This window comes from Tachyglossus aculeatus, chromosome 17, assembly GCF_015852505.1.
Source record: "Tachyglossus aculeatus isolate mTacAcu1 chromosome 17, mTacAcu1.pri, whole genome shotgun sequence".
In the NCBI taxonomy this organism is placed as follows: Eukaryota; Metazoa; Chordata; class Mammalia; order Monotremata; family Tachyglossidae; genus Tachyglossus; species Tachyglossus aculeatus.
The window spans coordinates 7,172,836-7,291,354 of NC_052082.1; the positions used below are offsets into that span (position 1 = coordinate 7,172,836).

Below are 118,519 nucleotides of genomic sequence, written 5' to 3' on the forward strand. Positions count from 1 at the left end.
CATAATCCCCGTTTTACAGATGAGGTAACCGAGGCCAGAGAAGTGACTTGCCCAAGGTCACACAGCAGACTGGGGATTAGAACCCAGGTCCTTCTGACCCTCAGGCCCGTGTTCTATCCACTTGGTGTGAGGCACTGAATTGGGCACTTGGGGAGTTCAGAAGAAGGATGGATGGAGAAACCAGTGTGTCACCTCACTTACTCTCCATAAACTTTATCCCCTCTCAAGGCACTTCACTTCCTACTAAAATCATACCTCCTCCAAAAAGCCTTTCCAAACTCATTTCCTCACCTTATTCACTCTTCTTCATACTCACCCTATCCCCAGCGCCACAACACTTCTGTATGTATCCTTACTTTCCCCTATTCAAATTTTAATTTAATATCTACCTCCCCTACTAGACTGTATAGATTAAATTTTGAACAGGGGATCTATAGCTACCTCCCCTACTAGACTGTAAGATCCTCAAGAGGAGGGGGCTCATCAACAATTCACTGTATTGTACTCTCCCTAGGACTTAGTGCAGTGTTGTGCGCACAGTGAGCCCTCTATAAATCCCATTTATTATTTCTTACTTACGAGTACTCTAACATACTCTAACATGGTGCTAAGTCTGAGTTATCTATCAGTCTATCAGTCAATCAATCGATAGTATTTCCTGGGCACATACTCTGTGCAGAGCACTGTACTAAGCTCTTGAGAGAGTACAGCACCTTCCCACTCCTCAGAAGCTCATTGGTTTCCCATCCGCTTCTGCATCAAAACGGAAACTTCTTACCATCAGCTCTAAGACACTCAATCAGCTCTCCCCATCCTGGCCCTTAGGTCGGAAGCAGCAGAGAGTAGTGTGACCTAATGGATAGAGCACGGGTGTGAGAGGAGCTGGGTTCTAATCCTGGCACTGCCACTTGTCTGCTGTGTGACTTTAGGCAAGTCACTTAACTTCTCTGCACCTCAGTTATCTCATCTGGAAAATGGGGATTAAGACCGTGACCCCCATGACCCCTGGCCCCTAGTAAGCACTTGGCAAATACCATTTAAACTGGCAAAGACTTTCAGTAAGTAGTAGAGAACAGAAGCACGACCACCAAGAAGATGAAGGAAATGGAGAAATTTTCACCTGTGGATAGTCTAAGAAGATGATGGCTCTCTTTTTTTTTAATGGTACTTGTTAAGTACTTACTACGTGCCAGACACTGTGTTAAGGGCTGGGGTAGATACAAGATAATCAGGTTGGACCTAGTCCCTGTCCCACATGGGGTTCAGTTTCTAAGTAGGTAATCTGAGCTCTTCTTCTGACAGGAAAGGAAACAGCTAAAAGGGGACACCGTCGAAGACAGAATCGTGAAGAGTGATGCCCAGGGCAAACACAAAATGATTTCTGATCAAATCCCACAAAACCAAGCTGAGGGAGCAATCTCTAGAGCTCCAAAGTGGTAGATTCAAATGAAACCAAAGAAAACACTCCCCGACGTAGGCGGAAAGCGTCCGTGATTTGTTGCTTCTGGAAGTTGGGCAGCCTGATAATAACTGTAGGTTGGAGAGAGGTTTGGATCAGCTCACTGTCAAGAAAAAGGTCACTCTCTGTTTCCCCTATCACTCGCTCTATTCAAGCATTGGCTAGCAGAAAGTCAGCCAATCTCTGGGCTTGCCTGTTTTCCATCACGTTCAATTTAGGATCCTGGTTTCGCTTTCTGTGACCGGGCAGGGAAGGCAAGGCTGCCCTGGGTCTTGGGGGAGGCTCTGGAGAGGAAGGCCTCAGATCCACAGGGTAGGAAATGATCAGGATGCAGTGACAGTTCTCTGGAGGGTGGATGCTCGGCCTCTTGGAATGGGAAGATAGCGGGTGGCTGGGATGTGGGGTTTCGGCAATACTCCGAGCAGCGTTCCGGGGACAAAGTACACAGAAGCAGGAAGTGACACAGCAGGGATTTTGGCTGCTCCAAGTGGAGAGCTCAGATGAGGAGCCCAACGGAGAAGCCAGGGCGGCACCAGCAAATTGAGAGTGGCTTTCGACATTGGAGGACTCATGCCTTGGTGGAATAAAGCCCCGGGGGATCAGAGGAGCAGGCCCTGCCTCCCGTAGGGGACTTCAGACACCAGTCTGCTCCCTAATCCAGTCGCGGTAGGCCGTCACGCGGGTGTAGACTCCGGGCTTGTCCGGCACCCCGCATTCGTAACCCCAGCTCACTAGTCCAATGAGCGTCCAGATCTGCCTTGAGTCTCCCGTAACTAACGGACCACCAGAGTCACCCTTGGAGGGAAAAGAAAATATCGATCAGGAATTGGAACCAACTCCCGGTAGACTGAGTCATCCATCCATCCATCCATCCATCCATCCATCCATCGATCAATTGTATTTATTGAGTGCATACTACGTGCAGGGCATTGTACTGTACACTTGGAAGAGCACAATACAATAGTGCCAACTGTCAGCTGACTGAGCCCCTTCCTTCCTCTCCCCCTCGTCCCCCTCTCCATCCCCCCCATCTTACCTCCTTCCCTTCCCCACAGCACCTGTATATATGTATATATGTTTGTACATATTTATTACTCTATTTATTTATTTATTTATTTTACTTGTACATATCTATTCTATTTATTTTATTTTGTTAGTATGTTTGGTTTTGTTCTCTGTCTCCCCCCTTTTAGACGGTAAGCCCACTGTTGGGTAGGGACTGTCTCTATATGTTCCCAATTTGTACTTCCCAAGCGCTTAGTACAGTGCTCTGCACATAGTAAGCGCTCAATAAATACGCTTGATGATGATGATGATGATGACCTTGGGCAAGTCACTTCGCTTCTCGGTGCTTCAGTTACCTCATCTGCAAAGTGGGGATTGAGACTGTGAGCCCCATGTGGGCCGGGGACTGTATCCAACTCAGTCTGCTTATCTCCCCCTCAGCACTTAGTACAGTGCCTAGCACATAGTAAGACCTTAACAAACATCACCATTATTATAATTTTTATCTTACATCCCCCAGGAAAATTATTCATTCATTCCTTCACTAGTATTTATTGAGCACTTACTGTGTGCAGAGCACTGTACTAAGCACTTGGAAGGTATAATCCAGCAACAAATAGAGACAATCCCTACCCAACAACGGGCTCGCACTTTTCTGTCTCGTGAGTACTTCTGGGACTTGAAGTCCCAGCAATTCTCAGGAAGTTGGCAGTGGCCGTGACAGGATTAGGTCAATCTTGGGGTAGGGGAGCTTGCAGAGGACTTCAGAGTGAGTGAGTTTGGTGACGGGAACTCACTCCCCTCAGGGATCTGGTCAGACGGTGGATATTGGGGGAAAGGGAGAGAGGAAAGGGAGCCAACGGTGGTATTGTTGGCAGAGAAGTCAGTCTGGAACAATTCACAATTCTCTTCCTGTGGTGAAGACACCAGGCAGGCAGTCACTAGGGCCCACGGATGAGGAATCTCAACTCCAGAACCAGGGATAAGGGGATGTGTTGAAAAATTCATTCATTCATTCAAGCATATTTAATAATAATAATAATGATGGCATTTGTTAAGCACTTACTATGTGCAAAGCATTCATTCATTCATTCAACTGCATTTATTGAGCACTTACTGTGTGCAGAGCACTGTACTAGGCGCTTGGGAAGTACAAGTTGGCAACATATAGAGATGGTCCCTACTCAAGTACCAGGGTAGATACAAGATATTCAGGTTGGATCCAGTCTCTGTCCAACATGGGGCTCACCGACTAAGTTGAGGGAAGCAAGCAGCGTGGCTTAGTGGAAAGAGCACCAGCGTGGGAGTCAGAGGTTGTGGGTTCTAATCCTGCTGGCCACTTGTCAGCTGTGTGACCTTGGGCAAGTCACTTAACTTCTGTGCCTGTTACCTCATCTGCAAAATGGGGATGAAGACTGTGAACCCCACGTGGGACAACCTGATTACCTTGTATCTACCCCAGTGCTTAGAACAGTGCTTGGCACAAAGCACTGGGGAGGACACAAGGTGATCAGATTGTCCCACGTGGGGCTCACAGTCTTGTTCCCCATTTTACAGATGAGGTAATTGAGGCCCAGAGAAGTTAAGTGACTTGCCCAAAGTCACACAAGCTAACAATTGGCAGTGCTTACTGTGTGCAGAGCGCTGTACCAAGCACTTGGAAAGTACAATCTGGAAACAGACAGAGACAATCCCTACCCAACAATGAGCTCACACTCTAGAATGATAGTTGTGGTATTTTCTAAGGGCTTACTATGGGCTTAGCACTATACTTAGTACTGGGGTAGACTGATATAAGATAGATCAGGAAATCTCTGTCCCACATGGAGCCCACAGTCTAAGGCAGAACAGGTATTGGATCCCCATGTTACATATGAGGAAACCGAGGCACAGAAGAGTGAAGTCACTTGCCCAAGGTAGCAGAGCTAGCAAATGGAGGAGCTGGGTTTGGAATCTGTGCTATTTCCACTAGGCTTTGTTTTCACTGCAGCATTCCCGGCTAGCAAGCTGAGATCCTAGAGAAGCAGACTGGCCCAATGGAAGCAGCACGGGCCTGGCAATCGAGGACCTGGGTTCAAATCCTGTCTCTGCCACCTGACCTCGGGGAAGTCACTTAACTTCTCTCTGCCTCAGTTTCCTTATCTGTAAAACGGGGATTCGGTACCTCTTCTGTCTCTCCCTTAGCTTGAGAGTCCCATGAGGGACAGGGGATGCGCCTGACCTGGTTATCTTGTATCGATCCCGGGGCTTCGTACAGTGCTTGGCACAAAGGAAGTGCTTAGCAGAAACAACGATAATTCCAAATCACTCCAAATAATGATATTATTATCATTATTAGTATTACTTGGAATGAAATGGCCTCAGCAGCAGCTCTTTGAAGCAGAAGATTCTTTTATTCTGTTTTTGAAGGACATCCAGGTGAAGAAAGGGTTTCAGACTGTACGCTCCTTCTGTAGACTATAACTGCTCCTTCTGGGCACTTATTGCGCTTACCGGCTCTCTTGTACTGTGCTCTCCCAAGTCCCAAGCACAGTGTAAGTGCTCAGGCAAAACCATTGATCTATTTGGGGTCCAGTGATGGGGGTAGGGGGACGCTCTGACCACCCCCACCCTCACAGAGCTCCCCCTGAGGTCCGGGAGAACCTGGCTTGCATCTACCTGGCAGGCGTCCACCCCACCTCGGGGGTATCCAGCACACAGCATGCCTTCAGTGATGGCCCCGTCGTAAGCAGACGTGCTGTTGCAGACATCGTTGCTGATGACTTCCACCTCGGCTTGTCGGAGCCTGGGTTGCGTCGGCCCTGGGCGGGGGGAGGAAAAGCGTCATGGCTTTGACAGAGATGGAGACCCTGGGGAAAACGCGGGGTGGGTCTCAGAGCCTTCTGGTAACTGTACCCTCCCCTTCCTCCTCTCCAACCTGCCCCACCTTACCAAACAACCCCTTCCAAACTGACCCGTGAGCAAAGCATTTAGAGGGTCCCTTGGACAGCCATCAGAGTGGTAGGGGGATGAAGCAAGGCCGTTCATCTGATTATCTCTCACGGACGTCTCCCCCTGTAGACTAGAAGCTCCTTATGGGTAGGGATCACAGCTCTTAGTGCCTGGCACATAATAAGGGCTTAACAAATGCCGTGATTATTAGTATGAATTGTTACGGTGCTCCGAATATGATTAAGTGCTGAGTGAATACCAGCAATTGACTGATTCTCAGGACCAAGCATGAGTCGATGCTTTACAGGTGATGGAACTATTCAATCCTGACTAGCCATCGCCCATGGTCCTTCTCCAACCTTCTAGACTGTGAGCCCACTGTTGGGTAGGGACCATCTCTATATGTTGCCAACTTGTACTTCCCAAGCGCTTAGTACAGTGCTCTGCACACAGTAAGTGCTCAATAAATACGATTGAATGAATGAATGAATGAATGAATGAACTGATAGGCCTCTTCTCCCCTTCCCCAAATTTCTCAGCCATCTGGCACACCAGGGATGCTCTATCAGGGTACTAGCTACTAGACAGCTAGCCTTGATGAGATAACCTTTACTGGGAAATCAGTGTACGGTGTCAAAGGCAGCGTGATCTAGTGGAAAGATCAGGCACCTGGGAGCCAGAAGACCAGGGTTCTAATCCTGGCTCCCTCACGTATCTGCGGTGTGGCCTTCGGCAAGTCGCTTAACCTCTCTGTGCCTCAGTTCCTCCTCTGTAAAATGAGGATAATCCTGCTTCCTCCTACTTCATCATTGCTAGTATTTACTGAGTGCTTACTATGTGCAGATCACTGAACTAAGTGCTTCAGAGAGTCCAATACAGCCGAGTCGTCTGACTTGAACTTGAGTCCCATGTGGGACAGACACCATGTCTGACCTGATCGTCATAAATCTACCCCAGTGTTTAGTATAGTGTTTGGCACTTAGCATTTTACAAACAGCACCAGATTTATTATTCGTTTATTATTGCTGAGGGAAAGGGGGGATGCATTGAGTAACGGAGATGAAAACATCGGCCAACCTGCCTGGCTAGCTGAGTCAAAACCCTAAAGTGGTTTGTGGTGGGACTCTGGTGCACTTAGTACAGTGCTCTGCACACAATAAGCGCTCAATAAATACCATTTCTTGATTGATTACAACCTCCAAGAGTGATGACAGCCCAAAGATGGGTTTTATACCCTTTCCAGTTTCCATGGGGAACAGACTCTGGCCCCTAGGTCCCTCTCAGAAAAACCACCTCTCCCTTATTGTCCTTCCGCTCACCGCCGGGCATGGTGGATCCCCACCCCGTCACGTATGCCATCGTCCGCGGTGGGTACTGCGGGCTGGATCCCGGGAGACATACTCGGTGGATATTTCTGGTAAACGTGACTCCAGAGGACAGTTGGACCGCTGCAATGTCGAAATCGTGACGTGGGTATCGATAGTTCCTGTGGATCAAAATCCGCTGGACTCCTATTCTCCTGCCAGGTGGACGTATGGAATTGCCAAAAGTAACTGACCACTGGCGTGGATCACTGTTTCTGAAAGGGATGGAGAATGGAGTAGTCTCAGGTTTCGGCCACAGTGCAGAGGGGTGGAGAGGTACCCAGCTCTAGAGTTTGGGGGGATTTTCCATGTTTGAGCCTGAATAAAAACTCAGGCCGGTCCCTCCCTCCCTCCTCCCCTCCACCAGTGCCGGGCAGGTCCGAGCACAGGCCCAAACTGTTGGTTGCCCCGATCTTGTCTATCTCCCTGCCGACCCCTTCCTTTCCCACTTCCTTCGTCTAGCCTGTAACTCCCTCCGCCTCCATACACACCAGACCACCACTCTCTCCACCTTCAAAGCTTTACTAAGGTCACATCTCCTCCAAAAGGCCTTCCCGGATTAAAACCTCTTTTTCCCAGGCTCATTCTCCCTTTTGCGTCATCAATGCGCTTTACACTTGGACACTTGATATTCACCCCACCCCTAACCCCACAGCACTCACGTTCATATCTTTAAATGATATATTATAAATTATTTATTCATATTAATGTCCGTCTCCCCCTCTCAACTGTAAGCTTGTAACTGGAGGGGAACTAATTCTGTTGTACTGTACCCTCCCAAGCACTTAGGACAGTGCTATGCACATAGCAAGCGCTCAATGAATACCATTGATTGATTGCACCATGGCAAGGCTCCCACCCATGGTCCAATATTTCTCAGAGAAAAGAATTAAGGTGAGAGAACCGAGTCCCTGCCCTGAGGCCAGGGATTTCTTGGAACACTGTAACCCACTCGGTTCTGCCGACATACTGGTAGCACTCAGCTAGAACACGAGCAGGAAATTAGGAGATGCTGTTCTAACCGGGCCGGCCTGTTTGGGCCCTGTTTTGGGAAGGCCACCGAGGACCAAGAGAACCATCTACTTGGGACGAAGCCACCCCTGGGTGCTTTGTGGTTCAGCATTGGGGGTGCCTTGGAAGGGAAGCGGCGTGGTCCGGTGGCTACATCAATCATCATCAATTGTATTTATGATGATGGGCCTGGTACAGAATGGGCCTGGGATCCAGAAGGACCTGGGTTCTCATCCCTGCCCTTCCATTTGTCTGCTGTGTGACCTTGGGAAAGTCACTTTATTTCTCCGTGCTTCAGTTCCCTCATCTGTAAAATGGGGATTAAGACTGTGAGCTTCACGTGGGACACGGACTGCATCCAACTTGTATCTCCCCCAGAGTTTAGAAAAGTGCCTGGCACATAGTAAGCACTTAACAAATACCATAAAAAAAAAAAGGGGGAGCAGCTGTCCGGAGCCGGGGGAAGACTTACTCTCGGAAGCAGTGAGCTGCTGTCAACAGCCACGTGTTGCTGATCAGGACAGCTCCACAGTGATGGACGTTCCGGAGCTGGAGGCTGGCTTGCCACGGCCAAGATCCTTCCTGGGCCAGCGAGCCGCCCATCACTCTGTCACCTGAGGAGGTCATCGGGTTGGACCGCATCCCACAGGCTGGAGGAGAGATGTCTGTGAGTTTCCGGCTGCTGCCCCGAGGAATCCAACCCCTTCCCCCTTCATACCCAACAGGCCATTACTCTCCCCTCCTTCAAAGGCTTATTGAAGGCCCATCTCCTCAAAGAGGCCTTCCCTGACTAAACCCTCCTTTCCTCTTATGATGGCATTTATGATGACATTTTATTAAGCGCTTACTATGTGCAAAGCACTGTTCTAAGTGCTAGGGAGGTTACAAGGTGATCAGGTTGTCCCACGGAGGGCTCACAGTCTTAATCCCCATTTTCCAGATGATGTAACTGAGGCCCAGAGAAGTTAAGTGACTTGCCCAAAGTCACACAGCTGACAATTGGCAGAGCCGGGATTTGAACCCATGACCCCTGATTCCAAAGCCCGTGCTCTTATCTTTGCTCTTTTTATTCACTCCCTCCCCTCAACCCCACAGAACTTATGTCCATAGCTGTAATTTATTTATTTATATTAGTGTCTTTCTCCCCCTGTAATAATAATAATAATAATAATAATAATAATAATGACTTTTATTAAGCACTTACTATGTGCAAAGCACTGTTCTAAGCACTGGGGAGGTTACAAGGAGATCAGGTTGTCCCACGGTGGGCTCACAGTCTTAATCCCCACTTTCCAGATGACGGAACTGAGGCCCAGAGAAGTTAAGTGACTTGCACAAAGTCACACAGCTGACAATTATCAGAGCTGGGAATCGAACCCATGATCCCTGACTCCAAAGCCCGGGCTCTTTCCACTGAGCCATGCTGCTTCACGCTGCTGCTGCGCTGTAGACTATTAGCTCAATGTGGGCAGGGAATGTGTCTACCAACCCGGTTATATTGCTATATTGCACTCTCCAGAACACTTAGTCCAGTGCTCTGTACACAGTAAGCACTCAATAAATAAATACACTTGATCAATTGATTGACTGATGACAAATCTCCTCTGCCCAGAGAGTGTCCAAAACTGGGTAGGCCTTTACAACGATGCTCAGCTGAAATAAAACCAAGTGAGGAAGAGCAATTCTACCTCCATTGACCCATTAGCTTGGATGGTCCTACGGGCCACTGGGGAGGTCAGGGCTAGTGGGTCTGGAAAAGATCCCGATCCGATCCACAGCCCAACCCGCCCAAGGTTTATCATTCCCGAGGAGCCAATAGGTTTGCGGAACTCACCACGGATGAAAATGTTTTCTATTTCTTCGTTAGTCAGTGCTGGAAGGAGGAAAAATTAAAATGGAGTGAGCTCAGCATACATTGTGTTTCCCTCATAATCATAATGATGATTGTGGTATTTGTTAGGCACTTAATATGTGCCAAACACTGTTCTAAGCGCCGGGGTAGATAATAATAATAATAATGATAATAAATAATAATGATGATGGCATTTGTTAAGTGCTTACTATGTGCAAAGCACTGTTCTAAGCACTGGGGGGGATACAAAGTCATTAGGTTGTCCCCTGTGAGACTCACAGTCTTAATCCCCATTTTACAGATGAGGGAACCGAGGGTCGGAGAAGTGAAGTGAGTTGCCCAAAGTCACACAGCTGACAATTGGTGGAGCCAGGATTTGAACCCGTGACCTCTGACTCCAAAGCCCGGGCTCTGGTAATTAGGTTGGATAAGGTCCCTATCCCACAGGGGGCTCACAGTCTTGATCCCCATTTCACGGATGAGATAACTGAGGCACAGAGAAGTGACTTCTCCAAGGCCACATTGCAGCCTTGTGGCAGAGCCGGAATTAGAACCCATATCCTCTGACTCTCGGGCCTGTGCTCTTTCCGCTAAGCCATGCTGCTTCTTGGGATGCTGGCTGGTGAGCGGGTGCGGTGGAGAGACCAGGCTTGGAAGCTTGGTGAGGGGTGACAGGTGAGGGGTGTTTCTGGGGTGGCCATTTGCCCAGTTTCATAATGGTCAGTGTGGTTTACAGTGTTTCCGTCCCCTCCCTCGTAGGGTCCCAGACACCCTTATGTCTGGCATTTTTTCTTAACCTGCAACCCCTGCCTCAGTTTCTGCCACTGAGTCCTGTGTCTTGAAAGGGGTGCCCATATTCAGAGGGATCCAGAGGAGAAAAGGGAAAGTCGGGGATGGGGGGAGCCCCTGGAGGAGCAATGCTTTGGGTTCAGGTGGACTGGGGTAATAATAATAATAATAATAATAATGGCATTTGTTAAGCGCTTACTATATGCAAAGCACTGTTCTAAGCGCTGAGGAGGAGACAAGGTGATCAGGTTGTTCCATGTGGGGCTCACAATCTTAATCCCCATTTTACAGATGAGGAAACTGGGGCCCAGAGAAGTGAAGTGACTTGCCCAAAGTCACACGGCTGACAAGTGGCAGAGCCGGGATTTGAACCCATGACCTCTGACTTCAAAGCCCGGGCTCTTTCCACTGAGCCACGCTGGGTAGACTTTTATTTTATTTTATTTTATTTTATTTTGTTAGTATGTTTGGTTTTGTTCTCTGCCTCCCCCTTTTAGACTGTGAGCCCACTGTTGGGTAGGGACTGCCTCTATATGTTGCCAATTTGTACTTCCCAAGCGCTTAGTACAGTGCTCTGCACGTAGTAAGCGCTCAATAAATACGATTGATGATGATGATCTGGCATCGCCGGGTGCCAAGCTCAGTGGACGGGGGGTCACTGGTGCCTGGGTTTGAACGCCTAGGGAGGGATGCCGCCCTGGGGAGACGGGATGCGTGTAGCAGACCCGGGGCCAGAGAGAGGCCGGATGAGCTGGTCCTTCTGATGGTCCCATCCCGGTCAGGATTCCCTTCAAATCCAACCCTCTGGAAGTTTCACCAGGGAGAGATCACGTTGAGGGCCAGAGGAAGAGAAGCCCCTTATGGATCACGGGCCAGGTCAGGGCCGCTGGAGGAGGGTGGTTAGATCAAGACATTAGCCTGGAAAAACCCTTGGACTTGCGTGTTATCTCGGTTGAGAGGGGATTTATTTGCAGCGTCCCCGATGTCCCCAGCCTATCCACCAAAATCCTCTCGACCGTGCTCCTGATGGAGGCTCTGTTGTTATTGGATCTGAATCGAAATTTCATCATGACATCTGCGTCCACACCGCGGCTGCTCGGTCTGCGTACCCAAAAGAGAGATGGGAAGGGATATACATCCATCCATCAGTCGATCAATCCATCGTATTTATTGAGTGCTTTCTGTATGCAGAGCACTGTATTAAGCACTGTGCAGTATTAAGTACAATCTAATGTACCCTGCGCACACTGAGGCCATTTTCTTCAGCTCTGTTACTGCTCTTCCTTATCGAATCAGTTGGCCATTGAAAATTGACTCTGGAGGCGTAATTGTCACCCTCACCCTCACAGAGTAATGGTCGCCCTCATAGAGAAGAGGCACTTCTCTGTGCCTCAGTTACCTCATCTGTAAAATAGGAATTAAGACTGTGAGCCCCGTGTGGGACAACCTGATTACCCTGTACCTACCCCAGTGCTTAGAACAGTGCTCGGCACATAGTAAGCGCTTAACAACGTACCATCATCACCATCATCATCATCATCACCCCGGGAAAAGGGCACTCCTGGGTTTTCATGGACAAAGTTTGCAGGTGTGCAAGAGATTCTCTCTGGGGAACTCACACCAATGGATGCTGCCTCAGTGTCATTTAACCTTGCTGTCCCTCGGTTTCCTCATCTGTACAATGGGGACAATAGAACATCTCTCCTCGCTTCTAAGATTGTGTCACTGCTCTATGCCTCAGTTTCCTCGTCTGTAAAATGGGGATTCAATAACCTTTCTCCCTCCTACTAAGACTGTGAGCCTCATGAGGGATAGGGATTACGTCCGACCTGATAATCTTGTATCTACCCCAGTGTCCACTGTTGGGTAGGGACTGTCTCTATATGTTGCTAATTTGTACTTCCCAAGCGCTTAGTACAGTGCTCTGCACATAGTAAGCGCTCAATAAATACGATTGATGATGATGATGATGTTCAGAACAGTGCTGGATACATAGTAAGTGCTTAATAAACACCACCATTATTATTATTTTGTGAGGCCCATGTGGGAGAGGGACTGTCAGATCTGACTGTCTTTTATCTACCTCAACTTCAAAGATAACTTAAAACAAATAATATTAGCATGAATCAATCAATAGTATTGTCTTCTGTGTTCAGAGTACCATTCTAAGAGCTTGAGAGAACATAATGTAATTAGGAGATATCTTCTCCAGTACCAACAGTTGTATTTCATGAGTGCATACTATGTGTCAAGTAAACACATAGATGTAGTTGACACAGTCCCTGACCGACAAGCGGCTCATGGTAGGAGGAAGAACAGGTATTAATAATAATAATAATAACAATGATGGCATTTGTTAAGTGCTTACTATGTGCAAAGCACTGTTCTGAGCGCTTGGGGGATACAAAGTAATCAGGTTGTCCCACGTGGGGCTCACAGTCTTAACCCCCATTTTACAGATGAGGGAACTGAGTCCCAGAGAAGTTAAGTGACTTGCCCAGGGTCACACAGCTGACAAGTGGCAGAGCAGGGATTCAAACCCATGACCTCTGGCTCCCAAGCCCGTGCTCTTTCCACTGAGCCATGCTGCTTCTCTATTAATAATGATAGTAATCTCTATTAAGCTCTGTTATTAATAATGATAATAATAACAATAATAATACTAGTGGTATTTGTTACTATTTGCCAGGCACTGAAATAAATGCTAGGTTAATTACAAGCAAATCGAGTTGGACAAGTTCCCCGTCCCGTGTGGGCTCCCAGTCTCAATCCCCATTTTACAGATGAGGTAACTGACGCACAGAGAAGTGTTGTGACTTGCCCAAGGTCACACAGAAGACAAGTGGTGGAGCTGGGTTTAGAACCTATGGCCTTCTCACTCCCAGGCGTGTGCTCTTTCCACTAGGCCACTCTTGAATCTGCATTTTACAAATGAGGAAACTGAGGCTCAGAAAGGTCAAGTGACTTGCTCAAGGGCATCAGCTGACAAATGGTGGACCTGGGATTTGAACCCAGATCTTCTGACTCCTAGGACCATCCTCTTTCCACTAGGCCACACTGCTTCTTCCTACTCTCCAGGCGTTGACATTTTCACATGGGAGCTCCATAATTTCCCAAATCTCTGAATATCTCTACCCCTCACTAAACAAGTGACATTTTTTTTTCCTTATTGAAATAAAGGTGGGGACTGAAAACGATTTTGGAAAAATATGCCAGTTCTGAAACAGGAGTAAGAGAAACAGAAAATTCTCCACCATCGTCGAACTGAAAGTGAATAAAAATATGTCTCTGAGAGAGTTGGTATTTCTTTTCTTTAAATATATAGACTGTGAGCCCATTGTTGGGTAGGGACTGTCTATACGTTGCCGACTTGTACTTCCCAAGTGCTTAGCACCGTGCTCTGCACACAGTAAGCGCTCAATAAATATGATTGAATGAATGAATGAATAGACAATTGCCTGACTGAAGTGGGATTTTTTTAACTAATGGGATGGTAGCCCCCTTTGGGGAGGATGGAGTTGAAGAGAACAGTGGGTAAAAAAAGCTCATTATGCCTCCTGACCCGAAGACCTCATTCAGCTGAAAAAAGTGGGCATATAGCTAGGGAAAGACTTATTGAGTGAAATTTATCAGCGGAAACCTCTTGACCCCCCAGCAGGATTCATCCTGAGTCACCCTGAGGGCAGTGCGGGCCTTATCCTGAAAAACAAGTTTGATTCAATTCGGCCTCACTTGTTTTTTTCAAATGGTATTTGCTAAACACCCACTCTGCGCTGTACTAAAGGCTGGAGTGGAGAAAAGGTGGTTAAATCAGGATGAAGACTGTGAGCCCTTTCAGGACAGGGACAGTGTCCAACTTGATTTGCTCGTATCCACCCCAGTGCTTAGACCAGTGCCTGGACTAATTCTATTAATTCTATTTGTGCTGACGATTTTGACACCTGTCTACATGTTTTGTACTTCCCAAGCGCTTAGGACAGTGCTCTGCACACAGTAAGCGCTCAATAAATATGATTGAATGAATGAATGGACTAATTCTATTAATTCTATTTGTTCTGAAGATTTTGACACCTGTCTACATGTTTTGTTCTGTTGTCTGTCTCCCCCTTCTAGACTGTGAGCCCGTTGTTGGGTAGGGACTGTCTCTATATGTTGCCAACTTGTACTTCCCAAGCGCTTAGTACAGTTTTCTGTACACAGTAAGTGCTCAATAAATATGATTGAATGAATGAATGGACTAATTCTATTAATTCTATTTGTTCTGACGATTTTAACACCTGTCTACATGTTTTGTTCTGTTGTCTGTCTCCCCCTTCTAGACTGTGAGTCCATTGTTGGGTAGGGACCGTCTCTATATGTTGCAAACTTGTACTTCCCAAGTGCTTAGTACAGTGCTCTGCACACAGTAAGCACTCAATAAATATGATTGAATGAATGAATGGACTAATTCTATTAATTCTATTTGTTCTGACGATTTTGATGCCTGTCTACATGTTTTGTTCTATTGTCTGTCTCCCCCATCTAGACTGTGAGCCCGTTGTTGGGAAGGGACAGTCTCTGTATGTTACTTGTACTTCCCAAGCGCTTAGTACAGTACTGTGCACACAGGAAGCGCTCAATAAATATGATTGAATGAATGAATGAATGGCACACAGTAAGCATGGCTTAATGGAAAAAACATGGGTTTAGGAGACAGAGGACGTGGGTTCTAATCCCGGCTCCAGCACTAGTCTGCTTTGTGATCTTTGGCAAGCCACTTAACTTCTCTGTGCCTCAGTTACCTCCTCTGTAAAATGGGGATTAAGACTGTGAGCCCCACGTGGGACAACCTGATCACCTTGTAACTACTCCAGCGCTTAGAACAGTGCTTGGCACTTAGCGCTTAACAAATACCATAATTATTATTGTTATTATTATCAGGTTGGGCACCTGTCCCGCAAGGGGCTCAGGGGAAGGAGGATTCCCTCCATTCCTCCGATAATATGGAAAATAATACTCAGTTATCTACACTCTCTGGGCTGACTTTAGTCCACGTGCTGCAGAAAACTGGGTGTTGATTGTGCTGGTATTTGTTTTGAACCATATATGTGCAAAGGGTAGAATTGTGCCTGGGTTTAGACGTCCTGAACTAGGAAACAAACTGTGCTTCTTAGGTGCTACCCTTTGGAGGCAGAGACCCGGCCACGGAGACGGATGCACGGAGCCGGTGATAGCCAGACAGAGTCTCCAACGAAGAGGCAGAGGTACGCAGGAGGGAGAGTCAGTGACATGAAGGGAGAGGCAGAGGAGAGGGAGAGGTGGCTGTACTGGCCTCCTCTCCCCCTGTAGTTCCCGAAGGACATGGGGCTGGGGCAGCACGCTGGGATATGGCGACTGATGGTAACCTTGTTCCATTACCCTTCCCCACCCCCATTTTTCCCAAAACCCCACTTTTTTGGAGATGGGAACCACCTCTAAGCAAATCAAGGCCCTCATTAGTGTTGACCCAATCCCAATCCTGTTTTATTATCCCAATCTTATTTTATTATGCTCTCCAAGCACTTAGTACAGAAGAGAAGCAGCGTGGCTCAGCGGAAAGAGCCTGGGCTTTGGAGTCAGAGGTCATGGGTTCAAATCCCGGCTCTGCCAATTGACAGCTGTGTGACTTTGGGCCAATCACTTAACTTCTCTGTGCCTCAGTTCCCTCATCTGTCAAATGGGGATGAAGACTGTGACCCCACGTGAGACAACCTGATCACCTTGTATCCCCCAGTGCTTAGAACAGTGCTTTGCACATAGTAAGCATTTAACAAGTACCTTTATACTTATTATTATTATTAAGTACAGTGACCACCGTGAGCAGGGAATGTGTCTATTATATTGTTTTACTGTACTCTCCCAAGCACTTAGTACCATTCTCTGCACGCAATAAGCACTTGATAAATACCATTGACTGACTCCTCTAGACTCTAAACTCATTGTGGGCAGGGACTGTGTCTAATAATATTAATAATGATGATGGCATTTATTAAGTGCTTACTATGTGCAAAGCACCATTCTAAGCGCTGGGGAGGTTACAAGGTGATCACGTTGTCCCACGTGGGGCTCACAGTCTTCATCCCCATTTTCCAGATGAGGTACCTGAGGCCCAGAGAAGTGAAGTGACTTGCCCAAAATCACACACCTGACAATTGGCAGAGCTGGGATTTGAACCCATGAACTCTGACTCCAAAGCCCAGGCTCTTTCCACTGAGCCACGCTGCTTCTCTAAGTCTACCAACTGTGCTACTCTTATACTGTACTCTCCCAAGCGCTTAGTACGGTGCTCTGCACACAATGAGTGCTCACTCAATGATCAATTGACTGCTCTGCAAGCAGCAAATACCGTTGCTCGATCGATTGACTGATCGATGATCCAGCCAGCAACGGGTCTGATTTTGCAACTATTTGTCCATATATAAGTGTGGGGCTGGACTCACCTGAATCTGGCGACGTGAGACATGATGAACTGGTTTCTCAGTTCCGACCGATTAAAGATATCTTCTATCTGTTCGGGGAATAGAAAAGACTGTCAACAGGAAGAAAGCTTGATGAATCATAGAAAGGTTCTCTGCCACTCTTGGCTTTAGATGGAATCAAGAGAAGAGTCAGGACAGTTCAGAGCAGGACACTTTAGATCTCTGCTCCGCCTTGCCATTAGGGTGTATGAGGAAATAGTGGAATCCCACCCACCTGAGTCAAGAAAACACACATGCTGATGAATAGGTATTTAAAATAAACAGGGACAATATGCGAACAGAGGGAGAAACCCGTCCTGGTTTCCCTTTCTTGGTGTAAAATCCTTCCTGGCATAACAAAGTGGAAATTCAGAGGAGGTGGATGAAAATCAGACACCTCGTTCATTACAAACTTCCCACCGTTTGACAGAAAACCTTCAAATTTAGAACAATAATAAGAGATTTATTTGCAAGCCTCGGCATAATAAGGCAAAGCAGCACGGGCCTGCGAGTCAGAAGGAACTGGGTTCTAATCCCTGCTGCTCCGCTTGCCTGCTGTTTGACCTTGGACAAGTCACTTCTCTTCCTCTGTGCCTCGGTTACCTCATCTGTAAACTGGGGATTAAGACCGTGAGCCCCGAGTGGGACACAGACTGTGTCCAACCTGTAGAGCTTGGGGCTACCCCAGAGCTTAGTACAGTGCCCGGAACATAGTAATTGCTTAATGAATACCATAAAAATAATGACATTATCAGGACATGGGGAGTTTTTAGATTGAGGAATGAAGAGGGCAGAACCTAGAGGCAGGGGAATGTTCCTTAGACGGGTCATGACTAGTTTGAAGAAGAGTCTAAGGACAAACTTTATCACTCTCTATCCCTCCTGTTTAATAATGGTAATGATGGCATTTGTTAAGCGCTTACTATGTACGAAGCACTGTACTAAGCGCTGGGGGGGGATAAAAAGTGATCAGGTTGTCCCACGTGGGGCTCACAGTCTTAATCCCCAATTTACAGATGAAATAACTGAGGCACAGAGAAGTTAAGTGACTTGCCCAAAGTCACACAGCTGACAATTGGCGGAGCCGGGATTTGAACCCATAACTTCTGACTCCAAAGCCCGTGCTCTTTCTACTGAGCCACGCTGCTTCTTGCGGAAAGCAGCGTTTAGAGGAAAGTCTGTATTCCACGGCATTGACCTCTATTAAAATTATTCCCCTGCCTCATTGGAAAAACCAATCAATCAGTTAATGGTATTTATTAAGTGTTCACTGTGTGCAGATCGCTGTATTAAGTGATTGAAAGAGCACAACACAATAGTTAGTAGACACAGTCCTTGCCCTCAAGGAGCAGATGATATTGTGAAAATGGATAGTGCTCTAATTTTGTAGAAGTTTCTGACTCGTTATTATACAGGCCTGGGGGAGATAATCAGAGATAACTCCCGCCCCACAGCCATCTCTCCCTGCTCTCTTCATCCCTTCTCCTGGAAATTCTCCCCCAAGACCCCCACACCTAGTTAGGTCTTTTAATCAATCAGCGGTATTTATTGAGTGCTCACTGTGTGCAGAACACTGTACTAAACACTTTCAGAGTTCTTCCCCCTTCTCCGGCTCCTCCAAGCCCCAGCCAAAGAAAACAGTTTTAATGGCATTACCCTTGTGCTGATTCAGATCATTTATTATTATTATTAATATAATAATATATAATACACACATAATTATATATTATATATCATAATATATAATACATAATGTTATAGTATATAATTATATGTATTATATATTATTATATTAATAATAATATATTATCAGATATTATTATAATTTTGGTATTTGTTAAGCACTTACTATGTGCCAGGCACCACTCTAAGTTCTGGGATAGATACAAGATAACTGGATTGGACACGGTCCCTGTCCCACATGGGGCTCCCAGTCTTAATTCCCATTTTACAGATGAGGGAACTGAGGCACAGTGACTTACCCAAGGTCACAGAGCAGACAAGTAGTAAGCTTTGTGTGCTGGCCCCTTGTGCCTCCCCTCTACCTCCTTAAACCCCAAATGACCCCAAACTGCTAAGAAACCAGTTCCAACATGGTGGTGTTACCTCACCGTGCAGCAGTGCTTTCAAAGTAGCATGGCCTGATGGAAAGAGCGTGGAGCTGGGAGTTAGGAGACTCAGGCTCTAACCTCGGCTCCGCCGCTGGCCTGTGATGTGACCTTAGGTAGTCACCTGGCCTCTCTCTGCCTCAGTTTCCTTATCTGTAAATATGGAGCTGTTCTCCCCCTTCCCTGCCCTCTTAGACTGTGAGTCCCACGTGGAACAGATACTGTATCTTTTAGACTGTGAGCCCACTGTTGGGTAGGGACTGTCTCTATGTGTTGCCAATTTGTACTTCCCAAGCGCTTAGTACAGTGCTCTGCACATAGTAAGCGCTCAATAAATACGATTGATGATGATGATGTATCAGATCTGACTCCGATCTACTCCGGGGCATAGCACAGAACTTGGACACTAATCAGAGAAGCATTGTGGCCTACACAGGCCTAGGAGTCAGAGGACCTTGGCTCTAACCCTGCTGGGTGACCTTGGGCAAGTCACAACTTTTCTGTGCCTCGGTTTCCTCGACTGTAAAATGGGGATTCATTCATTTACTCATTCAATCGTATTTATTGAGTGCTTACTGTGTGCAGAGCACTGTACTAAGCACTTGGGAAGTACAAGTTTGCAATATATAGAGACGGTCCCTACCCAACAGCGGGCTCTACTCCCTCAGGGATTGTGTCCAACCTGATAAAATTTATATCTATCCCAATGCTTAGAACAGTGTTTGACACTGTGAGCCCGCTGTTGGGTAGGGACTGTCTCTATATGTTGCCAACGTGTACTTCCCAAGCGCTTAGTACAGTGCTCTGCACGTAGTAAGTGCTCAATAAATACGACTGAATGAATGAATGAATCAATCAGTTGTATTTATTGAGCGCTTACTGCGTGCAGAGCACTGTACTAAGTGCTTGGGAAGTACAAGTTGGCAACATATAGAGACGCTCCCTACTCAACAGTGGGCTCACAGTCTAGAAGGGGGAGACAGAGAACAAAACAAAACCCATTAACAAAATAAAATAAATAGAATATATATGTAGAAGTAAAATAAATAAATAAATAGAGTAATAAATACAAACAAACATATATACGTATATACAGGTGCTGTGCGGAAGGGAAGGAGGTAAGGCGGGGGACAAGGGGAAGAGAAAGGAGGGGGCTCAGTCTGGGAAGGCCTCCAAGCGGAGGTGAGCTCTCAGTAGGGCCTTGAATGAATGAATGAATGACACATAGTAAGCGTTTAACTAATACCCTAAAAAAATAGTAAGCGCTGCACAAATACCCCAGTGATTACATCATATGATCACGAAAAGCCAGGTCAGAGAGGACTGCTCAAATTCTCATCCTTTGACGTAAAACTGGATCCAGTTGCCCCCTCCTCAGGGGTGACGGGTGGTGGGGTGAGGCCTGCCATAGCTGTGGGAGCTGAACGGACTCACAACCTCACAAACCCCAGGCCTCTGACAAGACCTGAGCATGTCCCACCAGGACGGAGAAGAGCTGTTTCCAGAACGGCGCCAGAAAATGGTGACCTCCTGCCTATTAGCCTTTTCAAGTCTGACCCCTCCCAGTCCTCATCGGCTCCCAAATCCCCTGACCCTCCTCCCACCCCAACCCTCCCGAAGCAAAGCTGGCATGTCGGCCTGGAGATCGTGCTGACCTCAATATGCCTACGCCGTTCGGTATAAATCAAATGAATAAATCAAATGTGAAGGGAAAGCACAATAAAAGGACTAATAAAAATGATTTAAGACACTCGGCAAACAGGGAGCGATTACAGATGTCAAGCAATAAACATCAGGACGTGCCGGGCTGTGGCTGTGGGAGTGGACAGGTGGGGACAGGTCCGGGAAACATTTCTGGGATGGAATTGGCAGAACAGGGTAATGAAAAAGATACAAATCTTGAAAATGTCTGGCATGGGCTTGAATCCTCCCCTTTTGGCTGAAGTGACTGCTGAGAAGGGGCAGGAAGACCTGGATTCTAGTCCCGGCTTTGCCGCTTGCTTGACGCATGACCTTGGGGCAGTCACTTAACCTCTCTGGGCGTCGGTCTCCTTACCGGTAAAATGCAGATAAAACACCTGTTCTCCTTCTCTTAGTGAGGCAGCGATGTCTCCAATTATCTCATATTTCACCCGAGTGTTTAGCCCAGCCATGCTTGGTACGTAGTAATAATAATAATAATAATGGCATTTATTAAGCGCTTACTATGTGCAAAGTACTGTTCTAAGCACTAGGGAGGTAACAAGATGATCAGGTTGTCCCACGGGGGGCTCATAGTCTTCATCCCCGCTTTACATATGAGGTAACTGAGGCCCAGAGAAGTGAAGTGACTTGTCCAAAGTCACACAGCTGACAATTGGCGGAGCCAGGATTTGAACCCATGTCCTCTAACTCCAAAGCCCATGTTCTTTCCACCGAGCTATGCTGCTTCTCCACTATAAATACTAACGTCAACATCATGACCATTATCTTGATCATAATGGGATCATGACTTCTTTCAATTTCTTCCGTGTGTTCCCCAGGTGCCTAATGACAATAATAATGATTGTGATATTTGTTAAGAACTCACTCTGTGCTAGGCACCGTACTAAGCGCTGGGGTGGATACAAGCAAATCGGGTTGGACCCAGTCCCTGTCCCATGTGGGGCTCACATCTCAATCCCTGTTTTACAGATGAGGGAACTGAAGCCCAGAGAGAAGAAGTGACTTGCCCAAGGCCACAAAGCAGGAGCCAGGATTAGAACCCATGACCTTCTGATTCCCAGGCCTGCACGCTATTCACTACACCATGCTGCTTCTCATGCAACCCTAGGCCAGATCCCTGCCTTCAGTAAACTGCTAGGAATTACTACTGAAATGCCACTGACACTGTGCTTCTCACTGTTTTCTCCTGGAGGTAGAATTCTGTTCTGGATGGACAAGCAGTCAATCAATCAATCAATCAATCAATCAGTGGTATGTACTGAGCACTTACTCTGTACAGGGCACTCTACTAAGCGTTTGGAAGAGAACAGTACAACAGAATTAGCGGACGTGTTCCCTGCCTAAGGCGAGCTTAAAGTCTAGAGGAGAGTTGAGTTGAAGGTCTTTGATTTTTAGCTGCTCAACCCCGGAGATAATGACCTTGGCTAAAAGCCTTGAGGTGGACTGCAAGCTCCCTGAGGAAACATAGGTCTCGCTTCCTCCGTATTCTCTCAAGCCTTTTATATGGTAGGTGCCCAATAAATACCATGGATCTATTGATCTAGTGCACTAATTTGGCCTGTCCAGCATGTACTTGATTATGTACACATCTGTAATTGATTTATTTCTGTTAATATCTGTTTCCCCCCTCTAGACTGTAAGCTCGTTTCAGGCAGGGAATGTGTCCTTATTTTTATATTGTACTCTCCCAAGTGCTTAGTAGTGCTCTGCACACAGTAAGTGCTCAATAATACGATTGACTGACTGACATAGATCAAACCGGGCGGTTTTTTCTGGCCTGCTAGGGTGTTTAAAGCTAATGGGCCCAACACTTTCTGATTCTGAATACGTTCCAGTTCGGCTTCTGTTTCACCTACGCTGGCTGACAGTTGCCACCTGATCTCTGTGGTTTGTTCTGAATTATTCAAAAGACCGCCTGTTCACAGCTCCCCTCTTGCTGGCTTTGCCGACTGCTCTATCAACACACAACCGTCTTTCCAATCTCTTCCAATTCTCCTCCTCCTTTTCCTCCTCCTCTCCATAAACAACTCTGTGTCTGTCTCCTAAGACCTTGTCATCTAAGAATAAGTAATGATTGTGGTATGTGTTAAGTGATTATTATGCGTATGAAACATGGGGTAGAAAGAAGCTAATCAGGTGAGACATAGTCCCTGTCCCACATGGGGGCTCACAGTCTGAGTAGCAGGAAAAACAGGAATTGAATCCCCATTTTGCAGATGAGAAAACTGAGATGCGGAGAGGTTAACTGACTTGTTTGAGGTCACAGAGCCAGCAACTGGCAGTGCCAGGACTAGAAACCAGGTCTTCTGATTCCCAGGCCCATGGTCTTTCCACTAGACCACGCTGTTCTCTCCCTTTATTATACTTTCTCAAGTGTTTAGTACAGTGCTCTGCTCACAGTTGGTGCTCAGTGTACACTCTCGACAGATGGATTAATGATCCAATTGTCATCTCATGTTTTTATAAAAATCGGTCCATGTGCCCAGACTGATTGGTCACAATCTGATAACCTTGGAAGTCTAAATTATAAGTATGTTTCCCTTCCGTTCAGTCCCTTGACCAGATCTGATTATTTATTTACATTTGGTTAAGCTTTTTGTGGACATGGAATACGTCTAACAACTCTATTATATTGTATTCTCACAAGTATTTAAGACAGTGTTCTCCACAGAGTAAGTGCCCAATAAATGATGTCCATCTCTCTTCTAGACTGTAAGCTCACTTTTTTTTTTTGTGGTGGGCAGCACTCTGTGGTCAGGGGACCTGTCTACCAGCTTTGTTATATCGTACTCTCCCGAGCACTTAGTACAATGCTCTGCACATGGTAAGCGCTCAATAAATACCACTGATCGATTAATTTATCTGCTCCAAGCCTGCTGTCTGCTCTGTCACTCTGTTAGTGGGTTCTCAGAACTCAGTTCATGCTGGGAATTGCTGCCATCTGTCTGCTTTCCCTAATATAATAATAATAATAATAATAATGGCATTTATTAAGTGCTTACTATGTGCATGTTCTAAGCTCTGGGGAGATTACAAGGTGATCAGGTTGTCCCTCGGGGGGCTCACAGTCTTAATCCCCATTTTCCAGCTGAGGTAATTGAGGCACAGAGAAGTTAAGTGACTTGCCCAAAGTCACACAGCTGACAGTTGGCAGAGCCTGGATTTGAACCCATGACCTCTGACTCCAAAGCCCGGGCTCTTTCCACTGAGCCACACTGCTTCTCTTTTTGAGTATGAGTTTGTCACTCAGAACCAAGCTTTGATTTGCAATGGGTGGGAGTGAGTGGGTGGAGAGGGGGGAGACCTAGGCAATTTTCCAACCCTTGGGCACTACCTAGGTATGGTGGTGCATTTTCAAGGAAGGAGCCCTGCCTGGTCTGCCTGGGAAATACCGCTGGCCAGTCCCCGCACACAAGCCAGTGAGATCCATTGATTGTCTTCAGAGACGCCCACGGTAGCACCATCAACCTTCCCGCCCTGCCCTCTCCAGTGGCTGCCGGGCTTCCAGATTATCCCTCGTCCAAAGTGGGTTTTATCCACTTTCTAATCTGACACTGTGCGGTTTGGCTGGCTCCGGTGGAGCAGTGGCGGCAGAGATGGATTCCAGCAGTGAAGGCCGGGCCCCCCGAGTCAGGAGAAAGTCCCGCTCGGGGCACGCCGGGGAGACGCGGCCTCGTCCAACTGTCGGAAAGCAAAGAGCAGCTCTTTCCTCCGAGCCTTCAGCGCACACATACCCCACCCAGCCCGCTCCCCCCTCCAGGCCCAACAATGACCCCTTTGTTTGGAGAAAAGGGCTTGGCAGGAGGAACTCGGTTCTTGAGCACTAGTCGTAACCCGGGCCAAAAAGAGATCGGGTGTTTGGGGAGGATGAGAGTCCGGAGAGGATGGGGTTGAAGACTGGGCTTGTTGGAAGGGTGGCCATTTGCCCCGATTTATACTAGACAGTCTCGTTCTCAGCCGGCCTGTTTCCCATCTGCTAAGAATGCAGTACTAGTATCTTGAATTTAAGTACCTCAGCTGCTGCTACCTAGACCCGTAGCTTTACTGGGACCTGTGATGGGATCACCTGTCTACATAATAATAATAATGATGGTATTTGTTAAGCGCTTACAAAGCACTGTAAGCATTGTTCTAAGTGCTGGGGAGGTTACAAGATGATCAGGTTGTCCCACAGGGGGCTCACAGTTTTTAATCCCCATTTTACAGATGAGGTAACAGAGAAGTGAAGTGACTTGCCCAAAGTCACACAGCTGACAAGTGGCGGAGCCGGGATTTGAACCCATGACCTCTGACTCCAAAGCCCGGGCTCTTTCCACTGAGCCACGCTGCTTCTCATGTTTTGTTTGGTTGTCTGTCTCTCCCTTCTAGACTGTGAGCCCATTGTTGGGTAGGGACCATCTCTATATGTTGCCAACTTGTACTTCCCAAGTACTTAGTACAGTGCTCTGCACACAGTAAGCGCTCAATAAAAACGATTGAATGAATGAATGAATGCCGGGAACAAGGGAGGGGATCAGAGGTCAGAGGTTCCCAAAGCAACATTCTCAGAAATGTTCGAGGTTTTACTAACTTCCTCACGGAATCTTTTAAGGCATGTTTTTATTCCGTGTTATGTTACTTAAGTGATGTTTTGGTGTCAGTAGAGGGATGGCTGGTGTTTATGAGTGCCATCAGGGGCCTCCCTCCCTGACCCTGGGTCCGGTGGGATGAGAGGGGGACTCCGGGGATATATCCAACCACAATCAGAAGTTGATGGGCTCTCATCAAAGCTCAGATCAATACTGTTTCAGGATCAGAGGACCCAACTGTATCAGTGTACAAAGAGTGGTATACTCTACTTTCCGTGTACCACTGATGATTTGTGGTTTCATCTCCCGCACCTTTCCCTAGGCCCTCTATGCTCTCTTTTCCTTTAATTAATTACTTACTTTTAGACTGTGAGCCCACTGTTGGGTAGGGACTGTATATGTTGCCAACTTGTACTTCCCAAGCGCTTAGTAGAGTGTTCTGCACACAGTAAGCGCTCAATAAATACGGTTGATTGATCGATTGATAGTTAAACGGTGCATTCATTCAATAGTTTTCATTGAGCACTGTGTGCAACTAGTGAAAACAGCAGCAGGAGTTGCAAACACCATACCTGACAAAACGGCATCAGCATAACCTAGTGGAATGATCACTGATCTTAGAGTCAGAAGACCCAGATTCTAACCTTGGCTCTGCCACTTGCCTTCTGTGTGGCCTTGGGCAAGTCACTCACTTCTCTGTGCCTCAGTTTCCTCATCTGCAAAATGGGGGTTCAATCCCTGGTTTCCCTCCTACTTGGCTGGGAGCCCCATGTAGGACAGGGACTGCATCCACGCAGCGCTTAGAAGAGTCCTTGATACATGGTAAGCACTTAACAAATACTAATGCTGCTATTATTTTTCCTTATTACTATTATTATCATCATTAATTTAATAGAGTATTAATAATGAATTATTCATAAAAAGACATTAATAGATTAATTAAATTAAATTAATAAATTAATAATAAACACCACACTGACGTTTTCAGTCACAGCGTGTACTTACATGTGAATTTCCCTGTCAATGGTGTCTTCTTTGGATACAAGTATAACTATGTGTAATATATATATAATATATTATACGTGTATATGTATATCTATATGCTATACTATATGTACTACACATATAACAGCTTACAAAACACTGAACTTAGCCCTGAAGGAAAATAAAGATAAAGGAACTTTGTCAATCAAGTATAGAAGACTGGCGAGTAGAAAATATCTGGAGGTGTTAGCCTTCCAGAAAATGTCTGAGAAAGAAATGTCATCATCATCATCATCAATCGTATTTATTGAGCGCTATGTGCAGAGCACTGTACTAAGCGCTTGGGAAGTACAAATTGGCAACATATAGAGACAGTCCCTACCCAACAGTGGGCTCACAGTCTAAAAGGGGGAGACAGAGAACAAAACCAAACACACTAGCAAAAAAGAATAAATAGAATAGATATGTCCAAATTAAGACAGCATGTTCTTAAATACTTAAATACCTGTGTCTCTCTTACCTGCTGTAATAATAATAATAATAATAATAATGGCATTTGTTAAGCGCTTACTATGTGCAAAGCACTGTTCTAAGCTCTGGGGGGGAAGGTGATCAGGTTGTCTCACAGTCTTCATCCCCATTTGACAGATGAGGGAACTAAGGCATAGAGAAGTTAAGTGATTTACCCAAAGTCACACAGCTGACATGTGGCGGAGGCGGAATTAGAACCCATGACCTCTGACTCCCAAGCCTGGGGTCTTTCCACTGAGCCCCGTTGCTTCTCTGCTGCTGTGGCAGGATAACTCTAGTGGAGACTCATGTGACAGTGCATATAGATAAGATAGAGAAAAATGTATTTTCTGGTCAAGAAGGGGGAAGATTCAGGAAGTCTCGGACAGTTAATAATCATAAGATTGTTCTTACAAGACAGTATCATTCTTGCTTCTTTCCACTTTGCCACCAAGAACAGAGAAGCAGTTTGTGGAGAGACACAGGAAAAAACATCGTGGCTTAATGGAAAGAGCACAGATCTGGATTCTAATCCCAACCCCATCATTTATCTGCTGTGGGACCCTGGGCAAGTCACTTAGCTTCTCTGTGTCTCAGGTACCTCTTCTGTAAAATGGGGATTGAGACTGTGAGCCCTACATGGGACCAACCCGATTTGCTTGAATACATCATATTTATTATTATTATAATTATTATGCTCTGTGCCTCAGTTACCTCATCTGCAAAATGGAAATTAAGACTGTGAGCTCTGTCTGGGACGTGGACCGTGCCCAACCCGATGAACTTGTATTTCCCCCAGTGCTTAGTACAGTGCCTACACATAGTAAGTACTAAACAAATACCATGAAAAAAGAAGAAAAAGGATGACATACCATATTCTCAATATTCTTACACAGATCTCTGTATTGTGGTGATGTTGGTACTTGCAGCTGTGGGGTATATTGGACATTGGTGATTTGGATCGTGCCTTGGTAGTAGAATAACCTCTGACCTGCAAAGGCAAAGAAAAGCATAATCGGTATTTACATTAATGCATAGCTGTAGCGGCAAAGGTTCTCGATTGTATTGCCTGAGTTGTGGTTTCTCCTGGGATGAAGGCAAAATAAAACTTGACAAGTTGATGAAAGGATTCAAAAATTGTACCCTGTTTTTCTTTCAGGTTTCTCATTTCTTCATTAGTTCCATAGAATTGTTAAATTTCAGATCTGTAGGTAACAACTAGCAATAACAGAAGTGAACAGACTATTTAATACAACCATTGTATTTGTTAAGATATGTACAAGATAGAGAAGCAGCATGGCTCAGTGGAAAGAGCATGGGCTTGGGAGCCAGAGGTCATTCTAATTAGGTTCTAATCCTGCCTCCACCACTTGTCAGCTCTGTGACTTTGGGCAAGTCACTTAACTTCTCTGGGTCTCAGTTCCCTCATCTGTAAAATGGGAATTAAGGCCGTGAGCCCCTCGTGGGACAACCTGATTACCTTGCCAGCGCTTAGAACAGTGCTTCACACATAGTAAGCACTTAACAAATGCCATCATTATTATTACATACAAGATACATACAATTATATATAGACAGAGAGACTCTAAATTCCAAGATCTTCAACTACCTTGTTTTATTAATCATCAAAGGTTTGAACACTAGATTGCAAGCTCCTTGAGATAATTTCGATATTGTTAAGCGCTTACTATGTGCAAAGCACTGTTCTAAGTGCTGGGGAGGATACAAGGTGATCAGGTTGTCCCACGTGGGGCTCACAATCTTAATCCACATTTTACAGATGAGGTAACTGAGGCCCAGAGAAGTGAAGTCACTGGCCCAAAGTCACACAGCTGACAATTGGTGGAGCCGGGATTTGAACCCATGACCTCTAACTTCAAGGCCCATGTTCTTTCCACTGAGCCACGCTGCTTCTAAAGTACACCCGGATGCCTCTCAAGGCAAGCAGCCCAGATTCTAATCCCATCTCTGCCACTTGCTTGCTATGCAATCTTAGGTAGGTCACTGACTGCTTGGTGCCTCATTTCCTCATCTGTAAAATGGGGATTAAAATTGTGAACCCTATGTGCAACAAGGACTGTATCCAACATGATTTGCTTGGCACATAGTAAGCCCTTAACAAATGCCACAATTATTGTTACTAGTATTATTATTATTATTACTACAATTATTGTTACTAGTATTATTATTACAATTATTATTATTGCTACCATTGCCGGGCACAGAAAAAGTAGGGCTAGAAAGATCTTGTTCTGACCACCTTGTCATTTCCTTTATTTCCCTTTTGTTTTAATGGCATTTGTGAAGCGTTTCTATGTGCCAGGCACTGTACTAAGTGCTGGGGTAGATAGAAGGTAATCAGGTTGGACAAAGTACCTGTCTCAAGGAGGGCTCATGGTCTTAATCCCCATTTTACAGATGAGGTAACTGAGGTACAGAGGAGTTCAGTGGTTTGCTCAAGGTCTTAAAATCCAGGTCCTTGGACTCCCAAGCCAGAGCTCTTTCCACTAGGCAAACTGCTTCTCAGTTCTTCATGTTATCTGCTTTTACCAAGCTAGATATCCATATATGTGCATAATTCATTCCCATATTCTGTTTATTCTGGTCCTGTGAAATAGTGAGAGGGGATATATTGTCACTGAGAAGCAAGGCCAAGTAGAAAGACCACAGGCCCGGGAGTCAGAGGACCTGGATTCTAATCCTGGCTTGGCCAATTAATTGCTTGCTGCGTGACTTTGGGTGAGTCACTTAACTTGTCCGTGCCTCCATTAGCTTGACTGTAAAATGGGGATTTGATACCTGTTCTCCCTCCTACTTAGACTGTGAGCCTTATGCAGGACAGGGATGTATCCAACCTAATTAACTTGTACCTATCCCAGTGCTTAGAACAGTGTTTGATGCAGAGTAACTGCTTAACAGACACCACTGACAAAAAACAAACAAACCTAAATCTGTCACCAGCTATCCAGAATCTTCAGAAATGTAGAAATGTTAACCAGTGGGTTGGCTTCTTCAGGGAGGGGAGAGGGAAGACTCCGTTGTCCCTCCCCGCCCTTCCTGCATCCCCTGACTGCATGCATCAATCAATCAATCCATCAATCAATCGTATTTATTGAGCGCTTACTGTATGCAGAGCTCTGTACTAAGGGCTTGGGAAGTACCAGTTGGCAACATATAGAGACAGTCCCTACCCAACAGTGGGCTCACATGTGGATTTCAGTCTGGGTGTGCAAATCGCCTGGGAATCCCCACAAAGAACCCACCTTAGTAGCCCTCAGGGGTAGCAGGGCAAACATAGTAACCATCAGCCTAATTAAAAAACAAAATATTGGGCCCATAAAAATCAGGTGAAATCGGATAACAATCCTAAAATTCCACATCTTGTTCAGAAAGTGAGGCCTTAGCTATTTTTGCATGGGATTTGAATAAAATTTGGGAATCATAATAATGATAATGATAAATGTACATGTCCTATACTCTGCCATTTCCCCTCTTTGTAATTCATTTTTCTACAGAAATGATCAGACAGTGTCTCTCCATTCCTCCAGAAATTCCAGGGGTTGCCCATCCACCTCCGCATCAAACAAACTCACCAAAGGCCAAGAAGTAGACGAGGAGGCCAATCACCACTGCCAATATAATCACGGTCACTCCGACCAGCAGAGCGACGGTCCATGGGTTTAACGATCTGGGAGGCTGGGACACCCAGCCAGGCCTGAGAATGGGAAAAGAAAATCACACATCGCAACGGGGATATTGACCACCCCTCCCGCTTTTTCTGTCTTCTAAACACGGCATCCCTGGAATTTGAGAAAGGTCAGTCGGTGAAAGATTGGGTCTCTCAACCTTGCCTTTAAGAGGCAGGGTGGCCGATGAATAATACCTGTGGTGTTCGTTTAAGCCCTTACTATGTGCCAGACACCGTGTGAGGGGCTGGGGCAGATCCAAGACGATTGGGTCCTCATGGGGCTCGCCGTCTACAGAAAAGGGCTTGAGGCTGGAAGTCGGGAGATGTGTGTTCTGATTCTAATTCTGCCACTGGTCTGCTGTGTGATCTCGAGGCAGTTTCTTAACCTCTCTGTGCCTCAGATACCTCACCTATAAAATGGGAAAAGATACCTGCACTCTTTCTGGTTTAGATTCTAAGCCTTCTGTGGGGCAGGAATCTGTCCCAGGGTAGGTGTGTAATCAGCACACTAGAATTTAGAGCTGTATGAGGGCGTGGAATCCAAGCGCTTAGTACAGTGCTCTGCACACAGTAAGCGCTCAATAAATACGATTGATGATGATGATGATCTCTAGACTTTGAGCTCTCCGTGGGCAGGGAACATAGCTACTAACTCAGTTATATTGCACTCTCCCAAGCGTTTAGTGCAGTGCTCTGCACACAGAAGCACTCAATAAATATGATTCATGGGTTGACTGATTGATTTTTAGATTACTTCTTTCCTCGAGGGGATTTGTCCATTCACTTGTTCATGTTCATTCACTTGTAATTCAGTTCATTCACATTCTTGTTCATTTATGTTTATATTGGACCTAGTTTAATCTATCAGAATGCAGTTTGAAGCCCTCTAACCAGTTAAGTAAGCTCTATCAGTAGAGTGCCCATTGAAGTTTAATTAGAGCTCAAGTCTCACCTCCAGCAGCCTGAGTCTGTATTTTGAGAACTAAAGGATGGTATCCTGCATTCCACTTGTTGGATTACTATATCTTAAAGTAATTGCTGTATCTTAAATCACTATATTATATATTCCTCATTATATTACTTACTAGATTATATCATTGATATTATCATCATTACATTACTATATTGTATATTACTATTTAAAGTTGCTATATTTTAAAGAAAACAATACAACTTGTCTACCAACTTCATTATAATGTACTCTCCCAAGCACTTACTACAGTGCTCTGCACACAGTAAATACTCAATAAATGCATTTGATTGATTGATGAATCGATTGATTATAAGGGTTTTGTGGCTAGAAGTTTTTAGTAGAATGTGATTACTCTTTGGGGGATTTATTTTGTTTTGTTATTTTTAATGGCATTTATTAGGCGCTTACTATGTGCAAAGCACTGTTCTAAGCGCTGGGAAGGTTACAAGGTGATCAGGTCCCACGGGGGGCTCACAGTCTTAATCCCCATTTTACAGATGAGGTAACTGAGGCACAGAGAAGTTAAGTGACTTGCCCAATGTCACACAGCTGACAATTGGCAGAGCCAATTTTTTGACCAAAAGAAGTTCTGGGAGTGAGTTTGGATGATAAGGGGATGATAAGATTCTTCAGTGATGCTGCTTTGGGACACTAAAACTGGGCCAAGGGAGGGGTGGGAGAAGAAGAGTTCAGGGAAATGTTGAATAGTTGAAAACCTATCAAATATCACATCTATCCAGAGAAGTGTGAGTGACCTGGATGAGATATTTACTATTCTATTTATTTTGTTAATGATGCCCATTGAGCTTTAATTCTATTTGCTCTGACGACTTGACACCTGCACACAGTAAACGCTCAGTAAATACGATTGAATTAATGAGTGAATGTGGGACCGGGACTGTGTCCAACCGGATTTGTCTGTATTCACCCCAGCGCTCAGTACAGTGCTTGGCACATAATAAGTGCTTAACAAATACCGTTATTATTATTACTACTTTATTATTATTATTTCATCCTGAGCAGGGAATGTGTCTGTTCTATTGAGAAGCAGCGTGGCTCAATGGAAAAGAGCCCGGGCTTTGGAGTCAGGGGTCATGGGTTCAAATCCCGGCTCCGCCAATTGTCAGCTGTGTGACTTTGGGCAAGTCACTTAGCTTCTCTGTGCCTCAGTTACCTCATCTGTAAAATGGGGATGAAGACTGTGAGCCCCCCGTGGAACAACCTGATCACCTTGTAACCTCCCCAGCGCTTAGAACAGTGCTTTGCACATAGTAAGCGCTTAATAAATGCCATTATTATTATTATTATTATTATTATTATTATTGTTATATTGTACTCTCTCAGATGCTTAGAACAGTTCTCTGTCCACGGCAAATGCTCAGTAAATATGACCAACTGACTTAACTTCCTCTCCCAGAAAAAAAGACCTCTTAGAACAAATTCCAGAAAATAGATTTTTGCACGAATCTGAGCCGATCACATGGGCCCAGAGCCCTGGATACAACTGCCAGCAACGCACATTAGTGAGCAAGGAGGTGACAAGACCACATGTGCTTGCGAAACGTTTCCTCTTCAGCGATTGCAGAGGAGGACTCCTTCAGATAAAAATCATAATCAAGGGAGAGTCAGCCTGATATTGGGCGAGGTGGAGGCCCCTCTGGCACCTCGTACGTCTAACTGGCCATGGTGATAGGCAGGTCCAGTTGCATTCCCAGTGTGCTTTCTAGAAACGCTATGGTCCGGAGTCTGGAGGGGTGAAAATCCCTTGAAAGAAGCCCTGCTCCCTAGTTCTGTGCCCTCCGATGGACCTCTTCTTCTAGGATGTGATGTAGAACTCTCCCATCAATGGAGGGACGGATGACTTCTCCCTCCCCAGTCCCTGCAGAGAAGCAGTGTGGCCAAGTCTAGTTGATAGAGCACGAGTTTAGGAGTCAGAAAGCCCTCACTTCTAATCCTGGCTCCACCACTTGCTGGCTATGTGGCCTCAGACAAGTCACTTCTCTTCTCTGTGCTTCTGTTCCCTCGTATGTAAAATGGGGTTTCAGATTATGAGCCCCAAATGGGACTGGACTGTGACCGACCTTATTACCTTTTATCTACCCCAGCACTTAGTACAGTGCCTGGCACATAGTAAGCTCTTAACAAGCAAACACAAAAAACCCCCTTAAGTTCCACATCTGCATTTCACCGGGCTTAGAACAGTCCATTTTACCACTTGGATTAAATTGGGGGTGGATGGGAAAGGGGAATCAGCGCCAATGGAACTGTTCCAGTTTCTTAATAAAGAACTCAGATATCTAAATACAAACCGTCTGTGAATTGGTCAAGACACTTTTGAAGGTGAACACTTATCCAGGGATTTGAGACCAACATACAGCAGTGCTCAGTGAATACAAATGAATGAATGAATGAATAAATGAACAGACACCCAAGGATCAGCAGCAAACCGAAAGCACATTTAAAAGTGCTTTTAAATGCTTTTAATTGGCGACAACAGTCCCCTATTTGGGAGGTGGAATTTAAGCCTAAATTCTAAGCAAGTTCTTCCTGTACTCCAGTCTCCTGGGTGACTGTGTCTTTATCTTCTGATATGCTCTCCCGAGTGCTTGTCAGCTATGTGACTTTGGGCAAATCACTTAACGTCTCTGTGCTTCAGTTACCTCATCTGTAAAATGAGGATGGAGACTGTGAGTCCCCCGTGGGACAACCTGATCACCTCGTAACCACCCCAGCACTTAGAACAGTGCTTTGCACATAGTAAGTGCTTAATAAATGCCATCATCATCATCATTATTATTATTATTACAGTGCTCTGCATCCCCCAGTTGCCCAATAAACATCAATAGTGATGATATAATGATGATGATGATGATGTTCTTGAAGCAACTTCTGCTTCCCAGTTTTTGACTCCTTCAATCAATGGTATTCATCGAGTGCTTGCTGTGCATGGAACACTGAACTAAGTGCCCAGAAACACACAATAGGATTCCTGTCCTCAAGGAGCTTCATCATCACCATCAACAATATCATCAACCAGTTTCAACACTGTTCCAGGATTGTTCAACTACAAAAAAATGTCAGCATCTGCCTGATACCTCTGGTGCAGTTTAGATCTTTCCATCATTTCACTGTTCTCGGGCAAACAATGGATGTTAAATCTCTGGCCTAATTAATGATGGCATTTCTTAAGCGCTTACTATGTGTAAAGCCCTGCTCTAAGCTCTGGGGTAGATACAAGGTAATCAGGGTGTCCCACGTAGGGCTCACAGACTTCACCCCCATTTTACAGATGAGGAAACTGAGGCCCAGAGAAGTGAAAGGACTTGCCCAAAGTTACACAGCTGGCAAGTGGCAGAAGTGGGATTAGAACCCACAACCTCTGACTCCCAAGCCTGGGTTCTTTCCATTAAGCCACACTGCTTCTCAATTAGGATTACCTGACCTAGCGACTCCTTTTAAACTTCGAGTGATTAAAGCTATTAAGCAATGGGGCCGCTTCCGAACCTGCTCAGTTTAGGACGATTACCAACTTCCGAAGATCTCCTAAAAGAGGCGATTTAATAATAATAATAATAATAATAATGGCATTTATTAAGCGCTTACTATGTGCAAAGCACTGTTCTAAGCATTGGGGAGGATACAAGGTGATCAGGTTGTCCCACAGGGGGCTCACAGTCTTCATCCCCATTTGACAGATGAGGGAACTGAGGCCCAGAGAAGTGAAGTGACTTGCCCAAAGTCACCCAGCTGACAAGTGGTGGAGCCGGGATTTGAACCCACAACCTCTGACTCCAAAGCCCGGGCTCTTTCCACTGAGCCACGCTGCTTCTCTAATCCACTTGTTCTCAGGGATGAGTAAGAGGAGTCCTACGTAAGTCATTTCCGGTCATGAGAGAGTGGTTAGTTTTAAATTGTCACTTGTCTTGAGATATTCCAGGCCTAAGTAGGGTTCTGGTTTCTCTCACTAGATTGTGTTCCGTTTAGGAATCACCGCGGGTTTTCACAAAACCACAGATGTCTTGTTTATTTCTGGGAGTTATCGATGTATAAGTGAACCTGTTTCAGACTCTGCTCTGGGACTTCTGCTAGCTTTCCCAGATATCCTTGTATTTCTCTGGAACAATCCCTCTTTTGAAGGTATACTATCCTCATATCAGATCCTTAATTAGAGTGGCAGTTCAGCCTGGGACTGGGAGTCAGCAGACCTGGGTTCTAATCCTGATTCTGCCACTTGCCTGATGGGTAAGTCACTTCATTTCTTTGTGCCTCAGTTTCCTCAACTGGAAAAGAGGGATTCATTAACTGTTCTCCCTCTAATTTAAACTATAAGCCCCAAGTGGCTTTCATTCATTCAATCACACGAGGAGCAGTGTGGCTTAGTGGAAAGAGCCCAGGCTTGGGAGTCGGAGGTCAAGGGTTCTAATCTTGGCTCTGTTACTTGTCCACTGTGTGACTTTGGGCAAGTCACTTAACTTCTCTGTGCCTCAGTTACCTCATCGGTAAAATGGGGATTAAGACTGTGAGCTCCACGTGGGACAACCTGATTATCTTGTATCTACCCCAATGCTTAGCAAAGTGCTTGGCACATAGTAACAGTTTAGCAAATACCATTATTATTATTATTATCCATTCATTCGTAGTAAGAGTTTAACAAATACCATTATTATTATTATTATTATTCATTCATTCATTCTGTTGTATTTATTGAGCATTTACTGTGTGCAAAGTGCTGTACTAAGCACTTGAGAGAATACAATATAGCAATAAACAGACACATTCCCTGCCCATAACCAAACTTAGTGACTGGGTCCAATCTGATTGTACCTTACCCCAGTGCTTAGAACGGGGCCCATAGTTAGTGCTTAACAAATGTTATTTAAAATCATAATTATTATTTACTATCATTATCATTATTACTATTACTATTATTATTATAAGCACTTAATAAATAGCTCCTCCAGGGAGATTCATTCAATCATATTTATTGAGCACTTCTTATGTGCAGAGCACTGTACTAAGTGCTTGATCAGCTAACCCCAATAACCTGAGCTAACGGGATCCATGATACCACACCCCCACATCTCAGATGACTCCAAAATCTTGTTCAAGATTTTGTTTCATCATTTTTCCCAACAGCCCATTCATTGGAGCTTCCCAGAGGGATCCAGCGTCCCTGGTTAGGGTCTCAAAGCTGCTCTCTTCTGGAAGAAAATCATTCATTCATTCAATCTTATTTATTGAGCGCTTGCAGAGCACTGTACTAAGCCCTTGGAAAGCACAATATGGCAATAAAGAGAGACAATCCTGCCCTCAATGGGTTTACAGTCTAGAGGAGGGATACATTAAAACAAGTAAACAGGCATCAATATAAATAAATAGAATTGCAGATATATACATATATATGTAAGTGCTGGGCAGCAGGAGGGGAGGGAAGAGCAAAGGGAAAGAGTCGTAGTGATGCAGATAGTAATGATAATGATGGTATTTGTTAAGTGCTTACTATGTGCAAAGCTCTGTTCTAAGCACTGGGGGGGATACAAGGTGATCAGGTTGTCCCATGTGGGGCTCACAGTCTTAATCCCCATTTTACAGATGAGGTAACTGAGGTTCAGAGAAGTTAAGTGACTTGCCCAAAGTCACAACAGCTGACAAGCGGCAGAGCTGGGATTAGAACCCATGGCCTCTGACTCCCAAGCCCAAACTCTTTCCACTTAGTCATGCTGCTTCTCCTAAATGGGAGGGAGGAGGAGGGATGGGATGGGAGGAGGAGTTGAGGAAAAAGGGTCTTAGTCTGGGGCTTGTATCAGTGACTGATGAAAGCGCTTAATATTCATTCATTCATTCATTCATTCAATCGTATTTATTGAGCGCTTACTATGTGCAGAACACTGTACTAAGCGCTTGGGAAGTCCAAGTTGGCAACATATAGAGACGGTCCCTACCAAACAGCGGGCTCGCAGTCTAGAAGGGGGAGACAGACAACAAAACGAAACATATTAACAAAATAAAATAAATAGAATATGTAAATATGTACAAGTAAATAAATAGAGTAACAAATCTGTACAAACGTATATACAGGTGCTGTGGGGAGGCGAAGGAGGTAGGGAGGGGGAATGGGGAGGGAAAGGAGGGGGAGCGGAAGGAGGGGGCTCAGTGTGGGAAGGCCTCCTGGAGGAGGTGAGCTCTCAGTAGAGCTTGGAAGGAAGGAAGAGAGCTAGTTTGGCGGATGTGCGGAGGGAGGGCATTCCGGGCCAGGGGGATGATGTGGGCTGGGGGTCGACGGTGGGACAGGCGAGAGCGAGGCCCAGTGAGGAGGTTAGCGGCGGCAGAGGAGCGGAGGGTGCAAGCTGGGCTGGAGAAGGAGAGAAGGGAGTTGAGGTAGGAGGGGGCGAGGTGATGGACAGCCTTGAAGCCGAGGGTGAGGAGTTTTTGCCTGATGCAAAGAGTGAAACAAAGGATGGATCTCTTCCAATGGGATTGTCAACCTCTAGCTTAGGTATAAGGATATCTCTACATCTAGAGCAGGTGTTTATGAGGCTTCTGCTCCAGAAAAATTAGATTGGAAGCTTTTTTTATTTTATTTTATGGCATTTGTTAAGTGCTTACTAGGTGTCAAACCCTGTTCTAAACAGTGGGTTAGGGCCACGTTAATTAGGTCAGACACAGTCCCTGTCCCACACGGGACTTGTGCTCCAAGTAGTAGAGAGGACAAGTATCGAGTCCCCATTTTCCAGTTGAGGAAACTGAGGCACAGAGGAGTTAAGTGATTTGCCGAAGGTCGCACAGCAAACAATAGGCAGAGCCGGGATTAGAACCCAGATCCTCCAACTCCCGGGCCCAGGTTCTTTCCACGAGGCCACGCTGCTTCATTTTTTTTTTTTAATGGTACTCGCTAAGTGTTTACTAGGTGCCAGGCACTGTCTAAGCACGGGGGTAGATGCAAAGAAATCACAGGTTGGACCCAGTCCATGTCCCACATGGGGCTCACAGTCTTAGTCCTCATTTTGCAAATGAGGGAACTGAGTCACAGAGAAGTTAGGTGACTCGCTCCAGGTCACACAGCAGACAAGTGACGGAGCTGGGATTAGGAGCAGGCCGGGTTCTATCCACTAGGCCATTCTGCTTCTCACAGTTCCGTGAAGGCAGGGTCTTTGACTGACACTTTATTATTCCTTCCCAAGCTCTTGTTGGGGTGCCCTACACCCCTGGTAGATGTTCAGTAAATACTAATGGGGAGGAGGAAGGAACGGAGACACCTGAGATTTAGAGAGGATGAGAGTTTAGAGATTGACGAATCTATACATAAGGCACAATCTTCAGTCAATAAAGTGCCTATTTTAATTGTTCTCTGCTTTAATCAGGTTTATTTTCTTGCTCGTTAAAGCTGTGGTGGAAACAGAAGGAAGTATTTAAAGAAACTTTAAAGCACACCCCAGCCAGCTCCTTCCCCCAGCTAAATCCTAATGTCCTTTAAAGTCAACCCACCCAATTCTCCCAGGCAAAATCAACATTTACTTGCCAGGCTGCCTTTTGTTGGAAAGTCCTCAGAAGTAAAGACGGCAGAAAAGTCATCGCCCAAACTCCAACTTGGCACATGAGCATTGGGGATTTTGCTTTCTTTTCTGCAGTTTGATCTCACCTCCTATGGTTTTGCTCTTGGGTGTCAGAATGCCTTGTTGGTTTTGGCAGGGGCTTGATTTGATTTCCCCCACAGCTCATTCCCGTACACAGAGGTGGAAAAGGTAAAGAACACTACCGCGGGAGGATTGGCTCTGTTAAGACTTGTCGCTGGATGAGATTAAATAAAACATTTCTTGCTCATTGTCTTGAGGTTTGCCTCAAACTAAATGTAGAACAGCGTTTATGGGATTTCACCCAATCCCCCCCCAACCCCGCGCCAAAAGACATCTTTATAGTTAACACTCAGACCCCCAGAGATCCCTAGAAATGGAAGATCTGGAGAAGATGGATAAAAAGGATCTGGAAATAGTGGTGATGGGATGTTGTCAAAGAGAAGTCGTTGGAAGTAAGGAAATGGCAATAGAGGGAGAATAAGGTATGTTGCAGCAAAAAATGGAGAGGAGAGGAGTGAGCCTACCTTTATAGAAGGCTCAAAAAAGGGGTCTGAAAAGATGCTGTAACTTTCAGATCATTCCCTGAATACACCTGGGTGCTGGAAAAAGCTACAGCAAAAAATTCTAAATGGCTACAACAGCCCAACCAGGCACAACTGAACCGAAAAAAATGATTGACCAGTTAGGTTCCCTCCTAGTGACACTAATCAATGGTGTTGGTAACCAAACAGCTTTTGCTTTAACTGAATCAGACCCAGTTTCTTTTAAATTGCCTAAGCCCCAAAGAACCAAGTGCATTCTGCAATCCTTAAGAGACCCTCTGAAAATGAAGAAATTCTCCTTCATCCCTTGTTCTCTTAATGCACCCCTCAGAGGTGTTCAAAAAGATGGGAAATTCCCGAGTAGCATTTAGAAACTGAACTTTTTCAAATTGCATTTGGTATATGCTTTGACTAGGTTCTAATAGCATGGAAAAAATAAATACCAGTTCTTTACAATTTGTTTCCTGATTCTCTGTACTTTCTCCTTTGGGTGAGCCTCTGTCCTGTGAAAAATAATCCATCCTTTTCAAGGGAAAACACTGTACTTCTGTGTGCTTATGAAGAGAATAAGGCTAAGATCCGGCTACCTGACAGCGTGCACATGTGTCGCTCAGGTTCACCTCAGACTATATGATGAGCTCTATTGGCTTCATGGAAAGTTGGAATGCTAACTTCCAAGAAAAAGGATCCATCCCTGATTTAACAGGAAGACAGGATCAGTGAGCAGAAAGGTCCACATTTGAGTATTTGCATTTCCAAAGAGGCTTTCCATAGAGGTTCCAGGAATTCCACAATGGAAACAGAAAAATCCACTCCAAATAACCGCGATGCCATTTTAAAAGAACCGAACATCTAAATTGAACATCTAAATTGAACCAAGCTGTCGTTCATAGAGAGAATTCAGTTACGAAAATTTATTTTTCCAGAAATTTTACCTGAAAAAGTTTGAAAGCTGCCTCAAATCAAAACCCAGTGCTCCTTGGATTATCTATGCCTTGCCTTAATGTAAAAGAGACAAAATTGGACTCACCGATACATTCTTTACCGGATGGAAGAAGGGATCCTTGGTTCAACTTATACACGGCTCAGGGATTTCCAGGCAAAGAATCAACATCTCATGTTTTTGTTATTTGTGGGACGGCTGAAGATGAAGAAAGAAATCCTTGGTAATTAATGTGTAACTTGCTTAACGAGTCTGGAAGCATCGACTTTATCCAGTTGCGTGGTTTGAAGAAAGGAATCAGAAGAGGCAGGGGTTTTCGCAACCTAACAAGAATTTTCTCGTTCTGCACAATTAAGATCAAATGAGAAAACAAACAAAAACTTTTAAATACCTGCAAGAGGAACTCCCCTGGCTTTTGTAGGAAGTAGGAGGTGTGATTCATCGGGACATTGTACTGTTCTGTGAGTCACTGTCACACTGGGATGGCAGCTACCAATTGGGCCAAAATAAGCCGAAACCAACCAGAGAAACATCCTGGACCATTTGGGGAATGGAACTTCAACTTTCTTTGTGCTTGGGTTCGAAATAACAATTGCCGCTGGGGATTGAAGCTCCTCGGGCTCGGGGGACATGTCAACCAACTCCATTGTATTGTCCTCTCCTAAGCGCTTAGTACAGTGCTCTGCACACAGTAAGTGCTCAATAAATATGATTGAATGAATGAATAAATGCCACTGATTGACTGGGATCCCGATGTACTGTCCGGAGATTGCTATGCGGGCTGGAGAGATGATGAGTTTCCAGATGTCTCCTCCAAATATGATCTCTCTCCCCTGCCAAGACAGGTGATGACCACAGCATGTACCTCTCCTGATTGAGCAAAAACCGACCACTGGATAAATATCCTAAATATTTGTAAATATTCCCAGGTCTAGGCCTTCCCAGACTGAGCCCCCACCTTCCGCTTCCCCTCCTCCCCCTCTCCACCCCCCGCCTTACCTCCTTCCCTTCCCCACAGCACCTGTATATATGTATATATGTTTATATGTATTTATTACTCTATTTATTTTACTTGTCTATTCTATTTTATTTTGTTAATATGTTTTGTTCTCTGTCTCCCCCTTCTAGACTGTGGGCCCACTGTTGGGTAGGGACCGTCTCTATATGTTGCCAACTTGTACTTCCCAAGCGCTTAGTACAGTGCTCTGCACACAGTAAGCGCTCAATAAATACGATTGATTGATTGATTGATTGTCTCCCCCATTAGAATGCGAGCTCCTTGTGGGCAGCGAATGAATCACTTCTTTTGACTTCTTCTCAAGTGTTTAGTACAGTGCATTGCATCCACTGGGTGCTCAAAAAAATGTTACCACTACTACTGGCCACCGTGGGACAACCTGATCACCTTGTAACCTCCCCAGTGCTTAGAACAGTGCTTTGCACATAGTAAGCGCTTAATAAATGCTATTATTATTATTATTATTACTGTTATTATTACAGTTAATGCTGCTACAAACTACTATTATAACTACAACTACTACTTCCGCAACTACTAATACTATTATTACTACTATTACTGATGAGAAGCAGCAAGGTGTGGTGCATAGAGCACAGGCACAGGAGTCAGAAGGTCATGGGTTCTAATCCCGTCCCCGCCACTTGTCTGCTGGTTGACCTTGGGCAAGTCACTTCACTTCCCTGGGCCTCAGTTCCCTCATCTGTAAAATGGGGATTGAGACCGTGATCCCCACATGGGACAGGGACTGTGTCCAAACCAATTTGCTTGTAATAATAATAATAATGATGGCATTTATTAAGCACTTACTCTGTGCAAAGCACTGTTCTAAGTGTGGGGGAGGTTACAAGGTGATCACGTTGTCCCACGTGGGGCTTACAGTCTTAATCCCCATTTTACAGATGAGATCACTGAGGCACAGAGAAGTGAAGTGACTTGCCCAAAGTCACACGGATGACAAGTGGTAGAGCCGGGATTGGAACCCATGAACTCTGACTCCAAACCCCCTGCTCTTTCCACTGAGCCACGTTGTAGCCACCCCAGCATTTTGTACAATGCCTGGAACATAGTTAAGAGCTTAACAAATGCCAAAATTATTAATTATTATTATTACTGCTACTATTATTGCAACTACTATTATTACTCCTCCTCCTCCTGCTACTACTACTACTTCAACTACTATTATTACTACCTCTGCTACTACTACTCGTGGCTCAGTGGAAAGAGCCCGGGCTTTGGAGTCAGAGGTCAGGGGTTCGAATCCTGGCTCCACCACAAGTCTGCTGTGTGACCTTGGGCAAGTCACTTAACTTCTCTGAACCTCAGTTACCTCATCTGTAAAAATGTGGATTAAGACTGTGAGCCCCACGTGGGACAACTTGGTCACATTGTATCCCTCCCAGCGCTTAGAACAGTGCTTTGTACATAGTAAGCGCTTAACAAATGCCATTATTATTATTATTATTATTACTACTGCCCCTTTCCTCCCTCCCCAGCTGTGACCAGGCCATAGTTCACTCTCCTTCATTCAGTTGTCCTTATCCAGCACTTACTGTGTGCAGAGCACTGTTCTAAGCACTTGGTAGAGGACAGTACAACGATAAACAGACACGTTCCCTGCCCACAACGGGCATACAGTCTTCCAGAACCGTAGGTGCTGATGAGACCTCTGACCCTTGTTATTTTAAAATGGGAAGAATATTCACCTTAACATGGCAATATTTCTCATGCCACGTCTTTTTTTTTTCCTTTTTATGGTTTTTGTGAAGTGCTTACTGTGTGCCAGGAACTGTACTAAGCACTGGGGTAGGTACAAACTAATCAGGTTGGACACAGTCCCTGTCCATGTGGGGCTCTCAGCCTTAATTCCCGTTTTACAACTGAGGGAGGTGGGACTCAGAAGGGAAATGACTCATCCAAGGTCACCCAGAAACAAGGAGCAGAGCCAGGGTTAGAACACAGGTCCTTCTTACTCCCAGGTCTGGGCTCTAGCCACTAGGCTATGTCTTTTATTACTCTATTTTACTTGTACATATTTACTATTCTATTTATTTTATTTTGTTAATATGTTTTGTTTTGTTGTCTGTCTCCCACTTCTAGACTGTGAGCCCGCTGTTGGGTAGGAACCGTCTCTATATGTTGCCAACCTGTACTTCCCAAGAGCTTAGTCCAGTGCTCTGCACACAGTAAGTGCTCAATAAATACGATTGAATGAATGAATACTATTAGGAGAAGCATCGTGGCTCAGTGGAAAGAGCCCGGGCTTTGGAGTCAGAGTTCATGGGTTCAAATCCCGGCTCTGCCGATTGTCAGCTGTGTGACTTTGGGCAAGTCACTTAACTTCTCTGGGCCTCAGTTACCTCATCTGTAAAATGGGGATTAAGACTGTGAGCCCCCCATGGGACAACCTGATCACCTTGTAACCTGCCCAGCGCTTAGAACAGTGCTTTGCACATAGTAAGCACTTAATAAATGCCATCATCATCATTACAGCTGCTACAACTATGGCAACTATTACAACTACTACTATTATTACTACTGCAACTACTACTACTACTATTGCTACTGCTGCTGCCACTACTATGTGGCTCAGAGGAAAGATCCCGGGCTTGAGAGTCAGAGGATGTGGGTTCTAATCCCGGCTCCGCCACTTTGCCTGCTGAGTGACCTTGGGCAAACCCCTTAACTTCTCTGGGCCTCAGTTCCCTCATCTGTAAAATAGGGATTAAGACCATGAGCCCCCCGTGGGACAACCTGATTACCTTGTAACCTCACCAGTGCTTTACACACAGTAAGCGCTTAATAAATGCCATTATTATTATTATTATTATTGTATCTACCCCAGCACTTAGAACAGAGCTTGGCAACGTAGTGAGTGCTTAACAAATACCATAATTATTATAATTACTACAACTACTGCAACTGCTACTACTATTATTACTATGCTGCTGCTACTACTACCAATACCACTACCACTCTCCTCCTGCACCTTCTCCCACCACTGTTCAAGGATCTCATCAAGAAGGATCAGTGTTTTCTGCAGGAGTAGAGATTACACCCAAAAGGATTCCCCCTAATTACCAGCACCCCCAGTGGGAGCCACATTTTGGGACAAGAAGAGAAGTTGAGGAGTTTCTGGAAGGCTGGTTCTATCCCGCACAGCTTCTCTTGAAGAGAGATTTGGTCTGCTGCACAGGGGTGACAATCATTTGTGGAGCGACTCCACCAAGGTCATGGCAAATAACGGGGGAGATCATCATCATAATAATGATAATAATAACCATTTTTAGGTGTTTGTTAAATGCTTACTCTGTGCCAGGTACTGCAGACGCAAATGAAGTTGGACAGAGTCCGTGTCCCATTTGGGGCTCCTAGTCCGAATCCCCATTTTACAGATGAGGCAACTGAGGTACAGAGAAGTGAATTGACTTGCCCAAGGTTATACAGTGGGCAATCAATCGATCAAATTTATTGAGTGCTTCTTATGGGCAGAGCGCTGAACTAAGCACTTAGGAGAGTACAACAGAATTAGCAAACACATTCCCCACACACATTCCCCATTCACAGTCTTTTAGACTGTGAGCCCACTGTTGGGTAGGGACTGTCTCTATATGTTGCCAATTTGTACTTCCCAAGCGCTTAGTACAGTGCTCTGCACATAGTAAGCGCTCAATAAATACGATTGATTGATTCCCCACCCATAACGAGCTTAAGGGCATCACTATGAATTAAATAAGTTGTTTATAATGTACCGTGAAGTTGGGAGCAGGGGTGAATATTAAATGTCCAAAGCTCATAGATCAAGTGCATAGAAGATGCAGTAGGGAGACTGAACAGGGGAAAAGAGGACTTAATCGGGGAAGGCCTCTTGTAGGAAACATGACCTTAATAATGGCTTGAAGATGGAGAAAGTGGTGGGCTGGTGTATCAGCACTTAGTACAGTGCCTGTCACATGATAAGCACTTAACAAATATCCTAATTATTATTATTATCTGGAAGGGGAGGGAGTTCCAGGCTAGGGGAGGATGAGGGAAAGGGGTTGCCAGTGAAATAATAATAATAATGGCATTTATTAAGCACTTACTACTTGCAAAGCACTGTTCTAAGAGCTGGGGAGGTTACAAGGTGATCAGGTTGTCCCGCAGGGGGCTCACAGTCTTAATCCCCATTTTACAGATGAGGTAACTGAGGCACAGAGAAGTTAAGTGACTTTCCCAAAGTCACACAGCTGACAGTTGGTGGACTCGGGATTTGAACCCATGACCTCTGACTCCAAAGCCCAGGCTCTTTCCACTGAGCCATGCTGCTTCTCCTGATGAGAAGATGAGATTGGGGCACAGTGAGTAAAATGGTTCTAGGAGAGCTGGGCTGTGGTAGGAGATTAATGAAGTGGGGTAGGATGGGGGTGAGCTGTTTCAGTGTTTCAAAGCCAATGGTAAGGAGTTTCTGTTTGGTGAGGAGGTGGATGGGCAGCCGTTCTTGAGGAGCAGGCAGACATGAACTGAACATAAATAGTGGAGCCACAATTAGAACCCAGGTCCTTCTAACTCCCAGGCCAAATGTTCTGTCCGGTAGGCAACACTGCTATCTTTATTATAATTATTATTAGTAATTATTATTATATTTAAGCACTTACTATGTGCCAACCACTGGGGGTAGTTACATTTACACTAAGTACAGTAATTTCACTTTTTTAATGGTATTTTTTTAAGTGCTTACAATTTTCCAGGCACTGTAGTAAGCACTGTGAACTAATCAGGTTGGACTAATCTCCCTTCCTGAAAAATGATTGATTGGGACATGGGGTTTAAAACGAGTTCATTTTGTAGCTGTTTAATTAATCCAGGGGGTGGTAATTGGGAGTGGGAGGGAGAAAAGGGAATTCAATTTCCATTTTGCAGACGAGGAAACTGGAAAAAATGGCCATAGGCAGAGACAGAATTAGAATCCAGTTCTCCGGACTCCCAGACTTGGCTCCACTGGTCAATGCTGCTTCTTTCTGTGTGGGAAAGAAGTCTCCAGGCTATTTGAAAGAAGTTAGTGATGAGGCAATTTAGGGGATTTAAGAACAGAACTCAGCGTACAGCTGGTAAACTTGAGGAAAGGAGCCACGGAGGAGAGTTTGAAAAACTAGAATCATCTGCGGAGGATGGGTCCGGGAAGGAGAATCACCAGAAATGAATCAATCAGTCAGTTAATCAATGGTATTTAGGGAGTGCTTACTGTGTGCAGAGTACTGTACTGAGCACTTGAGAAAGTACAGTAAGAGCTGAGAGACATGGTTCCTCCTCAAAAAGAACTCACAGACTAGAAAGAGCGTGGATTTAGCAGCCTACAAAAGACCTGTTGCCGTGAAATGGAAAGGTGTGTGTATATTACATTGTCATATAGTTATATACTGTTTAATATATTCTGTCTTTACTGTTTTATTCTACCCTGCCAAGGGCTTAGTACAGTTTTCTGCACACAGAAAGTACTCAACAAATACCATTGATTGCTGTGATGGCCGAGTGGTTAAGGCGCTGGACTCGAAATCCAGTGGGTTTTCCCCGCGCAGGTTTGTATCCTGCTCGCAGACTGTGAGCCATTGTTGGGCAGGGATTGACTCTATCTGATGCCAAACTGTACTTCCCAAGCGCTTAGTGCAGTGCTCTGCACACAGTAAGCACTCAATAAATACGATTGAATGAATGAATGAAAAATAATTGATTGGGATAGGGGGTTTAAAACGAGTTCATTTTATAGCTGTTTAATTAATCCAGGGGGTGGTAAGTTTCTTTTACTATTGAAAATACCCTGAGCCCTGCCCGAGGGATGGCAGTAAATACCAATCTCTTTTTTATGATATTTGTTAAGCGCTGACTCTGCGTCCAACACTGTTCTAAGTGCCGGGGTGAGTACAAGTTAATTCGGTCAGACACAATCCCTGTCCCTCATGGAGTTCACCAGTCTTAGGTTGGAATCCCTCTGGTTTATACATGATTGAGCCAATTGTTGCTGCCTGTAATAATGATTATGGGCAAAGGTAATGAAAAAGTAGCAGGACGTAATGGAAAGTGCAAGCGTCTGGCAGTCCAAAATCCGGGATTGGAATCCTGCGTGATTCCGGACAAGTCGCTTTGCCTCTCTGGGCTTCAGTTTCTTTACGGGTAAATTGGCAATGATAATACCAGGGATCCTGTGAGGATTAAATGAGGATATCAATGAGAATATCGATGAGAGTCCCCTTGTCTGTGTCCTTGTCTTTTGTGATTTTTTGTGTGTGCTTATGGTTTCATTTTTCTCGTGTGCCTGCCGCCCTCTTTCTCTGCTCAATTCTTAGATTGTAAATCGCTGCAGGGCGGAGGGGAAATGGTCATGGACTCTGTGTATTTTTCCACCTGTGCGTTTTGTCTCGGTGCTTCACGCTTTGCAAACAGGAGGTACATAATAAACATGAGTACTACTACTTATAAAAGCAATCTGTCTCCCCTCTACAATCGTAAGCTCCTTTTTGGCAGGGAATATGTCTACCAATTCTGTTATTTTTATACTCTGCCAAGCACTTAGGACAGTGAACTGCACACAATAAGTGCTCAATAAATATGATTGAGATATTGATTGATTAAAAAAAAAACCAAGGGAATTGGATTTCTCATGCCAGTCAACTGCATTAGACAGTGAAAGGTGTAATGATCCTTGAAAAAATGTTGTGTTGTTTGTGGGAGAAGGAGGGATTTTGCACCTTGCATCCCTGGGGTGTAGCAAACGGGAAGCGATGAACGCAATTACAAGACTCAGAGCAGTTAGTTCCTAAATCAAACCTCTCAAAAGCAAAGGAGCCGAGATGCTGCAGCTGATATTTCTTGGAGGAAATTTCTTGGGACTCATTGTCGGAGATGAAGGCAGAGTCGGGTAAGGAGGCAAGGAGACGTAGTTTCTAATCCTGGTTCTGTCGTTTGTTGTGTGACCCGGGTTAAGTCATTTAAACTTCCTGGGCCCATTTCCGCACCTGTAAAAGGGAGTTAATGTACTCATCATCATCATCAATCGTATTTATTGAGCGCTTACTATGTGCAGAGCACTGTACTAAGCGCTTGGGAAGTACAAATTGGCAACACATAGAGACAGTCCCTACCCAACATTGGGCTCACAGTCTAAAAGGGGGAGACAGAGAACAAAACCAAACATACTAACAAAATAAAATAATAAATAGAGTAATAAATATGTACAAACATATATACATATATACAGGTGCTGTGGGGAAGGGAAGGAGTTAAGATGGGGGGGATGGAGAGGGGGATGAGGGGGAGAGGAAGGAAAGGGGGAATAATAATAATGGTATTTGTTAAGCACTTACTAGGTGCAGAGCACTGTTCTACGTGATGGGGAGGCTACAAGGTGATCTGGTTGTCCCACGGGGAGCTCACAGTTTCAATCCCCATTTTACAGATGAGGTAACTGAGGCCCAGAGAAGTTAAGTGACTTGCCCAAAGTCACACAGCTGACATTTGGGGGAGCTGGAATTTGAACCCATGACCTCTGACTCCAAAGCCCGTGCTCTTACAGTGAGCCAACTATCCCTTCATCTTAGACTGTAAGTCCTCTGTGGGAATGCGATTGAGTCCGTTCTGATTATCCTGGCTCTTCTCTAGCATTTAGCAGAATGCTTTGGCCCACAGTGAATGCTTGAGAAATGCAATAATCAAATTAAATTAAATTTATAGAGGTCAAGGAGTTCAAAGAGATGATCTGGGTAATAGTAATTATAATTTTGGTATTTGTTAAATACTTGCTTTGTGCCAAGCACTGTACTAAGCACTGGGATAGATAGAAGTTACTCAGGTCCAAGCACTGTACTAAGCACTAGGATAGATGGAAGATAATCGGGTCCCACAAGGGGCTCAGAGTCTAAATATGTATATATGTTTGTACATATTTATTACTCTATTTATTTATTTATTTTACTTGTACATATCTATTCTATTTATTTCATTTTGTTAATATGTTTGGTTTTGTTCCCTGTCTCCCCCTTCTAGACTGTGAGCCCACTGTTGGGTAGGGACTGTATATGTTGCCAATTTGTACTTCCCAAGCGCTTAGTACAGTGCTCTGCACACAGTAAGCGCTCAATAAATACGATTGATTGATTGATTGATAAATAAAAGGGAGAACAGGGATTGAATAGCCTAGAGGAAAGAGCCCTTGCCAGGGGGTCAGAGGTCCTGGGTTCTAATCCCAGCTCCACCATGTACCTGCTGTGTGACCTTGGGTAAATCACTTAGCTTCTCTGTGCCTCAGTTCCCTCATCTGTAAAATGGGGATTCAATACCTGTTCTGCTTCCTATTTACACTCTGAGCCCCATGTGTGATCTGATTTTATCCACCCTAGCACAGTGCTTAACACATAATGGGCACTTTGCAAATATCACAATGATCATTATTATGATTATTATTGTTCAATGTGAGAATTAAGGCAAATTAAGTTACTTGCCCAAGGTTACAAAGCAGACAAGTGGCAGAGCCAGGGTTAGAGCCCAGATGGTAGGACTCTCCGGCCCTTGCTGTTTCCTCCAGGCAATGCTCCTAATCTCTGTTTTCATTGTTATCTGATGTTTCAGTGCATAGAGGGATAATTTTCTTAAGGAATTTACATTGAATTAACATCAGATCACAGCACCAAAACCTGAACATAATTCTGATGGGCTTAAAGAAAGGTCGGAGGAGGGAAAACCAAATCAAACGGCGACAAAATTAAAACAAAAATTGGGAAAAACCCTCCTCGCTCAACTCAGTTCTTCACCACAGTTCAACTTGCTGTTCGTAAAAGGGGCCCTGCATTTTAGGAGGAACTCGTCAAAGTGTATTGGTGGATAAATTGTCTCATGGGACATCCTTCAAAGCTGTTTACTAAATTTTGATTATTTTCTCAAGCTACTGGTATAGAGTACTGCTGCTTCCTAGTACATATACAGAAATCAGAATCAATCAATCAATTGTATTTATTGAGCGCTTACTGTGTACAGAACACTCTACTAAGCCCTTGGGAAGTACAAGTTGGCAACATAAAGAGACGGTCCCTACCCAACAGTGGGCTCACAGTCTAGAAATGCAAGAAGGATAACCCTAGTTTGTTTTTTTTAAGGTTTTTTGTTTATTCATTCATTTATTCATTCAATCGTATTAATTGAGCGCTTACTGTGTGCAGAGCACTGTACTAAGCGCTTGGGAAGTACAAGTTGGTGACATATAGAGACGGCCCCTACCCAACAGCGGGCTCACAGTCTAGAAGGGGGAGACAGACGACAAAACAAAACATAGTAACAAAATAAAATAAATAGAATAAATATGTACAAATAAAATAAATAAATAAATAGAGTAATAAATCCGTACAAACATATATACATATATACAGGTGTTGTGGGGAGGGGAAGGAGGTAAGGCGGGAGGGATGAGGAGGGGGAGGAGGGGGAGAGGAAGGAGGGGGCTCAGTCTGGGAAGGCCTCCTAATTATTATAATTGTGTGATTATTAGTATTAATAATCAATACAATTGTCACCTTGTACTTCCCAAGCGCTTAGTACAGTGCGCTGCACATGGTAAGTGCTCTGCACATGGTAAGTGCTCAATAAATACAATTGAATGGATGACTGAACCAGACGAACTGCTGCCGCCCGTCAGCAAGGCCCCAGCGCCGTTTAGTGCTTACTATGTGCCAAGTACTGTGCTAATAATAATAATAATGATGGTACTTGTTAAGCGCTTATAGTAAGCACTGTTCTAAGCGCTAGCACTGCTAAGCACTGGAGTAGATACAAGTTTATCAGGTTGGACACTGTCCCTGTCCCACTTAGTGTTCAAAGCCTTAATCCCCATTTTACAGATGAGGTAACTGCGGCCCAGAGAAACAAAGTGATTTGTCCAAGGTCACGCTGCAGATTAGCGGCAGAGCCGGGATTCGAACCCAGGTCTTTTGGCTTCCAGTCCCGTGCTCTATCCGTTATGCGGCACTGCTCCTCTTGTCCTCTGCTTCTCTAGTTCTTGTAGTTGCATTTTTAGCCCTATCACTTGCCGTTTTAGATCCATGGCGTCAAAGATGTGACGAAGCACATCTCCCTTGGACGGACGGAAGACAAAAAGGAAGCAGCGTGGCTCAGTGGAAAGACCACGGGCTTTGGAGTCAGAGGTCATGGGTTCGAATCCCGGCTCCACCACCTGTCTGCTGTGTGATCTTGGGCAAGTCACTTCACTTCTCGGAGCCTCAGTTACCTCATCTGTAAAATGGGAATGATGACTGTGAGCCCCACGCGGGGCAACCTGATCACTTTGTTTCCCCCCCAGCGCTTAGTACAGTGCTTTGCACATAGTAACTTGTACTTCCCAAGCGCTTAGTACAGTGCTCTGCACACAGTAAGTGCTCAATAAATACGATCGAATAGTAAGTGCTTAACAAATGCCATTATTATTATTATTATTATTATTATTATTATTATTATTATTATTAATATTATTATTCTCTGGCCCTCAGTTACCTCATCTGTAAAATGAGGATTGAGACTGTGAGCCCCACTTGGGACAGGGACCGTGTCCAACTCAATTCACTTATATCTCCCCAGAGCTTAGTACAGTGCCTGGCACCTAGTAAGCGGTTAATGAATACCATCACCAGCGCATAGAACAGTGCTTTGCACATAGTAAGCGCTTAATAAATGCCATCATCATTATTATTATCATTCTAACCAGAAGAACAGCTGGACATCGCCCTTGGGTGGACGGAAGACAAAAAGGACGGAAGAAGCAGCATGGCATAGCGAATAGAGCACTGGCCTGCGAGTCAGGTGGTCATGGGTTCTAATCCCGGCTCTGCCAATTGTCAGCTGTGTGACTTTGGGCAAGTCAGTTCACTTCTCTGGGCCTCAGTTCCCTCCTCTGTAAAATGGGGATTAAGACTGTGAGCCCCACGTGGGGCAACCTGATCACCTTGTAACCTCCCCAGCGCTTAGAACAGTGCTGTGCACATAATAAACATTTAATAAATGCTATTATTATTATTACTTTATTATGATGATGAGGAGGAGGAGGAGTTGGATGAAACTGGGTGGAGCATTTCCAGGAGCGACCACATGATGGCAGCAGAGGCTCGAGCAGGTTCAGCCGTTGGTGCGGCGGGAGGGGCACGTGACCGTCCTCGTCCAATCAGATGAAAGGAACCAGCGCGAGGCGTCGAGGAAGCTTCGTTTATCCCAGAATCCTTTGCTGACTTTGGCCTCTCCCAACCAAACCACTTCAGAATCACCTGAAAGTTTGGGCCTTTTCCTTGGCATTCATCAATATAATACGATGAGGGCCTGCCTATGGACCTGGGCCATTTTCCTAAAAGGATTCCCAGTTCCCCTTACTGTAGGGGTTCCTCAAGTGTCAGTTCCTGGTCCCCTTCTATTCTCGATCTACACTCACTCCCTTGGTGGCCTCATTCGCTCCCATGGCTTCACCTATCATCTCTACGCTGATGACACCCAACTCGACATCTCTGCCCCTGCTCTCTCTCCCTCCCTTCAGGCTCGCGTCTCCTCCTGCCTTCAGGACATCTCCATCTGGATGTCTGCCCGCCACCTAAAACTCAACATGTCCAAGACTGAACTCCTTATCTTCCCTCCCAAACCCTGCCCTCTCCCTGACTTTCCCATCACTGTTGACGGCACTAATCAATCAATCAATCAATCAATCGTATTTATTGAGCGCTTACTATGTGCAGAGCACTGTACTAAGCGCTTGGGAAGTACAAATTGGCAACATATAGAGACAGTCTGTACCCAACAGTGGGCTCACGGTCTAAAAGGGGGAGACAGAGAACAAAACCAAACATCCTAACAAAATAAAATAAATAGAATAGATATGTACAAATAAATTAAATAAATAGAGTAAAAAAAATGTACAAACATATATACATATATACAGGTGCTGTGGGGAAGGGAGGGAGGTAAGATGGGGGGATGGAGAGGGGGACGAGGGGGAGAGGAAGGAAGGGGCTCAGTCTGGGAAGGCCTCCTGGAGGAGGTGAGCTCTCAACAGGGCCTTGAAGGGAGGAAGAGAGCTAGCTTGACGGATGGGCAGAGGGAGGGCATTCCAGGCCCAGGGGATGACGTGGGCCGGGGGTCGATGGCGGGACAAGCGAGAGCGAGGTACGGTGAGGAGATCAGCGGTGGAGGAGCGGACGGTGCGGACTGGGCTGTAGAAGGAGAGAAGGGAGGTGAGGTAGGAGGGAGCGAGGTGATGGACGGCCTGGAAGCCCAGGGTGAGGAGTTTCTGCCTGATGCGCAGATTGATTGGTAGCCACTGGAGGTTTTTGAGGAGGGGAGTGATATGCCCAGAGCGTTTCTGGACAAAGATAATCCGGGCAGCAGCCTGAAGTATGGATTGAAGTGGAGAGAGACACGAGGATCCTTCCCGTCTCACAAGTCCGCAACCTTGGTGTCATCCTCGGCTCCGCTCTCTCGTTCACCCCTCACATCCGATCCATCACCAAAACCTGCCGGTCTCACCTCTGCAACATCACCAAGATCCACCCTTTCCTCTCCATCCAAACCGCTACCCTGCTGGTTCAATCTCTCATCCTATCCCGTCTGGATGACTGCATCAGCCTCCTCTCCAATCTCCCATCCTCCTGTCTCTCCCCACTTCAGCCTATACTTCACGCGGCTGCCCGGATCGTCTTTGTGCAGAAACTCTCTGGGCATGTTACTCCCCTCCTCAAAAATCTCCAGTGGCTACCAGTCAACCTACACATCAGTCAAAAACTCCTCTCTCGGCTTCAAGGCTGTCCATCACTTTGCCCCCTCCTACCTCACCTCCCTTCTCTCCTTCTCCAGCCCAGCCTGCACCCTCCGCTCCTCTGCTGCTAACCTCCTCACTGCACCTCGTTCTCGCCTGTCCCGCCTTCAACTCCGGGCCCACGTTCTCCCCCGGCCCGGAACGCCCTCCCTCTGCCCATCGGCCAAGCTAGCTCTCTTCCTCCCTTCCAAGCCCTACTGAGAGCTCACCTCCTCCAGGAGGCCTTCCCACACTCAGCCCCCTTTTTCCTCTCCCCCTCCCCATCCCCCCCACCCTACCTCCTTCCCCTCCCCACAGCACCTGTATATATTTGGACAGATTTATTACTCTATTTATTTTACTTGTACATATTTACTATTCTATTTATTTTATTAATGATGTGCATCTAGCTTTACTTCTGTTTATTCTGATGACACCTGTCCACATGTTTTGTTTTGTTGTCTGTCTCCCCCTTCTAGACTGTGAGCCCATTGTTGGGTAGCGACCTTCTATATGTGTTGCCAACTTGTACTTCCCAAGCACTTAGTACAGTGCTCTGCACACAGTAAGCGCTCAATAAATACGATTGCATGAATGAATGAATCCAGGACTTTTAAGCTTTTGAGTTTAGTGTCTGCTCCGGCTTAATGAGAAGCCTCCATTTTGAAGTGTAGAAAGTGCAACTCAGGCTCCTTGAGTTTTTCTTTTCAAATGCAGCTCTGATCGTTGTGGCTCTTATAACTAAGGAAACGGGAAGTAATAGTGGTGATGTTTAGAAGTTTGGGTTGACTTGGCAGCAGCATTCAAGCATTTGACCAGCAGTGAGGCTAAAATATTCACTGAGGACAGAGGGAGAGAATGAGAAAGGAGGTCAAGAGTGGTTGTCAGTTTAGAAGGGGAAACGAAATTACTGAATCCAGCACAGATTTGACACTTGACATTTGTCATTTCTTTCTGGATCAGAACACGATGTAAATCCTAAATCCAAGAGCCTGTGGAGACTTTTCTCCCAATGTCTTCCTTTTTTCTTGTCAACCATTACTCTATCCCTGACCCATTGCTGAATTTCAATAGTGAATGGTTAGGCCATATACGAAGCAGTTATTTTGGGGTCTTTTCTTGACACTGTGAGTAGATTACCTTGATTTGAATTATCAAAAGAATTCCCAAAATCCAGAAGTGATCTCATTTGTTGATATGGCACAATTAAAGGAAAAGGCAGATGGAAAACTGACATGTTGAAAATGTCCATCTTTCCAGAATATTTTCAATGCTGGTTACGGTTAATCACTGCAAAGCCTAGATAGTGATGGGATTTTACCCATTGTAAAGTTTGCATATTCCTGATCATATTTTCTTTCATTCTCAAGTCAGAGATGTATAGCTTTTCCTTTCCTGGTTGTCTTTACGGATGGCCTGGTGCCATACTTTTAGGTGAAATTTCTAGGGTTTTATTCCAAAATTATTGGAAAATGAGAAATATGAATAAAAATTGGAAGCCCCAAAAGCTCAAACTCTTAGGTATCATTTGTGATTCTAGAAAAGAGAGCAATACATCTGATTACATTTTATCAAAAATATGTCTTTCAAGTGAACTGAAACTGAAACACACCATGTTTCCGGATACGTTTGTAATGGTGTAAAAGTTCACCAAAATAATTTTGATATGGGGATATATGACCTGGAATGTAGGCAGAAAAAAATGGAAATAGCCTTGAATTTGGAGATGAGGGGAGAAAGGGGTGGGGTTTGCGGCGGGTTGTGGTCGGGGGGAAGCAGCATGGCTCAGTGGAAAGAGCACGGGCTTTGGAGTCTGAGGTCAGGGGTTCAAATCCTGGCTCTGCCAATTGCCAGCTGTGTGACTTTGGGCAAGTCACTTCACTTCTCTGGGCCTCAGTTCCCTCATCTGTAAAATGGGGATGAAGACTGGGAGCCCCCCATGGGACAACCTGATCACCTTGTAACCTCCTGAGTGCTTAGAATGGTGCACTCAATAAGCGCTTAATAAATGCTATCATCATTATTATTATTCCAGGGCTTACAACAGTGCCAGCACTTAGAACAGTGCATTGCACATAGTAAGCACTTAATAAATGCCACTACTATTATTATTATTAGAACCTGGGGACAAAAGGAAGGGGTGAGAGGGGGAAGGGGGAGTGGTATTTTGGAGCTCAACAGGAACGGGCTCATATACAAAACATGAGGACTCTAGGGGAGCCAAATTCATCCCTCTGGTCCCTTTTGATTCTGGGTTTTTGTATCAGGAAAATTTGGGTTTGCACCAGACATGTGACATTATTTGGAAGAATCACTGCAGGTGAGTGGCTCCGATCCAGATTCTCCCGTTTTATATGTAACCTCGTTATCACCAGGAAGAGACATTTGATAGTCCCGGTCACCTGGGGTTGTAAAGAGGATGGTGGAAATAATAAAGAATTCATCACCAATAATCCAGTTCTTCCGTAACCCCTTGTGCCCTGTGAGAAGGCGCATTCGGTCATTCAGGTTACCAAGGTAGCAAGATCGCGCACTTCAACTGTCACTTACACAATATTCCTTGAAGGAAATGTCTTTCTGCTCAATTCCACTTCCTGATGCCAGGAGGCCAAAGAACGAAGCAGTCTCTTAAATGCTTCTAAGGTGGCTCTCAAGGATTTCCACAACTGTGGGCCACATTCACTTCCAAGGAGAAACACGGGTCTCAGAGCAATGGCCCGAAGACTCAGAGCCAGCGACGCTAAAACGTACTTTATTTTCTTCAGAACACAGAAGAGTGCGATGTGGACGTTTGTGAGGACTGGATAAAGAAGGGAGACTTAACGAAGTAACGAGTATCATTACTATATTGAGATTGGCTTGCTCAGCTGTTCCACGACCACCGTCAACAAGCAACCAAAGATGTTGATGGTAACAATGATGACTGCCTCTGAGCTGCTTTATGGAAAGAATTCAAACATTCCAAAGGGATTTTCAGGACTCGGGGCGGAATATGCCACAAAACTATGAAAACGATTTGTGGAATGCCCAAAGTATATAGGGCATTGAAATCGAAGATGGTGGGAGGCTATGAGGAAGGGGATCAGGTGATCATACCCGTACAGATATGGCCCTACAGACAGAAAAGAAATAAATTGTACTTTGAGAAGTTCAGTCTTTTTTTTTTCTGGCCTGGTATCATTCATTCATTCAATCGTATTTACTGTGCATGTACTGTGTGCTGAGCACTGTACTAAGCGCTTGGTAAGTACAAGTCGGCAACATATAGAGAAGCAGCGTGGCTCAGTGGAAAGAGCCCGGGCTTTGGAGTCAGAGGTCACGGGTTCGAACCCGGCTCCACCACTCGTCAGCTGGGTGACTTTGGGCAAGTCACTTCGCTTCTCTGGGCCTCAGTTCCCTCATCTGTAAAATGGGGATGAAGACTGTGAGCCCCATGTGGGACAACCTGATCACCTTGTAACCTCCCTAGCGCTTAGTACAGTGCTTTGCACATAGTAAGTGCTTAATAATAATAATAATAATAATGGCATTTATCAAGTGCTTACTATGTGCAAAGCACTATTCTAAGCGCTGGGGAGGATACAAAGTGATTAGGTTGTCCCATGTGGGGCTCACAGACTTAATCCCCATTTTACAGATGAGGGAACTGAGGCACAGAGAAGTCAAGTAACGTGCCCAAAGTCACACAGCTGATAAGTGGCTTAATAAGTGCCATCATTAATTAATTAATTAATTAGTATAGGGACGGTCCCTACCCAACAACGGGCTCACAGTCTAGAAGGGGGAAAAATCCTGACCTGTAGCTACGCTCAAAGTTTTAGCAACAATTTACCATACAGTCAACAGAGTTTACACCCCGACACCCCCACCCCCGCCCCACCACCTGGACCGGTGACAGTTGCCCTACTCCCCAATGGTCGGCTGCCTCTGGCCAAGGCGGAACCAACAGTGGCATCTGCTGCATTGCCAGCCGGCACTGCCCCTCTCCCTGTCTTCCTCCCCACTCAACCCTGCCCACCACCGGAGCTGGAGGGCCCAGGCTCCTCTCGGGGCAGACAAGCAGGAGGAGCAACAGGAAGAAGATGGCCTTCTTCAATTCAAAAGTGCACCTCCTTGGGCCCTTTGTGTCTACAAAGGGAACAAAGGGTAAATGTGATGAATGCTTTAGACCCTCTCATCTCCACTCCCTCTCCCCATGGCTCAGTGCCTCTGCTAGGTATGGGGAGGAAGTGGCTGCCCAAGGAGAGATGTTGAAAATTGATCCGCACAGCAGAGTGAATTGTGGACTGGTGCGGGAAGAGGCCGGAGGCAGGGAGATCTTATGGAGGCTGGACAGGATACCACAGGGATCTGGGCTAGCGTGGAGGAAGGGATGGATGGGGAAACACTGGGGAGTTTCCAGTGGCCTGGCCGAATCATTGTTTTGATCTTTCTGCCGGCTGATTTCTCCCAGTGATGTTTGTGAACTAAACTCCAAGCAAGCGGATTAGGCTATTGATCTTCAGTACTTGCAATAATGGCATTTGTTAAGCGCTTACTATGTGCTTAACAAATGTGTTCTAAGCACTGCAGGGGATGCAAGGTGATCAGGTTGTCCCACGTGGGGCTCACAGGCTTCATCCCCATTTTACAGATGAGGGAACTGAGGCACAGAAAATTGAAGTGACTTGCCCGAAGTCACACAGCTGACAATTGGCGGAGCCAGGATTTGAACCCATGACCTCTGACTCCCAAGCCCCGGTTGCCATCCCAACAACCAGGGAACTTTCAGCTCGTGGAAAATCAAGTTCCATAAGCCAGAACAATAGATTCCCTTGCTTGACATACGTAGGCCATTGCCTACAAGGATTAGGTGGTAAACTCCTTGTGGGCAGGACCCTTTTGTTTGGCTCCTTTTACACTCTCAATATCTGAGTTCTGTGCTTTGCTCTTAGTCAATGCTCAATAAAGACCATCAACTAATTGATCACCTTCATCAATCATCAGTGGTCTTTTTTGAGAGCTTCCTATTTACAGAGCAGCATCCTTGGCACTCAGGACTTTATAATGCAATAGAATTGGCAGACACATTCTCGGCCTACACCAAGCTTGCAGTTTAGCGGGGGAGATGGTCATTAATAGAAATAAATAGCTTAGATAATTTAAAGAACTGTACACAAGTGCTGTGGGGTTGAGGCCAGGGTGAATATCAAATGTCCAAAGGCCTCGAACCAAGTGCATAGGTGATACAGAAGAGAGAGGGAGATGGGGAAAAGGGATTTAATCAGGGAAGGCTTCTTGGAGGAGATGGGCCCTTGGGGCCAACGATCCAAATTAGATGGTTCCCCGAGTCCCCTAGGTCTATGATGATCGAGCCTTCTGGAATACCGAAGATCCCTTGCAATAGGTCTGTCTGTAAGGTGGTGGTGGAAAGGGAGAAGGGGAACTCCAGACTTTTCGGCGGCCCATCGGTTCGTTATCATCAATCATATTTATTGAGCGCTTACTGTGTGCAGAGCACTGTACTAAGCGCTTGGGAAGTACAAATTGGCAACATATAGAGACAGTCCCTACCCAACAGTGGGCTTACAGTCCCCCGCCTGCCGCAGTGGGGGCGAGGCTGTGGGCCGGGACCAGTTCTTGGAGAAGATGCATTTTAGGACTGTGCTTTAACCTGACTCATCGTTATTAATGATCTGGGGTTGCTTCTATGCCGGAGCTCACCAGAATGGATTTCCAGGTCCCTGGCTCCCTCAGTTTAGCCTCTTGAAAGAAAATCAACCACCAGTACTTACTGAGCAGTTAGAGTCTCCAAACCAAAACTATTGGGTCAATTAACATCCCGGAATACACCTGTCTATTCCCTGACAGGGTTTTTCTAGAGTGATTTGCTGCCGTGGGTGGGGGGAGGGTGGGGAGAAGAGGTTAGGGGAGGGGAGACATGCTCAACAGTGGTTTAAGAACAAGGAGTAGCAGCATGTGGCCCACCTGAAAGAGCCCGGGCCTTGGGGGGGGTGGGGGGGGTCAGAGGACCTGGGTTCTAATCCCAGCTTTGCTCTCTGCTCTCTGTGTGAACTTTTAGACTGTGAGCCCACTGTTGGGTAGGGACTGTCTCTATATGTTGCCAACTTGTACTTCCCAAGCGCTTAGTACAGTGCTCTGCACACAGTAAGTGCTCAATAAATACAATTGATTGATTGATTGATTTGGTAGAACTGGCCAAGCCCAAGTAAAAGTCATCTGACAGACATCAATAGAGACTGTGAGCCCACTGTTGGGTAGGGACTGTCTCTACATGTTGCCAATTTGTACTTCCCAAGCGCTTAGTACAGTGCTCTGCACACAGTAAGCGCTCAATAAATACGATTGATAATGATGATGAGAATTGATCTCTCTCCATTGTGATGCCATTTCCCAGTGAGATCACAGCGTTCTGATCAGAAGCCAGGTCTCCGCAACAATCGAGAAGCAGACCCTAAAAGAGACAGACAGTTGTCCCTGAATATCTTCTGATTTGACCACGAGTCATTCCTTTTGCTATTTGTTTTCATTTCCCTAAGAAATACTGAAAGTCACATGGAAGGTAGGTTTTGATTCAACTTTGGAAAAGAGACAGAAAAGCAAAGTGACCAGTGTTAAGGATGAGGAGTGTGAACTTTGTTCCGTCTTGCAGGGTTCCCGGGGGCTAGGGTGTTTTGCAATAACAAATCCTGCCTTTTTTTTCTACGTTTTGCTACTACTGTTAAGTGTGGCTCTCCCAGCGGCAGCCAAAGCACTGGGTATTTTCTACCACCAAGAGACCCACTCTAGGAAAAATCCTGTAGGGATGTGTATGGATTCCAGGATATTAACTGATCTGGTGGCTTTGAGGATGGTTCCCTGAATCCCTATGGCAGAGGGTGCATTTTGGTTCAAATTCAAGTTGGGGTTGGTGACTTGAAAGTCGAAAACGACAAGTACATAATAATAACAATTATAATGATGGCATTTATTAAGCACTTGCTATGTGCAAAGCACTGTTCTAAGTGCTGGGGAGGTTACAAGGTGATCAGGTTGTCCCACGTGGGGCTCACAGTCTTAATCCCCATTTTACAGACGAGGGAACTGAGGCCCAGAGAAGTCAAGTGACTTGCCCAAAGTCACACAGCTGACAAGTGGCAGAGCTGGGATTTGAACCCATGACCTCTGACTCCAAAGCCCGGGCTCTTTCCACTGAGCCATGCTGCTTACTCCGAGGGCTTCTGTCCTGAGTCACACTATTGCAAGGCCTTGGGGATGGATGCTTCTTTTATTTTCTTTACGGTATTTGTTTAGTGCTTACTATGTGCCTCACAATATAAGGAGGTTCCACTCCCGTTTTTTAGATGAAGCAACTGAGGCACAGAGAAGTGACTTGCCAGGTCACACAGCAGACATGGCAGAGCCGGAATTAAAATTTAAGTCTTTCTTACTCCCAGGCCTGGGCTCTATCCACTGGGCCATGCTGCTTCTCATGCTTCTCACTCGATGTTTCTCGATGGTTCTTAGACCTTTCTCCTCTCCTTTTCTGGCTGAGTGCCACCCCACCTAAGATCAAATTCTGACCATTGTTCCTTTCCTGGGAGGCTGGGACCTTTCCATAATTATTCCTGAGACTCGGAAATGGCGCTTTCAATGTCCTTCACTCCCCACAAAGGGAAACAGTCAGTCAGTCAATCGTATTTATTGAGCACTTACTGTGTGCACAGCACTGTACTAAGCATTTAAGAAAGTACAATACAACAAAAAGCGCAGTACATGAAGAAGTGACCTCTGAGCTCATCACTGTACCTCACCTTGCTCCCTTTTCCTCATTTCTATCCTCCAAGTCTTCTCAGTCTCTCTTCAATCAATCAATCAATCAATCGTATTTATTGAGCGCTTACTATGTGCAGAGCACTGTACTAAGCGCTTGGGAAGTACAAATTGGCAATTTGTACTTCCCAAGTGAATTCCCAAGGAATTCACCCTTCCTCTTGTCCTGTGAGTTAGTTCATTTTTAATGGTATTTGTTAAGTGCTAACTGTGTGCCAGCACTGTAATAATAATAATAATGGTATTTATTAAGCGCTTACTATGCGCAAAGCACTGTTCTAAGCGCTGGGGGGATACATGGAGATCAGGTTGTCCCACGTGGGGCTCACAGTCTTAATCCCCATTTTACAGATGAGGGAACTGAGGCTCAGAGAAGTTAAGTAACTTGCCCAAAGTCAGACAGCTGACAATTGGTGGAGTTGGGATTTGAACCCATGACCTCTGACTCCAAAGCCTGAGCTCTTTGTACTGAGCCATGCTGCTTCTCTGTACTAAGCACTGTACTAAGCACTGTACTAAGTGCTGGGGTAGATTGGGGTAGGATGGACACAGTTCATATCCCCCATGGGGCTCACAGTCTTAATCCTCATTTTACAGATCAGGTAATTGAGGCATAGAGAAGTGTCTCATGACTTGCCCGAGATCACACAGCGGACAAGTGGCAGAGCCAGGATGATTAGAACCCACTGGAGAAGCAGTGTGGCTCAGTGGAAAGAGCCCGGGCTTTGGAGTCAGAGGTCATGGGTTCAAATCCCGGCTCCGCCAACTGTCAGCTGTGTGACTTTGGGCAAGTCACTTAACTTCTCTGGGCCTCAGTTACCTCATCTGTAAAATGGGGATGAAGACTGTGAACCTCACGTGGGACAACCTGATTACCTTGTAACCTCCCCAGTGCTTAGAACAGTGCTTTGCACATAGTAAGCGCTTAATAAGTGCCATTATTATTATTATTATTATTATTATGTCCTCTGAGTCCCAAGCCCCGGCTCTTTATTGAGCTGGAATGGGGGGAATCTGACTGACCAACAGTCAGAAGTCGTCTAATTTTGATGGGGGGCATTTCGTTTTCATAGGCAACCTAACCCCCGCTCATTCGGAAGGCGAACTAGTGAACGAGGGCATAGAGAGACTGCTGGAATTTTGTAAGTATCATCGACCATTATTTAGCAAAACTCTCTAGCATGAGTTGAGGTTACAAAAAACACTGAAAGCCATCAAATGGCAACAAAGTCGAAAATGGTTTTGCCAGTTTTTCCTCCCTAATATTTCCCTGATCCATCCCTCCACCTAGGAATTATAGTTGTGGCATTTGTTAAGCTCGTACTAGGTGCCAAGCACTGTTCTAAGGTGAATACTAGTTAATCAGGTTGGATTCAGTCCCTGCCCGACATGGGACTCACAGCCTAAGGAGGAGGGAGAACAGGTATTGAATCCCCAGTTTGCGGTTGAAGAAACTGAGGCCCAGATCATTTAAATGACTTGACCAAGGTCAATAATAATAATAATAATGGCATTTATTAAGCACTTACTATGTGCAAAGCACTGTTCTAAGTGCTGGGGAGGTTACAAGGTGATCAGGTTGTCCCAAAGGGGGCTCACAGTCTTCATCCTCATAATAATAATAATAATAATAATAATAATGGCATTTATTAAGCGCTTACTATGTGCAAAGCACTGTTCTAAGCACTGGGGAGGTTACAAGGTGATCAGGTTGTCCCAAAGGGGGCTCACAGTCTTCATCCCCATAATAATAATAATAATAATAATAATAATAATAATAATAATGGCATTTATTAAGCGCTTACTATGTGCAAAGCACTGTTCTAAGCACTGGGGAGGTTACAAGGTGATCAGGTTGTCCCAAAGGGGGCTCACAGTCTTCATCCCCATAATAATAATAATAATAATAATAATAATAATAATAATAATAATAATAATAATAATAATAATGGCATTTATTAAGCGCTTACTATGTGCAAAGCACTGTTCTAAGCACTGGGGAGGTTACAAGGTGATCAGGTTGTCCCAAAGGGGGCTCACAGTCTTCATCTCCATAATAATAATAATAATAATAATGGCATTTATTAAGCACTTACTATGTGCAAAGCACTGTTCTAAGCGCTGGGGAGGTTACAAGGTGATCAGGTTGTCCCAAAGGGGGATCACAGTCTTCATCCCCGTAATAATAATAATAATAATAATGGCATTTATTAAGCGCTTACTATGTGCAAAGCACTGTTCTAAGCGCTGGGGAGGTTACAAGGTGATCAGGTTGTCCCAAAGGGGGCTCACAGTCTTCATCCCCATAATAATAATAATAATAATAATAATAATAATGGCATTTATTAAGCACTTACTATGTGCAAAGCACTGTTCTAAGTGCTGGGGAGGTTACAAGGTGATCAGATTGTCCCAAAGGGGGCTCACAGTCTTCATCCCCATTTTACAGATGAGGTAGCTGGGGCCCGGAGAAGTAAAGTGACTTGCCCAAAGTCACATAGCTGACAATTGGCAGAGCCAGGATTTGAACCTCTGACTTCAAAGCCCGGGCTCTTTTCACTGAGCCACGCTGCTTCTGCAATCATAGAGGTCCTCTGACGTTCAGGCCAGTGCTTTTTCCACTAGGCCACACCACTTCCCTGTAGCTCATCTGTCCATGAGTTACTACTTAAAAACTAAGGTATGTAAGCTATATGAACTGAACTACTAATATCTGTAGCTTCATAAGGCCCTGGACTGGCAATGTTGAGAAATGAAGAATCTTGCTGGCACTTTCCTGGATGTTTTGGTAATGGTGGCCTGGGAAACTTGTAGAAGCAACTGGGAAGTTGCGTGGCATAAAATGAAGAGCCCAGGCCTAGGAATCAGAGGACTAATCCTGGCTCTGTCACGTGTCTGCTGTGGGACCTTGGGCAAGTCACTTCGCTTCTCTGTGCCTCAGTTACCTCATCTGGAAAATGGGGATTAAGATGTGAGCCCTATGTGGGACAGGAACTAGGACCCACCTGATTATAATAATACTAATGGCATTTGTTAGGCGCTTACTATGTGCAAAGCACTGTTCTAAGCGCTGGATTATCTTGTACCTATCCCAGCACTCAGTGCCTGGCACATAGTGAGCGCTTAAGTAAAATTAAAAAATGAATCAAACTGAACCCCAGATAGAACATCAAGATTTGCGGTCTGGAGGAAATGAAACTTTCTTTCTTTGGAGAAGCAGCGTGGCTCAGTGGAAAGAGTACGGGCTTTGAAGTCAACGGTCATGGGTTCAAATCCTGGCTCCGCCAATTGCCAGCTGTGTGACTTTGGGCAAGTCACTTAACTTCTCTGGGCCTCAGTTACCTCATCTGTAAAATGGGGATTAAGACTGTGGGCCCCATGTGGGACAATCTGATCACCTTGTATCCTCCCCAGCACTTAGAATAGTGCTTTGCACATAGTAAGCGCTTAACAAATGCCATCATTATCATTATTATTTGGAGTCAGAGGTCATGGGTTCAAAAAGCTCCGCCAATTGCCAGCTGTGTGACTTTGGGCAAGTCACCTAACTTCTCTGGGCCTCAGTTACCTCATCTGTAAAATGGGGATGAAGACTGTGAGCCCCCCGTGGTACAACCTGATCACCTCCCCAGCGCTTAGAACAGTGCTTTCCACACAGTAAGCGCTTAATAAAATGCTATCATTATTATTATTATTGATGGAACAATGTCTCACTTGTTTTCCTCTTGGATGTTACAATTTAATTTTCTTTCTCTACACTCTCCCTCAAAGCGTGCTACTTACCCAAGATCAGGGTTTCCAGGAATAGGTCATTTTCGAGGCCACGAGAAGACCTCCATTTTCTGGAAATGTTCACGAGTATTTTCTCTTCTAGATGAAGAATTATCAGGCAAAAATGTCAATCCAATGGCCAAGACATCTCAAGGTAACAGGACCTGAGAGTGTGGTGAACTGATCTTTCTCACCTTGGTTTTTATATGACAAATAATAAAGGCTGGAAAGAGCACTATCACTTGTCTAGCGTGCCTGGGCAAAGGTATTTATTGAAAAGGCTAATGAGAAAGATTTCTCTGGTTGGGTTTGTGGGCACATGGTTATCTCCTTCCTGGTCACGCCTCCAGAAGAGCTATCACTCTGGAACATTCATGCATGTATTTAAGGTCATGTATATGGGACTTGATTTGCCAGTAGCCGGAAGTTCTCTAATTGTTGGGGGAGTTGGTTGGTGAAGACAAAGCAACCCATTCTCAATCAGAAGCCACAACTCTTTTAATGAAGGCATAGTAAGTCTCTCAATCAATCAATCAATCGTATTTATTGAGCGCTAACTTTGTGCAGAGCACTGTACTAAGCGCTTAAACTACTGTCAAGACCAAAGATCAGTGCTCATCTAACAAAACTCCCTAGCTATGAGCTGAGTTTCAAAATATACCTGGAGGAATCAGACTGTAGCAAGGTCATAGTGCCAGTGTACAGTAAGCAGCCAAGATCTAATTCATCATTTTCATGTTTCAGTTTCAAATATCTGCTCTCTTTAAGTTGGGTGGGGATTTCCCACAGCTTAAGTTGCAAACAAAACGATCTTTCAGACTATAATGGGAAATCGATGGGTCAGAAGACAGTAATGTAGCCACTTTAGGGAAGTGCGCATGGTTTCGGTTTTATAACTAATCGCATAACCAATTATAACCATAACTCATTCACTCTGAAAAGAGGCTGCACTTTCCAAAGTACAATTTGCTCCTCTGCTGTCAGTAGGGCTACATTTGTGGGGTGAGGTCACCTGATTGCTCCCTTTTAGCCTCCCAAATCCTTCAACTGCGGTGCCCAGAATGCTGGCCATTCGGCAAATGGTTTTGGACGGCGACTTCACTGTTCCTTGTAATATTCAAATCCTGGTTCCTGAAGCCCATTCCTTTTGAAACGATTGAATTATTTCCATTTGGTGAGCTAAAGTAACTCAGAGGAAGCAGTCGCCATTCACGGTAATATCTTTTTTCTCTGACGTTTCTCCTTTGCATATTGAAATCGGCCATGGAGCAGTCGAGGAATTCAACCCCCAAATCATAATAATGCTCATATCTTTTTTGATGACGCTCCTTCTTCTCCTGGTCCTCACAAGTTTTGGCTTCATCCTCTACTATCACATGAAGAAGATGAAGTAAGTTTTAATGTCGTTGACTCGGAGCTGTCGGGCTGGACGTCGTGGGGCCTGTGTTTCTCCTTGGAAGTGAATGAGTCGCAAAGCTTGTGCCAATCCTTGCAGGCCACTGTAGAAGCATTTGGTAAGAGACTGCTTCATTGGTGGCAGCACTAAGAAGTGGGATTGAACAGAAAGATATTTATTTCCCAAGAGGGAAGCATTTTATAAGTGACATTTGCAGTATGTGCGCTTGCTGGCTTCGTAGCCTGAATCAGTGTGCTTTCTCTCAGGGCCTGAAGAATTACTAAAGAGCTGGATTTTGGGGGATGACTTCTTCATCATTTCCACTCTTTTTCTACAGCCTGCGGTTTTAGGGGCTTAGCTATTCTCTCCTCATGGTGATGAATGGCCTATGTAGACTGCTTATTGTCTGTTTATTGTTGTAGTGTACTCTCCCAAGGGCTTAGTACAGTGTTCTGCACACAGTAAGCGCTCAATAAATACAATTGACTGAGCAGAGAGTCTGGACAATTCACCTGCAGTGATTCTTCCAAATAAGATGTAATACATGCCCAAATGTCACCTTTCCAAAGCCCTCCAATAAAGGGAATACAGTAAATCAGCTGATCAACAAACTTCACTCCTCAAGAATCCTCAGAAGCTTTCAAGCCCTTTCCTGTCAACTTTCAAAATGCAGACCACCCCTCAATCTGAGGATGCCCCGTTCCCTCACCCCTTCCTTTCCTCCCCAGGGTTTCAAGCCCCGAGACTTCCTACCCTCAAACCCATCCTTCCCTGCAAATCCACACCTGGAACTTCCATTTTCCCCTTCATGGATCAGACACAACAGAGCCCCTAATTGAAACCATTTTGCTGAAATTTCACACCATTTAAAACGTCTACTAAACGTGAAGGAATGTTTTGGTTTTGCCGGGAAAGCCTAATTGAAAAACTAATTTGTGATAAATTGTGATGCGATGTCTTGCTCTTTTTCTAGGATTCCCATCGATGCCTGGGGCAGAGTTCAGCCACTTGAGGCTTCTGAATAGGATATGATTTTCATGGTTTTATTTTAAGATAACTTATTAGATGATTCATTATTTAGACTATTGGAAATAAGTACAGGACCACAAGAGTCTGACTTAGCCAAGACCGAGTCGGGATTTACACTGGAACGATTACAGAAAATACCAAAGTCAAGGATGACAAAATAAGAATACAAGCTACTGAGGTTGAAAACATCCAGGGCTGAGTTTAGTAATCTGAGAAACAACAGTGAGACTTCCTGTTGACTCCACCATGCGGCAAGTCTGCATTCGCTGCTTGGGGAAGTGGCAGAAAAATGGATTTAGTATAAAAATACCTTCCAGGTGAACTGATTCTAGCTTTCTTTTTACTCCAGGTGGAAAGTTAATCAGAGGGAAGTACTTTACCATTGGGAAATCTCTTCTGGCAGGGTTTCAGGAGAGCCAGCAGAAAAGCACAACACAGGAAGCTCTCTACTGAATCTTCTCGCCCAGCTCTCCCTGAGGAGAAGAAGGCTTCACTCCTTGGGGTGTTGGCATCTTTCACTACTAGCTGAAGAGTCGCCTCCTCCCAGAAGTTCTGAAAGGGGCGAGGGAGTAGCATTATCCACTCGGTGGTATTTATTGTGTGCAGAGCATTGTCCTAAGCATGTGGGAAACCGCAATGCAATTGGCAAATACCATCCCTATCCTTTCCCTCCCCACTCTCTGCTCTGCATTGTCTACACATTTTGCTCTGTACCTCTTAAGCACTTGATAGCCTCCCCACAGCACTTACGTATACACCCATAATTTATTTATTTCAACTCCGAGCTCCCTCTCCTGTAAGCTCGCTGTGGAACGGGAATATGCCTGCTAGTCATTTTATACTCTCCCGAGAGCTTGATAGAGTGCCCTGCACATAGGAAGTGTTCAATAAATACCATCGATTGATTTCTAGATATGTTGTGGCCGACAGGATTTGGTGACTGATGCTGAATATCTCTGTTGACAGCACTACCATCCTTCCCATCTCACAAGCCCACAACCTTGGTGTCACCCTAGACTCTGCTCTCTCCTTCACCCCTCACACCCAAGCCGTCACCAAAACCTGCAGGTCTCAGCTCCGCAACATTGCCAAGATCCGCCCTTTCCTCTCCATCCATACCGCTACCCTGATTGTTCAAGCTCTCATCCTATCCTGCCTGGACTACTACATCAGCCTTCTCTTTGATCTCTCATCCTCGTGTCTCTCCCCACTTCAGCCCATGCTTCATACTGCTGCCCGGATTGTCTTTGTCCAGAAACGCTCTGGGCATTTTACTCCCCTCCTCGAAAATCTCCAGCGGCTACCGATCTATCTGTGCATCAGGCAGAAACTCCTCACCCTGGGCTTCAAGGCTGTCCATCGCCTCGCCCCCTCCTACCTCCCCTCCCTTCTGTCCTTCTGCAGCCCAACCCGCACCCTCCGCTCCTCTGCCGCTCACCTCCTCACCGTGCCTCGTTCTCGCCTGTCCCGCCATCGACCCCCCGGCCCACGTCCTCCCCCGGGCCTGGAATGGCCTCCCTCCGCCCATCCGCCAAGCTAGCTCTCTTCCTCCCTCCAAGGCCCTACTGAGTGCTCACCTCCTCCAGGAGGCCTTCCCAGACTGAGCCTCCTCCTTCCTCTCCTCCTCCTCCTCCTCTCCATCCCCCCAGCCTTACTTCCTTCCCTTCCCCACAACACCCATATATATGTATATATGTTTGTACGTATTTATTACTCTATTTATTTATTTATTTTACTTCTACATATCTATTCAATTTATTTTATTTTGTTAATAGGTTTTGTTTTGTTCTCTGTCTCCCCCTTCTAGACTGTGAGCCCACTGTTGGGTAGGGACCGTCTCTATATGTTGCCAAGTTGTACTTCCCAAGCTCTTAGTACAGTGCTCTGCACACAATAAGCACTCAATAAATACAATTGATTGATTGATTGATTCTCTGTGCCTCAGTTCCCTCATCTGTAAAATGGGGATTAGGACTGTGAGTCCCCCGTGGGACAACCTGCTCACCTTCAAGAAGCAGCGTGGCTCACTGGAAAGAGCCCGGGCTTTGGAGTCAGAGTTCACGGGTTCAAATCCCACCTCTGCCAATTGTCAGCTGTGTGACTTTGGGCAAGTCACTTAACTTCTCTGTGCCTCAGTTACCTCATCTGTAAAATGGGGGTTAAGACTGTGAACCCCCCATGGGACAACCTGATCACCTTGTAACCTCCCCAGCACTTGGAACAGTGCTTTGCACATAGTAAGCACCTAATAAATGCCATTATTATCATTATTATTGTGCCTCCCCCAGCATTTAGACGGTACTTGGCACATAGTAAGCACTTAACAAGTACCATTATTATTATTATTATTAAGGCAAATGTTCGTCACTTCATCAATCAATCCACCCATCAATAGTGTTCATTAAGCACTGGCTCTGTGCAGAGCACTGAACTAAAAGCTTGGGAGTATACAGTCAAGTAGATAGTATCCCTGCCCTCCAAGGAGCTTTCATTCTACCAGGGAAATAGGCACTAAAATGCATTACAGGTTGGAGGATGCAATGCACTATTAACTAGGAGAAAAGAGAAGAAGCAGCATGGCCTAGTGGAAAGAGCACAGGCCTGAGAGTCAGAGGATCTGGGTTCTAATCCCATCTCTGCACTTGCCTGCTGTGACATAGGACAGCTCCCTTCTTTCAACCCCCCTCCCAGCACTTATGGACAAATCCGCAATTTGATTTATTTATATTGATGTTTGTCCCCCTCTGGGAAGCATTGACAAATTCCACTGACTGATTGATTTAGACATCTGCCAGCGACAATTTTAAAAAGAAAGCTGATTTATTTCCAATTAGAACACAGACTGCAGGGTTAGCTCCAGTATCCAACTGCCCCAGGGCTCTGTCTGTGACAATGGCAATACCCCCTGTCCTTTCAAGGATGTGTTCTATAACAGCTAACTGTTCCTCCTTAATAAACCAACATGGGCCTCTTTCCTATGAGTTAATCCCTTTATTAATACCAAAAACAACAATAATAACAATGATAATAACGGCAAGTGTGGTATCGTTAAAGCATACTATGTACCAAGTACCCTACTAAGCGCTGGATAGATACAAGACTCTCAGATTGATCACAGTCTCTGTCTCACCTAGGACTCACAGTCTAAGCAGGAGGGAGTACAGATATTGAATCTCAATTTAACAGATGAGGAAACTGAGGCACAGATAAGTTAAATGAGTTGCCCAAGGTCACAGAACGGGTAAGTGGTGTGGTATTAGGGCCCAGGTCCTCTGACTTAAAAGCCTGTGCTCTTTCCCCTAGGCCACGCTGCTTTTTGAGCTGTTGGCATTTTGACTCATGCAAACACCCTTGGTTAACAAATTCAATTTTCTTATGTCTGCTATGTGAAAAAAAAGAAATGGCTTTCTTTAGTCTGTTTTAACCAACCCCCTTCAAGTTACAGTGTTCTGGCACTGTATCATATTATCTGGAGAAAAATAATCCTATGTTGGCCCTTCCCTAGCCTCACCACACCTCGGTCCTGATTTTGTAGACTTCAATAATAATAATAATAATAATAATAATAGCATTTGTTAAGCACTTACTATGTGCAAAGCACTGTTCTAAGCACTGGGGGGGGGGGGGATACAAGGTGATCAGGTTGTCCCAAGTGGGGCTTACAGTCTTAATCATGTCTCCTCTCAGCCTTCCTCTCCTGAGAATGAGGAGTCCTAATCTGTTCACAATCTGTCATAATAATAATAATAACAACAACAATGATAATAATAATGATGATAATAGCATTTATTAAGCGCTTACTATGTGCAAAGAACTGTTCTAAATGCTGGGGAGGATACAAGGTGATCAGGTTGTCCCACGTGGGGCTCACAGTCATAATCCACATTTTACAGATGAGGTAACTGAGCACAGAGAAGTTAAGTGACTTGCCCAAAGTCCCACAGCTGACAAGCGGTGGAGTTGGGATTTGAACCCACGACCTCTGACTCCCAAGCCCGGGCTCTTTCCACTGAGCCACACTGCTTCTCTAATAATAATAACAATATTTGTTAAGAATTTATTATTTACAAGCACAATAGTAAACACTGGGGTAGAAAGGAGCAGGATAACCAGGTTGGACACAGTCCCTGTCCCGCATGGGACTTGTACTTCCCAAGTGCTTAGTACAGTGCTCTGCACACAGTAAGCATTCAATAAATACTGTTGAATGAATGAATGAATGATTCAGTCTAATTAAGGAGGACAACAAGTATTCTAACCATCAGATCGATGTAAGATAATGCATAGGTAGTGAGTTATCTTACGCTGTTGAGTTGCCTCTGAACCACAGTGACTCCACAGACACAACTCTCCCAGAACGCCACACCTCCATCTGCAAATGTGTTGGTAGTGTATCTATAGAGTTTTCTTGGTAAAAATACAGAAATAGTTTACCACTGCCTTCTTCCACACATTAAACCTGAGTCTCCGCCCTTGACTCTCTCCCACCGCTGTCCAGCACAGGTGAGTTTGTAGCAGATTGCTTTCCACTTGCTAGCCACTGCTCAAGCTAGGAATGGAATGGGTAGGCCTCTGCTTGACTCTCCATCCCATAGTCGAAACTGGTAATAATGATAATAATAATGGCATTTATTAAGCACTTACTATGTGCAAAGCACTGTTCTAAGTGCTGGGGAGGTTACAAGGTGACCAGGTTGTCCCACGTGGGGCTCACAGTCTTAATCCCCATTTTACAGATGAGGTGTAACTGAAGCCCAGAGAAGTGAAGTGACTTGCCCAAAGTCACACAGCTGACACTTGGTGGATCCAGGATTCGAACCCATGACCTCTGACTCCAAAGCCCGGGCTCTTTCCACTGAGCCACGGATAGCATTTATTAAGTGCTTACCATGTTCAAAGCACTGTTCTAAGTGCTGGGGAGGTTACAGGGTGATCAGGTTGTCCCACGGGGGGCTCAAACTCTTAATCCCCATTTTACAGATGGGGTAACTGAGGCACAGAGAAGTTAAGTGATTTGTCCAAAGTCACACAGCTGGCAACTGGGGTAGAGAACTGGAAACTCTCCAAGTGCGATCCTGAGCATACCAATTCAGGAATACAAAGATAAGCTTTAGGTTCTGACAACAGCACTTCATATCCATAATCAGTTTAATGGCAACCAACTACTTAGGGAAAAATAGGGCCCAGACTATAGATGTATTCCCAGGTGTCCACTGACATTTTATTTCCTCGATTTCTAGAGGATCAAGTCTTAGGTGCTCGTTCAGTGGTTTGCTTCCTCCCTGAAAAAGGAATCGTCAAGCCGAGTTCAAGTTTGGGGGGATTGCCATGATCTATATCTGGCAACAGGAGTAATTGCTGTGGATGAGAAGAAGCAGCTTTAAGGCTTCGACAGCATAATCCTGGACTGCCCAGTTAAGGGAATCCCATAAAAGAATGCATACTAGTGTGAAAACTCTGGGGGTTTCCTCATTCAATGGGGAATCAAGACAAAGACCTATCTGTGTAACTGAAATGAGCCATGTTTTACCTATTTTACCAGCTAGAGCATTGATTTTTGTTTCAATGGTGCTTATTAGGAGTTTACGATGTCAAGCAGTCTTCTAAACTCTGGGTTAGACACAAGTTTATCAGGGTGGACACAGTCCATGTCCCACATGGGGCTCACAGTCTCAATTGGAGGGAGGAGGACTGTAGCCCCATTTTACAGATGAGATAAATGAAGCCCCTTTTAGACTGTGAGCCCACTGTTGGGTAGGGACTGTCTCTATATGTTGCCAACTTGGACTTCCCAAGCGCTTAGTACAGTGCTCTGCACACAGTAAGCGCTCAATAAATACGATTGATGATGATGATGATGATGAAGCCCTGAGAAGTTAAGTGACTTACCTAAGGTCACACAGCGGTTGAGTCAGTATTAGAACCCAGGTCCTCTAACTCTCAGGCCCAGACTCTTTCCACTAGGCCACACTGTTTTTCTGATACTCGGCTTTGAGGGAAATCCTGGGTTCCGGCGAGGCTGCATTGGCTGCCGTCGAAGAAGGATTGAAGTAGCTGGGATTCGCCGAGATGTCCTGGCCGGGCCTGTTCAGAGCGGTGACCACAACCCTAAACTGGGGGCTGTCGGCCGCCCGCCGGCCCATGGCCACCCTGAACCAGATGCACCGGGCGGGGCGGCCCAAGCGACCGTCCCCGAAGCTGGGCCCCACGGAGGGCCGCCCGCAGCTCAAGGGCGTCATGCTGAAGACCATGACCCGCAAGCCCAAGAAGCCCAACTCGGCCAACCGCAAGTGCGCCCGGGTGCGGCTGAGCATGGGCCGGGAGGCCGTCTACTTCATCCCCGGCGAGGGCCACCACCTCCAGGAGCACCACATGGTCCTGCTGCAGGGCGGCCGCACCCACGACCTGCCCGGCGTCCGGCTCACCGTCGTCCGCGGCAAGTACGACTGCGGGCACGTGCAGAAGAAGAAGGCGTGAGCCGGGGGACGCCGGCGGGGAGGGCGCCCAGCCTGGCGAGGGACGATGGCAGCGACCATCACGGTGGTGATGATGATAATAATAATTACGGTGTTCGGCAAGCGCTTAACGACGTGCTAAGAGTCAGGTTGGGTTCGGCTCCCGTCCCACAGGGGCGCGCGCTGTTTTCCAGATGTGGCACAGGTGGCAGAGCATAATTAGAACCCAGGACCTTCCGACTCCTAAACCCGTGCTCTGTCCACTAGGCCGTGATGCTTCCCTATAAAAAAAGCACTGTAGAGGGGACGGGGGACCTGGCCACCTCCGCCCCCGGAGTCTTTTAGACTGTGAGCCCACTGTTGGGTAGGGACCGTCTCTATATGTTGCCAATTTGTACTTCCCAAGCGCTCAGTACTGTGCTCTGCACATAGTAAGCGCTCAATAAATACGATTGATGATTCACAACATGTTGTAATCAATTTCAAATCAGAGAGTTTAATTGTATTTATAAAATCCGTTCCATTGCTTTTAAAACCAACCTTACAAAGGAGCCCCGTAAACACTGACTGAATAAGCCACGGGATCTACATACAACCTTTTTTTTTTTTTGGCTCCACCGAGGAACTACAGGCCGGTTTTTAAGTTGATCCAGTTCCTGTAGTAAGTCACTTGGGTATAGACGCCAGGCTTGTTGACTTGGCCGCAGTTATCTCCCCAGCTGATGATCCCGATGAGGTACCAGGTGTCTTTAGAATCTTTTACAACGAGGGGCCCTCCAGAGTCACCCTAATGGGAAAACAGAACTATGTATAAAAGAGTGACCAACAATCACTGATCCAACAGCGAATGGCCTCAGAACTGAGGTCGCACAACAAAGTGGCAGAGCCGGGATTAGAACCCAAGTCCTTCTGATTCCCAGGCCCAAGCTTTATCCAATAGGCCATGCCACTCCACGCTGCCTCTCTGCCGCATCTACCAACTCTACTGTATTGCATTTTCCCAAGCACTTAGTACAGTGCTTTGCACACAGTGACCACTCAGTGAATACCACTGATTGATAAACAGTCCCAACCCACCTCTCGTGGGTATGTGGGGAGGTTGGATGAGTGAACTGTGTTCTCACTTTATGGAATAAAAAGTGCAAGTAACAGTTTTAGTAGCGATAATGGTCAACAAATGATCCGTCACCTCACCTACCCTGCAGGCGTCAAAAGTCCCGTCCAAAAATCCCGCGCAAAACATTCCAAATGTGATTGCGTCGCCATAGACGTAAGGTTGCCTGCAGACTTCATCACTGATGATTTTCACTCGGGCTTCTCGGAGGTCATTTTGGGATTCCCCTAAAGAAAAATGGATGGTTTCAGCCAGTATCCCTTGATAATCAATCAAGCAATGGAATTTATTGAGCCCTTACTGTGTGCAGTGCATTAAACTAATCACTTGGGAAAAGTACAGTAACAACAGAGTACAACAGAGCTTACAGTCTAGAGATAAGCCGTGGGAGTGAGGTGGACAGAAGACAGTTGATTGGCTTGGGACCTTATCCTTGAGGTCAAACTTTCTGCAGAATGCATTTCTCTTTGTAAGAAGTCATCAACACCCCTGTTTGCAATGGATTTGGAAGTTATCAGACTTCTTTTCCAAGACATAGCATAAGAGCAATGCCAAGCATAAGAAGACAACATCATATTTTTGCCCTTGGATGTCTCTAGCAAAAACCATTTCCCACACTTTGCTTATTATAGATTGCAGTCACCTGGAAAACTAAGGCAGAGAAAAGCTACTTTAGCTGCTCTCAGGGAGCCAAGTGTTTCAGATGTCTTGGGTGAGAAAATGTTCCAAGAAGCTCCTTTTGAGAAGAGATTGTATTTACCAACTATGCTGTATGTATTCTCCTAATTGTTTAGTGTTCACAGTTAGTGTTCAGTAAATGGATTGATTAACTGGTTGACAATGGGATGGCACAATCTGTTTATTGGTTGGGATGTCTTCAAACACTCAGTTCTACCATAAGGTGCATTTTTACTCCTCGTTTTGGGTAGGACACAATCAGGGTATTAAAAAACGGAAGGCTGTTTTGTTAGCGTGCACTGCTCTACTATACAGTAGCTGTATGAACCAGAAGATTGAAGTCTACAAATGTGGTGAGCCTGAAGATTTCCTGAGTAACTGCTGGATTTTGCCTTAGGCCTTCATGTTGTCTTTACGGTAATAATAATTAACTGTGGTATTTGCTCAGCACTTACTAATGTGCCAAGCACCCTACTAAGTGCTGGGGTAGAGACAAGATAATCAGTTCCCATATGGGGCTCACAGCCTAAGTACCAGCCTGAAAAGGTATTGAATTCCCATTATGCAGATGACAGTACTGAGGCACAGAGAAATTAAGTGATTTGCCCAAGGTCACACAGCAGGTAAGTGGCAGAGTCAGGATTAGAACTGAGATCTATGAACTCTCAGGACCGGGCTCTTTCCACTAGGCCACTCAGCCATTTGTCCCTAGATTCCCTACCCCACTAGTGGGTTCAGCTGGGTCATGGAGATGGTGGAATAATCTGAGTTGGTGGGGACGCTTTCTGTCGGTATTCATTGCCCTGAACAGCCCAGCCTCACACTCAAAATCAATCACTCACTGGTATCTTTTAGACTGTGAGCCCACTATTGGGTAGGGACTGTCTCTATATGTTGCCAACTTGTACTTCCCAAGCGCTTAGTACAGTGCTCTGCACACAGTAAGCGCTCAATAAATATGATTGATGATGATTGATGATTTATTGAGTGCTTACTATGTGCACAGCACTGTACTGACTGGACAGTAAGCTGTCAACTATGACAAGAAAACCCAGCAAAGCAGGGGCCACGTGGCTGGGTGACATTCTCTGGAAGCAGGTAACGAGGAGGAGAGGGCTTAGAGTTTGTTGAGAAGCAGTGTGGCTTAGTGGACAGAGCACGAGCCTAGGAGTCAAAAGGACCTGGGTTCTAATCCCGGCTCTGCCACATGTCTGCTATGTTACCGTGGGCAAATCACTTTAATAATAATAATAATAATAATAATGGTGGCAATTATTAAGCGCTTACAAGCGCTGTGCAAAGCACAGTTCTAAGCACTGGGGAGGTTACAAGGAGGTCAGGTTGTCCCAGGGGGTCCTCACAGTCTTAATCCCCATTTTACAGATGAGGTAACTGAGGCCCAGAGAAGTGAAGTGACCTGCCCAAAGTCACACAGCTGAGAATTGGCGGAGCAGGGATTTGAACCCATGACCTCTGACTCCAAAGCCCGGGCTCTCCACCGAGCCATGCTTCTTCTCTGGGCCTCAGTTACCTCATCCGTAAAATGGGGATTAAAACAATGAGCCCCATTTGGGACAGGGACTGTGTCCAACCTGATTAACCTGTATCTACCTCGGTGCTTAGAAGAGCTCTTGGTATACAATTAGCATTTAAGGAGTATTATTATTAGATAATATACACAGCAGTAATATTATTATTACTGGGGGAAGAATATAGTTGGTAAATACAATCTCTCCTCAATATTATGTGTATTACACATAATAACACAGCAGTATTATTATTATTACTGGGGGAAGAATGTAGTCTCGGCATTTGCTACAGCCCTGTCTTTGGTTGGGGGCATCAAACCCCCTTGGGGGCAGGTCCGTCCCCTCGGAGGAGGGGGATTTTCGAGACACCCACCCCCATAGAAAAGGGCTCCGAATCCCGTGATGTAGACAGTCGAATTAGGTGGGAAGTTCTCAGAGGCTTCCGGAAGACAAATTCGGCGGACTTCATCGGTGAAGGTGACCCGGGGGGTGATCTGAACCAAAGCTATGTCATATTCATGGTGGGGCCAGCGATAGCTCTCGTGGACGATGATTCTCCGGATGTTCCTTTTCATCAGCGGGGGTTTAATGGTTATCCCGAAGCTAACGGACCACCGGCGGGGATCCCTCACTCTGAAAAAAAAATTCGTTCAGTATTGTTAGAAATGAATAACCCGTACAGGAGGGTGGAGCCAAGCCCAAGGGCCTCTGACTTATGAAGGGCCCAGAAAACATTTTCTCATCCTTTGGAGAGTGTCCCGAATGATAGCACCCTTCACAGGAGCCTACCACTGGAACCTGGATTGAAAATCAGAGTGGCAAACTGGATCCCTAATCTGTGAGTTAGAAAAGATTATTATTATTAATAATAATAATGCTATTTGTTAAGTGCTCACTATGTGCCAAGCACTGTTCTGAAAAACAGCATGGCTCAGTGGAAATAGCTCGGACAGAGGATTCAGAGGTCGTGGGTTCTAATCCCGGCTCTGACGCTTGTCAGCTGTGTGGCTTTGGGCAAGTCTCTTAACTTCTCTGTGCCTCAGTTTCCTCATCTGTAAAATGAGGATTAAGACTGTGATCTCCACGTGGGACCACCCTGATTACCTTGTACCCCCTCCAGCACTTAGAACAGTGCTTGGCACATAGTAAGCACTTAACAAATACCATTATTATTATTATTATTATTATTATTATTATTATTATTATTATTATTATTCTAAGCACTGGGGTAGGTACAAGGTAATCAGGTCGTCCCACATGGGACTCACAGACCTAAACCCCGTTTTACAGATGAGGTAACTGAGGCCCAGAGAAGTTAAGCGGCTTGCCTGAGGTCACACAGCAGACACTTGGCGGAGCCAGAATTAGAACCCTCGTCCTCTGACTCCCAAGCCTGTGCTCGTTAGATGGTAGATGGTTAGATGCTACTGAAAGGATGGACATAGCCAGAGAAAACCCTCAGAAATATTCTGAAATGAAAATAACAGACCTCCCTGAAAGACTAGTGCAGACGAATCCCACTGCAACCTAGGGGTATTTGGGGATCAGAGTCCAGAACAACCCCAGATCTCAGACTTTGGGCTTTATAGTGAAGTCCGTAATGGCTTCCTGGAGGGAGAGTTAGGGATAATAATAATAATAATAACAATAAGAATAATAATAATAGTGGCATTTGTTAAGCGCTTACTATATGCAAAACACTGTTCTATGCCTTGGGGAGGATACAAGGTGATCAGATTGCCCCAGGTGGGGCTCACAGTCTTCATTCCCATTTTACAGATGAGGTAACTGAGGCACAGAGAAGTTTAGTGACTTGCCCAAAGTCACACAGCTGCCACCACTTGTCACCTCATCTGTCAAATGGGGATTAAGACTGTGATCCCCACGTGGGACAACCTGATCACCTTGTAACCTCCCCAGAGCTTAGAAAAGTGCTTTGCACATTGTAAGCACTTAATAAATGACATTATTATTATTATTATTATTAATTGGCAGAGCTGGGGTTAGAACCTATGACCTCTGACTCCCAAGCCTGGGCTCTTTCCATGGAGCCACACCGCTTCCCTATGGTAGAGGGGAATGTAAGGCCACTCAGTGGATTATCCACAAACAATGAGGAAGATGGATCCCAAAGGGTGAGCCTGTCACACTCTTTGTTGCCCCTGCCGAAGACCCAATTACGGGCCAAATGGGCTAGTGACTTAACCCCTTACGACATCTCTCTTGGACTGCAGCCCCCCTAGCCCCAGATGGGGCCAGCCCGAGGCCGAGGACGTACGAGCTGAAGCAGTGCGCCGCCGTGACGAGCCACGTGCTGCTGATGAGGGTAGCGCCACACTGGTGCACGTTGTCTCGCTGGAGGGAGGCTTGCCAGGGCCAGTCATTCTTTTTCGCAAACTCCGGGTTGATTATCCTGACGAGCGTGAGCGGGACCGATCTTTTGCCGCAAGCTGGAAGACAGATCAACGAGCCTCAAGGGACAACGTCGTCACGAGCGCAAAGCGGCCCTCTGGTGCTCGCGACTCCGGAAGGACCTTACAGTCCCGGTCCACTGTCCCTTCAGTCTGTCAATCAGTCGGTCAGATCCACTGAGTGCGGAGCACTGTACTAAGCACTTGGGAGGGTACAATAGATAGGATAGCTATAAGGAATTCACCATCACCATCTTCAAATGTGGTGACAGCAGCCAACCACATGGGTCACTGCTCAGAGTTCTGTAAAAAAAGCACAAAGTCAAATTTTGTCATTTCTCTGGGCCTCAGTTACCTCATCTGTAAAATGGGGTTTAGGTCTGTGAGTCCCATGTGGGACAACCTGATTACCTTGTACCTACCCCAGTGCTTAGAATAATAATAATTATAATAATAATAATAATGGTATTTGTTTAGTGCTTACTATGTGCCAAGCACAAAGTGGCACAGAAGGGAAGCAGCGTGACCTCTAGGATGGAGCATGGGCCTGGGAATCAGAACGACCTGGGTTCTACTCCCCGTTCTGTCACTTGTTTGCTGTGTGACCTTGGGTGAGTCACTTCATTTCTCTGGGCCTCAGTTATCTCGTCTCTCAAATGGGGATAGATACTGTGAGCCCCACGCGGACAGGAGCTGTACCCAATTTGCTTGTATCCATCCCGGGGCTTAGAAGAGTGCCTGGCACAAAATCGGTGCTGAAGAAATAACACAATTACTATCATTATTATTATCATTACTTCAATTCAAAGTTTCTTTATTAAGAAATAATAATATCGACACTTGTTATCAACTTATCACGTGCCATGCAATCAGATCAGATACAGTCCTTGTCCAACCTGGGGCTCACAGTGTGAAGAGAGAGTGAGAATATCTATTACATCCTCATTTTATAGATGAGGAAAACGGAGGTCTAGAGAAGTTAAATGACTTGCCTATGGTCACACAGCAGGCAAGTGCTTCATCTGGGATTAGAAGCCAGGCCTCATGAACCTCAGACCTGTGCTGTTTCCACAAGGGGTTCATATGGAGCATAATTTCCATATTTTTGGAAAACTGTTGTGTTTAAAGCTCTTAGGAAGAGTGGGAGATCACCACGATTTCAGTATTATAATCCGTTTTACAACTACCTTTGCTTCATAACCGTTAGGATATCAAAGGTTTAAACCTCACATATCTAACTATAGTTGGCTGCTGCCTTTGGAAAATGTTTCTAAGAAATTCGTACAATGGGCACTTTGTAACCCACTAACCTGACCATTTTCTCTTTAATTACAACAAGCATGAATTTAGAAGTGTAGGCCATTGAGACTCTTCTTCGATACTTTTAATCACTATCGAATGAAAAGTCCGGTTGAACAAACGTCTTCCACTTACAAGCCTGGACAGTGAGCGAGCCTGATGATGAAGTCAAAGCTGAAGTGAAAAGAGAAAGCAAAGCATCAGTGTGGTAGGAGGTGTTTGCTTTTCATCCATCAATCAATGGTATTGAGGAGTACTTGCTGTATGCAGGGCAGCGCAGATCAGTGCACTCAAGCCCTTGGGATGGTACAGTAGTGTTGGTAGATACTAAATTGTAAGCTCCATGTGGGCAGGAATCTTGTCTACAACTCTAATGCACTTTTCCAGCGCTTAATGTAAGTACTCTGCACAAAGTGGACACAATAAATTTGATTAATAAATAAGATTCATTTGTTCAATCGTATTTATTGAGAGCTTAGTGTGAGCAAAGCACTGTACTAAGCGTTTGGGAGACTATGAAATAGCCATAAAGAAACACATTCCCTGCCCACAACAAAGTTAGAGTCCATAGTTTCCCCGTCTCCTCTCTCTGTTCCTTTTGGCCATCCACCCTATCTCTTACCAGCCCACATCCTGGTCTGGCTTCTCAGGTTTTCTTTCAAAGTGAAGAATTCCTCATTCTTAATCCCAGTATTCCTATGCTTAGACATGTTTATTTCTAATTCAGTGATCTATTCAACTATTTCACCGTACTCTACCACCAACAGCATAGATAATCCTCAACAGGATAATCGAGAGTGAATCGTATTCCTCTCTGGGACTCGGACAAATGAGAAAAATTTCACAATCTAAGAGGGATGGTCAAACCTATCCCCCAGTCTTAGGTCAAATCGTGACCTGGGCTGGGTTTAAAGGGTTGGATTCGGGATGACGTGGCTCTGGTCGATTCTGCTGATTTCAGGGCTTGGCTTCCTGATATTGATTTTCCAGATTTGGTATCTGTTAATAATAATAATAATAATAATAATAATAATGGCATTTATTAAGCGCTTACTATGCACAAAGCACTGTTCTAAGCGCTGGGGTAGATACAAGGTAATCAAGTTGTCCCACTTGGGGCTCACAGACTTAATCCCCATTTTCCAGATGAGGTAACTGAGGCACAGAAAAGTTAAGTGACTTGCCCAAAGTCACACAGCTGAGAAGTGGCGGAGCGGGATTTGAACCCGTGACCTCTGACTCCAAAGCCACTGAGCCACACTGCTTCTCTAATCTGTTGGTGGGTCTTTTAATTTTGCTGACTTGTATTCTGTTCCTCAGCTAAGAACTCAATGTAGCTCTGGTCAAACAAACAATTAGTGGCATTTATTGAGTGCTTTGGAACACCCAGTGAAAGGCTGTCTACTAAGGACAAGAAATATCGCACATCTTCAGGTTTCTTTAGATCCCTCTAGACTGTAATCTTGTTGTGGGCAGGGAATGTGCCCATCAGCTCTGTTATATGGTACTCTCCCAAATGCTTAAAGTGCCTCATAAAGAATAAGAGCTCAATAAATACGATTGATTGATTGATTGCTTTTCTGAGCTTTGTCTACCGCCTAAATCCTTCACACCACTGAAGCCACACCTACAAACAACTTGCTTCTTACAACTTCCTCTCTTGCAGTTCCTGGCCTTCACTCACCCCACTTTCTAAGCTCCTCTTCTGTCCGGCAACCTCTTCCCCTCCCAACTTCCAAGATCTCCTGAAATCTCATATTTCCCCATGAAAAATTACCAGACCAACCCACACCATCACTGTTCATGCCTAACGATGAGGTTTATTTGCTCTGGCTAACTAATGAGTCAGGTAGAATAGTGGGAAGAACATGGGGCTGGGAATCAGAGGATCTGGGTTCTAATCCCAGCTCTCCCAACTGCTAGCTGTGGGTGACCTTTGGCAAGTCACTTAACTTATTTGTGCCTCGGTTACTTCATCTGCTAAATGGGGATTAAATCCTCCTGCATCCAACTTCGAGTAGGAGCTCCATGTGGGACAGGGATTGTGCCCAACTTGAGAATCTTATATCTACCGCAGCACTTAGAATAATGCTTGATACATAGTCAGCACTTAACAAATACCATTAAAAAAAGATGTGTTGGGGTCTGATTGACCTCTTCTATAAAGGTTAATGTGTTAGATCATGATAATGAAATGATAGTAAACAAATATACTCAGTTCCAAGCACGCTGCTGAGTGACTGGGGTGGATACAATTCAATCAGATCATTCATTCATCCATTGAATCATATTTATTGAGCGCTTACTGTGTGCAGAGCACTGTACTAAGCACTTGGGAAGTACAAGTCGGCAACAGAGACGGTCCCTACCCAACAATGGGCTCACAGTCTAGAAGGGGGAGACAGACAACAAAACAAAACCTGTAGACAGGTGTCAAAATCGCCAGAATAAATAGATCAGACGCAGTCCCTGTCCCACTCTGCTCACCGACTAGGGCAGGGAGTAAAGATATTGAATTCTCATTAACAGTAGAGGAAACCAAGCCACAGAGAAGCTAAGTGACTTCCTCAGGGTCACACAGCTGGCATATGGCAGATTAGAAGCCAGTTCTACTGATTCCAGGCCTGAGTTTTGGTTTTTTCTTTTGTTTTGTTTTATCCAGTAGGCCCCGGAGGCAGTTTCTGTTATTGGATGGTAACTTGCTGAATGTTTTGCATGTGTGATCGCTAAACATCGTTTGTTGGAGGTGCTGTGACATCGTGTGATCATTGCAGAGCCTTTGAAAAGAGGTGGCCTGGTGGAAGGATTCAAAATGGAGATGGGGTGATGAATGCACCTCAGAACTTTTTAAATAATAATAACAATCACAATAATGGTATTTGTTAAGTGCTTACTATGTGCAAAGCACTGTTCTAGGCACTGGGGGATACAAGGTGATCAACGTGGGGCTCACAGTCTTAATCCCCCTTTTACAGATGAGGTAACTGAGGCACAGAGAAGTTAAGTGACTTGCCCAAAGTCACACAGCTGACAATTGGTGGAACCAGGATTTGAACCCATGACTTCTGACTCCAAAGCCCGTGCTCTTTCCACTGAATCACGCTGCTTCCATCCTGGGAGAGTAGCAGGCAGTAGTTAAGGTGTGGAATACATTACCACGGGATGTTAAACAAGCCAAAAGTATCAGAAGACTCAAGAGAATATGGGGTAAATTCAGACGGGGCATCATTCATTCAATCGTATTTATTGAGCACTTACTGTGTGCAGAGGACTGTACTAAGTGCATCCATAATGAGCTACCAGGACAGCTAGGGATGTAGAGGGATCAGCTAGGAATTCTGGCTGAACATTTATAACCATTGGGGTGGATGTTAAAAAGAGTAACCTCCACGCAGTCCTTCCAAACACCCTGCTACTTCTAAAGAGAGAGGAATTGTCTCTCTTTATTGCTGAATTGTACTTTTGAAGCGCTTAGTCAAGAAAGAACATTTATTCATTCAATCATATTTATTGAGCACTTACTGTGTGCAGAGCACTGTACTAAGCGCTTGGGAAGTACAAGTCGGCAACATATAGAGATGGTCCCTACCCAACAGTGGGCTTACAGTCTAGATGAGGGAGACAGACAACAAAACAAAACACATTAACAAAATAAAATAAATAGAATAAATATGTACAAGTAATATAAATAGAGTAATAAATATGTGCAAACATATTTCTTCTAGACTGTGAGCCCACTGTTGGGTAGGGACTGTCTCTATATGTTGCCAACTTGCACTTCCCAAGCGCTTAGTACAGTGCTCTGCACACAGTAAGCACTCAATAAATACGATTGAATGAATGAATATATACATATATACAGGTTGGCAAGATACAGAGTTGGCAAGATAGTTAATCACTGCTCATTGTCTTCTGTTCTCCTTTGCCTCATCCTCTCTCCTGCTCCTGTTCCACACGGGATTCACCAACTATGTTACCCCCATTTTACAGAGGAGAAAAATTAGGTCCAGAGAGGTTTAGTGCCTTGCCCAAGGTCACACAGGAGGCCGGTGGTTGCGAACCTGCGTCTCATGACTCCCACTCCTGTGTTCTCTCTACCTGGCCCTATTACCTCCTCTCACATTGTGAGAAGGAAGCGTCATCAGTCCTGTGAGAAAGCAGGAGGGCTGCTGTGGAATCTAATCATCATCATCATCATCAATAGTATTTATTGAGCGCTTACTGTGTGCAGAGCACTGTACTAAGTGCTTGGGAAGTACAAATTGGCAACATATAGAGACAGTCCCTGCCCAAAAGTGGGCTCACAGTCTAAAAATCCCCTTAGAAAGCTGTTTGGATGGCTGCCTTTGTGACTCAGTGTGGCCAGGAACTCAGAAGCAGTGTTGCCTGGTGGATGGAGCAGGGGCTTGAGAGTCAGAAGGACCTGGGTTCCAATCCCAGCTCTGCCACTTATCTGTTGTGTGACGTCACGTCACTTCTCAGTTGCCTCGGTTAACTCACCTGGAAAATGGGGATTAAGACTGAGAGCCCCACGTGGGCCAGGGACCCTGTCCCACTTGATTACCCTGTATCAAACCCAGTGCTTAGAACAGTGCTTGACACATAGCAAGTGCTTAACAAATACCATCACCATCATCAGTTCTGTGGGCTCCTTATTTCAGCGCCATAGTCCACTTTCTCAAGAAGGAATACTGACGGGAGACTTAATTGTTCTGTGCTTGAGGCCTGCTCTATACATAATAAAAGCTGTCACCTTCTCTACTCAACCCTGAAATCTAGGAACGCTATTATGGCCTGGGATAATTCCTGCTCAAATGAGCATGGAATTAATATCAATGGCTGCAGTAATTCTCAGAGGAGGACTGAAAGTAATGTCGTTTATTGAGCTCCCAAAGAGTGCGAATCTACTATACTAAGTGCTTGGATAAATGCAAGAGGAGCACAAGATGTGTTCTCTGCCCACAGATGACTTACTCTCTAATAGAGAAAGAAATTGTCTGCGCGTCCTGGTCCAGTATATGCCACTAATGTTCCTCTGATGAGCCTAGCATTCCACCATTTCATCGTCTTTGGAAAATGTTCTCCATGTTAAAAAAAAAAAAACCCCAAAACTCAAAAACAAACAAACCCTAAAGCATTAATTTCTCTCCCACTCAACGAGTCCAGTACAGAAACCCTGAGCAGGAGATCATGATTATATGACCTGAGAGGGTTTTTTTTGTGTATTTTAGTAAAAAAGATGGTGCCTGGAAAGTCTAGTAAGAGATAGTGCCAGCTTGCAGACACTTTAGAATGTACAAGATAATAATAATAATGATGGCATTTATTAAGCGCTTACTATGTGCAAAGCACTGTTCTAAGTGCAAGATAATAATAATAATAATAATGATGGCATTTGTTAAGCACTTACTATGTGCAAAGCACTGTTCTAAGTGCAAGATAATAATAATAATAATGGCATTTGTTAAGCACTTACTATGTGCAAAGCACTGTTATAAGTGCAAGATAATAATAATAATAATAATAATAATAATAATAATAATAATAATGATGGCATTTGTTAAGTACTTACTATGTGCAAAGCACTGTTCTAAGCGCCGGGGGGATACAAGGTAATTAGGTTATCCCACGGAGGGCCCACAGTCTTAATCCCCATTTTACAAATGAGGGAACTGGGGCCCAGAGAAGTGAAGTGACTTGCCCAAAGTCACACAGCTGACATTTGGCGGAGCCGGGATTTGAACCCATGACCTCTGACTCCAAAGCCCGGGCTCTTTCCACTGAGCCACGCTGCTTATTATGTTACACTAGGCCTGGAGTGTGATGCGATGATACCGGATATAACATTATGTGGAAGTCCTCCCAAGTCCTCCCCAATCCTAGAGTTAGTCTCTGGAGAAGCCCCTGATCTTCCCAACTTGCTCCAGAGCCATTGTGTCCCCTCTCTCTGTTCCCTCCGACCACGGGCCACAGAATCCGGTGGCAGGAGTCGAGGTGGAGTGGGGCTGGGAGCTGAAAATATAATCAGAATTCCAGCTGCATAGTTAACCAGTGTCATCTTAGAGAAGCAGCGTGGCTCAGTGGAAAGAGCACAGGCTTTAGAGTCAGAGGTCATGGGTTCGTATCCCGGCTCTGCCATATGTCTGCTGTGTGACCTTGGGCAAGTCACTTCACTTCTCTGAGCCTCAGTTCCCTCATCTGTAAAATGGGGATTACGACTGTGAGCCCCACGTGGGACAACCTGATCACCTTGTATCCCCCCCAGCGCTTAGAACAGTGCTTTGAACATAGTAAGCGCTTAACAAATGCCATTATTATTATTATTATTATCTCCATACTGAATAGGGGACAGTCCTGCTGAAAACCAGACTGTTCAGTATGAAACATCAGGCGAATGGCCATTCTTTGCAGCACTCTGATTCATATTTTAGGGGGAAAAAAGCCGCCCAACTGCCTCCATTGCCCCAAGAGGAAATCTCTTCAGTAGCTGAAAGACAGGTGCAGAAAAAATGGGACATTTCAAAGTCCCTTTAAAACTCTCATTTCAACTCATTTGAACCCAGTTTGGCACGGTAAAACCGAAACTGCATTTTAGGCTACAGTGTGAAGGAAAATATCATCGGCCAATAGCTCCACAAATGAGTACTTGCCATTGACTTGGATAGAAGAGGGGTTTATATTCAAAGATCTCGTGTCCTTTTTCATCTTCTGAAATAGAATGTTTTGAATTTTCGAGACTCTGAGCGCTCTCGGTTCGATATTGGTGAAGCGGAACACCAAGACCATATCAGCTTTCACACCACCTCGCTCCCGGCTGCAAGACACAACAGGGCACTGAAGCTCACTATGTCGGCACCTTCTCGGCCCCTCGCGATAGCCACCGGCCACTCGTTCATTCATTCGTATTTATTGAGCGCTTACTGTGTGCAGAGCGCTTGGGAAGTACAAATCGGCAACATATAGAGACAGTTGCTACCCAACAACGGGCTCACAGTCTAGAAGGGGGAGACAGACAACAAAACAAAACAAGTAGACGGGTGTCAATACCGTCAGATTAGATAAATAGAATTATAGCTATATATACATCATTAATAAAATAAATATAATAATAAATATGTACAAATATACACAAGTGCTGGGGGAGGGGAAGGGAGAGGGAGGGAGTGGGGGTGATGGGGAGGAGGAGCAGAGGAAAAGGCGGGGCTCAATCTGCTCAGGTGTTGCAAATGCACACGGGAATTTTAAAAAATCAGTCGGTCGATCGTATTTTTTGAGTGCTTATTGTGTGAAGAGCACCGTACCAAGCACTTGGGGGAATATGATATAACAATATAACAGACACATTCCCTGCCCACAACGAGCCTACACTCTAGCAAAAAAGTAGAGTAGCGACAAACGGTCAGGAGTCGCTCCTTCATTCATTCATTCATTCAATCGTATTTATTGAGCACTTACTGTGTGCAGAGCACTGTACTAAGCGCTTGGGAAGTACTAGTTGGCAACATACAGAGACGGTCCCTACCCAACAACGGGCTCACAGTCTAGAAGGGGGAGACAGAAAACAAAACAAAACAAGTGGACAGGTGTCAAGTCGTCAGAATAAATAGAAATAAAGCTAGATGCACATCATTAACAAAATAAATAGAATAGTAAATATGTCCAAGTAAAATAAATAGAGTAATAAATCTGTACAAACATATATACAGGTGCTGTGGGGAGGGGAAGGAGGTAGGGCGGGGGGAATGGGGAGGAGGAGAGGGAAAAGGGGGTTCGGTCTGGGAGCTCCTTCAGCTCCTCCTGTCAGGTTCTCAGGCCCAAAGCTTTCCAAATTGGACTGACGCCCGTCTGTCAATTGTGAGGAGGATCTCCACCGTTACGGCCCACGGCATCCCTCTCTTGGAGCCGGGCTGGAGTGGAATGGGGCGGGAGCCCCTAACTCAGCTATCCGCACTCTCCTGGCTGGGATCCCGGAGCCCTCGGCGTGCCTGCATTTGATATTTATTATCCCTCCGTTTGACTAAGAACCCAAGATGTGGATGATTGACTGCTGCTAGTTCACCACCCAGCAAGATGTAAGATGGGTGGGACTCTTGCTGATTGCAATCGAAAGAAAACCCAGGTCTGATGGACAAACCACTTGCCTGCTGTGTGACCTTGGGAAAGTCACCCAATTTCTCCGTGCCTCAGTTTCCTCATTTGCAAAATAGGGATTTGCTACCCTTTGCTCCTTCCTACTTAGACTGTGAGCCCCATGAGGGACAGGGACTGTGTTCAACCGGATTAACTTGTATCTACCCCAGCCCTTAGAACAGTGCTTGACATATAATAAGCGCTCAATAAATGTATTTTTTTTTTTTTAATGGAGTAGATTCAAGGCAAGCCAGCTGGACAGACCCTGTCCCACACGGGATTCCCATTCTAAGAAGGAGGGAGTAAAATTTAATCCCCCTTCTACAAATGAAAGCAGCGTGGCTTGGTGGAAAGAGCATGGACCTAAGAGAAAGGCCTGGGTTCTAATTTCAGTTCCACCACATGTCTGCTGCTTGGCCTTGGGCAAGTCACTTCACTTCTCTGGGCCTCAGTTACCTCATCTGTAAAATGGGTATTTAAAAAAAAAATATGTTTTTTTTTAAGCGTTTACTATGTTCCAGGCTCTGGGGTAGATACAAGCAAATTGGGTTGGACACAGATTAAGAGTGTGAACTCCAGGTGGGACAGGGATTTTGTCCAACCTCATTACCTGGTATCAGTGTTTAGGACAGCGCTTGATAAATAGTAAATGCTTAACAATAACCGGAATTATTATCATTATAGCTATAATTATAATATATAATTATATATATATACATCATATATATAATAGATAACATTATACAGAGAAGTAGCATGGCTCAGTGGAAAGGGCATGGGCTTTGGAGTCAGGAGTCATGGGTTCAAATTCCAGCTCTGCCAATTGTCAGCTGTGTGACTTTGGGCAAGTCGCTTAACTTCTCTGGGCCTCAGTTCCCTCATCTGTAAAATGGGGATTACGACAGTGAGCCCCACGTGGAACAACCTGATCACCTTGTAACCTCCCCAGTGCTTAGAACAGTGCTTTGCACATAGTAAGCGCTTAACAAATGCCAATATTATTATTATAGGTAGCTATATTATAGCTGTAATTCTATTTACTCTGATGGTTTTGACACCTGTCTACATGTTTTGCTTTGTTGTCCTTCTCCTCCTTCTAGACTGTGAGCCCGTTGTTGGGTAGGGACAGTCTCTCTATGTTGCCGACTTGTACTTCCCAAGCGCTTAGTACAGGTGCTCTTCACACAGTAAGTGATCAATAAATACGATTGAAAGAATGAATGAATTACATAAGGGAACTGAGGCACAAAGAAGTTAAGGTGATTTGCCCAAGCTCACACAGCAGGCACAGGATGAGAACCCAGATCCTCTAACTCCCGGGCCTGTGTGTTGTTTTCACTAGGCCACACTGTTTTCCTCCACATACTCACGTTAGTCTGATCACTCGATTTCTCACATACTGTTTGCTCAAGGGAGATTCCATAAATATCTCATTGACCTGAGGATGAAAAAGGGAAATCTTTACCACTGGATGAAAGAAGAATCTCTTAATTCAAGGATAATTGAAAAAGAATCCCAAAGAGGGCATGGTTGCAGGTGACCATGCCAACACTGCCGTGTGCATTGGCTCTGTTTCGGTCTATCAATCGGGGTATTTATTGAGCACCTAATGAGCAAAGAGCTAGTAATGGTGGTGATTAAACACGTACTCCATCAATCTTATTTACTGAGCGTTTACTGAGGTGTTAAGAGCTGTGGTAGATACAAATTCATTCAATCGTATTTATTGAGCGCTTACTGTGTGCAGAGCACTGTACTAAGCGCTTGGGAAGTACAAGTTGGCAACATATAGAGATGGGTCCCTACCCAAAAGCGGGCTCACAGTCTAGATACAAATGTAGCAAATCAGGCACAGTTCCGACACAGCCCTCATCGGACAAGGTACAACAGAAGGAAGACACTCTCCCAAGTGCTTAGTACCATGCTCCGCACACAGTTAAGTGCTCAATAAATATGACTTATAATTGCGGAGTCTGCTAAGCACTATTTTCCAAAGGCTGTGCCAAATCCTGGAGTAGATATCAGATAATCAGATAAGATACAGTCTCCGGCCCACCCGGAGACAGAACAAGAATTGAATCCTCATTTTACAGTTGGAGAAACTGAGACACAGAGAAGCCGAGTGATCTATTTATTTTATTTTGTTAATATGTTTTGTTTTGTTGTCTGTCTCCCCTCTCTAGACTGCAAGCCCACTGCTGGGTAGGGACCATCTCTATATGTTGCCAACTTGTACTTCCCAAGTGCTTAGTACAGTGCTCTGCACACAGTAAGCGTTCAATAAATACAATTGAATGAATGAATCTGCCCCCAATCACACAACGGGCAGGCGGCAGAGGCAGGATGAGAACCCATCCCCTCTGATCTCTAGGCTGGTGATCTTTTCACTAGGTCACGCGGCTCCTGTTGGCATGAGAACATACCCCCGTAAATTATCGGCTTTTCAGAGAGCCCAGAAGGGTCTCTGGAAACGGTTTCCTCTCTTTGCAGGCTACAAACGGGGCCTAAAGATGCTTTATCGTAGAACCCTAGAGCGGATGAACTCTGGATGGCAGTCGGCTTCCACTCTTCAGAAAAGCCTTTAAAGAGCAGGACTCTTGGTTTGCTCTACATGGAGTGGGGCCAGTGGATGGGCCGAGGAGCAAGAACAAGTGATAGGAAAAGTCATTGCGTGTTATGACTCCGCTGGGAGTCATTCAGAGCAGAAAAAAAGTGGAGAGCCCAGCCTATTTCAAGTCTTCCTCCCTCCCCCTGAGGCTGGGAGTCCCATGTGGGCCAGGGGCCAGCCTCATTATCCTGTATCTACCCCAGCACTTAGTTCAGTGGCGGGCACACAGTAAGCATTCAACAAATACCATCATTACATGGCACATTCCCCTCTGATTCACTTAGTGTCTGTGACACACAACTATTGTGTAAGCTTGAGAGTCAGTGACCTCCACGTGACCTGCCCCCTCCCCGCCAAATAGAGTCCCTTCAGAGTGAATCACAATCCACCCATAAGGCATTAGATTGTGCTCCATAATGGGTGGAGGGTGGCATATCTTAAGAAATTAATTAATTAATTAATGGCTCCTCCCCACAAGAGCTAAAATAACCAAGGAGCAATTAGCATCGGTCATGTGAAAAGATCAATTGTTACTTCACCCCTGCCCTGAAAGAAGAAGAAAGAGGTGAGGGAAGTTGAGTTTCCTAGGTCAGCTGCACTGGGCTCAGAAGGGGTTAGAAGTAATAATAATAGTAATAATTGTATTATTTGTTAAAATGCTTACTCTGTGCCAAGTACTGCATTAAGTAATGGGGTAATCTGGTAGGACTCAGTCCCTAATGCGGCTCACAGCCAAAGAAGGAGAGAGAAGTATTGACAGATGAGGATCCTGAGACACAGAGAAGTTAAGTGACTCGCCCAACACAGCCGTTAAGTGTCACAGGCAGGATTAGAACTCAGGTCCTCTGCCTCCTAAGCCCACACTATTTCCACAAGGCCACTCTGCTTCTTGTGTGGACATCTGGGAGGGGGCATGGAGATGTGGTTGATTTCTTTATGCCCACGCCCTTCCCGATATCCATTTCGATCGTTCCAAATTTGCGAAAGGTTGACAAGAAACCACGATTGATGAGAGGAAGACGCAGAGGGAGAAAAGAAGACCAGCTGGTTTGTAAACTTCCTCAGAGAGATTCCTCCCACAGCGAATCGGGCAGCAGCTCGTGACTTGTTGAAGTTGTCGGATTAAACTCTTGACTCATCCGATGATGTCCTTCACCTGCCAAGCTTACTATTCAGAAAGAGCATTGAGCCCAGAGCTAATTGTACCTGGGCCCCAGGGAGATGGGTGAGGAGGCTCAGAATGGGGCTAGATCGGAGCACGGACTGAATGGCAGGAAGTCACATGGTCCCCAGCAAGCTTTCTCAACCCCAGGGATTTGGAAGTCTTTGTCACGGATTTAAGAATAGCTATTGACACCATGCTGGGGAATCTTATGGATGGCGTGCTGGATTCTTATGATACTGAAAGGATAATGCTCCTAATAATGACTGCGGTATTTGTTAAGTACTTACTAGCACAGGGGAAGATACACTATATGCCCCATATGGGACTGGCATAAAACCCTCAGTGTCAGCAAAGGTGTGCAGATTTTCCATAATGGATGAAACTTAATCACTCTGGGGTAATTCGCTCTGTGTTTCCTGCCCCACATCGTTCTGGGGCAATTGGAAGTCATTCTGAAAGATCAGGAGTCCTCATCCAGGTCTAATTCCAAGCAGATCGAGGCCCAAGGTAACATTCAAGTCAGCAACATCTAGAGTGGACTGGACTTGATCCCTGGATTCTCACAAAATTGCTCTATGTCCTTTTGGCATTTGGCATTCATTCCTCCCTCACCCCTATAACATTTGTGTGCATACCTGCAATTGATTTATTTATATCAATATCCATCTCCCCCTCTAGACTGTAAGCTCATTTATAATGATAATAATTAATGATATTTAGGAACTTACTACGTGTCAAACACTGTTCTAAGCGCTGGGGTAGATACAGACTAATCAGTTTGGACATAGTCCCTGTCCCGCGTGGGACTAAGTCTTAATCCCCATTTTACAGATGAGGAAACTGAGGCACAGGGAAGTGAAGTGACTTGCCCAAGGTCACTTATTGAGCGCTTACGGTGTGCAGAGCACCGTACTAAGGGCTTGGGAGAGTACAATACAAAAGCCGGTAGGCATGCCCCCTGCTCACAACAAATTTATGGTCTAGAGGGGGAGATGGACATGAATATTTCTTTTAGACTGTGAGCCCACTATTGGGTAGGGACTATCTCTATATGTTGCCAACTTGTACTTCCCAAGCGCTTATTACAGTGCACTGCACACAGTAAGCGCTCAATAAATACGATTGATGATGATGATGAATATAAATAAAGAAATAAATACCGCTACTACTACCCCAACAATGACGACTACTGTTACTATCAGTAGTTTTATAGGTCACAAAGCATGCTACTTCCCCAGGCACATTGTGGACAGGGAATATATCTATCAACTCTGTTGTCTTGTACTTTCCCAAGTGCTTCGTACAGTGCCCCGCACAAAGTAATCACTCAGTGATTACCATTGAGTGATGGATTGGTTTTCATTTTTTCCCTCAGGTCAAGCCAAGTTCAAAACACTTAGAGGAGCAGCCTGGTCTAGTGGGAAGTGTGTGGACTCGAGCATCAGATGTCCATCAATCAATCACTCAGTTGTATTTATTAAGCATTTACTGTGTGCAGAACACTGTACTAAGCAGTTGGGAGATCACAAAATAACAGAATTGCTAGATGCATTTCCCTACTTACGAGGAACTTACAGATGAGATTGAAGTGCAGTGAGTAGGTTTGGCATTAGAGGAGTGGAGTGTGCAGGCTGTGTTTAGTACAAAGTGTGTAGTACAGTGCTCTGCACACAGTAAGTGCTCAATAAATGTGATTGAATGAACGAATGAATGAACTTGCACCATTACTGACTAACAAACTCTCACCCCTGATTGCATTTTCACTGTGGAGTTAATGAATCCCTAGTAAGCAGGGTGGAACACATCTATTCTCTTCTATTACTATCAGGACAGGAGGAATGATACAGCATGAAAAGATCACAACAAAAAATCTGCCCAGATTGAAGTTTCCTGGGACCCTGTTCCAACAACCAACATAAGGCCAGGAATACAAAAAGATCAAAACAAAACAAAACAAAAATTATCCCGGATTAAAGTTTCCAAGGGCTCTATGCCAGCAAAACGTGACTCCCTTTTGGAACACAATTTCAAAAGTAGCGCAACCTTCTGTTTTGTTTTGCCAACCTAGTGACGCTTTGTTGGCGTACTTTGAAAGAAGTGAGCTGAAATCTTTTCAGAAATTTTTGTTAACCAGCAGTACATGAAAAAACTTTGTAGGACAAACTTTTATTTTTCTGGTAAAAGCCGAATTACTTAAAAAAGGGAAGTGCAATGGAGGGTGGCACATTGAGAGGATGAGGATGAAAATGGAGTCTCCCTTTGCGATTGGCAGATGAGACTTGGTCCATTCTCTAGCCACGCTGCTTGCGTGTCCTTTTTACTTTTCTCTCTGGTCGTACTACCTTCAAAAGACATAAAGAAGCAGTGTGGCTTAGTGGAAAGAGCTTGGTGACCCTGGGAGTCAGACCTGAGCTGTGAGCTGGTCTGTGTCTACCAACTCTGTTGTACTCTCCCAAGTCCAGTGATCTGCACAGCGTAAGCGCTCGATAAATACGATTCAATGATTGATCCGATTGATTAAGCCCGGCTCTGCTGCTTGCCTGCTCAGTGACATTAGGCAAATCACTTAACTTCTCCGTGCCTCAGTTGCCGCAGCATTTGGATGGGGATAAACTGCCTGTTGGCCCTCCCTCTTAGACTGTGAACCACGTGTGGGATGGAGACTGTGTCTAACCGGATTAGCTTGGAATTAGCGATTCCAGCGCTTACACAGTGTCTGGCACATAGTAAGCACTTCACAAATACCGTACTTGCAATACTCTACAAATATTGACATTGATAACCCCCGTGGTACATTACTGTGCTGAGACCCCCTTGAGAATGCAGAAAAGAACGTAGAAGCTGCCATTAAATTTGCTTCTTCTTATCCTGGAGGACCCTGCTCAAACACAGTAGGCTTTGAGCATTATTGCAAGTCCTCGAATCAGTCATTGAGGACTGCTGTAGGCTGATGACTGTGCTTGGGAAACATCAACCAAGGAGACATGCACAGGATTATAAACTGTGTTTCAGATTCAGCCAAACCATACGGATTAACAGTTAGTTTGAGGAAGACCCAAGTTTGTAACAGCCTGTACTGGGAAATCCCCCTTTCCAAAGCTAAAGATCTTCATCCGTGATTCGGAGCTGACGGCTGACCATTCGTTCTGCTACCTAGGCAATGTGCTATCAATAAATCAATCAATTGCATTTATTGAGGGCTTGCTGTGGGTAGAGCCGGTGATCCACAGAATGGCAAAAATTCGAAACTGGATGTAGAAAATCAAGAGGGCAGTTGTAAGCATGTCAGAACGTGACACCCCACGAGGGTCACATTTTGAAACAAACTAATCGTCAAAGTAAGAGTTGTCAGTTCCCATCGCCTATGTGGAACTGAGAGCTGGATCTCAGGTGTCACATCCAGTTCCGTGGGCAATTCCAGCAGGGTCATCTGAATGTGTCACAGCACCAGGTGACAAGAAAGCATTGCATATTAGGAGAACCTGGAACGGGTTCATTCCACAGAAAAAAACAAAGCAATATTTGCTAGAATGCTGTTTTGCTAGGAGTTCAGCCAGTAGCTATTGTGTGTTCAGTGAAGTGAACACTAGACTAGACTGTGAGCCCACTGTTGGGTAGGGACCGTCTCTATATGTTGCCAACTTGTACTTCCCAAGCGCTTAGTACAGTGCTCTGCACACAGTAAGCGCTCAATAAATACGATTGAATGAGTGAAGTGGGGAAACTGGAAGCAAAAGCTCTACAGAACCATTTCCAAGCTATAAAACTACTGATAGCAATTCATTCTTTCATTCATTCAATCATATTTATTGAGCGCTTATTGTGTGCAGAGCACTGTACTAAGCACTTGGAAAGTACAAGTTGGCAACATATAGAGATGGTCCCTACCCCATAATGGGCTCACAGGCCTAGTGGTAACAATATTCATTTTTTATTTACTTTCATCTCCGTCTCCCTCTTAGGTCATAAATTTGTTGTGGGCAGGGGATATGCCTACAGACTCTGTTGTATTGTACTCTCCCAAGTAATTAGTACAGTGGTTTACATACAGAAGCGCTCAGTAAGTGACCTTGGTCAAGTCACTTCACTTCTTCTTGTCTCAGTTACCTCATCTGTAAAATGGGGATTAAGAGGGTTAGCCCCACATGGGACAGGGACTGTGTCTAACCTAGATCTACCCCATTTACCCCAGTATATCAATCAATCAATCAATCGTATTTATTGACAGTATTGACAGTATATCTCTGCACATAGTAAGCACTCAATAAATACGATTGATGATGATGATGATGATATCTACCCTATGTGCCTGACACATAGTGAGCATTTAGCATATACCACTTAAAAATATACAAATACCATTGATTCATTAGTAGTAGTAGTAGATCAATTGAGACAGAGCAGGTGCAATATTATGTACTGAGTGTTGGGAAGAACAAAAAAAGCAAGTGACATAAATTCACAAGGAGCTTACACTCTGAAAAAGGAAACAGACAGAAAAGCATTTATAGAGTAATTTAAATAAATAATTGAATGAATAATAGAATAAACATAGTGCAAGTAGTGATAATGACATTTCCTCGATGCTTGCTATGTGCAAAGAACTGCCCTGGGGAGAGGTTTAGTAGTAATGACGGTATTTATCATTTACTTGCTGTCAAAGATGCAGGATAATCATCTTGGAAACAGCCCCTGTCCCTCAGGGGGCTTCTAGAGGGAACAGGGATTTTATCTCCACTTTATCTCCATTTTACAGATTATGAAACTGATTCTTAGAGAAGTTAAGCAACTGTGTGACAAGGTGACTCCCTTCCTGAGAGGAAAACAGGAGGGGACAGATCCACTGGACTAGGTGATGGATAGCAGCGACAACGACCTGTGCCATGGATGGTCACCTTTGGGGGTAAAGGAGTCCAGACCCCCTCCTTTCATTCCATCATACTTATAACAGCACCTCTATATATGTATATATGTTTGTAAATATTTATTACTCTATTCATTTTACTTGTACATATTTATTCTATTTATTTTATTTTGTTAATATGTTTTGTTTTGTTGTCTGTCTCCCCTTCTAGACTGTGAGCCCGCTGTTGGGTAGGGACCATCTCTATATGTTGCCAACTTGGGCTTCCCAAGCTCTTAGTACAGTGCTCTGCACACAGTAAGCGCTCAATAAATACGATTGAATGAATGAATGAATATTAAGCGCTTACTATAAGCAGAGCGCTGTACTAAACACTTGAGAGAGAACAATATAACAACAGACACATTCCCTGCCCACATTGAGGTCATAGTCTAGAGGATGAGCTCCCAGCCCCACAGCACTTACAAAGATATCTTTAATTTTATTTATTTACACTAATCCATCAATCAATCGTATTTATTGAGCGCTTACTGTGTGCAGAGCACTGTACTAAGCGCTTGGGAAGTACAAGTTGACAGTGTATAGAGACAGTCCCTACCCAACAGTGGGCTCACAGTCTAAAAGGGGGAGACGGAGAACAAAACCAAACATACTAACAAAATAAAATAAATAGAATAGATATGTACAAGTAAAATAAATAAATAGAGTAATAAATATGTACAAACATATATACATATATACAGGTGCTGTGGGGAAGGGGGGGGATGGAGGGGGGATGAGGGGGAGAGGAAGGAAGGGGCTCAGTCTGGGAAGGCCTCCTGGAGTAGGTGAGCTCTCAGTAGGGCCTTGAAGGGAGGAAGAGAGCTAGCTTGGTGGATGGGCAGAGGGAGGGCATTCCAGGCCCGGGGGATGCTGTGGGCAGAGGGTCGATGGCGGGACAGGCCAGAGCGAGGTACGGTGAGGAGATTAGTGGCGGAGAAGCGGAGGGTGCAGGCTGGGCTGGAGAAGGACAGAAGAGAGGTGAGGTAGGAGGGGGCCAGGGGATGGATGGACAGCCTTGAAGCCCAGGGTGAGGAGTTTCTGCCTGATGTGCAGATTGATTGGTAGCCACTGGAGATTTTCGAGGAGGGGAGTAACATGTCCAGAGCGTTTCTGGACAAAGACAATCCGGGCAACAGCATGAAGTATGGATTGAAGTGGGGAGAGACAAGAGGATGGGAGATCAGAGAGAAGGCTGATGCAGTAATGTCTGTCTGCCCCAGAGTGCTTGGCACAAAGTAAGTGCTTAACAAATACCGCAATGATTATTATCTTCATTATTATTATTTGTATGCTTATCATGATAATTATTGCTATAACTATTATAAAATTAAGGGGAAGAATTGAACGCAGCACTTGACACTGCAGATCGTGAATGCAGGTGGACAGCAAAGAGCCATCTTCCTACAGATAGAGGGAGGAAATCTGAATTTGGCTTTTTAGTAGCACTCACACATGGATGTTACCTAATTCAGAATATAGTCACTCTCTCTCTCTCTCTCTCTCTCTCTCTCTCTCTCTCCCACCCCCCCCCCCCCCCCACTCATGCATTCACAAACACACTCATAACAGTCACACACACCCTGGCCCACCCCAGGGTGAAAAATTCATCACCCAGTTTCCACTTAGGAAAACAGGTGCATCATTTCCAGACCTAGCTACTAATTCTCAGCCCTGCCCTCCACACACTGCCATCTATACTGTTTCTCCCTGGCAGTGTAACTGTCTGCCCTACTCTATTTTAGAAATTAAGGGGACGAAATTCAGAAAAGGAAAATTTCTGGGAGGGTAAACTACAACAGAGTTAGTAGACGAGTTCCCATTAATCCAGATTCATTCATTCAGTGTAGAAGCAACATTGCATAGTGAACAGAGCTCAGGCCTGGGAATCCGAGGACCTGGGTTCTAATCCCTGCCCTGCCACATGTCTGCTGTGTGACCTTGGGCAAGTCACATAACTTCTCTGAGCCTCAGTTCCCTCATCTGGAAAATGGGGTTTAAGAGTTTGAGCCCCAAGTGGGACAGGGACTGTGTCCAACCTGATTAACTTATATGTACCCCAGCACTTGGAACAATGCTTGGCATATAGTAAGCACTTAACAAGTACCATAATTATGATTATTTTTAGTGATTTGTCCAGAGTTACACAGCAGGCAAGTGGAAGAATTGGGATTAGAGCCAATTCTACTGACTCCTAGGCTCAAATTCAATGTTCAATCCAGTTCTCTAAAGCATCCATCGAGAAGCAGAACATTACCCAACCAGGAAATCATCCAGGTGTCATAAAGCGACTGTGACAGGGAAATAAATTAATTGATGGTATTTATCGAGCACTTACTGTGAGAAGAGAACTGTACTGAGAGAGTACAATATAACAGTTAGTAGACACGTTCCCTGCTTGACGTGACTTTAAGTCATCAGGGAATTTAGTACAAAAGTTTAGCATCATTTAAGCTTCCTGCTCAAGGTCAAAGCGCAGGAAAGAAAGAACTTGAACAAAGATTTCTGGACCTGTAGTCCCTTCACGTGCCTCACAGGAAGATCCATTCCCTAGAATAAATAACTCCTGCTCTATTCAGGATTTCCGAAGACGCTGATTTAGAGGCAGATGAAAAACAGAGCGCCCTTTTGGATAGAGAACAGGCCTGCGAGTCAGAAGGACCTGGGTTCTAATCCCTGCTCGGCCACTTGTCTTCTGTGTGACCTTGGGAAAGTCATTAGAGAAGCAGCGTAGCTCAGTGGAAAGAGCACGGGCTTTGGAGTCAGAGGTCATGGGTTCAAATCCCGGCTCCGCCAATTGTCAGCTGTGTGACTTTGGGCAAGTCACTTCACTTCTCTATTCCTCAGTTACCTCATCTGTAAAATGGGGATTAAGACTGTGAGCCCCCCGTAGGACAACCTGATCACCTTGTAACCTTCCAGCACTTAGAACAGTGCTTTGCACATAGTAAGCTCTTAATTAATGCCATTATTATTATTGTGTCACTTCTCTGAGCCTCAGTTACCTCATCTGTAAAAGATGGATTAAGACTGTGAGCCCCAAGTGGAACATGGACTGAGTCCAACCTAATTAGCTTGTATTTATCCTAATTAGCTTGTATTTATCATTCAATAGTATTTATTGAGCGCTTACTGTATGCAAAGCACTGTACTAAGCTCTTTGGAAGCACAAGTTGGCAACATATAGAGATGGTCCCTACCCAACAGCGGGCTCACAGTCTTGAAGAACATTTCTAGAAGAGCAATTAGAACAGTACCTGTACATAGAAAGTGCTTAACAAATACTATTTAAAAAATACCAATAAAAAAATAAGCAGCTGGAAAGAGAAAAACCTTGGCCTACCAAAGTTTCACTCAATCCCCGCAGGTCACTTTTCTGGTAGGATGTCGTCATTTCATTTTTACCGTTGACTTGGACACTATATATTTCAAAAATTCCACGATAATACTCCAATCTTGCATCTGTTTGGAAAGATGAAAGGGAAAGAAAAAGAGGAAAAGGGGGATGAGAGGCTTGTAATTGGGCTCTGTGATGAATGACACATGTTCCCGTTCTACCACGTACCTTGGGCAACCATTCAGCAATTTAAACTCAAAAACAGAATGTTATATCGACCCCCAAATACTTCTTCCAGGTTTCTGGTGGGTTCTCCAAGGTGGAAATTGCCTCCTTCCACAGCCGGCTCCTCCTCCCGCCCCCCAATGTGAGCTTGTCCTTTAGACTATAAACTCACTGTGGGCTGGGAACATGTCTACCAATACTCCCCCAAGCACTTCATTAGCAGTGCTCTGCAAACTGTAAGCGCTCAATAAATACGATTGATGGAGCAGAAATCAGAGAGCGGCTGAATTTTTTCAACTCTTTGGAGAAAGGTGGCACACAAAATGCAAATCTTTAAGATGCATTTTGCAGAAGTGATAGACAAGATTCCCCTTGATTTTACTTAGAAACAGGCAAAATGTAGGGCAGAAAATGAGTTGATTTTTCCACACAAGAGAGCCCCAGGGTAATCGGCTGTCAGAAAATACTGATTCTGGATGTGGATAGAAAGTAACCGTACCACCATATCATTTCACGTATCATTTCTTGTGCATATTTACATATTTTACATATTCTATTTATTTTATTTTGTTAATATGTTTTGTTTTGTTGTCTGCCTCCCCCTTCTAGACTGTGAGTCCGCTGTTGGGTAGGGACCGTCTCTATATGTTGCCAACTTGTACTTCCCAAGCGCTTAGTACAGTGCTCTGCACACAGTAAGCGCTCAATAAATACGATTGAATGAATGAATGAGTTTCACCCCAGAAGCTTGACCGACCCCTGAATTGTTTATCGCAGGGCGATGAACAGAGATGGGAACTAGCATCAGTCATGAGTGCCAAAATGAGATTAGTGGAGCAAAGGCACTTTGGACAATATAAAATTCAAGGTTATCAATTAATCATTCAATCCATGCTATTTATTGAGCTCTCACTGTATATAGAACTCTGTACCCAGCCCTGGGGAGAGTACAGTACAACAGAATTAGTAGGTATGTTCCGTGTTTACAGTGAGATTACAGTTTAGAGGAGAAGATAAACATTAAAATAAATTACAGACGTGTAATAATAATAATAATAGCGGTATTTGTTAAGTGCTTACCATGTGCCATGCACTGTTCTAAGCACTGGGGTAGATACAAGGTAATCAGGTTGGAAGGCTGGGTGTGCTGTGGGGCTGACAGGGTGGGTTCATGAGGAGGAAAAATAGATTTTTTTTAAAGTATTTGTTAAGCGCTTACTATGTGCCAGGCACTGTACTAAGTGCTGAGGTACAAAAAAGCTAATCAGGTTGAACACAGTCTGTGTCCCACAAGGGGCTCACGGTTTTAATCCCTAGATTACAAATGAAGTAAACGAGGCAAAGAGAAGTGAGGGTGACTTGCCCAAGGTCACACAGCAGACAGTTGATCATCATCATCATCATCATCAATCGTATTTATTGAGCGCTTACTGTGTGCAGAGCACTGTACTAAGCGCTTGGGAAATACAAGTTGGCAACATATAGAGACAGTCCCTACCCAACAGTGGGCTCACAGTCTAAAAGTTGATGGAGCCAGGACTAGAACTCGGGTCCTTGCGCTTTACCATTTAGTTAAAATAGCTTGGGGATGAAACTAGAACTTTGAGGAAAGAAAAATTCAGAGAGGATAAAATCCAAAGCGATACTCACGGAAGATGAGAAAATAAATGAGAAGACCGATGACCAAGGCTGTGATGACCAGAACTATTGCCACAATGAGAGCTGTCATCCACGGCTCCAGAGTCCTCCTTCTGGTGTCCAGTCTGACTGACCTAGAATGGGGGAAACACCCATAAATCTCATGGCGTAGCAAGGAAATCCTGTACGGCAGAGTTTAGTGAGAAACTCTGCCTCCAATAGGAGCTCTACTGTGCAGATGGACCATTTAACATCCCTAACTTCCAATGATAGAAATAATAATAATAATACAATAATAGGTATTTGTTAAGCCCTTACTATCTACCTGGAGAAGCAGCGTGGCTCAGTGGAAAGAGCACAGGCTCTGGAGTCAGAGGTCATGGCTTCAAATCCCAGCTCCGGCAACTGTCAGCTGTGTGATTTTGGGCAAGTCACTTCACTTCTCTGTGCCTCAGTGACCTCATCTGTAAAATGGGGATTAAAACTGTGAGCCCCCCGTGGGACAACGTGATCACCTTGTAACCCCCCCCCAGTGCTTAGAACAGTGCTTTGCACATAGTAAGTGCTTAACAAATACTATTATTATTATTATTATTACCTACCAAGTACCATATCAAGTGCTGGAGGCAGATACGAGGCACATAGTAAGCACTTAACAAATAATATTATTATTATTATTATCTACCAAGTATCACATCAAGTGCTGGAGGCAGATACGAGATATTCAAATCGAGAGGCATGGCTTAGTGGATAGAGCACAGGCCTGGCACTCAAAAGAACTTGGGTTCTAATCCAGACCCTGCCACTTGTCTGCTGTGTGACCTTGGGCAAGTCACTTCACTGCTCTGAGCCTCAGTGCCCTCATCTGTAAAATGGGGTGAAGACTGTGAACTCTCCTTGGGACAGGGACTGAGTCCAACCTGATTAATTTTTTCTAACCCAAGTGCTTCGATCAGAGCCTGGCACGAATAAGTGATTAATAAATACCACAGTTATTATTATTATTATTATTATTATTATTATTATTATTATTATTATTATTAAGTGTTCCCTATTCCAAATGTGGCCCACAGTCTAAGAGGTAAGGAGAACAGGTAGGGCAACCACATTTGACAGGTGGGGAAACTGAGGTCCCAGAGAGGTTAAGTGACTTGCCCAAGGCCACTCAGCAGGAATATGGTGGAGCTGAGGTTAGAACTCAAGTCCTGTGACACCTAGGCCTGTGCCCTTTCCATTAGGCAACATTACTTCAAGAACTACAGTGGATGATTCATCTAGGAATTAATCCAAACCCCTTTTAAACAAGCTGAAAATAATTATGGCATTTGATATGCACTTACTATGTGTCAAGCAGTGTGGCTCACTGGAAAGAGCCCGGGCTTTGGAGTCAGAGGTCATGGGTTCAAATCCCGCCTCTGCCACTTGTCAGCTGTGTGACTTTGGGCAAGTCACTTAACTTCTCTGGCCCCCAGTGCCCTCATCTGTAAAGTGGGGATTAAGACTGTGAGCCCCCTGTGGGACAACTTGATCACCTTGTAACCTCCCCAGAGCTTAGAACAGTGCTTTGCACATAGTAAGTGCTTAATAAATGCCATCATTATTATTATTATTCTAAGCGTTGGAGAAGCAGTGTGACTCAGTAGGAAAGAGCCCGGGCTTTGGAGTCCGAGGTCAGGGGTTCAAATCCCGCCTCTGCCACTTGTCAGCTGTGTGACTTTGGGCAAGTCACTTAACTTCTCTGTGCCTCAGTTACCTCATCTGTAAAATGGGGATTAAGACTGTGAGCCCCCTGTGGGACAACCTGATCACCTTGTAACCTCCCCAGCACTTAGAACAGTGCTTTGCACATAGTAAGCGCTTAATAAATGCCATTATTTCTATTATTATTATAGATACAAGTTTATCAGAATGGACACAGTCCCTGTCCCATGCGGCTCACAATCTAAATAAGAGAGAGAACGGGTATTTCACCCCCATTTTACAGATGAGGAAACTCAGCTGATACTCTCCATTTTCCATTCCAACCTACCCAACTCTAAAAACCATGTTCCAGGGATTATAGATTAATACCTAGCATCACCCTATAGAAAACAAACTGTTGAATTTAGGCAGTGAAGGAGGGATGAGGAATAGAAGAGAAAAGGTCTTGAAGAAGAGTTCACTGTCAGTCAATTAATCAATCAATAGATAGATCCATGGTATTTATTGAGCCCTTAACTGTGTGAAACGCACTATCAGTCAAATAATCAATCAATAGATAGATCCATGGTATTTATTGAGCCCTTAATTATCATCATCAATCGTATTTATTGAGCGCTTACTGTGTGCAGAGCACTGTACTAAGCGCTTGGGAAGTACAAATTGGCAACATATAGAGACAGTCCCTACCCAACAGTGGGCTCACAGTCTAGAAGGGGGAGACAGAGAACAAAACCAAACATACTAACAAAATAAAATAAATAGAATAGACATGTACAAGTAAGATAAATAAATAAATAGAGTAATAAATATGTACAAACATATATACATATATACAGGTGCTGTGGGGAAGGGAAGGAGGTAAAATGGGGGGGATGGAGAGAGGGATGAGGGGGAGAGGAAGGAAGGGGCTCATGAAACGCACTAAGCACTTGGGAAAGTACAATGTGACAGAGTTGATAAGCATGTCACCTGCCCACAGGGAAGCAGCATGGCCTAATGTGAAAAGGACAGGAACCCGGGATTCGGAGCACCTGGGTTCTAATCCCTGCTCTGCCAGTTGCCTTCTGTGTGACCCTGGGCAAGTCACTTAATTTCTCTGTGTCTCAGTTTCCTCAACTGTAAAATTGGGATTCGAAACCGGTTCTCCTTCCTACTTAGACTGTTAGCCCCATGTGGAAAGTGATGCTGTCTGCCCCTATTGTCTTGTATCTAGCCCCACGTGGGGCAGGGACTCTTTCTAAACCAATTTGCTTGTAACCACCCCAGTGCTTACTACAGTGCCTGGCACATAATAATAATAATAATAATGATGGCATTTATCAAGCGCTTACTATGTGCAAAGCACTGTTCTAAGTGCTGGGGAGGTTACAAGGTGATCAGGTTGTCCCACGGGGGGCTCACAGTCTTACTCCCCATTTTACAGATGGGGTAACCGAGGCCCAGGGAAGTTCAGTGACTTGCCCAAAGTCACACAGCTGACAAGTGGCGGAGCCGGGATTTGAACCCATGACATAGTAAGCACTTAACAAATGCCATAATTATTATTGCCTTAATGCTTAGAATCCACTTGATACGCTTGACACACAGCAAAATCTTAATAAATCCTGGGAATAAAATAAATCAAAATAAGGCTCTTATGGTCTAGAGGGGGAGACAAGCATTAAAATAATTTACGGATCTGTCCATGAGTGCTGTGAGGCTGAGGGGAGGGGAGTCACATCTATCACTATCTAAGAGTATATCGTCTATAGATGATAGATGCTTAAGAGAAGCAGCGTGGCTCAGTGGAAAGAGAGCGGGCTTGGGAGCCACAGGTCATGGGTTCGAATCCTGCCTCCCCCACATGTCTGCTGTGTGACCTTGGGCAAGTCACTTCATTTCTCTGTGCCTCAGTTTCCTCATCTGTAAAATGGGGATTAAGACTGTGAGCCCCACATGGGACAACCTCATCTCCTTGTATTCCCCCCAGCACTTAGAACAGTGCTTTGCACATAGTAAGCGCTTAACAAATACCAACATTATTATTATTATTATTATTATCTAGTGCTTTAGGGGCCTAGTAGACAGAGCCCAGACTTGGGAGTCAAAAGCCCTACATTTTAATCCCAGCTGTACTACTTGCCTGGGCAGCCCTCTGAATTTCTCTGTCCTCAGTTTCCCCTTCTGAGGAATGGGGGTCCAGATTTGGGGATACTCACTCCTTGGGGAGGGCGAGAGGGAGGAAAGGTCCCTGTGGGCCGCCTCGGGGTGACGGGCAGCGCGGACAGGCTGCTGGGCCCTGACCATCGGGAGGAAGGATGGCAGGATCCCCAGAGCCATGCTGCTGGATTCCCCTCATGGGCCCTTTGGGGACCCTGATGAGCCCTGGTAGGGAGAGGTGTGCCCTGAGAGGCTTGGCAAGGACAATGAGTTCCACCCGATGGGCTTTCTTTGTCTGTCCTTCATCCATTTTTGGAATGGCCCAGAACACTTTTTTTTTCAATTTAAACCCCCAGCCTCATCCCGCCTCTGGCTTCGGCCCCTGATTCAGCCAGCACATTCAGTCTGTCACCAAATCCTGTCAGATCTCCATCCCAGCTCTTAGTGCAGTGCCCAGGTACACGGAGCCATTGATTCTATGAACTTTCCACAGTGTGGAAGAGCAGTATAAATAGATCCGAAAATTAAAGCTATCCTGCCTTCTTTCTTCCTCTCTTTTTGCACACCCTCTTTTGTGTCCCTCCACCTGATCACCTTGTATCCCCCCCCCCCCCACCAGCGCTTAGAACATTGCTTTGTACATAGTAAGCCTCCACCATCTGTCAGCTGTGTGACTTTGGACGAGTCATTTAACTTCTCTGTGCCTCTGTTACCTCATCTGTAAAATGAGGATTAAAACTGTGAGCCCCTTGTGGGACAGCCTGCTCACCTTGTAACCTCCCCAGTGTTGAGAAGCAGCGTGGCTCAGTGGAAAGAGCACGGGCTTTGGAGTCAGAGGTCATGGGTTCGAATCCCTGCTCCGCCACATGTCTGCTGTGTGACCTTGGGCAAGTCATTTAACCTCTCTGAGCCTCAGTTACCTCATCTGTAAAATGGGGATTAAGTCTGTGAGCCCCACGTGGGACAACCTGATCACTTTGTATCCACCCAAGCGCTTAGAACAGTGCTTTGCACATAGTAAGAGCTTAGCAAATGCCAACATTATTATTATTGTTATTAGAACGGTGCTTTGCACATAGTAAGTGCTTAACAAATACCATTATTATTATTAATAAATGCCAGTGTTATTATTATTATTATTATCTGGGGACCATTTGTCTTGACTGAACCCCACTTGGGCACTAACTCCAACTGTGAGATCTTTAGATGATCAAAGTCCCACTTCAGAAAGGTAACAAGCAAGCTGGAACTTAGCAAGTGTTTCTTCTTTCCCACAGGACCCGTGGAGGACAAAGCAGAGCTGGCGGTGGAGATTAGTCTAAAGGATGGGCCCTCAAGGGTGGGAAGTGAGACAAAGGCATAAAACAAAAGAGAAGGCAGAGAGAGAACAAGATACAGAGAGAGCAAGAATCAGAGAAAGAGAGAGGGAGGAGTTGAGGGGGAGGAAAGAGAGAGAGAAACCTGGAGCAAGAATCACAGCCGAACACACACACAAACATACACACAGAGTAAAAGTGAGAGGAAAGATTTAATTAGTAACATCAGGTAAGAAAAGAGAGGAGAGGCAAGCCTCCCTCTTTTCGCTGACTTACCAAATGTCATATATTTGCTCTTTCTCCTTTGCTGCTTTCCCTGCAGCAGTCAGGCTGCCCTGGCTAGTTTTTTATGGGTTTTTTTAAGCGCAAACTATCTGCCAGGCCTTGTAGTAGACACAAGCTAGTCACGCTGGACACAGTCTCTGTCCCACATGGGACTCAAAGTCATAATCCCCATTTTACAGATGAGGGAACTTGGGCATAGAAAAGTGAAGTGATTTGCCCAAGGTCACAGAACAGACAAGTGGCAGAGCTAGGATTAGACCCCAGGTCCTTCTGATTTCCAGTCCCGTGCTCTAGCTGCTAGAGCAGTTTGCAGAGTCTCTCTGCGTATCTGACATCAATCAATCAATTAATGACATCTATTGAGTGCCTATTGTGTGCAGAGCACTTGGGAGAGTACATTTTAGAGATTTGGTTGATACGTTCCCTGCTGACAAGGAGGTTACAGTCTAGAGAGTGCTCAGTTCCTCCTACACCAGACACCCGAAGTAGAGGCAGGGGAAAAGAAGGACAAGGGGGAGGAGGAGGAGGAGGAACAGGAGGAGAAGGAGGAGGATGAGGAGGCAGATGAGGAGGAGGAGGAGAAGTAGTATGGCCTAGTTAGAAGCAGTTTGGCCCAGTGGGTAGAATATGGGCGTGAGAGTCAGAAGAACCTGAGTTTTAATTCCTGCTCAACCATTTATCTGCTGCGTGACCTTGGACAAATCACTTCTCTGGGCTTCAGTTACCCCATCTGTAAAATGGGGATTGAGATTGTGAGCCTCTTGTGGGACAGGGACTGTGTCCAACCTGATTAACTCGTATCTACCCCAGCACTTAGAACAGTGCTTGACGCACCATAAGCCCTTAACAAATATCATCATCATTATTATTATTATTGTTAGGAAAAGGAGGGAGAAGACAGTAGAAAGAGAGGAAGGATGAAGGGATCCTCTCCTCTTTCTCTTTCACCGCTTTGCTCCTGGCCTTTCAGAGAGTGAGATCATTCATTCATTCATTCATGATGATGATTCATTCATGATGATGATTCATTCAATCGTATTTATTGAGTGCTTACTGTATGCAGAGCACTGTACTAAGCACTTGGGGAGTGCAAGTCGGCAACATATAGAGACGGCCCCTACCCAACAATGGGCTCACATTCTTGGAAGGGACCACAAAATTCAACACTGGCCCATTAAATGAGGAGTGCTCTGAACACAGTAAGCGCTCAATAAATACAATTGAATGAATGAATGAATGGATGGTCTCTCTACCCTTGAACAAGTTAATGGTTTTTCGCGGGGGAGTTTCTGGGTGGGGGATGACACAAAGAAATGGCAGAGAAAGAAGCTGGTTGGATGCCATGAGAGAAAGAGAAAAAGAGAATCAGAAAGCGATCGAGAGTCAGAGATCCAGTCTCCAGCAGTACGGACTTGGAGCAAAGGGAGGATTCGGGAGAAAGGTGAGGTGTTTGGTATTCATTAAATTAAGCTGAAAATGGGGATGAGACATCCGGCAGGGGAAGCTCCGTGAAACTACCCAGCAGGAGGCGGGGGGAGGAAAGGGAGGGTGAAGTCAGTTGGGGGTTAATTACCTAAAGATGATAATTGGAGCTTAAAATGGATAAGCCACTAAGACCTGAGAAATGAAAAGAGCAAGGGAGCTCGAAGTGAATCCCGTGGGGTCAGCGAGAGAGAAAGGAGTGGGAGGAAGATCACCACTGAGGTAGGAGGAGAAGCCGTGGAGAAAAAAAGCAACCTCGACTCATTCAGGGTCCCGTAGGAAAAGGGAGAAATCTAAGAGAGGTGACAAAGAGGAGAAAGAGCAGAGACGATGGGGATTGAGGCACGGGGCTTCTTGTTCCTAATCTTGATCAGCTTCTCTCCAGAGCCACATGGCTCTTTGAAAGGAGTCCATGTTTTCTAGCTCTGGAATTCTACTCCGCAAATGGAAATTGGCTGAAAATCGTTTCTGGAATATTTCACCGTTTGACTCGGTTCAACCCCACGTTATGTCTGGGAGGTAGCTAAGCAGCTGGCACAGATGCCCATTATACAGCCGGGCAAACTGAGGCCCAGGGAGGGGAAGGAAATGACTTCCTCAGGAATAGAGCATGGAATCAAAAAGGCAACCCTTGAGAGTGCTAGCCCAGAATTCGGTTCTGGAGAATCGCTTCTTGGCCTTTTGGCTAAGATTAAGTGTAGTGTCTGTTCTTATCAGTTTAATATCTGATACGTCATTGATGTGAAGACACTGTGTTAAGCGGCTTTTTGGAGAAAGGAGGTGGGTTGGGAGCTTGCTCCGTTCCCTCCACACATCAGCCTGGTATTGTAGTACTTCCAGGATAGGTGCCTTTCCCCGGATGGCCAGCGCTTAGAACAGTGTTTTGCACATAGTAAGAGCTTAATAAATGCCATCATCATTATTATTAAAACAGATCTAGGGCTGGTTGTTTGGAGGTGGACGGGGAGAGATATCTTCCCGGGGAGATAATACCATGAATGCTCCACTGTTCTTGCAAATTAACATATGCGGGGGGAACCAGAGTGGGGTGAGAGAAGGAAACAGAAAAGCTGCGGCTATAAGTCTCCGATACAGGTACATGGAGCCATTGATTCTATGAACTTTCCACAGTGTGGAAGAGCAGTATAAATAGATCCAAAAATTAAAGCTATCCTGCCTTCTTTCTTCCTCTCTTTTTGCACACCCTCTTTTGTGTCCAGGCAGATTTGTTCACAGACACCATCCAGTAACAGCTCACAGTTCTCTTTCTCTCTTTCTCTCCTTTGCATCTCGAAAAAAAGCTAGAGAGAGTTTTCACTGTTGTCCTACTGTACCTCCAAGGGTCCAAAAGAGTCCCAGGTCTAGATGTGTCTTGAGATTCCCGCAGCAGAAGGGAAGGGGGCTGAAGGAGAGGGAGTGTGTAACGAAGAAAGTGAAGGCAGTCTGGAAGCCTTAACCAAATGGCAAGGGGATTCTGGGCACCAAAATAAATGTAACGTGGACCCAAACCAAAGCTTGCACAAAACACCACGGGAGCCAGTCTTCTGGTGGAAACGCGGTTCCTCGGAGGATTTTGACGAAGGAACAAATCCCCGCTAACGAGCAGCATCTCCTCAGTCACTCCACGAGACCTGAGGTCCTGGTGTCGTGGACACCCACGACAAAGCCGATTTGAACATCAAAACGGAATAGGGAGGGTCACGGAGCGAGCCTGGGGGTACGTCTTAAAACCAGCCGTTCGGGTCCCTGGGGCCCAAGATGGCACCCAAAATCAAAGAGGCAAAAGCGAACTTACAGATACATCATCTTCTGTCAGGGAGGAGGAGACGTACGCTTCCGTGTCCCCACAGCTGTCCGCTTCCCGATCAGACGGGTGGCATCTTCGTACCTAGTGGAGATCTGTCGGTGGGAAGGAGGGAAAGGTGAAATGACACAAGGAGTTGAGATAAAAACGAGTCTAACAGGTCTGGACAGAGCAGCTTCAATCAGTCCTAAGGACCTGAAGGAAGCCCGTCAGGAGAGGTATTAGAGTTCCAGTAAGGTATTAGAGTTCTTTGTATTGGCCAATTAAAGAAAGGGAGAAGAAACTCGTTTTAAGGATTTACGTGAGAGATGGAAAGGAATGCAGCCAGCTAAAGAATGAAAAAAATAAAATAAAAACCTGCCGGTAAATATAGGTAATCACGACTCCGAAAGAAGTCATCGACGGAAAACGGGAAGAGGCCAAATTTTCGGTTGTTCTCTGCCAGAAGGATTTTTTATGGTCTGGGGTTGTCCTACTGTTTATTACTTATTGATTTCTAAGCTGAATGCATATTGATGGGGTGTTAGAAATCCATTCCCTTTGCAAAATGTTCTCCATCCTCTTTACCTTCTTCTCTGTAACAGATGATTGAATCAGAGAAATGGGCCAAGAAAGGAATTTTAAACTTTGGCCTCGGAGGATGATTCGTTTGTAGAACTGTTCTTCCCCAGTTCTAAAGCGGGGGTGGGGGGAGCGGAGGAGAAGGAGGAAGTTGGGTTTGTGGCTTGCTTCCTGCAAAAGACTTGAGATGCTGCATGGCCTAGAGAAAAGAGCACGGGTCTGGGATCAATCAATCAATGGTATTTATTGAGTGCTTACGGTGTGCAGAACACTGTACTGAGCATTTTGGAGAACACAGTATAACAAGCAGAGAAGCAGCGTGGCTTAGTGGAAAGAGCATGGGCTTGGGGGTCGAGGGTTCTAATTCTGGCTCTGCCACTGATCACCTGTGTGACTTCGGGCAAGTTACTTGACTTATCTGTGCCTCAGTTGCCTCATCTGTAAAACGGGGATTAAGACTGTGAGCTCCACGTGGGACAACCTGATTACCTTGTATCTACCCCAGCACTTAGAACAGTGCTTGGCACATAGTAAGCGCCTAACAAATGGAATAATTATTAATTATTATTATCATTATTAACAGGGAATGTAGAAGGGACCTGACTTCTAGTCCCAAAACCACCACTGGCCTACTGTGTGGGCTTCAGTTTCCCCATCTGTAAAATGGGCAGAAAAGTCCTGCTCAACCTCCCTCTTAGATGCTGAGCCTCATGTAATAGTAATATTAAGAGCATAACTCCAGAGCACTGTAATCAATCAATTAATCACTCATATTTGAGTGCTTACTGTGTACACAACACTGTACTAAGGGCTTGGGAGAGTACAATATAACAGAATTGGTAGACACATTCCCTTAGCTTGCAGTCTGGAGGGGGAGAAAGACATTAATATAAATATATTCATTACGGATCTATACATAAGATATTGGGTCACAGAGAAGGGTGAATAAGCACCACCCTAAGAGCTGGGAGAAAATACATAGGCGAGAATTAAACACAGTCTCTGTCCCTCGTGAGGTTCAAAATCAAAGTGTAGAGACCGTGCTCAGGGTGAACCTCTTGTTCTTATGGTAATGTTTAGCACAATAAACACCCTAATAATTATTCTTATGATTACATGAAAGGATCAGGAAGATCCTGGGCTATAGTGCCACATACGGCAGCTGCCAATTGAGATGCTAGAGAAGTAGCATGGCTCAGTGACAAGAGCGCAGGTTGGGAGTCAGAGGTCATGGGTTCTAATCCCGACTCCACCACTTATCAGCTGTGTGACTCTGGCCAAGTCACTTCACTTCTCTGGGTCTCAGTTACCTCATCTGTAAAATGGGGATGAAGACCGTGAGCCCCACGTGGGACAACCTGATCGCCTTGTATCCCCCCCAGCACTTAGAACAGTGCTTGGCACTTAGTAAGCACTTATCAAATACTAACATCATTATTATTATTACGCTCTTTCTTCTCACCCGGTCAGAAGAGTCACCGCTGATGGCCTCTTGCCTTTACGGTTCTTCAGCCCCTCAGGTGGCAAGATGGAGAGTATTGAATCCCAGCACTCTCACTTGGGAAGATCCAGCAATTAGACCTTGGCCCTCGGCCATTCTCTGTGGAGAGAGTCTGTGGAGGAGAGGCTTTTAAGGATCGCGAGGGTAAACATCACTTGCCTGAACTTGTAACCTCTTATTAGAAAACCTGTCACAGATGAGCCACCCTTCATAATGATAAATGGTTCATCAGCATAATTGGAGTTGACATATTCGTGTTTAAATAATGTCACAATTTCATAGATGGTGTTATAATAGACTATCACCTCGGAATCAGAGACTTCCTTAAGGCAATAGAAAGGCATTACACTTGGGGGAAGGGTAAAATACTTTTCGGATTGTCAGTTTTCTCACGGCAGCAAGAGCGTCCGAGAGAAATATAAAATACTCATTAGTAACAATAATAATAATTGTGGTTTTTGTTGGACACAGGATAATCAGGTCCCCCATGGGGCTGATGGTCTAAGGAGGAGGGAGAACTTTTCTGAATGTCATTTTTATCACAGCAGTAAGAGTGTCCCTTGTCAGTTTAGTCCCTTCTAGACTGTGAGCCCGCTGAAGGGCCCGGGCTTTTTCCACTGAGCCATGCTGCTTCTCCAAATACTGTGCAACAGTATTTGGCACATAGTAAGCACTTAACAAATACCATTTATTATTATTATTATTATCACTATTATTTATTAACCTAACACAGCCTTGTCCACCTGGCCTTTTCTGGGAAAGGGGAGGGGTGGCCACTTTGGAGCATGACAGTTTAGTCTGGTCAACGGAGCAAACACAGAACTGCTGCTCCCCCCATATCCCACAACACCAGGACAAAAAATGCACTTAAACAGTTTTTCTTAAATATGGTAGGTTTAAAACAAACATGAAGCATATTTCCCAGTGTGGGTGGTAAGCGTAACAGATTTGTTAACCTCAGAAGTCATACAGGCAGAAAATATACTTGGGTCAAGAAGGGTTTGGATCAATTAAGGCATGAAGTAACAGAGAAGCAGTGTGGCTCAGTGGAAAAGAGCCTGGGCTTTGGAGTCAGAGGTCATGGATTTAAATCCTGGCTCTGCCAAATGTCAGGTGCGAGACTTTAGACAAGTCACTTCACTTCTCTGGGCCTCAGTTCCCTCATCTGTAAAATGGGGAAGAAGATTATGAGCCCCCCGTGGGACAACCTGATCACCTTGTAACCTTCCCAGAGCTTAGAACACTGCTCTGCACATTGTAAGCACTTAAGAAATGCCATTATTATTATTTTTATTATTATTATGAAAGGTCCATAAGTGCAGGAAGTTTTGGATGAGAGAGACTAGATAAGGGAATTAGTTGGTTTGACCATAACCATGAGAATGGATGTCAGGAGGGCATCTAACATACCGTTCCCCCATGCATTTTTTAGATTTACTGTGAGAGACAGAACGTTGGCCTGGGAAAAACAAAACCGGGGCAACTATCGGAGCAGTGGCGATGAGCACGGGCCTGCGATTCAGAAGGACCTGGGTTCTTATTCTGACCACCATTTAGTCGGCTGTGTGACCATGGGCAAGTCACTTCACTTCTCTGTATCTCAGTTCCCTCATCTGTAAAATGGGGATGAAGCCTGTGAGCCCCACATAGGACGGAGACTGCTGTGTCCAATCGGATTAACTTGTATCTACCCCAGTGCTTAGAACAGTGCTTGGCGCAGAATAAGTGCTTAACAAATACCATGAAAAAGGGGAAGCTGGAGGTTTGAACTCATGCAATAGTGGGGTCAGCTTTTTCCTTTACTTCCCCTCACCCCCCAAGTCCTTATTCCCCCAAACTGCACCAACAAGACCTTTTCGATTCCCCTCTGACTGGATACCATGCTTAACTCCACTAGCTTGTAAGCTCCTTGAGGGCAGAGAGCGTGTCTTCTAACTCTATTGCACTCTCCCAAGTGCTCAGTACAGTGTCCTGAGCACACGGTAGATGTTCAACAAATACAAGTGACCGACCGATTGACTCCCGACCTCAGGCAGCTCTGGTATGGGCCGATTGAGGAGGAATTCCTGATTCTGCCCCCCGTGATGTGCCGCACTGGTCGAGTAAATGGACCAGAAGAGGGCCGCAGGAAGCCCATTCTCACTAGGGATTGCGAGCAGCAACCCATTTTCCCTGCCTTAGAGAAATTACGGCAGAACACTGGGCAACCCTGTTTGCATCCTGCCTCAGCAAATCATCGGCTGAAGTTTCATTTCTAGTAACGGACTCTCTCGGCTGCAACGAAAACATTTATTGTTTTAATTGACCACCATATTGGTTTCTCACAGGTGAACCACTTTTTTATTTGGTTAGCAAGAAAGTCCTAACGTGTGTTTCTTAGAGGTGAACCGCTTCATCAATTAATGACCAAGAAAACTCCTGATAATGACTGGAAAACCCAACTTCATTTCATGTCCTTGGGTGCTGTTAAGTCTAAACCTGAGAGGACAGGGCAGAACTGGCCCAGTCAATGGAACCTGTGGTATTGGTATGTGTTATTTTTTTAAGCTCTTACTATGTGCCAGGCACTGTACTAAGCACTGGGGTAAATACCAGCTAATCAGATTGGCACAGCCTATGTACCATATTAATCCCTATTTGACAGGTGAGGTAATTGAGACACAGAGAAGTGAAGTGACTTGCCCAGAGTCACACATAAGATCTGGGATTAGAACCCAAATCCTTATAACTCCCAGGCCCGTGCTGTAGCCACTAAGCAACACTGCTTCTGTGGGTTTGTCTTGTACTTATCAGCTGTGTGACTTTGGGCAAGTCACTTAACTTCTCTGTGTCTCAGCTACCTCATCTGTAAAATGGGGATGAAGACTGTGATCCCCCCGTGGGACAACCTGATCACCTTGTTAACCGCCCCAGCACTTAGAACAGTGCTATAATAAATGCTATCATTATTATTATTATGCTGTTGAGTCATCTCCATCCCATAGCGACGCCATGGACACATCTCCCCAGGACGCCCCACCTCCATCCGCAATCGTTCTGGTAATGGATCCATAGATTTTTCTTGGTCAAAATCCGGAAGTGGTTTACCACTGCCTCCTTCCGCGCAGTAAACTTGAGTCTCCACCCTCGATTGTCTCCCATGTCGCTCCTGCCCTGCACAGGGGAATTTTGATGTGCAGCAGATGGTCTTCCACTCGCTAGCCACTGGCCAAGCTAGGAATGGAATGGACAGGCCTCTGCTTCCCTCTCCCTCCTGTAGCCAAGACTGGTAGAGGACTGGAAACTCTCCAGGTATGATCCGGAGAGTCTGTGGGCTAAGGAGCCTCAGGTCAATCAATCAATCAATCAATCGTATTTATTGAGCGCTTACTATGTGCAGAGCACTGTACTAAGTGCTTTTAGGGGTGTCTAGTGGCCCCCCAGCTATTCTCTGCACTACTGGACATGTGCATTCAGACATGCAGCGCACACATCGGTGTGCACACGTCGGTGTACTCACATATGCACGTTGTCCCAATCAATAATGAAAATAATAATAATAATAATGGCATTTGTTAAGCACTTACTATGTGCAAAGCACTGTTCAGGATACAAGGTGATCAGGTTGTCTCACGCGGAGCTCACAGTCTTCATCCCCATTTTCCAGATGAGGAGGCTCAGAGAAGTGAAGTGACTTGCCCAAAGTCACACAGCTGACAAGTGGCGGAGCGGGGATTTGAACCCATAACCTCTGACTCCCAAGCCTGTGCTCTTTCCACTTAGCCACACTGCTTCTCTAGTAATGGTGGTATTTGTTGAGCACTTACTATTCATTCATTCAATCGTATTTATTGAGCACTTACTGTGTGCAGAGCACTGGACTAAGTGCTTGGGAAGTACTATGTGCCAAGTACTGTGCTAAGCATCAGGATAGATATAATAATAATAATAATGATGGCATTTAT

The 118,519-nt window shown here is 45.1% G+C and overlaps 3 protein-coding genes and 3 non-coding genes across 6 annotated transcripts; 3 read left to right on the forward strand and 3 right to left on the reverse strand.

Moving 5' to 3' along the window:
- Window positions 1-2,092: 2,092 nt before the first annotated feature.
- On the reverse strand, window positions 2,093-52,553 carry LOC119939608 (transmembrane protease serine 11D-like). Its single transcript, XM_038759723.1, has 12 exons — window positions 52,532-52,553; window positions 48,301-48,488; window positions 40,569-40,679; window positions 30,355-30,476; window positions 27,634-27,752; window positions 16,870-16,937; window positions 11,352-11,512; window positions 9,605-9,643; window positions 8,243-8,420; window positions 6,715-6,974; window positions 5,123-5,265; window positions 2,093-2,254 (listed from the first exon to the last, which is right to left on the reverse strand). The coding sequence occupies exons 3-12, from the start codon at window positions 40,574-40,576 to the stop codon at window positions 2,093-2,095; spliced, it is 1,260 nt and encodes a 419-aa protein (XP_038615651.1). The 5' UTR covers window positions 40,577-40,679; window positions 48,301-48,488; window positions 52,532-52,553.
- On the forward strand, window positions 46,994-47,076 carry TRNAS-CGA. Its single transcript has one exon. It is a non-coding gene; the product is annotated as a tRNA-Ser (tRNA).
- Window positions 52,554-74,355: 21,802 nt separating the features above from the next.
- LOC119939735 (28S ribosomal protein S12, mitochondrial-like) lies at window positions 74,356-74,771 on the forward strand. Its single transcript, XM_038759922.1, has one exon. It carries the CDS (start codon window positions 74,364-74,366, stop codon window positions 74,769-74,771), a length of 408 nt encoding a protein of 135 aa, XP_038615850.1. The 5' UTR covers window positions 74,356-74,363.
- A 603-nt stretch (window positions 74,772-75,374) lies between these two features.
- On the reverse strand, window positions 75,375-107,806 carry LOC119938988 (transmembrane protease serine 11A-like). The gene is made up of 10 exons (XM_038758773.1): window positions 107,610-107,806; window positions 103,799-103,920; window positions 101,930-102,048; window positions 91,281-91,348; window positions 88,431-88,594; window positions 81,916-81,954; window positions 80,349-80,520; window positions 78,444-78,703; window positions 75,948-76,090; window positions 75,375-75,536 (listed from the first exon to the last, which is right to left on the reverse strand). The coding sequence occupies exons 1-10, from the start codon at window positions 107,804-107,806 to the stop codon at window positions 75,375-75,377; spliced, it is 1,446 nt and encodes a 481-aa protein (XP_038614701.1).
- Window positions 107,807-111,374: 3,568 nt separating this feature from the next.
- On the forward strand, window positions 111,375-111,565 carry LOC119939865. Its single transcript, XR_005454824.1, has one exon. It is a non-coding gene; the product is annotated as a U2 spliceosomal RNA (small nuclear RNA).
- Window positions 111,566-117,746: 6,181 nt separating this feature from the next.
- LOC119939809 lies at window positions 117,747-117,884 on the reverse strand. Its single transcript, XR_005454772.1, has one exon. It is a non-coding gene; the product is annotated as a small nucleolar RNA SNORA7 (small nucleolar RNA).
- Between the last annotated feature and the right edge of the window lie 635 nt (window positions 117,885-118,519).

Coding starts and splice junctions, on each gene's coding strand:
- LOC119939608 (XM_038759723.1), bottom strand. Junction 27,753..30,354: donor CGTCTACTTCTTGGCCTTTG/GTGAGTTTGTTT, acceptor TTGCCTTTGCAG/GTCAGAGGTTATTCTACTAC. Junction 11,513..16,869: donor TCTCACGTCGCCAGATTCAG/GTGAGTCCAGCC, acceptor TTGGGTACGCAG/ACCGAGCAGCCGCGGTGTGG.
- LOC119939735 (XM_038759922.1), top strand. CDS start 74,364: ATGTCCTGGCCGGGCCTGTTCAGAGCGGTGACCACAACCCTAAACTGG.
- LOC119938988 (XM_038758773.1), bottom strand. CDS start 107,806: ATGGCTCTGGGGATCCTGCCATCCTTCCTCCCGATGGTCAGGGCCCAG. Junction 88,595..91,280: donor AATCGAGTGATCAGACTAAC/GTGAGTATGTGG, acceptor TGTGTCTTGCAG/CCGGGAGCGAGGTGGTGTGA. Junction 81,955..88,430: donor CTCTTCTATCCAAGTCAATG/GCAAGTACTCAT, acceptor TTTTCACTTCAG/CTTTGACTTCATCATCAGGC.